The sequence below is a fragment of the Prionailurus viverrinus genome, chromosome B4 (assembly GCF_022837055.1).
Source record: "Prionailurus viverrinus isolate Anna chromosome B4, UM_Priviv_1.0, whole genome shotgun sequence".
NCBI classification, from domain to species: Eukaryota; Metazoa; Chordata; class Mammalia; order Carnivora; family Felidae; genus Prionailurus; species Prionailurus viverrinus.
The window spans coordinates 32,680,629-32,810,289 of record NC_062567.1 but is presented as its reverse complement, the minus strand read 5'-3'; the positions used below and the strand labels follow the sequence as shown (position 1 = coordinate 32,810,289).

Here is a 129,661-nt window from a genome sequence, read left to right as displayed (position 1 = left end):
GAAGGGCAGACAATGGAATGAATCAGGTCTCTAGGCCTGATTCTATAACCGAGTATGACAAATCAGTATTTCCCACCATTCCATGTCAATTTCCCCTTCATTCCATCAATATGAATGAGCACAGCTGCAGGCGAGGCCCTGTGCCCAGGCTCCATTTCCCCACTGGTCATCGAATACCTCCCCTACCTGCTTTAGGGGATAGTGAAGATCAAATGAGGCAAGAGCAGTGTATTTCATTGACAAAATATAAAATATGCTATCAGGGATTTCAGAACATTTTGTTAGCAATTGAGTCATTTCTTCAAAAGAAATTTTTGCAGAAGCCAAAGAAAACTATTTCAGTTAATGGCAACCCTGTTCTTCTAGTTGTTCAACCCAGAAACCTTGGAGTCATTATGACCCTTCTCTTCTCACTCCTGCTCATCCAGGCCATTAACAAATTCTGCCAGCTCTGCCTTACAAATATATCCAGAATCCAGCCATTGCTCCCCAACCCACAGCCACCACCCTGGCCCAAGCCACCATTGTCTCTTCCCTGGATTGTGACATCCTTCCTACTACTTATGCTGGACACCTTCTGTTTGTCTCTCCAGATCTAGGCTCTATGCTGTGTATCCTGCTCTGTGCCCTGGGAGTCTCATCTGTATGGACCACCTCTGCTGAGGCTAACAGGGAGCTCAGCTAACAGGGAGCCTCAGCAGGTGCCTGGAAAGAGAGTGAGGTCTCCTTGTGCTGGTCACGATCTTCAACCCAACACCACTATGCTTCTTCAGGAGGGCACCTCTGAACAACCATCTCTTTGTATTAACCAGTCTTCTCCAGGAAAACCGAACCAATAAGATGTGTGTGTGTGTGTGTGTGTGTGTGTGTGTGTGTGAGAGAGAGAGAGAGAGAGAGAGTATGTGTGTGTATATACAGATTTATTATAAAGAATTGGCTCACACAATTAAGCAGGTTGACAAGCCTCAAGCTAGCTAGAGACCCAAGAGAGTAGATGGTATATTTCCAGTCTGAGTCCAAAGGTCTGAAAACCAGGAAAGCTGATGGTGTTTCAGTCCAAAGGCCAGCAGTCTTGAAACCCAAGGGGAGCTTTGATGTTTCCTGAGTCTGAAGGAAGGAAAAAAACCCCAATACCCTGGCTTGAAGGCTGTCAGGCAGGAATTCTTTCTTACTCACAGAAAGGATCAGCATTTGTTCTATTCAGGCCCTCAACTGATTCGATAGGACTCACCCACATTAGGGAAGGCAATCTACTTTACTGAAGTCTGTCCATTCAAATGTTAATCTCATCTAAGGGCACCTGGGTGGCTCGGTTGAGCTGTTGGACTCTTGATTTTGGCTCAGGTCATGCATGATCTCATGGTTTGTGGGACCGAACCCTGTGTTGGGCTCCTCGCTGAGTGCGTAGAGCCTGCTTGGGACTCTTTTACCCTCTCTCTGCCTCTCCCATGCTCTCGCTCTCATAAATACATACATACATACATAGTTAATCACATCTAGAAACACCCTCACAGACACACTCAGATTAATGTTTGACCAAATGGGTGGGCACTCTGTGCCCCAGTGAAGCTGACATATAAAGTTGACCTCCATGCTCTCTTTGGGCTCCACTAGTAACTGCTTCCTTCCCATGACTTGGAAAATATTAACATCTCAGTGGCTCCAAAGCTCTGGGTTACCCTTGTGTTTCCTCTACATTTGCACCTTTGTAAGAAACTTTCCTTCAATTTTCCCATTATGAGTGTCCCACATATTTCCTGCTGGGCCTCTGTCTGACAGCTGGTCTCCCTGCCTCTGCTCTTGCCCTTTTTCAGTCTATTCTTAGAACAGCAACTGAGGGCTCCTTTTAAAAGGTAAGTCAGACCGTGTCGCTCTTCTGCTCAGAAGCCTCAGAGGCTACGCATCTTAGGGTAAAAGCCAAAGTTTCTGCCACAGCCTACAAGGCCCTACATGAGCTGGACCTGGCTTAATCCCTGGCCTGTTTGTGCTGTCTGCCCTTACTCATGGGCCCCCTCCCACAGTGGCATCTCGCTGCTGCCTGAGCAAGTCTGGCCTGCTTCTGCCTCAGGGCCTTTGAGCTTGCAGTCCCTTCAGTGGTTCTGCCTGCCCTGCTGCCCCTGGGTGGCTGGCTCCCTCATTTCCATCAGGCATCTGTCAGTCAGGGTCCCTGGCAGGAAGAGACGGCATACTTGAATTGGGTGCCTTGAGAAGAGTGTAATAAAGGGACTATTTACAGAGGTATGGACAGGGTGTGTGGGGAAACGACAGGGACACTGCCTTATCCTGGGCTGGAAACAGCAGGCACCCAATCCCTAGGCATGAAGGGACAAGGGGAGTGGAGTCCCTGGAACCTGGAGAGAGAGTGAGCTCCATGGAGATGACCATCTCACAGGGACAGTGGCCTCAGGATGCAGCCAGTCTGTGGGGACCCCACCTAGAGGGAACTTGAAGAGTAAGTCCTCCTCTTTTCTCCAGCAGGTGCTCCCAGCTATTTAAGCCACCTGGAGGCCCCCATAGAAGAAGCCCATTGATACAGCCCACCCATGTTCTGGGCCAAGAGGGGCAGACAGCATGGAGGGAGGAGCAGATGGAAGGTATCCAGCATAAGATATTTCTCAAAAATCACCTTAAATGCTGAAAATGTTCTGGAATTAGATAATAGTGGTGGTATACAACTTTGTAAATATACTGAAAGCCACTTTAACATGGAGACTCTTGTGGTGAGTGAATTACATTTCTTTTTTTTTAAATGTTTTTTTCAGTAAGTAAATCCTTCCGTGGCTACAGGATCTAAAATTTTGCCTGCCTTCAACACTTTATATCCCTTTTCCCAGACTCTTCTTGCTTTGGGCTTTCCCTGCACTTTTTTTGCTTAGGGGTTGCCATCAAACATATCATGTACAGTATTTCGTTATGGCTTGTGCTATCTGTTGTCCACTCCACCAAAGCATAACCTCTGTGAGGACAGGGACTGTGGTCTGATTTTCTCTGTGCCGTATTCCCAACACCGTCTAAATCAGTGCTCAGTGCAAATGGGAGAATACGTGGGAAATGGATGAATGGTTGGAAGTGGAGATACTCTGGTAGGAGACAGTGCGAGGGGGGTCAGTCCAGGTCCTGCTTGTTCTTCCCCCAGGGCCCTGAACTCAATTTGGAAACCACCGCATAACCATGCAAAGGCACTCATTGCCCCTTCCTTTTGCAAATGTGTCTTGGGTGGTTCATTTCATCTTCAAATGACACAGAGGACATCACAAAGGGCGTCTACAATATTTGTACACTACAATATTTGTTCATAGCAATATTACTTGCAGGAACCAAAAGCTGGAAATAACTGTTCACTGATGGATGAGTGGATAAGCAAAATGTGATATTTCCATACAACAGAATAATCCGTACAATAGAACATAGTAGAAGGAAATTCTGACTCAGCCTACAACTTGGATGAACCTTGAGGACATTATGTTAAGTGAAATAAGCCAGTCACAAAAGGACAAAAGAAGGGGGCGCTTGGGTGGCTTAGTCGGTTAAGTGTCCAACTTTGGCTCAGGTCATGATCTCACAGTTTGTAGGTTCAAGCTCCACGTCGGGCTCTGTGCTGACAGTTCAGAGCCTGGAGCCTGCTTTGGATTCTGTGTCTTCCTCTCTCTCTGCCCCTTCCCTGCTCGTGCTCTCTTTCTCTCTCTCTCTCTCTCAAAAATAAACATTTTTTTAAAAAAAAACAAAAGAAGTCTGATTCCACTTATATGAGGTTTCTAGAGGAGTCACGTTCATGCAGACAGAAAGCAGAGTGGTGGTTGCCAGGAGCTGGGGAGTTAATGTTTAATGGGTAGACAGATTCAGTTTTGCAAGATGAAAAGAATCCTGATGGTTGGTCTTGGTCACACAATAATCTGAACGTACTTAATGCTACTGAATTGTACCCTCAAACACTTAAGGTGGTAAATTTTGTGAGATTTTTTTTAACCACAATTTTTTTTTAAGTAGGAAAAAGGGAAACATGTATAGCTGCCATGAGCAGAGCCAAGGGAGTTTGGACACTCTGCTCTGTCTTCCTGAGGCTGCTTCCCATTTTTAAAATGTCCATTGCTAAAAAATACTAGTTCTGGCTAGCTTCTAGACCTTTGAAAGAGAGAGTAATGTTCATATTGCCAATGCCTTTCTTTAATCATGGCTTAGCCAATTCTTACAAGGGAAAAGGGAGGAAGAATATGGCCACGGAACAAAGTGCTGTGGTCAACCTGGATTTGCTGGTGCAATTGCCTGTGGGACATCAGGCCCCTGACTTGTCACTTCTGCCTGGAGGGTCTGAGGCACATCAAAGCCCCAGGGTAGAGGGCACAAGGCTGATTAGAGGTTGGCCAAGCAGGCAGCTGGAGAGGGTCACTGGGAGACCTGTGGGGTCTGTAAATACCTGACAGGTGGCTTATTAGAGGAAGGTGTGCAGGTGTGTGTGTGTGTGCGTGCACGCGTGCATGTTTGGGAGGGGCAAGAAAGGAGGGTGGGAGACTGGGGCAAAAAGAAACCCCAGGAGGAGGTCCCTGAGCGGGGAGAGGGGTACTTGGTGATAAAGGAGATGGTGAAAGTCCACAGCTCTCTGCATCTCCTTCCTGCTCGGAGCCCCAGGAGGAGTGTGGGCAGGGGTCTCAAGGAAATTCAGGCTTCAAGGAGTAGGCTTTGAGAGGAAGGACCAAAGGAAGTGCTTGCTGAGAGTTACCAGCCACAAGCCAGTAATTCCCTCATTTTACCAAGTGAGGGCTTGCAATGAGCAATGGGCCAGGATTGTGTGCTTCCAGTTCTTGTGTTGGGGACTCAGGACCCCCATGTATGGATAGTGTGGCAGTGTGACATTGTCCATGCCAGAAACCGATGGGCGTTCACACGACAGCAGCTTCATTGTAGAGACACACACTGGGAAGCAAAGGGCTCTGTCCTCAAACCTGGTCCACCTGTTGACCAAGTGGGCTTGGAGTCACAGTACACAGAGGAGCTCTGGAAGCCTCTGGGAGGGCCGCGAGTGCACCCACCTGGGGAAGGAGGCCTGGTGTTGGGTCTCAGCTTGGCCCTTAGCTAGAGGTAACTTTGGGCAAAGTGCTCCCCTCTCTGGACCTCAGTTTCCTCATTGTAGGTAGAGGGGCTTAGGCTAATTTGGTGTGCTGGAGTCCTCCTCAGGCTACCCTGACTTCCTGCCTCACTGCCTGTATCTGAAGAAAGATTGTGTTTGCTCAGCCCCAGTGAATCCCAGATCCTCTTGTGAGGGGGCAGCCATGTGGCTGTGGCTAGGGGAGGACACGCATAGCATTGGGGACAGGGGCCAATGTGCATGATTTAATATGAAGATAAGTTTCATTCGTAATTAACCTGTAGTTATCCTTTTAAATAGGATAAACATTCTCCTTGCAAACTTATTTATATTAATAATTTGTTTAACAAAACTCTTTTTAGACAATAAGAGAGCTCAGGCTCTTGTGTGCAGGGATCTGGGTTTGAGCTCTAGCACTATTTCTTCCTTATTCTGTCATCCAAGGGATTTCATTTCTCTTACTGTGAAATAGGGATGATACTCCCTGTCAGGTAAGAATGCATTCAGCTGCAAGTAACAAGATACACAGCTAACAAATAAGGATTTGTTAACCTAGAGCCAGGAGTCTGCAGTCGGCAGTTGCTGGTCTGGGTTTACTGCTTTGTGATGCTCCCAGAAGTCCTCCAGAGCTCCCTCTTTCTACCCTTCCCTTCTTCACTTGCTACAGTCCTCTTCTGTTTGTTATCTCATTGTCACAAAAGGGCTGCTGCTGTTCCAAACATCATGCCTGAGTTCAAGGTGGAGTGAAGGTGAAACACCATGCCAGATGCTTCTGTTCATTTTTTAAACATGAGACAAAAAATTTATCCAGAATTTTACTCACCTCCCTGCCCCTTGCCAGCAGGCTTGTGTTTCTGACCCGTTGGGTAGAAGTGAGTCACATAGTCACAATGAGCTACAAGGTAGATTGGAAATATGGGAACAGGATTGTTTCACCTGGTTTAATAAATCATGATGTCCTGCCCGGGGCTGGACATTGTTACCAAGAAAGAACAGGAGAAGGGGGTGTTATGTGGGCAACTGTTATACCACACTCCTTAAGCAGAATCAGGATCTGGCCCTAAAAAGCATCCTCTATTACTATTTACATATAAATTCTCTTCCATAGAAGGATTTACAGGCAGACCTTAACTCCCAGGACATTTTAAGGGGAGCTGGCAAAGAGCTTTTTCCCTCTTTTTCAGGGGAGAAGACAGGGTATGTAGAAAGGTCAGGGAAGGGGAGGACTCAGCTGCAGGGCACGAGGATCCATGGAGTCTAGGAGCTTTTCCTTGGCTACCAAATTCCTTCATAGTTTGGAGCACTAGAAAGAGCAGCTGCATCCATCTAGGGATCAGGAGACCTAGTTTCTAATTAGATGCTAGTCATCTGCATGACTTAAAACTTTAACCTCTTAATTTTGTCATCTATATACAATGATGTGTGTGATTCTTATAAGAGAGGACCATGTAAGATGGTGGACATGAGAATGTGATGTTCTATGCAAATGTAAGACATTTGAATCCTTGGAGGAAGAAGCACCTCAGGGCCTTAGTGGTTTGGGAGTCTAGTAAGCGTGCACACACACACACACACACACACGCAAGGTCCTCATTCAAGCACATGTATGCAGCATGTACAGATGAAGGGAAATTTCATACACATTAAAACATATGTAAAGTGTTTGTCAAGATGGGCCCAGGTGGCAAAAATTAACAAATGGAGCTACATCAAACTAAAAAGCTTCTGCACAGCAAAGGAAAACATCAACAAAATAAAAAAGCAACCCACAGAGTGGGAGAAAATATTTGTAAATCATATATCTTATGAAGGGTTAATATCCAAAATATATAAAGAACTTATACAACTCAATATCAATAAAACAAAACAAAACAAACAAAAAACCCCAAACCAACATCCCCCCAAACCATACCACAGTTCTATTGAAAAATGTGCAGAGAATCTGAATAGACATTTTTCCAAAGAAGACATACAGATGGCCAACAGGTATGTAAAAAAGATGCTCAATATCACTCATCATCAGCAAAACGCAAATCAAATCAAACCACAATAAGATATTACCTCACACCTCTTAGAATGACTAGCATTAAAGACAAAAAAATAAGTGCTGGTGAGGATGTGGAGAAAAGAGAACCCTCATATGCTGTTGGTAGGAAAGTAAATTGGTGCAGCCATTATGGAAAACAGTACAGAGGTTCCTATCTCAAAAAGATACCTGCACCCTCATGTTCATTGTGGCATTTTTTACAATAGCCAACACATGGAAGCAACCTAGGTGTCCATTGATGGATGAATGGACAGAGAAAATGTGGTAATGGATTATTCCATTAATGTTAAGAAAATAAAATGTTATTAAGAGAATCATAAGGAAGAGAAAACACATTTATAGTATATATATATATATATTTAAAAAACACTCTGCATATAGCCAGACTTCCCAGGATGGCGATATTCCACGCCCTGGTGGCCTTGACCCAGTGGTGGCAGCCACTGGGCAGTCTGTGGGCAGCAACGGTGGCCTGGAGGTGCACCACCAGCCATTGGTCGTTGGCAGCTGTGGCCACACATGAATGCACCAGCCTCAGGGGAGCCACGGGGCCAAGGCACCATTGTGGACAGGGGTTCTCACTTGGCCTGGGAGTGGCCAGAGGCCAGTGGTTCCCCTGAGCAGCCCCAGAGACTGGCATGAAGAGGGCTCCAGGGATGAAGGTACTGAGGGTGCAGGGCTCCCTGCACAGCAATATCCCTGCTCTCTGGGCACATTCCTCGGCTTCAGGTTGGCCTCCTACCTCCAGTCCTGGGTACTTGACCAATCTGCCCTGTGGACATGTGAGGTGCCCTGCAGGCCTACCCCACAGGCTGCTGGTGGCCCCTGTGGGACTCCTGGCTACTCAGAGAGCAGCAGACACAATCTCTGTGCCAGTCACCTCTGGTTTAGTTCTGTGGAGAACAGGGCGGGCAGTCCTAAATAAATGCCTTGTGGCCTTTGCTGTCAACTCTTAAAAACCCACATATAAGTGGTCTTGCACAGTTGGAACTCATGTTGTTCAAGGTTCAGCTGAATATTTTATATGTGCAATGGAATAGTACTCAGCCATAAAAAGAAGGAAATCCTTCCATTTCTGACAACATGGATGGGCCTTGCGGGTATTATGCTAAGTGAAATCAGTCAGACAAAGACAAATACTGTAGGATCTCACTTACACGTGAAATCTAAATTCCTGAACTCAATAATGCAGAGAACAGTTTGGTGGTTGCCAGAGGCAGGGGGTTAGGGTTGGATGATATGGGTGAAGGGGGTCAAAAAGTACAAACTTTCGGCTAGAAAATAAATAAGCCCTGGGGATGTCATGTACAGCACGGTGACTATAGTTAATAATACTCTATTGTATATTTGAAAGTTTGTTGTTGTTGTTGTTAATGGAGTAGACTTTAAAAGTTTTCATTGCAAGAAAATATTGTTCACTAGACTTACTATGGAGATCATTTCACAGGATAGACAACTATCAAATCCTTACGTTATACAGCTGAAACTAATATGATGTTATATGTCAATTATCAAAAAGGAAGAGGAAGATGTGCCAGGGGATACAAGGTGCAAAAGGGCTTGTCAAAGTGGAGGCAAAGAGGAAGAGCAGGCTGGGGCTGAGGTCAGCTGCCCGTGGTAAAGGGGTCTTGGTGATTCTTATGTGAGGCCAACAGGCAGTGTCCATCCGGAATCTCTGCATGGGGGAAAGTGGAAACTATGTCCGTTTCCCTTGGAAACTGTCCTCCGGAGGAGACTGCTGCTAGGACTGCATCACTAGGAAGGCCTTCAAGTCACTTCCATCACTTCTGTTTGTAGTGTTTCCACTCCTTCCTGGGCAGGCAGGAAGCTGAGCAGTGAGACTTGGCTGAAGTGAAAAACAGTGGGGGAAGCAGAGAGGCCCGGGCAGCACCCCAGGGAGAGACCTCTGAATGCCCCCACGGGTCCTGGTGGAGGAGGAAGGAATCCTGGGAGAGTCCCTGAGAAATTAGCTGTGGACTTCCCCTTAACAGGTGGGGGCAGTCTGCAGCCTGCGTGTGTAATGTCCCCCCTGGGACTGGCAGCCAAGATTGGAGTGGAAATAAGTCCCACAGGCCATGCCACTGCCTGTGTCTGAAAAATTGCATGAGCTTAAATTAGAATTGTTCAGCCGTATCCTGGCAATGTGGTTCTCAAAACCTGGCCCTGTCATTAAAAATCCTGGGGCCCATGCCAGCTGGAGCAAGGTGCTGGAAGCAGGTGCTGAAACGTAGTAATGTTCAGCTAGGAACCCCAGTGCTAAGCCCTATGGGCCACAGCAGGTGGGAGCAGTTGGAGGCAAAAGCAATGAGGGTGGCAAGGCCTTGGTCCTGGCGGGGAGTGGAGTGTTTCCTCACAGAGCTGGGCCAGGTTCTGTGAAAATTACCTCACTCAGGTTGCAAGTTTGCTCAGAAATTGCAGCTTGGAGCTTCCCAGGGATGGCATTCCAGAAAGGCCAGGAAGGGCCTGTTAAGTGTCTACTTGCGGCGAACCCTCAGGTTGGCACTATCTAGGGCAAAACAAAGTGAAGAGACCCTGCAGGCACCAGGTCTGCTCTCCAGGGCTTTCCTGATGCAATCTGTAAGGAAAATATTGCCCATCAATCGCACTGATGTGTGATTACAATGAACCCCATTAACCTTAGGAAGTTCTTACCTACTTTATCCTGAGCGGGAGACCACACGAGTGAGGCAAAGCTTTGTCAGTTTACTCTGGCTGGGAAACTGAATGAAGCACCAGCTGGTGAGTGGTGCCCTTATTAATGGACTCTCACTCCATTGGCCAGCCATCCTCCAGTGGGATGGTCCCATGCCTTGCCCTGGTTGAGCTAACCTTCCAATTCACAATACCCTTGGGAACACCTCAGAGGCTTGGGGAAGGGGCTTCTGCCTCTACCTTGGGGAGACAAAATCTCAGAAGGTCAAGTGGCAAATGAGAGTTGGAACCACTCTCATTATGTGGGGGATCAGAGAGAGACTCTAAATTTCCTGCTTAATAGAACGAAGGGTGGTGTCAGGGGTGTGTGAGAGGATATGTGCCACATCCTCCACATTGCCTGGCACATGGCAAGCACTCACTAAATCCTGTGGTCATCACGGGTCTCCCTGTCACTGTCACAATCCTCATACTCCTGGATCAGTCCATGGATCAGTTACCCATAATGCAGATAGGCAGTCTCACAGGGAGACTGCAGCACATCCCTGGAGGTGGGGGTGGGTGATATCTGTGCTTGCTTCAGCAACTATTCTGGAGCAGCAGAATGAGCAATGTAGGTGAGGAGACAAAAGGCAGTTATTGGTTCTGATGAATCCCCAAAGCATTTTTGGGAACCATAGCTAGAGTTACACACAGCTAGAAGTTCCTCCCTATAAGCATAAGCTGTGTCCTCATTTCTGAGAGAGAGAGAGAGAGAGAGAGAGAGAGAGAACAGGGAAAAGAGAGGAGGCATACTGGGAGGGAGGGAGGAGGGGGACCAGATGGGCTTGCTGATAATGAGGTGTGTGCTCAGGCTCATTTGTCCATGACCACTGGCCTCTGGGTCCCTTGGGTGTTCAACCTTCTGTTTCACAGTCTTGCTTTCTTCCTTTATGGTCCCTATGAAGAAGACACGCTACACATACTTTTCTCTGCAAATAGTTGTCTGGAACCCCACTCCTCACTTTCTTCCACTTCCGTAACCCTCTTAGCTTTCCCCTCTCTGCCTCCCCTTCTGTTCCTCCTCTTTTCCTGTTTCTCAATTGTTCTCCATGTCTTGGCAACACTCAGCAAACCTTTGCTTAGCACCTAGTATACATCCAGCACTGTGCAAGACCCTGAGGACTCAGAGCCACTAGGATGATGGTAATTTCTTGCTCTGGAGGAAGCTCATAGGCTGCTGACGAGGGAGACACACAAAAAAATCCCAACCCAATAGGGGAGTGTGGGAACCCAGAGCTGGAGCAGCTGACTCTCACTGGATCTTTGCCCTTTGCTCCATGCAACTTCCTTTATGCTGTTGTGATGGCAGATGAAGTCTAAAAGTAAGCCTGAGTATATCCCAAACACCTGATGGTCCACTAGGTCGTAAGAGTAGAGAGTAGACTCTGCCTAGCCTGTATCTTCAGGGAACTATTGGAAGGATGTCTTAAATAGGTATATCAATGGAGTGGATATCAGTTAGTGCTTTTGCCTGAAAATAACAGAAAACCCCTACTCACTTGGTTTAAGTGATGGCAATTTAATATCTTACATAAGAACTCTAGACGGTCTCAAAGTTGGTTAATACAGCAGCTCAATGATGTACCAAAGGTCAAGTTCTTCCCATCTTTCTTCCCTGTCATCCTCAGTATTTTGGATTGTCCTCAGCCTAGCTCCCTTCATGGTCACAAGAGGGTTGCCATTGTTCTAGGCATTATGGTCAGACATCATAATATCTTGAAGGAGATGAAGGACTGATTTTACCTGGCATTGCTTATCTGTGAGGAATATTTGCTGCAGGAATAATCCAGCAGACTTTTCTTTTTCAACAGCCAGACTGTATTCTAGGGTCATGCTTGGAGGAGTAAAAGGGCAAGGGAGCAGAACCGCCACAACTAGCTTAAAGCTCCTGCTGGGGCTGGGCCCACCTCCCCAAAAGAATGTGACCACACAAAGGATACCCAAAACATTGAGGTCTGATAGGATGGAGGAAGGGAGTGGTGGACAGGTATTGTGTGATCAACCAGTGAGGTGTGGGCACTGGAGGGTGGGCAGTAGAGCCTGCCTCCAGCTCGTGGGTGGCCTCTTCACAGGTTTCAGAAATATTTGGCCCTGCAAGTGGTTTTCCAGGTGTAGCCAACAAGTTAGAGGCAGCAAAGAGTTAAGAAGTTAAGGAGCAACAGCTGTGTCCTTGTCCAGTTGCCCTCCCCCAGATTCCCCTGCAGCTCACTCCTGAAGCTCCTTCAGGTCCTTACTGAATGCTTCATTCTCAGTGAGACCGTCTGTGACCCTATCAAAGAGTGCAATCCTCATTCTGAATCTGCCATACTCTTTCTCTGCTTAATTTTCCTCCTTGGTGTTTCTCTCTCTCTAATATCTATATATTTTACTTGTCTTTCTTTTTATACATCTCCTCCTCAAGGGGGAAATTTTGTTTGTTCACTGCTCTATTCCTGGTGCCTAGTAGCTGGCATTATTAGTAAATGCTTAATAAATACTTCTTGAGTAGATGAAACCTGGTTGCATATCAAATAATCTAGGGAGTTTGTGGGAAATGCAGGCTCCTAGGCCCTGTCCCAGACCTACTGAGGTGTGAGGCCCCAAGTCTCCCTGGGGGAACCCAGTGCAGTGTCCAGAGTTTGAGAGCCATTCCTCTGGGCTTACCTGCATTGGCACAAGAGAGTTCAGCTTTGGGACTGTAATACTTAAGTACAAAGGAGTGGAAGGTTGACACATCCTAGAGTCAGTGAAGTGTGGAGAGATGGAGATTCTGTACAACAGTTTGCATGTTATCAAGTTTAAGGACAAAAGTGTCCTGGATTGAATGCCTTTCTGTCCCAGCACTTCAGTCATAGACACAGGAGCAACTGCACAGAGCAATGGGGGGCTGTGTGAACAAAGTGTGGGTGCACATAAATAACTTACATGAGAACATCTGAAGAATGAAGGCAAATCAATATGAAAAAGCAAATAGGCCACTTAAAAAATAGGCAAGAAACCTGACCAGGCACTTTACAGCCCATATATGGGATTAGCCAATAACCACATGTACAGCAGATGTACCCAACACCCTTCATTATTGAGAAATGCAGACTGAAGCCACAATGTGACACCATACACACCCACCAAACCGGCTAAAAATAAAAGGCTGACAGTATCTTGAGTTGACAAGGATGGGTATCCGTTAGAACTCACACATGCTGCTGGAGGACGTGTCAAATGGCATGTAGCCTGTCAGACAGGGGACAAAGCCTGCTATCCTGTGACCCACAGTACTACTCTTGAGTGCACACCTGAAAGAAAGAAGCTCAGATATTCACAAAAAGACATGTACCAAAATGTGCACAGTAACTTTATTATTCAGAAGAGCAGAAAAATTGGAAACACTTGATGGTCTATTAATAGGTCCAACAATTCAAAGGTCCACATGGCTGAATACCACACAGAGATTAAAAAAAAAAAAAAATGAACATAGTGATGAGTGAAGGAAGCCGGTAACAAAAAATCTGTATGACTCCACTGTGTGAAGTTCAAGCCCAGGTGGGCTTCACTGTGTGAAGTTCTGATGGTAGGAATCAGAAAAATGGTCTCTCTGGGGTTAGTTTTGACCGAGAAGGCTATGAGAGACCCATGCAGATATTTTTATATCTTCATCTGGGTGGTGTACCCAGACATACTTACACAGTTATTTATAAAATTTGTCAAGTTGTACTCTTAACATTTGCATTATTTATGTGTATCTGTTATACTTCAATAAAAAATAAATCCATACTTTATTGTACAAAACAATACACATTTTGTAAGAACACATACAAACAAAAAGGTCACAGGATAGTAGGCATTGTCCTCTCTCTGACAGGCTATGTGTCATTTGACACTTCTTCCAGCAGCATATGGGAATTCTAATGGATACCCACCCTTGCCAACTCAAGATACTGTCAGCTTTTGATTTTTAGCCACTTTGTGGCCGTGTGTGGTGCCACATTGTGGCTTCAGTCTGCATTTCCCTGATAATTAAGTGTTGAGTACATATGGGCTCAATAGAATGGTTGTGGGGAGGCTGTTAGGAAGGAAGGGAATGCAGTGTGGTTTGAACATAGAAGAAAAGAAATGAATAAAATAAAAAAAATGTTCTTGTCCAAACCAATAATGAAGGTTTATAGAAACTAAGGAGTATGATTAATCCAGTTTTTTTCTGTGCCCAAGGTAGAAAGGGACAGAGTTTGACAGAAAAATTGAAAACCAAAATCAACAGCAGCAGTGAGGCGGAGGCAGAATGCAGGCAGAAAGCATAGGCTTTAGAAACTTGAACTTAAATGGACCCCAAGAGTCTCCGCAGTCAGCAGGCAGTGGGACTCTGAGGTCACCATCTCTTTCCAGGCTTGTTGCCAAGAGAAGGACACCTGGCCCGTTCGATGTCAAGAATGGAATCCAAGACAGTGACAGGCACAAGCAAGGAAGAGTCCCCGGCTCTGGTCACTCAGGGTTAAAACTTCCCACGTCCAGTGTCCTGTCTGGCAATTAAATCAGACTAAACTGACTGCTGAACTGTGTGTCTAGCAATTAACACATATACACGAAGGCCAGTTTGAAGAAACTCGTGTACAGCTATGTTTGGGTTCTCCAGGTAAGGAGGCTCAGCCACTAGCCAGTGGGTTATAATCTTGGTGTCTGAATAGGAACATTTCTCATGTGAGTCACTCAGGCCACCAGTGACAGACACTAATTAGCCTAGGAGGACCTGTGGTTTCAGTGACATAGTTGTTTTGGGTTGAACTGTGTGTTCCTCAAATTTGGGTGTTCAAGCTGTAACCCCCGGTACCTCAAAATGTGACCTTATTTTTAAATAGAGTCATTGCAGATGTAATTAGTTAAGACAGGGTCATACTGGATGAGGGTGGGCCCCTAATTCAATGTGACTGGTGTCCTTATGAAAAGTGAAAACTCGGAGACAGACATGCATACAGGGAGAACATCACGTGAAGATAAAGGCAGAGCTCAGGGTGATGCTTCTAAATGCCAAAGAATGCCAAAGATCCCCAGCAAACCCCCAGGAGATAAGCCGGAGGCATGAAACAGACTGCCCCCCCCCCATTTTCCCCCGCCGTGGCTCTCAGGTTGGAAGGAATCAGCCGTGCTGACACCTTGGTCTGACTTCTGTCCTCCAGACTGTGAACAATACTCTTCTGTTGTGCAAGTCTGGCAGTCTGTGGTACTTTGGAACCCGGTGCAGTGGCCCTACCACCGACACTGAAGTGCCTTATTGGTCCTGGCCTTCCCCTATGAACCTCTCCTGCCTTAATGGGAGGGGTAAAGGACTATTTCTGCACAGTGTGGGAGATGAGCTGAAGTGTGCACAACATTTAGGAGTGAATTTGGGAAAGAGGAGGGGTGAGGGGTGAGGGTTGTGTGGGGTGAAGTGACTCTGACCCTGGAGCATCCTCTGGGCACTGCTGGTTGGGTGAAACCACAAGGGAAGGGGCTCAGGGAGGCGTCAGAGATGCAATCAGGACGGAGTCAGCAGAGGTTTGCTATGAAGGATGCTAGAAGGCTGCTGGAGATGGCTGGTGTATGTGTGTGTGTGTGTGCACACACATGTGTATGCATATATGTGTAGGTATATGTGTTTATACATGACCACACACACATGTGTATGTGTGCATATGTATGAGTGTGCACATACGTGTATATGCATGTATATGCATGTATATGGGTGCACACATGTGTGTACTGAGGAGAGTGAGAAGTTAAAGAAAAACAGGGAGAAGCACATAGCAAGAGAAACTGGTCCTTTAAAGAATCCCCCCACCCCCGCCCCAAACCCTTCCTTCCCTCTTGGGCTTGCTGTGAACCTTCCTTAATTAATGCCTGTAAAATGCTCTCAGATGCTGGAAGGAAAGCAGCAGCTTTATAAATAAACACAGACTTCTAAAGGTTGACGAATGCTGGAGTCCCTTAGGGGGGAGGAGAGAGCTGTGCTGTGCTGTGCTGTGCTGGGGGAAGAGGCATAGGAGGCAGCTGCCGTGAAGCCAAGGTTTTGGTACTAGTTTGGCCATTAACTGGTTGTACCTCCTTGGGCAGGTCAAAACTCACCTCTGGGCCCTGTCTTCATCAGTAAAATGAAAGGGTCAGATTATGATCACAAAAGCCTTTCTCATGGTTACATTTTATGATCAGTGAGTGCCTTTGGTCAAGGTCACAAAGTGCATTTGAGAGAAGCAAGCAGGACCTCCCATGGGGTTCTTGAAGGGATGCTTAGAAAAGGTACATAATTTGCCCAACACCTCAGATCTGATCAATGGCAGAGCCAAAATGGGGCTGTAAAGCCATCCCTCCACAGTCTAGAGCATCCTTATCCTGGGCATGGAGGGAGCCTGTCTCCAGGTGGTAGTGAAGGCAGGGAAAGTGGGAGCCACCTTACACTCAGGACAAGTGACCACCTTTGACAGTGACCTCCTCTGAACTTTCATCTTAATCCAAAAGGAAAGGCCCAAAAGGAGCAAGGACGCTGGATGCTGAGATTGGAGGAAACCACGTTTAGTTCAAACCCTTCATTTGACAGAGGAAGCTGTGGCCCGGAACATTGACATGACCTGGCTTTAGTTACACACAGCAGATTAATGACAGAGCCAGGCCCAGAATGTGGCCTCCTGACTTTAGACTCCTTGTGTGCAGTCTGATTTCTTTTAGGCTTGGTCTAAGGCTGGTGCTAATTGCATGGCTGAACCAGGGGATCTCTAGAAGAATATATGTGGTGACCATTTGTTCCCATTTGCTCAGGATGAGGTCGTCAGTCTGGGCCCAGATTTCCTCATTCCTAGGACTGGCCCTGCTCCGCTGTCATCAGCCCCAGGGAGGAATCTGGATTTGGGGAAGCACACACCGTGTGTTCTCCTTTCCCCAAGCCTAGGCGAGCCTGCCAACATGGCCATCCCACCTCCTGCCTCCCATCCCATTCAGCTTGGGCCCCTGGGGAAGGATGGCCCTGCCTCTGAATGACTTAGTAAAATGGTCCAATTAAGAAGTGAACTTTGAATTTTAGTTTCCTCAGCCATAAAATAGGAGATGCTTTGCAGGATTTCAGTGAGGGACAAATGAAATAAAGTACTAAGTACTGAGAAAAGTGCCTGGTACATATGAAGAACTTAATAGGTGCTATCTGCTATTATTATTATTCACCTCTAGCCAGCATTTCCTCATCTAATCTCATGATCATCAACCTAGGCAACCAAGCAGGAAACCTGATTTCTTCTCTACTATCCGCAGATGAGTAATTAATCATCTTACTTACTACTAAGTCTTACTGATTTTGCTTCCTAAATATTTCTTGTAACTGTCCCTTCTTTTTCAAACAACCTCAGCTACCCCTGCCTCAGACCAGGTCATCATCCTCCTCCATGTGAACCCCTGCCACACCTCCCCACAGTGTCCCTGTTGCTCATTTTCCCTGCCTTTGCCCTCTCTTCAGTTGCCAGGGATCTGACCATGGCCCTTCCTGCCTGAATCGCCCAGGCTCCTTGTTATCTGCGGAGTCTGGCCTGGGCTTTCTCCAGCCACGTGTCCTGCCTCCCTCTAGCTTTCCATTTAAATTCCAGCAACACCAAGTGACTTGTGTTCTACCTCCCTCCTTCCCATCCAGCTACACACCATTGCTGCTTCTTGCCTTCTTATCTTACACCATCTTTTTTTTTTTGCCTTGAACACCCGCCTCCCCCCATTTTGTCCACCCTTACCTGTCCTTTGTGAATCGGCTCAGGCCTCCTCTTCCTGGAAGTCTTCTCTCAACTTCCTGTCTGTTTTAGGTGTGCTGTAATATCCCATGCCTATCAATTACTGCCCTTACCACGTCTTACAGTTAGTCTCCTTCCAACCTGGACTGTGAGATCCTTGGGTCAGGATTAGGTCTTATTTGCCCTTATGTCTCCCCACACAGAGAGCTCAGTACATGTTTACTGAGTGAATGAATGAATGCAAGCATGCATGAATGAAGTGGCCCCGAACTTGGCATGAGGAAAAGAGTTTAGGGAAAGGCAGCTCATTTCCAAAGGGTGGGAAAGATAGACATGCTTTTTGGATATATGAACCAGAACGAGGTACATTCCTCTAAGAGGAAAGGGAAAGCACTGGGGAGGATGAGCATTTTCCAGGAATCCAAAACTAGGAGTAGCTGTCTTTTTAGCCGATGTCACTGTATTTGGCCTGGGGATGACAAGAGGCGGTAATGGACATTCAGACACAGGCTGGGCATTTCACTGCAGAACAGAGCCCCCCATCCCATCAGGGTCTGATATTTACGGATTTTCTGTCAAGCCACAGTTTCTCAGCCTCTGGGCATGCTGGGTGAGCTACTATGCATACAGCAGGGAATAAAACTTAAGGAACTCATAACCCTAGGGAAGTGCTATAGGAAGGAAATATGAAAGCATCAAAAAGAATTCTGGACAGATCTATGATGGAGCCATAAATGGCAACAAAGAGAAGCTGGGATACACCTAACCTTTGAGGCTGATGGGAGTGAAGAGCAACTCCTCCCTTGCCACATTCCCTGGGGCTGCTGTCCAGAAGAAAACGCCACTGCGGAGCATAGATGGCTCTGACCCAAAGCGACAACTTCTATGCTCCCATGATAAACACACAGAAAATCATTTTCTTTCCTACTACTGTCTTGGTTGAAGAAAGAGACAGGAGGTGGTGGGATTCAAATCCAGAACTGTTTGGCCCTAAGTATATGTTCTTTGCCATATGGGATAAGATGTTCATGGCATCTTTTGGGACTGCCATCTTGGTCTTTTGAGCCCTTAAGTTGATTGTGTAGGCTCTAGCTGTGCTGAGGCAAGACATAGTCGGCATTACTTCTCAGCCTGGTGGTAGGAAGTGAGAACAAATCTCTTGGAGGAACCAGAGCTTCTTTCACTGCTTATGTCTTCCATAGAATCATGTGTGGATACAGCTGGATGGGACCTGTCATGGGGCCACTGACAATATGCAGTCTTCTAGACCAGTGGCCTTATTGTTGCTGTTAGTGATGCTCAGCATCACTAAGTTGGGAACACCCACTGCCTCTCTTGAGTGTTTCAGCTCCTCCCAGCCTTGGCAGGATGTCCTACCTGGATTTTCACTCGGTAGTTTGTGCCTTTCATCTTGGTCCTTAGACTTATAGGTGAATTCTTAGGTTTTTGGCTTACAAACATTGGGTCTCCCACCCTTTCTCTTGTCTATTTAGAATGATCTTTACTTCCTTCCTGTTGTGCCCTTGTCCAAGAGGACTGGCTTATTCAAGAAACCCGGCTGCATGGTTTGGGCTGTGCTAGCTGGCTCAGAGCCACAATGCCCGTCTGCACTGCTCAGTCCCTGGAGAAGGTTAACAACAGAGCTATGCTTTCCACCTCCCCGTTGGTGTTTTAAGACCACAGTCGACACACGCAGTTTTTATTTGTGTACTTTTCTCAAGGCTCGAAGTTGTTGGAAGGCATTACTCATAACTCAATTTGGTGAATATCTATCTAGATACTCGAGGTTGAGTTAAATATACCAAGTATTTGTAACTGCCTCTCTCACTATCCTAATTATAAGAGGGAGGGGGATGCCAACCACTTGAAACCTGAAATCAAGTATTCAGCAAAATGCTGGGGAGACCCACCAATCTGTGCAGCCAGGCAACTTTACATGTTGAAGTGTTGCTACAACCTGCTGGCTGCAAATGATAAATTTAGCCTTAAAGATGGCTCAATGTTCCAAAGCTTAGGAAGCAAGCTGATTGCTTTGGAAAGGGAGGAGCCACATGTCTGAACAGAGGAGAAACTGGAGAAAAAAGGGCTTCTCTATGGCTAGAAGGAGGGAGCCGCCAATTTGTCCATAGATTCTAGAGACCTCACTCCTAACACAGCACCGTCTACCTCCACCCCAGGCCAGCCCAGCCCTGTCCTGTCCTGTCCAGCAGAACAAAGAACTGTCTTCACAGTTCAGTTGAGTTCCTCTCCTTCCTTGCCTTTGTACTAACATATGGTTGAATCCAGGTGAAGCCTGGTATTTAGAGGCCTGGTCTTTGATGGGACACCTCCCATTGTTAGCATTACATACCCGGGGATGTGGGCTCTAACATGTGTCAACTGTTGCTTTTCTCTTTAACACCCAAGAGAACTGAAGATAGCCAATGTCATCCAAATTTATCAGCAAGACTGGGTACGAACACTAGAAAATTCTTAAAGATGCTGTTAAATGTTTCTCTCACTCTGCAATTACCTCCATGCCTGGTTTTCTAAATGGGGAGACTGAGCAATGTGTCTTTTCAGAAGTTCAGGGACTATAAATTCTATTAACAGCACTGTCTTCTCTGGTTTTACAAGTAAAATGGCACTTCACCTATAAATGCAGGGACAGTAACAATATGATCTTGGGTCACACTGACATCTTTGTCTTAAAGAGCTCATGTTCATCTCCTTTGGAAAGAAGGGGTAAGTGTTACTGTTTTCATTTTACTGATAAAGAGATGAAGGGGAGAAGAGGGTATAGTAAAGTGACCACAGAAACATAAGTGTCAATATAAGACTTAACACTCAGTCACAGTGGATGACAAATGATGGCATTGAGGTTCACTCCAGCAGTTTCAGGCCTCATCCCAGTGGCCGGAAGACTGGGACACACACCAAACAGCACAGAGGGGGCGAGAACGAACTCATAGAATGCACAGCACGGAGGAACCGCTTTCCACAAATTGCCCCCATCTAAGGACCCTGTGTGGCGGGTCTTACTTTCATTTTACAAATGAAAACAGCATCTCTAAGAGGCTCACCTACGCAGGCGCTGAAGGCACTGCCTGATGAAGGCTGTGTGTTTTGTCCCCACACCTCGCAGAACTGACTTCCGTAACTTCTGCAAGCTTGAAATCCACCTTGTCGGAAAACACTGCCTTTAGGCATAATTATCTCAGTTTTGCATCTGAAATTCAATTAGCTTAAAACTGCTGCCTGGGAGCCAGTGACACCTAGGAGTGGCATCCGTGATGGTCTCAGAATTTGGGATGAAAGTAGGAAAAAGAAAAGTCAATTTATATATGAAATCTAATTTGGGGTACCTTAGATAACCCATTTTATCTATTTCTTGGACTCTCTAGAGGAAGCTCTTTGTACAAAGAAGGTCTCCTCTGTTTTGCCATGTAGAAGAAATAAGCACTCAATCACCAAGTGCCCTTTAAAAGGGTGACTTAGTCTTTGGTCTAAATGAATTGGGCCTGTCACTTTTAAAGTGATTCATTCCAGTAAAGGATGGACAATTTATTACTTTTCAAAACAGATCACTGTGGCGTTGACCTAAAAAGTCCCGAGTGAAGCCTGCAGTGCAGGTCTGACCCTGCTGGGCCCAGGTCCTTTCTTCTATCACATAGCACTGTGCATCCTTTCACGTTAGGTGCTGCAATTGATATTTCTATTCTATTTATTCATTGCTGAGGTTAAAAAAATAAATATTTCAGAAATTAGCCATTTTCTACCCCCAGATATATTAAAACATTTAAAATGGAATTCATTTCTCTCTAGTTAGAGAAGCAACTCTAAACATGTAATTAAGATCAAAGAGACTTTTTTAAAGAAAAGGTTGGCAAGCGGTTAAGTATATCATTGATTTTGTTCCAATTTTAGTATGTGTGTTGCAGAAGAGAGCACAATCGCTGATTTCGGGATAACAGGTCATGTGTGTCTCTCGCCTTGCCCCATTCTCCTTATGAGAGTATGGAGGTATTACATACACAATTATTAATTTCAAGTATTTTGTTAGAACATCACGTGGGTTTACATCTGTGTTAGATATTGTAGGAGATGTCAAAAAAAAAGAAAAAAAGAAAAAAGAAAAAAGAAAGAAAGAAATCCTTCCTTCCTAAACGTAGGAGGGTAACAGTAGATTCCTCAGTCCAGTGAATGGCACATCACAAGGGTAATAAGAGTCAACTCCTTTCCTGCCCACCTTTTCTCTGTAGAAGAAAAGGCACACTCCTGCAGGAGCAGGGGAAGTGGTATTCCCAGGTACACTACTGATGGTGTGCCTGCATGAAGGTCCACAGCTTAAAGCCCAAGTCTTAGCATCCGAAGCTATCAGGAAACCTATTTTTCCCATGCCTCCTATATGACCTATAAAATGAAAATAAAACCTGTCTTCCGGACAGCATTCTAGAGATTTTTTATGATCTAAGAATAAAAAGAGCTATAGAAATGCAAAGCTTTATTTATTACTAATATTCAGCAGAGACTAATTCCCATATCGACACTTCTGGGCCTTAACAACTTGGCAAGGGCTCTTCTGACTCCCTCCAAGATTAAGCTCCTCATCTCTGTGAACATAAAATCAATCTGCTATGTAGCTTGAAGAGTCTTTGTCATTATGCCCCTAAAGAACCTAGCACCTCTCTTCAGAGGCCAAGAGAAAGCTTTAAAATCTTTTGTAGACTTCTTCTCAGCATGTTTTGCTAAAAATGACAAAATGTTCATTTGGAAGCATAGGCAGGCATATTCGGCTGGTTAGGTCCAAAAGAAATAACAGGAGCTGGGATAAACGAAGTGTTACTGGAAATCTGGGCCATTTGTGGACTCCTAGAACAACTCGCCTCTAGAAGCTAGCTATAAATATCCTTAGAAATAATTTCCCTTCAAAAGCCTTGGGAAAACATGCCAACTGGATTTTTACAAATGAAACGTTTACTTTGGTAAAAGAAAACCTCCAAAGGCTAGGGTAGGTCCGCGTAGGTTAGTATGTGGGGTGACACTGCCACCTGGTGGCTGGCATGCACTACAGCACAAGGAGCTCAGCAACAGGGAAACCACACTCCCCGCGTTCAAAGAATAACCAGAGCTATTAATAAAAAAGAAACCAAGTTTCCAGAACAGTCCTTCCTACTGAGAGGCTACTTCTTGTAGAACTGGCCCCATGCCTGCAAGGGCAAAATAATTTAAGCTTGGAATTTACTGTGTGATATGAGCAAAAGACTTCTATCTGCTTGATTCTTAGTACAAGGTGTAACCAAAGGATGTGATTAAAAAAGAGCTTGACTGAAAAAAATTCTGAAATGTTTTAATTCATATCGTACATACTTTTAAAAAAGGCGGAAACATTTAGGGTAACACCACTGACGTGAAAGAATCTTGAGCCACAGGACCTTGAAAATCAGTCTGAAAATGTTTTGCTTTCACATTGTCTTTTTCATGGCTGCTTGTGTCATGCTGAAGAGATAAGCTTCGTAGATTATATTCAAGAAGTTGTCATCGTTCTGGAAAACAAAATCAAAAGACCCAAGGGAATGTGATTTGGCTGGCAGGAACCAAAGGCTTCCTCTGTCTTGGAGCTAAACTGGCATTCTGACACTCAGACGCTCCTCTCTGCCTGTTTGCTCCAACGGCTGGTGGTTTTTCACTGCACACGAGAGTGTTAAGTGGGACTGGAGGCCTGACCGAGTCAGCTGCTGGTGTCCAACAGTCATATGAGAAGTAGCAAGTGCTCATTACCTACAGCACGGATGGGCAGCCCAGCCACATGGCAGTATGGGATGAGGGTCACTCAAAAAAAGCCCGCGTCTGTTTCAGGAAAAGATACAGGTCCTAACAGAAGGCTGGAGTGGGAGGCAATGATCCAGGTCAGTGGTCTCTTTGGTTAGGAGATAGCTGGGGCTTCTTAAAGGTTCTCCAAGTCTCCCACAATATATACACTTTATTTCAACATTAGTTAAGATTTACTTGCAACATGCTTCATTTATATCATCGAAACTAGCATAATTCTCCCATTAATTATGGAAAGTTTTTGGTCTGGGTGAGTGGGCAGCAGTTAGACTGGCAGTCTCTGGGCTCTACTGCCTGACTAGGACTGAGGGAGAATCATGGGTCTAATCAGTGGTGCTCTTTGTTTTTAATTCTAGAGACTTCTCCCTCCCACTCAAATCCTTTAAAGCTTTAGCAATTCACCCACATTTCACATTCCCCCTTCATTCCCTCTTGGCACCCCACGCACATAGTGTTATTCTCATGCAATGAAAGAGTGATTTCTCCCTGTTTTTCCTACAAAGTAGCCACAAAGTCCCTGTGCGTGAGACTGTGTCCTACCAACAGGCGAAGACTAAAAACAGTCTGCATGAGTGACTTCCAAGAGTCCATCAGGAAGATGATGTCTACATGGGGAAAAGTAAAGTGTATGCAGAGAGTGGACGGATCATAATTTTCTACCTAGCAACGTACCGGGCCTGCTCTAGACTTTTGCTGGAGTCTTGGCTCCTGTACAAAGATCTTTGGAACAATGTTTTTTTAAATGGAATGAACCAGAAAAAAATGTGAAACTTCTCAATTTAAGTTTTTTTTTTTTTTGTTTATTGCACATAAAAAAGAAGTTTATAGATGTCCTAAGTCCTCATGAACTTATGAGTGGCTTGAAAAGGTGGGAAATATTTTTACCCTGATATTTGTTTATGGATTATATGGATCAGCAACTCATTTGTTGCTGATCTTTAGTGGGCTGCTATTCTGCTTTCACACTTGGACACTGATTGCTAGCCCTCTCTCCTTCCCTTCCCTCCAAAATACGTGACCTTTAAAAAATGTTTTTAATAACAGAGACCACAGGCTTTTTAACTAGGACGGAACATCTGTGGAGTGCTAGCCAGCTCTCTGAAAGTCTGCCAAAGCTTAAGTAAAGTACCACAAAAATTTTCTTAAAGACTATATCAAAGACACCTAACTATGTTAACTGAGGTGTTTGAAGTCTGTCTGGATAAAAGTGTTCCACTTTTCAAGGCCTAGCATATATTTTTGGGGTATGCTTCACCTGGTAGACTGCTGAACGGCCTCCGGGGGCCCATCCCTTGCAGTCCCATTACTACCATGGCCCCAGCCCAGTGCAGCAGGAAGGAGCACTCTGTAGCCAGACTGCGGTTGATTCCTAGCTCTGCTATTTCCTAGCTGTGGCCTCAGGCCAGTCACTTAGCCTCAGTTTCCTTGTCTCTAAAATAGAAAAGATAATAGGGTTGTTGTAGAAGGATTAAATGAATTAATATATGTGAAGCATTTAAGACAGCGCCCGGCACAGAGCTCTCTACATGTGGCCACTGTTATGTTGTTACCTCACGAGCCAAGTGAGACAAATGGCTGACAAAGAAGTCCCCTCCTTCTATCCTGTCCTATCAGTAGGTTTCAAAATTATTTGTAAAATATGCCCTTAGTAGTCACAGCCATTACTTGCTTCCCTACCTTTTTCCTCCTTCTTCAACAGTCCTTGTGAACCTTCCCCTAAATGCTGCCACTTACTCAAGATGGCTCTCACCTCCATTTCCCCATGGTGAGCTTTCTGGGCACCAGCCAGCACCTACAATGCTCCCAGTGGCTGCTTAATTACACAGTATACGTTTCTTTCTTTTCTGGCAGGTGACAGCTTGGAGGACTTAGTCAATACTACAAAATCCTTGATGGTCTGAGACACCCAAAGTCCATAGCCAGTATTTTGAATCTCACCCAGCTAACTGAGCATGGATGCCGTTGAGGTTTAGGTTGAATTGTTACATGGTCCTTTTATTCTTGGGGAGTACTAAGTAGGCATTAGCTAACTGAGTCTTTATCTCAAAGTGGCAACCAACAGGTCAGCAGGGAAAGGGAAGAAGAGAGACGACGTGACTCTCCTACCTGAATGAGGTACAGCAGTGCTTCCTGAAGCTGGAGCTTGGTAAGTGGGCTGCTGGTGACTGCAGGGGGTTCTGGGGTCTGCAGAGGCAGGAGGAGGCTGGTGGAAGTGGCAGCTGGTTCTTGGCTTCCCAGAGGCAGGAGCCCACTGTCCCTCTCCTTTGGTGGGGCACAGGTGGGTTGTGTGAACACCATAGGGGACATGAGCAGAGAAGGAGCCACTGTAGCTAGGACGCGCGGAGGTGAGATGGCCTGCTCACAGCAAATACACACAGAGGGCAGGAGTAAGTAGCAACTCATTGAAAAGAAAGGTAGACAGATAAAGAGGCCCTTCGCTGGCAAGAATGGATATAAATGAGTTTCAGTATTAATTGCTCACAACTCCACTAGGTGGAGGAGCCTGTAGGAGACTGACTCCTGCTCAGTTGTCTCCATATTTTCCTTTGTCATCACTAAGCTGCTCTGGCAGTCTGCCGCTGTGACTATTGTTCCCACTGCATATAAAGCTCATCCTCTGAGTAATATTTTCTGCAGTTTACCACCATCACTTTGCAGCATGCATTTAGGACTGGACTGCTGGTCTCTTCCTCAGGGCTAACTGGCCACTACTCTGACCTAAAGGTCCAGCAACCCACATGAGTTGTTACACTTGCTGGGGGCACACACACATTTCCGCTCCTGATTTCTCTACGTGGAGGAACCTTCCCGGCCTCTCTCCACCTGCTCATGATTTCTCATTAGGAGGGAGACATGCTTATTAGGTTCACCCCTCCTAGACCCTCCCTGATAGGATCTGCCAGCTCACGGAGAGCATCCAGCTCAAGTATGGGGGCAGGAAGGGCCAGTGGTGCTCAGCACTGCCAGTGACTTATCTGTCCAAGACAGTATGTCTACCTCACTTGGCTAAACACCTAAAACCAAGTTTTCCAACAGCTTTTCCAGTTATGCAAGTGACATTTTATCCCTGTATGATGGACTCCTACAGCTAGCTCTCATTTGTTTCTAAGGCAGGTGAGAAAAAATGCCCCAAAAGAATTCACGAGAAGGGGGCATAAAGGCTGATAGTCTAGAAGCTGCTGTGACTTTTATATATCTTATAAAAAGATACTCCCTCAGTATCTTTTTGGGCAGAAAGAAGCCTGGAGGAAGGCAGGTTGTTTGTTTTCTTTAACTGTCCCTATCTGCCATCGCGAGGAGAGGAGCTAGAACAGATGCCACCCACAGTGCGGGTCCCGGCACCCTTAAGGAGAATGCAGTGCAGGCTGACGGATGCACACTGTCGTGATCAGCTCTCCACACACGTGGGCACTGAAGAGAAATGAGAATTGTGCCCACTGAAGTTGATGTCAAACTATTAACCCCAACTTTTCTAGCGTCCCATCTAAACCACCAAGAGAAGCAGGTATCAAAGAAAGGGACACTATCGCACTGAAATGAGGAAGGGGGTGGGTAACAATCGTTTCTTTGAGATTGTCATAAATAATCAACAACACTTTGACTCAGGCTCTCATGTATACAAAGACTTACGCTATGTGACTGTGATCTTTGTTTTCAAAAAGGTGAAGGACTTTTGAGGAACCATTGTAAGCTATGGTCCTGTAAGCAGGACAAAAAGACCAATGCTGACATCTGTTAATGAACAGAGAGAATGTCCTAACTTTTTTATTTTTTTTAATTTTCTTTTTTAAAGTTTATTTATTTTTGAGAGAAGGAGACAGAACATGAGTGGGGGAGAGGCAGAGAGAGGGAGACACAGAATCTGAAGCAGGCTGCAGGCTCTGAGTTGTCAGCACAGAGCCCGATGTGGGGCTTGAACTCACAAACTGTGAGATCATGACCTGAGCTGAAAGTCGGATGCCTAACTGACTGAGCCACCCAGGAACGCCAAGAAATGTCCTAACTTTTTTTTTTTTTCAACATTTATTTTTGGGACAGAGAGAGACAGAGCATGAACGGGGGAGGGTCAGAGAGAGAGGGAGGCACAGAATCGGAAGCAGGCTCCAGGCTCTGAGCCATCAGCCCAGAGCCCGACGCGGGGCTCGAACTCATGCACCGCGAGATTGTGACCTGGCTGAAGTCGGACGCTTAACCGACTGCGCCACCCAGGCACCCCAAGAAATGTCCTAACTTTTAAACCCAATGCCTTTTCACTGAATTTGTACCAATCCAAATGGGAAAAAAAAAAAAAATCAGAGGTCTCCAGATGTTACTCATAGGTGATGAAACAGCTGTGGTTTTCTCACCGCTCCAAGTTACCGATAAACTTAGAACTGCCTTTCTCAAAGGACAGAGTATTTCTGAAAGTATTTCCTCCTGTCTGGCACTTTGTGTGTGTGTGTGTGTGTGGAGTTAGATGGCATACTCACTCCTCTCTCAATCTTCATTAAGCTATACCAGCGATAGAAATAAAACCAGCCTGCACCTCTGAGGTGGTGAGTCTGCATGCCTTATCACTCATCACACACCTGCAGGTACGTACCCACAGGAAGCACGGTGCCCGGCACGTAGTAAGTGCTCAGAGGTATTTAGTGAATACATGGATAAACAGTAATGATTTTAAAATAATCAGAAAAGGTCGAATGTTTGGCATCTCACAGTATTTCAGAACAGACAGGAAGTATCCATGGTCAAAGATTAGGGGGTTCTCTGCACGTCCGTGTTGTTTCCCGTGTTCACGTGCTTGTGTCAGGCCTTATGACACTGTGAAGATTTAACTGTACAAATAAAGTATCTCTAAAAGGCGGGAAGCCCCCAGATGGCTAAGCAAAGAAAGGATGCTCTCTCCAGGCAGAAAGTTATGGTGATAATCAGATGCACAGATATGGCGCTCGGCACCCTGCTCTGCACAGAAATGTCCCTAGAGCACAGAGGCTGATGCCAAGCTTCACTGCAGTGCAGCAATACCGCCCCCACGCCCCCACCCCTGTAGACACGCACCTGAAAAAGAGGAGTCTGCTTTTCTGTGCTGGGTGTCTTGTCTATCCAGGACTCCAAGGTCTTCCCTGTCCTAGAGCTCTGGGTTACCACGGGGAACTTCGCTGCCAAAGCCGGCCGGTTAGATGCGTGCAACTGCTGCTCCTGCTGTACAATCTGAAGCTTTTTCAGTAACTCTTGAGGGGAGATCACTCCAGAGCTGCTCACCTGATTGCCAGAGAGGGGGAGTGTCGGTCTCGGGTGTGTTGACTGCTCTTTTCCGTGAGCCTGATGTCCTGGTGTCTGAGGTGGAAGGGAGCCATTGAAATATCCCACCTGTGCCTGCACCAGTCCCCTTACTGGAGCGCCGGGGGTGGCAGCAGGGAGAGTGGTGCTGAGGTTTGGGGCAGCTGAGCCAGCAGGTGCTGGTATACTAGGCTCATACTTGTTTGCTGACCTTGGGGTGCTCTGAAGCTTCTCCAACAGGTTCTGAGTTCTGGAAGCACTCTGTACATGACAGGAAGTCCCAATGCTATGGGGAGACCCTGGCTGGACAGGTCCCAGAAAAACCTCCCCAGCAGAACAGGTATTGCCATTTTTGCAGGGCCGGTTTTCAGGCAGCTCTGACAATGGATGGAGGTCTGTACTCCTGACCATGAGTTTCTGAATGGCTGGACAGAGCTGTTTCTCGAGGGGGGGTGAGTGTCTTCTGGGTTCCTCATAGGAGAGAGAGCGTACAACCCCCTGCCTGACCGGAAGTTTCTCCTGCTGCTGCTGCTGCTGCTGCTGCTGCTGCTGCTGCTGGTGGCGGATGGTCTGTGGGGACCCCACAGTTTCTTGACATGTAGATTTGTCCTGCTTCCCAAAGAGAGCTGTCAAGGACAAGTGTTGTGGTTCAGGGTCTAAGGTCTGGAAAAAATAAAAATGTCTGAAAATGGTTCTATAGACAATTTGGTTATATAGGGGGGCTATGAAACATAACTAACCTCACTGATGATTTATTCTATTTACATAGGATCAATTAGAAGGGATGAAAAAACTATAATTATAGTAAATTTTAAAAATTTAAGACCTCCTTTTAAGGTCAAAAATTTTCAGTATTCTTCTCTACCACCCCTGAGATAATGGTCATATTCTAGCATCTGTTGATAAAATAGGTCCTTGATGGGCTTGGGGTTCACAGACAGGGGACCAGTATGGTACAAACTTATATATACTAAAAGGGAAATAATCTCTTCAACAGGAAGTCCGCCTAACCCTGCAGAGTACAAGAAGATGCTAAGAATGCACAGGAATGTGAGGATTTTTGTAGAATTATAAGTTTAGGACTGGAAAGAAATCTAAGTCATCTAATCTAACTTGACCCTTTCAACTATATACCAGTAGCTTTAAAACAATCATCATGTGCATACATACTATGTGCCCTGGCCCGATCAGTCACAAAGCTACCTCCTTCCTGCTCTGTATCACCTCCTGCTCCTTCTGCTGCTTCCTGTGTTGTTGGACTAAGAAAACATGAGCTTCATTCTAAAGTCAACATATTCCAGTTTCTCTATTAAAAAAAATTTCCATGGAAGGCAAACAAAAATAAAAGAAAGCTAAAACATAATTAGAAAAGACTTATTTTTAAAAAAAATCAACATGAGCCTTTCATTTAGCCAGTCTTTATGTCTTTTGGCTCTATATTCATTTTCAAAATTGATTTAAATGAATTCCTTAAAAACAAACAAACAAAAAATACCAAACCTTTAATGAGGAATAACCATAGGAAACAGAAATAGCCACGTCACATTTGTAATCAATAATGGGACTTCCAGATTAGCAATTTTGTTAATGCTGCACTATTCTGAAAAATATATGTACAAAATATGCCATCATACTTATATATTTAGATGCAAATGCCATGACAAATCATCAGGTCTACAGGGGAATTGTATGCCCCTCCTCAGAACAGGAATCCATTTCTGTACACTCAGTGCCCAGCGCCACACCCAGTATGGTGGAAGTGCTCAGAAATGTTTAACTGACTTGTTGCCTTGGTGTCCTTCCCTCAGTAGCCTTGGGAAGCCAACCACCTACCTCAGAAGAACCCCTGTCAGCTCTGACAATGTTACGAGTTTGCTGTTTTTTAAAAAATATATTATCTAAGGAGTTCGAGTCCACAAGAGATGAGCACAGATTATGGTAAATGCCAAAATTAAAAACTTCAACCTGCTTCTAGGAAGAATACATTAATAGTAATTTTTTAAAAATCTTGAATTTGAAATCTCTCTTTCTTGGGTTTACCTTGAAGCACCCTTGAATAGTACCAGGCTCTCCCTTGACTATACTCTGGGTCAAAGTTCTTTAAGAATTCTAGAGAGACATGGCAAATGAAAAGCACAGGACTTGTACCTGGCTGGGCCGAGGTATGCGCTGTTGCTGGTTTTCACTAGGCTTCACTGGAATTGGTTTGATGAGATTGGGGTTGTCATAGATAGCAGATGAACTGGTTATCTGTTTTGGCTCAGAACAGGTTTTACACTGAAATGGAAAAAAGAACCTTATTTTTGGTGAAAAAGAAGCTTTAATCTTTTTAAAAGTACATAACTTGTTGCTCTTTATTTTATCTAATTGGTAGCTATTTTTTGATAAATTTTTGTGCAAAAAGGAAAATTACTTTATCTCCTCTGATATGAGCTATATTTGAGTATAAGTCAAATTCCAATTTAATTTTTCTTTGTTGTACAATTTCAATGCCCTAAAAATATTACCAACAGTGTCAGTCTGCAAGACCCAGAGACTCTGAGATACCTAGATGCTTGAAAGGCTATGGATATGCTTAAGAAGCAATAGTTTAAAGATACAGAGTCTAGGAGCACCTGGGTAGCTCAGTTGGTTGAGCACCTGGCTCTTGATTTCAGCTCAGGTCATGATCTCACCATTGTGAGACTGAGCCCCAAGTCACGTTTTGCACTGAGTATGGAGCCTGCTTAAGATTCCCCCCACTCTTTCCCCCCCCCCCCGCCCCTCCCCCGCTCATGCAAGTATGTGGACACACTCACTTGCTCTCTGTCAAAAGAAATGGAGAGAGTATCACTTACTTAACCATACGCTTACTGTTGTTTGTTTACATTATTTCACACTTTTCAACATGGTATAATAAAGATTTTTACTTGTGGAAAAAAAAGAAATGGAGAGTCTAATGCTTTTCAATGAAAACAGTGATAGAAACAATGATTTATTATTTTTAAATTTTTTAATGTTTATTTATTTTTGAGTGAGAGAGAGAGAGAGAGAGAGAGAAAGAGACAGAGTGTGAGCCAGAGAGGGGCAGAGACAGAGGGAGACACAGAATCCCAAGCAGGCTACAGGCTCTGCACTGGGAGCACAGAGCCCTATGCGGGGCTTGAACCCACAAACTGTGAGATCATGACCTGAGCTGAAGTCAGACACTTAACTGACTGAGCCACCCAGGTGCCCCAGAAACAATTCTTTAAATGCCATGTCTGGATAACTGTATGGTTTATTCACCCATTAGCAGTTGACTTAAAACTGGGGAGTTGCATTATCAAAGTAACTAACCTTTTCGGTCTACAAACCAAAAAGTAAAGCTGATTCAAACCACTGATTTAAAAACTGCTAACATCATCTTTATTTAATAAATGACGTTTTACATAAACAGAATAATTCAAATCTGAGTGTTCTGAGCCACTCACTACAAATTAGAATTTCACAGAGAAAGAGACAAGAGACAAGACTCATCATTTCAAATACTGAATCATTATCATACATTAATCTAACCAACCATGCAATTGCTAACACAGTAGGATTTATAACACCAAGAATACAGCAATGATGTCAGTATCTACCTTGTTGAAACACCAAATAAAACTGAACATAAAACCACTACCTTCTATTCTATATTCTCCATAGCATTGCTAGTTTCAACTGTCAAGGCCTCAGGCCAGAAAATATCTCACACTGTCCCTGACATGGAATGAGCTATAAAGACACTCTTGTCCCTCAAGAATCTAAGGTGTTTTACAGTTATTGGGTTGTATTTTCTAATTCAAGGATGTAAGAGTATGGGGTCAATTACCACCATGTTCACTTGGGTTTGTAAAGTTAATTGTACATAGGACTTATTTTCTTCCAAGAATCCTATCAATAATTTGGGTATTTGGCACTAGATTGATTGGGAGGTGAAATCCCTTTGAGTCAAAAAATGTTATTTCTAATTCTTAGGTGAATGCTGGTGGCTGCATGGACCAACTGGCCTGGCTTTCCAAGGCAATAACCAACACAAGACAAGAATACAGCCTGAGATAGAGTCACTTACAAAATGTTAGCATGGAAGCCTAGAACTTCTGCTTGCTATGTAAAAGAAAGAGGACACTCAGATTACTTTCAATGAATGACCGTGTCTGTACTTTTTCATCCTCTCTGTTCAGGGACCTTGAATTCAAGCAAAGAAAAACAGATTTTCCCCCCACCTTTGCTATACACATATCTGCATGGGCCAAGAAGCTGCTGTTTCTTGCTATGTATAAGCCCCAGATAGCCTTTCTAAGTAAAACTGCTATAAGCTGTCTTCTGTGTCACTATCTATCCATCACTGAAGCCTTGCTTTCATGTAAAAATTGTTCTTTATCAAATTGCTCAGAATTAAACATCATCTGCCTCAATAGTTCATAGCTCATTTTCCAGCTGTTTAATTTTCTATGCTTCTCTCGACCCAAATAACTCTATGATACTTGGAAAAAAACACAGAGCTGGAAAAAGTGCATAATGGATTCTCCATAGAGATCCTGAGGCACTTCTTTAAAGCCTTAAAAACTATGTCACATGATCTCATTTTCTCACACACAAACACACAAACATATGTACCCATGCCAAGAGAAAAGCCTGGAAGAAAATATACTGAAAGCGTTAAAAGTAGACATCTTGGGGTTATAGGATTATGGATATTTTTTATTTCCCTTTTCTACTTTTTTGACTTCCTCACTGAACATCAAACGACACTTAGTAATTTCTTTAATTTTATAAATAAATCACAGTATATTAAAAGAGACATTAATTCTTGCCTTAAACCACAAAACACAACATAGTCCATTTCTGCACACTCAGAACTTAACTATGCAGCCAAGGATCCTTTCTGGCCCTGGTTCTTTTTCTTACTGAGCGTTGGTGGTTTTACTGTATTGCTCATTTGCATATCAGCTAGAAGTCTAATAGGAGGTAAAAAGAGATGAAGCTCAAATTAACATCATGCTACTTTACAGCAGATTCACAGAAAGTTGTTGCTTAGGGGAAAAAATATAAAATATTGGCCAAAATAAGGTTTTTAAATTATTTTATTAACTTCATGTAAGTAGTTGCATCTGATGTCAGTAGGCTTCACTTTACCAACATCATGTACCTCTAGCTCAAAAGTTTTCCTCCTCTTAATTTTTGGGATTTTCAAGAATTGAGTAATTTTAAAGTTGGGAAGCATCCCAGAAATCACTGAGTTTAATCCCTACCCAGAGAAGTGAGATTCTTTTCTAGTATCCTGGTATGTCATCATGTGGTTTCTTCCTGAATACTCCTGGTGATGGGAGAGGCACTTCCTCACACGAGAAGCCCGAGGGAAATCTTGTTTTCTTTCTCTTTTGCCTCTTTCTGTGTTCCCCCTTTCCTGTACCTCACAGCCATTTTACTCATGATCTCCACATGTTCTGAAATGTCTGTGTGTAGGAGAGGAGGTAACACAAACACAGGCAAATATAAAGCAGGTTTACACAATGCAACGGAAGTTCACAGAGGAGCATATACATCAGGTTGCGTACATCAGAAATAACAGGATGGACAAAGACCATTTGAAATGGGCCGTGAAGGGCTAATCATACGTTGGCAGGTAAAGAAGGAGAGGGGACAGCATGGGAAGAAGGCATGAAGACACTTGCAGGAAGTGACACTATTACTCTGGTAGGAGTTTCAAATATTTGTGGGGGGTGGTGGAGTAGAAGGTAGTGAGATTAGAAGAATAAACTGGGGCTATGTTATGTAATCCTTGGAGAGTCCAAAGGTTCATATACTAGGCAACGAGAAACCAGGAAGAATTTAGACCAGAGAAGTAATGTGATGATTCAGGTGCTCCTGGGTTACATCATTGGCTGTTAATGACAGAAGGAATAATTTCTTCTGCTTATCACACAGTTGGAGCAATTAACATTATGCATATAACATGTATTTGGGTTTAGAGAAAAGCAAGTCTATACGCTGATTAAACATCTGCACCTCATGTCAACACTATAACAACCAATATGGGGGGCATAATGATGAATAGAACACTGTTTTGACCTCAACAAGTTTATTATTTTTATTTTTTATTTTTTTAATGTTTTTTTCAATTTATTCTTGAGAGAGAGAGAGAGAGAGAGAGAGAGAGAGACCATGAGTGGGGGAGGGGTAGAGCAAGAGAGGGACACAGAATCCGAAGCAGGCTCCAGGCTCTGAGCTGTCAGCACAGAGACCAACGTGGGGCTCGAACTCACAATCCGTGAGATCATGACCTGAGCTGAAGTCGGATGCTCAACCGACTGAGCCACCCAGGCGCCCGTGACCTCAACAAGTTTATAGTGGTAGAAGTTGACTTAAAGGTAACAAACGAGGAAGAACAAAATAAGTTCTAAATAGTAACAGACTACTGAGTTCACTAGAAAGAATAATTAATTTGAATGAAGAGATATGGGAAAATTCCATGTAAAAGTGGAATTTTAACTGGGCTTTGAAGGATATGTAGATTCTGAAGGGCAAACGAAGTGAGGGGAAACACTGCAAGTTGTAGGTACGGTATAAAGTGATAGCCTACATGACATCTCCAAAACCACGTATGAGTGTTTCTGTGTGTGTGTTCTGTGTCCTTTGATGAGACAGTCAGGTGCAGCTATAAGAGGAGACACTGGAGAGGCTCAGGAAACAAAATTACACTCAAAGGTCCTAGAAACAGGAGGCACAGGACGCCCCGCAGGGCCACACGGGGCAGCCTCAGGGTGGGCAGGGAGCGGAAAGCGGGAGCAAAGGGAAAGCCAAGACTAGAGCCTCTGCTGGGGTTTCTGCACTTTAGGACTGGCTAGTTTGGATAACTGCAGTATGTTCTACACTACAGGGTGGTCCCTAGTAGCCTAACCTGGCTCTGAAATGATTAAGGCAGAGGAATATTACCTCCTGGGGTGCTGGGGCCAGATCCAGGAGGGATGGCTCTAGACTGGTTAGTGTACATGTCAAAGGCATCCTCTGACTGGGCCCTTTGCTAGTTCTAAGAATTGGCTAGCCCAATGAGGAGGATTCTGTCCCCAGCCAGAAGACTTTTAAGATGTCAAAACATCATAAAAGAAAAATAACACAATATATGTGTTTGTGTATGTGAATGTGTGTATGTGTGTGTATGCATATGTGTGTGTGTATTGAGAGGAGGGAGGGAGAAGAAAGAAAATAATTTTTGTTCAATATTTGCATTCATTATTTATTGGCCATCGTTAAGCTGTCCTCACAGAACCTAAGTTCCCAGAGGGCAAAAATGTCACCTTTTAAGATTAATCTTTGGGGGCGCCTGGGTGGCTCAGTCGGTTAAGCATCTGACTTCGGCTCAGGTCACAATCTCGCGGTCTGTGAGTTCGAACCCCAAGTCAGGCTCTGGGCTGATGGCTCAGAGCCTGGAGCCTGCTTCCGATTCTGTCTCCCTCTCTCTCTGCCCCTCCCCCGTTCATGCTCTGTCTCTCTCTGTCCCAAAAATAAACATTAAAAAAAAAAAAGATTAATCTTTGGTGTGCCTAACATAGTGCAATTAGTAAAGTATAATGAGTTGACAGTTGCCAAGTCATTAGGATATCTTTCAATGGCTGTTAAAGAATTAAGCAAAACACAAAACTAATACAGAAATAGTTGTTACTGACTGAATCTGGCATTTTATTTTATTTTTTTAAATTTTTTTAACGTTTTATTTATTTTTGAGACAGAGACAGAGCATGAACGGGGGAGGGGCAGAGAGAGAGGGAGACACAGAATCGGAAGCAGGCTCCAGGCTCTGAGCCGTCAGCCCAGAGCCTGACGCGGGGCTCGAACTCACGGACCGCGAGATCGTGACCTGGCTGAAGTCGGACGCTTAACCGACTGCGCCACCCAGGCGCCCCTGAATCTGGCATTTTAAAGCATCCTCTGTCCAGGCCCTCCAATCGAAGGATAACGAAACTGTGGTTAATTCAGATTCATATTCATTTGTATTCATTCCCTCAACAATCATTTATTTAGCATCTATGTGCTGGGAGCTCTGAAGGTTCTGAAGATAAATGAAGGATGTTCTTAGTACTCAAGTAGCTCAGTCCAACAATCAAGAGAAGATCAACCATCAAGTCAAAGGCATGCTAAAGAAATTCGGTCCGTTGTCCTTTACTATGTACCCTCCCCTCAGGATTTTTCTGAGCTTCCTTGTTGTGTCATTTAAGTTGTTTTCTACCTGCCCTTTCCCCCTCTTCCCTTTCATTTTCTGTAAACTATAAAGTTTAAGAAAGCTCAAGACTGGGGCGCCTGGGTGGCGCAGTCGGTTAAGCGTCTGACTTCAGCCAGGTCACGATCTCGTGGCCCGTGAGTTCGAGTCCTGCGTCGGGCTCTGGGCTGATGGCTCAGAGCCTGGAGCCTGTTTCCGATTCTGTGTCTCCCTCTCTCTCTGCCCCTCCCCCGTTCATGCTCTGTCTCTCTCTGTCCCAAAAATAAATAAAACGTTGGAAAAAAAAAAAAAAAGAAAGCTCAAGACTTAGATTTAGGATCTAATGACATGTAAGAACATTTCGAAGTGGTGCTACATGTTTCTGTTTCACATTATATCACATTAGGAGGCATGTGATGTCTGGTTATCTGACTTTTAAAGGCACTGATCAGTGGATTCAGATGGTAGCAGATTGATCCTTCCATGGTCAAGTTTCCATCAAACTTTCTCATAATATTAACATTACTAATGACAATTGCTTGAATCACTTATTTTACTATGGTGATTTTAAGTTCTATCACTTCATCTACATTTAATAGCTGGAATTCTTGGTTGAGAACTTTCCCTCCTAAACCACGATTATGAGGTTACTCTGAAAATTGGTCCCTGCTGGGCAGGCAGTGTAAATGCTTAATTCCTTCCCATAAACTACCAATTATCAGAGGAACGACTTGGTGTCCTAATACCTCCAAGAATAGCCAACAATTATTTTTTGTTTTGTTTTATATTTTTAGTCTGCTTGCTCTCTCATCACCACGAACTCACAGATTATATATATGCAATGTGTTTCAATCCATTGTAGTCATTCTTGTTGATGTTAGAATTTGATGTTTTGGTTAGCGGTCCCTTCACGTTGACTTCTGTGCCCCTTTCACATAACCCTATTTGTTTGATTTTCCTATCCCAGACATGGGATATAGGAATTGGGAATTTCTTCAAAGAGCCCTGATACCTTTTAGGAGGGAACAGTATTTAGAAACAATAATCTTGGGGCCAGGGGTGCTTATTGCTACTGGGTTGTCACTTATCTCTAGGTCTCTTCAGGGTAGAAGTTAGTAACTACATATTTAAGAAACCAAATATGAACTAATTCTCACACTTTACTTAAAATTTAACATTATATGGCTTTAACTTATTATTTTTCTCTTATACGGAAGGTTTTGTTCTGAGCACATAAACATACTCATTTATTATATCCATGACAGCTAAAAAAATTACAATGCCAATGTTATTATTAACAATAAAACCACTGAATGAAGTTTACAATTTCTTTGCAGTTCTTTTTGTCCTTCAAATATAATGCTCTAAGGGTCCTTATGTCCTTTAAATATAATGTACTAAGGGTCCAAATATGGGGCTCTGAAGTCACTTTAATTTCTTTTCTAAGTAATTATAATATGATATTCAGTTATGTACATTATTTCAGCTGGTTTCCAAATCCTAGGTTTTAATTATCCTTTTTCCCTAATTTTCTTTTTTCCTATGTTTCTAGAGAGTGTCAATCTTTTACTTCTCAATTTTTATAAGAGCAGTGTATAAAATAGGGAAATTAACCCTCTTCCTGTTGCTTAAATATAAATGTTTCTCAGTTTTATATATCTTTCCACTTTTTAAAACCAGGCAAAACATTTATTTTTTGATTTTTATATAGCTGAATTAATTGCTTTTGGGTTTTAAGATATAGTTAGGAAGATTTTCCCTTTCCAGATTACAAAGAAATCTATACAAATTTTCCTCTGGTACTTGAATGGGTTTTTTTACATTTAAATTTCTAATAATTTGGAATTTATCCTGGTATAAGGGACAAATCCAATTTTGTATTTTTCCAAATGGCTACCATTTGTTCCCATTTCATTTATTTAAATATCCACTCAAACAGTTGATTTGAGATTTTCATCTTTATCTTCATCCTAAATGACATCCTAATGGGGGGTCATTTTGGACTTCCTCACCTGTCCCATTGGTCTCTCTGGCTGTTTATGCATCGATACCATCAAGACCATAGTGTTTTATGTGCTTAGGTGTTAATGCCTTAATATTCAGAGTTTGCTGCCCCTTCTCTCCCAATAGTGCCCTTCTTTGTCAGAGTTTCCGCTGCTTTTCTTCCTGTATATTTCTTGATGAACTTTACAATCAACATGTCTGGCTCCAGAAAAGAAGAAAATACACCAGTCTTTATCTGTTTAGGAATCATCTAAAATTTACAGACTAAACAGAAGTGAAAGCTTTAAGTTTCATCTTCTTATCCAAGATCAGGACATATATTTCCATTTGGTCAAGTCTATTTTTATGCCTTCATACAGGTTTTGCCCTTTCCTTGTTACCTTTATTCCAAAGAATGTTATATTAATAGTTGCTACTGTAAATGGGGTCTTCTAGTAAACCTTCTGATTGGGTACTATTTGTATATATGAAGCCTGCTGATTTCTTAGGCTACCTTTTAATCCACTTAAAACAAACAGTCTTCTTTATCCTGCTGAAAGCAAATAAAGACTTAACTTGTCATACAATTTTGTTTGGTGGAAGGAATAGCACTAAGCCTTTCCCAACAAGCATATTACCACTGTAGGATTTAAGTATGTTTCACAAGGGAAGACAAAAACTCACCTTGGTGTATTCATCTTTGGCCTTGGTGAGCATTCGCAAGATATCTACTTCCTTGCCCTCTCCTGAATTGAGGATCATTGGGGAGTTTCCTGCTCCAGCTCCCTGATGGGCTTTCAACTGTTCATACTGAGTTAGGCTAGAAAAACAGAGGGGAGAATCCACAGAAGAAAAACGAACTCAACACAAATGGCTTTTAAAACCATCCAATTCTCACCCAGTTGTTTTTGTCTTGTTATAGTCATAGTAGAAGTAAGACTGCTTAGGAATTGAAAGAAGAAAAATAAGAGTGGAGGTCCTGAGTACAGTGAGTACATAAATGAATCCAGAGTAGGGGTGGGCAAACTATGTCCTGCAGGCCAAATCCGGCCCACCACCTGTTTTTGTAAAGTTACAAACAGACACACTGTTACTGTATCACTTAGCTGCCTCACACAGTAACTGCCGAGTTGAGCAGATGTGACAGATAACTATGGCTTTACAAAGCCTAAAATACTTGTTTTTTTGTTTTGTTTTGTTTTTCAGAAAAAGTTTGCTGACTCCTCATTTAGAGCATTTGACAGGACTCATTAGTTGCTGAGGAAACCCAATTTAGAGTTCTCAAACACTGAGCAAACGGCATGGCATATCGAGATTTTCACCCCCCCACGCCTTGTTTCAATATGCCTTGAAGTCAAAGCAAAATTGATTCCAGCAACTCAAATCCTCTAGTCCTCTGGCAGTTTATGAACTGTGAAGATTCCACTCCAGAAGAGGGGCATTACAACAAACAAACAAACAAACAAATGGAGCAATGTAGAGTGTCTTCTGTTTTCCTGAAAACAATACAGAAGGGAGACCAGATTGCTCCTATGTGGTGTTAGGTGACAAAAGGATACTTTTCCTTTTGTGTGCTTTGACTTTCAGCTCAAATTTTTATAACTGCCATGTCATTTATGGTAAAAGAGATCTGAGAATTTACTGGGAGATTTAATTCTAACTGAGGAAGGGCTCAGAATCCACACATATCAGCTGCTTATTGCTAGTCAACAATCAATTTCCTGCCCCAGCTGTTAAGTAATTACTGCAGAATGCTAACAATTTTAACATGGCCTCTTGGCTGAGCCACAGGGTATTTTTTAATCTATATAAAATCCTGCTATTATTATCCATTGCACAGTTTACAATAACATGAATGTGTTAGGAACTAGTTGTTATGGTGGTAAATACCAGTTTGAGCACACTTAATCACCATCTGCAACTTGAGCTGGTTACCTACAATTAGCTATCACAAGCTAGATTTTCAGAAATCTATTTATAAAAAAGTGTTCCCCACATTTTGTTTTGGGGGGTCACTTTTAAGTCATTTACTTGCCTCAGGATTTAAAATTGGAAAATGGTTCTTTTACAGATGGAGATGCTTTGTCAAATGTATGTGGGCAGCAGCCATACTGTGTGTTTGGCGAAGTCCAGTCACTGGCTGCGATACGGCATGTGTAGGAAATTTAGTTCATTATGAGGCTTTAAACCATCCCCATAAAGCAAGGAAAGAACTGCCTCCCAGTGAGCAGCGTCGGGGCTCAAGAACCAATCATAGAATAGACAGCATGCTTACCTGGGCCTTCCTTTCAATGCAGTCAGGGGAGCCAAGAGTGGAAAAGTCAGACAGTGATTTAAATTTCCCAAAATGCAGATGGGACAAACCACAACGTATCAAGAGATTAAAAGAAAAAGAGACTAGCTACAAAAAAAAAAAAAGACTGTCTACTGATCACTAAACTAATATTAACCCAGATATTTCCAACAAGATTGAAAATAAAGTCTACGTAGTCAACAGCATTTGAGATGTGAGGAAATTCTGATCTCCCATAACCATGGGTATGCAGTTAAAGGAAAGCGTTTAGGGCAGGAAGGAAATGGAAGATCTTAGAGGATGTGTAGTGGCCTTTAAAATGGCTCAGAGTGTTCTTTTTACTGACAGCTATACTGATAGCTTTTCAAAGAAAAAAACTGCTAATTTGCAAATGAGTAAAATATTGAAGAAAACTGCCATCTGGAACAATTTCTATCATCGATATTTCACACATGCAAAAAAAAAAATGAGGTGAACTCTTCTACCTACTGAGGAATCTTATCTAGTGAAAATGTAAAAATATGTCTGTTTTTCATCTAAGTAATAGTACATGTTTTCCTAACCACTGTGGAAAGGATTACTGTGCGGGAGATATTCTGTTAAGAGTATAGTGTAGTCATACTGGGAAACACAAACAAAAGCATCATGTCCTGAAAAATACTTAGCCTTTCAGCACCTACTTTTTCATAAGCTCTGCAATTCTTTGGCATTCTTCCTTATCATAAAACCAAATTCCATAAATGGACACTGCAAAAAACACATCAAACAAATTATGAGCACCTTCAAAACTACAAAAGGGAAAGAAATTCCCTTTCCATCTTGAAGAAAATACACACTTACAAATAAATGAAACCAATCACTGGAGTTTAAGCTTGAAAACCTAGTACTGGAATTTTCTAAGCCCACAGAGAAATCTGTAGTGGTCTTATGCGTGCGCAGACACATATACATACCCCCAATAAAGTATGTTGCCCTTAACAATATAGTACCTGAACATAATGGGCATCTGCAAATGCTTCTTTTTTTTTTTTTAATTTTTTTTTTTTCAACGTTTATTTATTTTTGCAACAGAGAGAGACAGAGCATGAACGGGGGAGGGGCAGAGAGAGAGGGAGACACAGAATCGGAAACAGGCTCCAGGCTCTGAGCCATCAGCCCAGAGCCTGACGCGGGGCTCAAACTCCCGGACCGCGAGATCGTGACCTGGCTGAAGTCGGACGCTTAACCGACTGCGCCACCCAGGCGCCCCAGCAAATGCTTCTTAAATGAATGAATACAGGCTGAAGACTAAACTCCTGACTTTGAAGCATCACTGTTTCTAGACTCCATCTGCACATTTATATATGTATTTCATCTTTAAGTATTCAGAAACCTGATGCACAAATTAGGCCTAGAAATCTCTCTCCTTCTCTCAGGAATATGTTAACTGAAAAACTGGCTTTGTAAGCTGTAAGTTAAGAAAGAGTACAGAAAAAAATAAAATTCAATAACAAATCTCTGCCTTCAGAATGTACAGAATACTTACAACTGTTGAAAGATGAGATGTGACTATGTCTTAATCATTTAGGAATGAAAGAAAAATGTAGTAAGTTGTAGCCGCTATGGATTCATCTAACAATTTTCAAATAAACTGTATACCTTAGTATGTGCCCATTTACATCATTTTATAGCAAAGGCTAAACAGTTCCAAAGTACATTTATAAAGATCTAGTTAAGGATTTGGTGGTATTTTAATCATATAAATAATGCATTAACTACAGATACATTTAAATAATCTTCATTGAAAATAGCAGCAATGTTACGATAGAGCAATGAAAAATAACAATATATTTTTTTAAAGGAAAAATTTTAAAATTTAAATGTTCAAAACATTTAATTATATACATATTATTTGGTCATTAAAACAGCTGATATTTTAACAACTTCTTTTCCCCACCTGTCTGACCAGTGCCTCAGTGTGGGATTTCTGCTTCTTGTCAGTAATGATTCAGATACAAAGCTTCAGGAAATGTCTCTTTAGTGCTATTTTAAACAGATATATTTTTTTAAAAGGAACTCTATAAATCTGAATTACTGACTCGCCATAAGGTGGCAATGAGGTTTTAAACTTTTTATATGATTAATGTGCCAGGAATCTTTATCTTACCTACATGTGAAGAGGAAAAAAAAAAAAATAGAAAAACCCTCCAGCATTTTCCTGAACAGGACCATTTTATCCTCCTAGAAATACATACACATATTTCTCTTTAGTACATTGATAATCTTTTGAAAAAAGAACATCTGAATTCTGAAGCTTATGTGCTGAGAGAGCCTCAATACTGAAAAGAAATTCTTTCATCTCAAGATCGTTAAATGTGTATCTTAAAGCTTTTCACTCAAGGTTCTTTGCAAATCCATCCACACTAATGTCCTATTCTGATTGCCTACACAGATTCCTATACACTCACCCATTGAGCCTTGTGTCCTTGTAAGCAAAAGTGCATTGGTCACTGACATTCAATGACAATAAATCTGAATACATTTGTGTGTTGTGGCAGTTTTAACTGTAGTTATAAAACTAGGAGCCTGGTCTATTTTTTTATTTCAGTGAAACCTTCCTTTTCTTGGAGACTGGGTTTCCCAAAACTATCAAAAGAGAAAGGTGGTAGCAGGGGAGAAAAACACAGCACAACTAAGAAACTCCAGGCCCAATGGCAGAGGAAAACGAGCCATTTGTGTCTCATCTGTAGAATGTATTAGTAGAAATGTTTTGAGTGTCATTTTTTTTTGTTTGATGTTACACATTTGTGGCATTTGACATAAGGATTAGGTTTTCATAAGAGTTAGATGCCAAGGAAACTGTTGATACAAACAGAAAAGCAGTCTGACAATGTCATTACCATGAGGTAACTGAAATGTAGATTTAGGAAGGAAAAATGCTATGAAAACATCTTTCAGATGCCAAAGCAGAATGAAGGGAAGATCAGGTCTGTAATGACTATTTAAGACATGGTGGAGGTTTCTTTAGGACCTGACCATTTATCTCTAAAACAATGGGACTTCAAAATTAAAATGGGATCATTTTGAAATAGCACTTTTCATCCCAGTTAATACTTAGTTTGAACATAAAATTTAACTAGTCGGTGGAGAAAAAAACAGACCGCCTAACAGTCTTGGCTACTGAAGGGTAGCACTGAGATAAAATGTAGAACTGGACCTAAGTTTTTTCTCCTTAAAATAGTTTCGCAACTTGAGTTGCATTCCACCAGGAAAGGGCCAACAGTTACATGAACGTGCACATTCCAACTGAAGTTTTCTGCCTCTTAGGCCCAAGGTCTCCCAACCCCTGGACAAAACTATCGCTCTTCCACACAAGAGGCTATATCAAAGCAGCTCGTGCTGATATATAAAAACCAGAGATCAACATGCCTCAGGGAGGTGATGAGCTGACAGGCTGACAGAAACCATTAACTTCACATTTCAATCCCAGTTTTCTTGTACAGCCACTGGGGGAGAGGCCCATCCTTATGTAGGCAGTGAGTACAGCAGGCAAGACAGAAAAAAAATAGGTTGAACAGAACCAAAAAATAAGGTGTGGTTTCTCAAATTCTAACACTTAAAAAGGAATCACCGGGACCTAAATTTGCGAGGTGATACAGCGGTGTAAACTTGTAGAACAATGAAATGGGAATGACTTCTGGGCTTTAAGAAATTACAAGGAGAAAAGCTCATGAGGAGATTTGTTTTAAAAAACTGACCTATTAGTCCACATCTGGACATCCACCATGCTTCGAGCCTTTGTTCAGCCTGCTGCGCCTGCATACCAGCCGCTTCCCAGGCACCCTTCTGCCGAGTCAGAGGTGAAGTTTAAGGGCACTTTGGTGCATGAAGCTCAACTCAACTGTTTCTACATCCCTCCTGGAGGTAAGTAACCCAAAAGTGGAGTAAAGGCTAGAAAGAACACGTTGAAGTTTACTCTAAAATATTCTAATGACATCTAGAATGTGTGATGTAACGACTCATCTTTTTGGCAATCCTCTTCGTATTTAATGCAGGACTTTCAATAGCACAGTTGTGAAATTTTGCTGAAAACTGTACTGTCCTGGTCTATCTCATGCTTTGGAAAATTTCAATTGAAAAAAAACAGTGTTTGAAGCAACAGGCAATGTAATATTGCCTTCACCTATCTATTTAAGCAACAATCTTCCACTTTCTTTTTAATTCTGCATGCAAGATTAAGGAAAGTAAAAATTCCCCCATTAGATTTCATGTCTGAATATGTAGGTACACACAGATGACAAAGAGAGCAAGCTGATTATATCTGATAATGGTATTTTCTTCTTTTTAAATTTCTTCAGCAGAAAAATTGAAAGCTGATAAAAATTTAAGAGTGTAGTTAAGAGGTCATTAGAGGCAATATCAAAGGTCCTTAAATGCACTCTTGGATTCATATTAGCATGGAGCATTAGTTCATTCTGGATGTTCTTTGGGGATTTACCTCATCTGGTTTATGTTCCTAACAAGTATTTCTATACAGGATGTTCTTTTAAGCCATATATCATTTGTCCCATGTTTTACCCTAAATATCTTTCAACTCCAAATCATGAATGGTGGTGTGCAGTCGTCTAATAAGGATTCATGCTAACATTTGTGCAACTTCAAAATATAAGGCATATTTCCATATAGTTAGGAAGTAGATAATTCATAATTACATAGGTAAAGTTTAAATAGGCATGAGAAGGATATCTGATTTGGTAATGCTCTCTTCTCTTTCTCTCCTTAATTTTTTTTTTAATGTTAATTTTTGAGAGAGAGAGAGAGAGAGAGAGAGAGAGAGAGAGCACGCGAGCAGGGGAGGGGCAGAGAGAGAGAGGGAGATGCAAAAACTGAAGCAGGCTCCAGGCTCCGAGCTGTCAGCACAGAGCCCAATGCGGGGCTGGAACCCACAAGTCGTGAAATCATGACTTAAGCTGAAGTTGGACACTTAACCAATTGAGCCACCAAGCGCCCCATTCTCTCTCCCTCTTTAATAATTTCATTCAAAAGCAAAGGGATATATGCTTCTTAGAATGCAGCAAAGAAGGCATTTAAATTCTCTTTTTTAACTAGGAAAGCTATGGAAATGTGGCAGTGTAAATGACATAAATCTCTTCTGCGCAGTTAAGGATAAACCAAAATTTAAAATTCCTTCAAACCCCATTCCTTTCACCAAGTCTTTTCCAAATGAGTGGAATAATAACCCCAATGTAAGGACCAACATCTAATCGATGTAAACACTTGTTTTTGAGACTTTGCTCAAATACCATGTTTCTTGAATCTTTCTGTAAGATTGGCCACGTTGACGATGACCTGTCACTGGTATTTGGTGGTAAGTCTGCACACCCAGCTCCTACCCTTTGAAAGATCACCAGGTAGTTAAAAAATCAGAAGTTAGAATCATGAAGTTTTAGAGTTGGAAGGCAGCTAAGAAGTGTGCAGTTCAACAACCTATTTCACTAATGAGGAATGTGTGGTCTAACAAGGCAAAATGACTTAGTCAATATCATTTTTACTGGTTCAATCTGTTTTCTCTAAAATATGCTCCTTCCCCCACCTTACAAATGAAGTAAATAAAGATTGAAACAATTTTTATGTTTGAGGTGTAGGCTTGGTTTTAAGAGATGGGAATTAGCCTTTTTTAAAAACAAGTTTGATATGGACTCTCAAAAAGGAAAAAAGGAAAGATGGGAGGGAGGGACGGAGGGTGGGAGGAAATGAGGGTAGAAGGAAGGAAGGGAGAGGGAGGAAACAAAGAGGAATCTGAGATTTCTAGTATTGGCAGTATTTTTATGGCAGTGAATGCTAGGACAGCAATCATACTGCCCATATTCTGGCAGCCACATATGGGAAACGCAAGCTCTGTTTGGCTGCTCTATGCTGACTCTGTACCTCTACCCCATTTGGAAGGCTTTGCACTAAAAATGTTTTCCTTCATAATGTTCTTTAATGCCTTTAAAGCAGTGTTCTTTCATTCACCTTCTGCCTTAGCTCTACTGACCAAACACGGACACAATCTTGTAAAACAAAATCTTCACTGGCCACGGAGAGTCTACATAGCGGTGTTATCTTTGGCCCCCCGGTCTGGTTCTTTTCATATGACATAGCTTTACTGCACCTCACAAATCAGTGATCCCATGATCTCAAAATACTGGAAGGTTCACAGTAGATGAGAAGCAGTTTCTATTTTGTGGGTGATTAATACTCATGAACATTTTGTGAGAAACAGTAGAAAACCTAAATAAATATTGTGAAGTAAAAACAATTCTTTTTTCTAAATAAATTATCTTCATTGTAAAGTTAATGTCAGAAACAACAACCACAAAAACAATCTCTCAACTAAAGCATTATACTAATTTGGATTAAGTTAATATGTATCTCCAACCATACACTAGCATTTATTACTTCAAAAGAAAAGGATGGATTTATCTTTTAAAAAGTTTTTATTTAAAACAAATGCATGTTATGTCATAAGGCCTCCCTAATCTCCACAGAGGTCGTTATCCAAATGAGAAACTTTAGGTCTGCTACTAGCCTCAAGTTCATGAAAGGCCAGATGGAATCTTTTTCATGACATACTAATTTCCTAATTTTATTTATTTCAGGGGAAAGTTCCTTTAATCTGAGATTTAACAAAGTAAATAAACATTAAAAAAATTAGGAAGCAGGAAAAGTTATCAGTAATAATAAATATAAATAGGAATTACTTATTCTGCTTTTTGGCCATTTAAATTTATATATATATATATATATTAATTTTATTTATTTTGAGAGAGAGAGAGAGAGAGAGAGAGAGAGAGAGAGAGAACTCATGTGTGCATGTATGAGCAGGGAAGGGACAGAGAGAGAGGGAGAGAATATGTGGCGATGTGGCGCTCGATTTCACCAACTGCAAGATCATGAACTGAGCTGAAATCAAGACTTGGACACTTAACCAACTGAGCCACCTAGGTGCCCCTATATCTTCTTTTTGTTCATAATGCTGTGGATTAATTTCAAAATCTCCTAGACCACAAATAACAAACATGGGTTCCCTAAAGTGTCTTTCCCCCTCTCTGAGCTAATAGTTGTCTTCAGAACTATGAGTTTTTCTCATTCCTTTAGGGATAAATAATCTCAACTTCTTTGTTACTCCCATAGTTTTTTGTACACCCTTGAACCAAAAAAAGAAAAAAAAGAGCACATGTCATAATTAAGTATTTACACAACTGTTTGCTCCACTAAGACTATGAATTCCTGGAAGGTAGGACATTGTTAATACACCCAGCATAAGACTAGCATGGGGTAGACAGTCAATAAATATTTGCTGAGTTGAAGTGAAATCAGACTACAAGATCTTATACTATCAATATTCTTTGTATTGCTAATATTAATAGTTATCACTATTCTGGGCTAATTACACATCACAGGTTAGATGTGCTAGATCCTCTGTATTCAATGATAATAACTTCTACCAGGGATTACATAGCATGGGAATTCTCCTAACATTGCTTAACATTTCTCCTTCTAACTGGAATTTATTTAGTTTCACACATTTGGTAACCTTCAGCATTAGCCATCTTGATGGGATTTTGTCACTGGGGTTGAGCTCCCTCAGATTGTATATTTCTATTGCCCCAGCACTTTGTAGGCACTAATGTATTCATTTCATGTGTATTTATTATTATGACAATTCTACCATATGCCAGTCTTCCTGACTGAATACCTGTCAGGCCCTGGCAACTAAGAGCTCAAAGAATGCAATTAATCTGCAAAATCACATGCATTTATCTTGAATCCCAACGTAGCAAAATAAGTCTTATCGCATACAATTATAGTTTATGAAAAATATGTTTAACCTAAACATAAAAGAGGGTTTCTACATGACAAAGCTTGTTCCAATGAAAAGCAGACTTCGTCATATTTGACTCAGATTATTTAACCAAGTGTTTGATAATTACAGGAATAGCTTTGCTGAAAATATCCTAACTATTAAATATATGATCAATGAAAAACTTCTAAGATTCCGTATAGCAGTGGCCTAGAAAGGAGCCAAATGCTACTTCTTTAAAATTTTTTTTTAAATTTTTAATGTTTATTTTTGAGAGAGAGAGAGCGAGAGAGAGAGAGACATAGCATGAGCAGGGGAAGGGCAGAGAAAGAGAGAGGGAGACACAGAGTGTGAAGCAGACTCCAGGCTCTGAGCTGTCAATACAGACAACTTGAACCCACAAACAGTGAGATCAGGACCTGAGCTGAAGTCGGCCGCTTAACCGACTGTGCCACACAGGCGCCCCCAAATGCTACTTCTTGATTGAAGAAAAATAAGCCAGAGTTTCTGTACTTTTTCCAATTTGACCTCAATCTATAATTATGGATATAGGAGATACCACTTTTTCCCAAAGCCCTTTATGTTATAAACATTGAATCATGTTTTGGTCCTACTTAAATTAAATTAGATCTCTAAGGCTGTATACAGTATAATTTTAACACAAATTCTTGGCTAAAATCGTTTTATTTCTCCAAAACCCCTAAGAACATGAAAAATTCTAACTTTTCCTTCTGTGGGTTAAGACGTATATTAATCCAATACTTGCAAATTGATTATTTGAAACTATTTTCTAAGTGGTTTTTGGACAAAAGTCAATAATAGAAAAGAAAGACTCTAAAGAAGAACAGATATGAGCACTCAGTGCAGCCATAATGAGCACTGACTATGTGCAAAGCACTGTGTTAGGGTAGGGAAACTAAAAGATGCTTCACACATTAAGCATTTCCGAAAGTGTTTTGGAATCCAGTTTTTTTCTGCCAAGATTTAGACTTCTCTCATGCCAAACTGGGCTCTGAAAAACAAAATATAAAATACAGTCTGTCTCCAAGCCACAAGTGTAGTGTATGAATCCAAATAGCATCACTATGCAGATGTTTCTTTGGTAAAGTTGAGAATCCTAAAAGTGTTTTTTGGTTCAGGATAAAATAAACGTGACTTCACTTTAATTTCACTCACATAGTATCTGTGTATCAGCTTTGCTACATGGGTTCTTTATCTAACTGTGCCAGATTGTTAAGTCAAATAAGTTTAGAGATGCATATACACAGCTCCCCATTAAATTCATGTGACTGTCCTATATCCACTGAGTCCTCTGGTAATAATGGAAGTCTGGAGGCTGCATAAACTGGGTGGTCAGGGTGAAGAGAAGTATTGTTTCCCCACCTTGTGTGTGTGTTTCAAGGAGCTACCAAGTATCACAACTCAACACAGTAATAAAAAAAAACCAAAAAACCATGAAACCTAGACATACTACATGGCTCAAAGGTGGAATTTTGCTTTATGTGAGGCTTTTCAGATCCTCCTTTAACTGATAGGATGTGAGTTCTTTAGATTAATAGTCTCCTCTAGAGTTTAGATCTTTTCCTTTCACCACGGACTGAGCATTGACAGAAGAAAAGAGTGATTCTGGGTTAAGGTCAGAGTGACAGGTTTCATCACTCAAGTCACAGCAGATGTACAACCCTTAACCATATATTAAAACACACTAGCTTTCTGAGCAATGGTGCATAATAAATAGGTCAATTTTTCAGTTAGAATGGTAAAGGAGGCTGACAGACACAGAGTAAGATTCAGTGACCACACTGTAAGGTTTAAATTTTGGTGGCCTTCTTTCTTTCTCACTAAGAAGCCCAGACTTCAAGCTGGTAGAAAGAATTCTTGGTTACCTAGTGCAACCAACCACTCCTCTCATGTACAGTAAAAGAGCAAGACTATATCAGTTACCTATTCTAATTGCATATGAAATGTCAAATTCCTTGTCTCCCATTCCATACTGCATATGATTTGAATGAGTTTACTTTAAGGATCTTGTATCACTGGACAGACCCTTAATAGAACATTCTCTTCTTATTCCTGCAAATACTAAGATTCTGCTAGAATGTCAAGTATTTTTAGCCATATAATTACTTTAAAGATCTTTCTTGACTCTAGAGGGCTTTAGGGGTTCAATAAAATCCCTGAAGTTGTATGCAAAATGATGTGTCTATATGCAAAGAAGACATTCTTGAAAGTAGGAAGTACAAAGCATAACCCCCCCCCCCCCAACAATGCCTGGCACATGGCAGGCAATTAAAAAATGTTGCGAGGGCAGGGAGGAAGAAAAATGTTGTGAGGGCAGGGAGGATCATCAGATCCTCAAAGGAATTTGTGACTCAAAAAAGGTTAAGAACTACTATTTGAGGATCAATACACCAGTAAATACCTTAGAATGGAAAAATAACTCTCAATTATCTGTGGGCAGATAATGTGACTTCCATTTTCTTCGTAATAAATTTACACAGAGTTCACTTTTAACCTTTCAAATTGGTTTTGTAATAATTGCCTGAACTGATTCCAAGGTTAAAAAAACAGTTGATAAAGTCTCGAGGTCTTCAAATTTGTTAAGATGTAAGACCTTTTCCTCCTCCACATGGCCTGAAGTCTAGGAGAGAGCTTCAAAAACCAGACTTTGCATCCTTGGCCACAGCAAGGGTGAACCACACAGTTCAGCTTCTGTTACTGCTCTACATTAGCTTGAGAGGTAGGATTTTCAATCTTTACCATGAAATGGCCAACAGTGAGGAATTCAGTAAAGTTGGGCAACATTGTGGCCCTTTCTCAATCACCCCAAGCAGAGTATCTTCAAAGCTGGACAAAAACATCAGACATATATCCCTAATAACAAATCTAGAATTGATATAAATGATTTGGGAATTACATTAAGTACATTGTGTCTATTTCTTATCTAGATCTGTTCATTTTCTGTGCTTATTTGGTACCACAGAACACAAAATATTAAGATGTAGTCTCTGCCCTTGGTAATCTATTACTCAGGTCACTGCTTTCTCAATAGCCTAGATAATCAATAATCAACCAATTAATGACAGAATAGTGGAAGAGAAAACATTTCACAAAATGCATTTAACCTATCTTTGTTTGCAAATTAGGCTTTCTTACTGCTATTACTTATTATGACTATGCCCAGGTATATTTCAACTGGAGCTTTGGAAAAAAATTAAAGCTTATATTTCATAATATGTTTTCTAATAGCCATCAAGAAAAATTGTATTAATTGCTTACTATATATGAATTGTTTACTATATATTTTGTTCTAGAAAAAGGACTGTAAAATAGATGCTACGGCTTCTCTCTGCCAGAAAACTGACTTTATTATTTTTTTCATTTTATTGTTTTTAAATTTACATCCAAATTAGTTAGCATATAGTGCAACAATAATTTCAGGAGTAGATTCCTTAATTCCCCTTGCCCATTTACCCCATCCCCCCTCCCACAACCCCTCCAGGAACCCTCTGTTTGTTCTCCATATTTAAGAGTCTCTTATGTTTTTGTCTCCCTCCCTGTTTTTATATTATTTTTGTTTCCCTTCCCTTATGTTCATCTGTTTTGTCTCTTAAAGTCCTCACATGAGTGAAGTCATATGATATTTGTCTTTGACTCACTAATTTCACTTAGCATAATACCCTCCAGTTCCATCCACGTAGTTGCAAATGGCAAGATTTCATTCTTTTTCATGAAATTTCATCAAATTTGATCAAATTTCATTTGATTGCTGAGTAATACTCCATTGTATATATATATACCACATCTTCTTTATCCATTTATCCATTGATGGACATTTAGGCTCTTTCCATACTTTGGCTATTGTTGATAGTGCTGCTATAAACATTGGGGTGCATATATCTCTTTGAAACAGCACACCTGTATCCCTTGGATAAATACCTAGTAGTGCAATTGCTGGGTCATAGGGTAGTTCTATTTTTAATTTTTTGAGGAACCTCCATACTGTTTTCCAGAGTGGCTGCACCAGCTTGCATTCCCACCAACAATGCAAAATAGATCCTCTTTCTCTGCATCCTCCCCAACATGTGTTGTTGCCTGACTTGTTAATATTAGCCATTCTGACAGGTGTAAGGTGGCATCTCATTGTGGTTTTGATTTCTATTTCCCTGATGATGAGTGATGTTGAGCATTTTTTCATGTGTCGGTTGGCCATCTGGATGTCTTCTTTGGAAAAGTGTCTATTCATGTGTTTTGCCCATTTCTTCACTGGATTATTTGTTTTTGGGGTGTTGAGTTTGATAAGTTCTTTATAGATTTTGGATACTAACCCTTTATCTGATATGTTGCTTGCAAATATCTTCTCCCATTCCATCAGTTGCCTTTTAGTTTTGCTGATTGTTTCCTTCGCTGTGCTTTTTATTTTGTTGAGGTCCCAGTAGTTCATTTTTGTTTTTGTTTCCCTTGCCTCCAGAGATGTGTTGAGTAAGAAGTTGCTGCGGCCAAGATCAAAGAGGTTTTTGCCTGCTTTCTCCTCGACGATTTTGATGGCTTCCTGTCTTACATTTAGGTCTTTCATCCATTTTGAGTTTATTTTTGTGTATAGTGTAAGAAAGTGGTCCAGGTCCATTCTTCTGCATGTCGCTGTCCAATTTTTCCAGCACCATTTGCTGAAGAGACTGTCTTTATTCCATTGGATATTCTTTCTTTTTTTTTTTTTTTTTTTTTTTTTTTTATTTATTTTTGGGACAGAGAGAGACAGAGCATGAACAGGGAAGGGGCAGAGAGAGAGAGGGAGACACAGAATTGGAAACAGGCTCCAGGCTCCGAGCCATCAGCTCAGAGCCCGACGCGGGGCTCGAACTCACGGACCGCGAGATCATGACCTGGCTGAAGTCGGACACTTAACCGACTGCGCCACCCAGGCGCCCCTGGATATTCTTTCCTACTTTGTCAAAGATTAGTTGGCCATATGTTTGTGGGTCCATTTCTGGGTTCTCTATTCTGTTCCATTGATCTGAGTGTCTGCTCTTGTGCCAGTACCATACTGTCTTGATGATTACAGCTTTGTAGTATAGCTTGAAGTCCGGGATTGTGATGCCTCCTTCTTTGGGTTTCTTTTTCAAGATTGCTTTGGCTATTTGGGGTCTTTTCTGGTTCCTTACAAATTTTAGGATTATTCATTCTAGCTCTGTGAAGAATGCTGCTGTTATTTTGATAGGGATTGCACTGAATATGTAGATTGCTTTGGGTAGTATCGACATTTTAACAATATTTGTCTTCCTATCCAGGAGCATGGAATCTTTTTCCATTTTTTTGTGTCTTCTTCAATTTCTTTCTATAGTTTTCAGTGTATAGATTTTTCACCTCTTTGGTTAGATTTATTCCTAGGTATCTTATGGTTTTTGGTGCAATTGTAAATGGGATCGATTCCTGGATTTCTCTTTCTGTTGCTTCATTGTTGGTGAATAGGAATGCAACTGATTTCTGTGCATTGATTTTATATCCTGCAACTTTGTTGAATTCATAAATCAGTTCTAACAGTTTTTTGGTGGAATCTTTTGGGTTTTCCATATAGAGTATCATGTCATCTGCGAAGAGTGAAAGTCTGACCTCCTCCTGGCCGATCTGGATGTCTTTTATTTCTTTGTGTTGTCTGATTGCAGAAGCCAGAAAACTGACTTAAAAAAACAACACTGAAAAGGGGAATGGAAAGCTAATTCCTTCCACTCAGGAAAAAAGATCAAGTTGTACAGGTTTTCATATATTCAGCAAAAAGAAACATTTCTTCTTTGGCCCTGTGGAGGAAGTAGATGGCCCAAGCCAGAGGAAAGAGGGCATAGCCTTCCTAACAATCTAGACACTACAAACGCAAATTAAACTATTTCCATTACCTCAAATTACTTAAAAGTTTCAGTTGATGTCAAATTACATGAAGGCTTTGGTGTCATTTGTTTTAAAATCCTGAATATGTGTTTTAGAATAAAGATAGTGAGTTATACCAGGTTGAGGAAGCCAAGATAGAAATTGGAGAAGAGTTAGTTTAGTACTCTCATCAATTTAGAAGAAGAGATCAAGATTAGAAGAAATGGTGGTTAATACAGGCCAGGATAAAAAAGAAAGGTAACCAATTATATTTAAGTATTCATTTATGTAAAGAGTCTTCTTTTATAAAATTCAATTGTTTCCATTCTTTTTCAATGTTTATTTATTTTTGAGAGAGAGAGAGAGAGAGAGAGAGCAAGTGGGGAAGGGGCAGAGAGAGAGACAGAGAGAGAGAGAGAGAGACATAGAATCAGAAGCAGGCTCCAGGCTCCAAGCTGTCAGCACAGAGCTTGATGGGGGGGGGGGGGGCTCGAACCCATGAACTGTGAGATCACGACTTGAGCCAAAGTTGGACACTTAACTGACTAAGCCACCCAGGTGCCTCTACGTTATGTATGATAAAAGGGACAGAACTCAAAGTGTTTTGTTTGATGAGTTTTGGCAATAATACACTCTCAGGTAAGCAGCCACCCAAAACAAGATATAAAACATTGTGATCACTTTTTCAGTCAAAAACTATAGAATTTCCACCACCAACCCCAGCAGATAAAATCATTTTCTCACTTCTATCACAATAGATTAGTTTTGCCTGTTCTTAGACTTCATATGAATGGGATCATACAACATGTACTCTTTTGTAGATGGCTTCTTTTCCTCAGGATGCTTTTGAAATTCATCCATGTTATTGAACCAATCGGTAATTCATTCCTTTTTATTGCTAAGTAGTATTCCCTTATATGGATATACCAGATTTGCTTGTCCACTTACTTATTGATGAATGGACATTTGGGTTATTTCTAGATTTTTCTGGCTATTATAAATAAAACTGCTATGAACATTTGGATAAAAGTCTTTGTGTGGACAATATTTTTTCATTTCTTTTAAGTAAATACTAATGAATGGAAATTGTTGGATCATGATAATTATGTTTATAAGTCTATAAGAAATTGCTAAACCATTTTCCACAGTGGTTGACCATATTACCCTCCCACCAGCAATGTATTACAGCTTCAGATGTTCCCACATTCTTTTTTTTAAAAAAAAATTTTAATGTTTATTTTTGAGAGATAGAGCACAGGAAGGGGAGGGATAGAGAGAGAGAGAGAGGGAGACACAGAATCTGAAGCAGGCTCCAGGCTTTGAGCTGTCAGTGCAGAGCCTGCTCTGGGGCTTGAACTCACAAACTGTGAGATCATGACCTGAGCCAAGTCGGACGCTTAATCAACTGAGCCACCCAGGCCCCCTGACTGTTCCACATTCTTATTAACACTTAGGTAATGTCAGTTATTAAATTTTGGCCATTCTACTAAGTTATGTGGTATTTTCATGCTAGTTTTCATTTGTATATCCATCCAATGTGCGATAAACATATGAAAAAGTGCTCAACACAATTAATTATGGCAAAATGCAGATTAAAACCACAATGAGATATCACTTCAGAACTCCCAGAATAGCTCAAGTTAAAAGGAACAATATCAAGTGTTGACAACGATATGAAGCAATTGGAACTCTTATACATTACTGGAAAGAGAATGAACAGGCGTGCAACTTTAGAAAACTGTTCAGCATTATCTATTAAAACTAACAAACCTCTGTACTACATATATGTGGTTGCTAAAAACGCAAAACAATTAAGTGCATATACCTACTTGAAAACCATGGTCCAGAATGTTCATGGCAACTTTATTCACAATAGTTTAAAACTAGAAATAATTCAGATAACCCACCAACAGGAGAATAAATTAACAGATTGCAATATTCTGATGCTATGGAATACTACATAGCAATAAAAAGCAATAAGCTATTGCTACAACATAGTTACTTAGAAGTTTCTGGTAATTATTGTTGAGCATCTCTTTATTGGCTACTTATAGATCTTCTTTTGTAAAATGTCTGTTAAAAATATTGCCAATTTTTAAATTGGGTTCTTTTCTTCCTATTACTGAGTTCTTAGAGTTATTTACATATTCTGGATATAAGTATTATGTCAGATATATGAAGTGAGAATATTTTTTCCCTGTCTGTGGCTTGCCTTTTCATTCTCTGAAAGGTATCTTTAGGGGGCACCTAGGTGGCTCAGTTGGTTGAGTGTCTGACTCTTTTGGCTCAGGTCATGATCTCATGGTTTGTGGGACTGAACCTCACATCGGACTCTGCACTGTTAGCCTCTGCTTGGGATTCCCTCTCCCTCTCTCTGCCCCTCCCCCATTCTCTCTCTCTCTCTTTCTCTCTCTCTCTCTCAAAATAAATAAAGAAAAAAAATTTTAAAGGTATCTTTAGAAGAACAGAAGGTTTTTTTTGTTTGTTTTTGTTGTTACAGTTTTTTTTTTTTTTAAAGGGGAAGGCAGATAGGTGGCTCAGTCAGTTAAGCATTTGGCTCTTGATTTCAGCTCAGGTCATGATCACAGTGGTAAGACTGTTTAGGATTCCCTCTCCCCTCCCTCGCTCCCCACCCTGCACCCTTGCCTGCTTGCTTGCATGCACAAGCTCTCTCTAAAAAACAAACAAAAAACCCTGAAGTTTTTGATTTGATAAAATTTTTCCTTTTGATGGGGAACAACTTATCATTTTTTTTCTTTTATGGTAAATGCTTACAAGATTTAATTTAAATCTAGTGTTTGGTAATACTACCTGTTTTTAACTGTTGTTGATAAAGTCTTACAGATGTGGTTGCTTACACAAACATGGAAAAAAGGATTTCTTATTTAATTCTCAGATAAATTGTCTATAGCATAAGCATTACTGTTTAAGCCATGTGATTGTGATTTAACAGGGCCACGGGAAAATAGCAACATGACCTATTTTCATATATCCTAACTTTGGTGTAATGAATAAACTTCTTTTTTGGGGGAGGGGGTGCATTTTAAAAAGGTGATTTTATTAAAGCACAGGGATAGGACCTGTGGACAGAAAGAGCTGCCGTGAATAAACTTCTTAAATATCAAATCAGAATGCCTCAATAAAACAAATTTGAAGGAAACATTCTTTTTCTTTAAATGTTTATTTATTTTTAAGAGAAAGAGAGAGACAGAGTAGGAGCAGGAGAGGAGCACAGAGAGAAGGAAAAACTGAATCAGAAGTAGGCTCCAGGCTCTTAGCTATCAGCACAGAGCCCAGTACGGGGCTCAAACTCACAAACCGTGAGATCATGACCTGAGCTGAAGTTGGACACTCAACCGAATGGGCCACCCAGGCGCCCCTGAAGGAAACATTCTGTAAAATGTTTTTTAAAACTTAAAGTTTCATAAAGAACATTCACATAAGATTAAATTAACATTTTCCCACATTATATATCTCTTCCTAGAACTGTTAAATTTCTCAAGATGAGACTGCATGAATTTTCACAACTTGCAATAATTTCTAGAAACTTTTAGGTAAATGTTACTACTATCTATATAAAATCAACCTTGAGGAGCAGAGGAATTCCTATGTAAGCTGCTGAAATTATTTAGTATTTTGAGTTTCTATCCAGGAACCACACAGAGCTTTAAGTTATGTTTACTGGCTGTTGGATAATACCCCAAAAGAAAAAAGATTGAAGAAATAGTTGTGAAATTGTTGGTTAAGCTTTATTGGTTGCCTTGAATAAAGAAATCTAATAAAAACTCATTGCAAATATTTAACTGTGCACACTTAATGCCAGGAATTAAGGAGAGTGGAAGGATATCTTGTCACGTAGGAGCTTGCTAATGGAGAAACTAAGACCAATATCTATAAGGTAAAATATAAGTACTAGTAAGTGCCTGCTCCATATTTCCAGCTCAGCATTTAGCATATTATTTTGAACACTTATATGTCCGTCTTGTGTGCTAGGATAGTAAACTATAAGAGGGAAGGGATGTGCCTTATTCTTTAATGAACTCTTGAAATCCAGCATTGATCCATCACTATCAACAGACAAGTGCTCAATAAGCACTTAAACAAATCAAAGTATATGTTGCAGCAAGAAATCACAGCTAGACACAGGAATTATAAAAACAGTAGGGAGAGGTCAAGTTTCACTTGGGTTTTGAAATATGAGTAGAATTTATATGGTAGAGATTGGTCAGGGTGAGGGAGAGAATTCAAGGAGAAAAAATAAGAAACATGTTTAAAAACATGGAGATAAGAAATTAAAGAATATTCTGGGAAAAACATATGTTGTGTTTGGTTACAACAGAAAACAAGTGTAGAAGAATAATGGTAGACTTGGCCAGACAGGCAAACTGGGACCTGACTATAGTAAGGTTTAAACACCTCGTGAAAATGTTTTCTTGGTACGCATTTAAGATTTTGAGCAGGAAAATGACTTGATCAGACTTCTTTAGGAAGATAAATCTAACAGTGGTTTTGCATGGAGGGGATAATAAGCCAGATGCAAATTATAAGGCTAATGTTATATCATCCTTTTTATATGTTCTTGGGCTCAATTTGCTAGTATTTCTCTTTACTATGGTAAAACATAAATAACATTAAGCCTACCATTTTAACCATATTTAATTACATAGTTCAGTGCATTATGTACATTCATGATATTGTGCAACCATCAGCACTATCCACCTCCAGAACTTTTTCATCATCCCAAACCAAAACCCTGTACCTGTTAAACACTAACTCTCCATTCCCTCCTCTCTCCAGCCCCCTGGTAACCACTATTCTGCTTTCTGTCACTATGAATTTAACTCTACTAGGTACTTCATATAAGTGGAATCATACAGTATTTGTCCTTTTGTGTATGGCTTATTTCACTTAGAATAAAGTCTTAAAGGTTCAACCATGTTGTAGCACGTATCAGAATTTCATTCCTTTTGGGGAACCTGGGTACTCAGTCAGTTAAGTGTCCTACTCCAGCTCAGGTCATGATCTCATGGTTCATGGGTTCGAGCCCCGCATCAGGCTCTGTGCTGATAGCTCAGAGCCTAGAGCCTGCTTCGGACTCTGTGTCTCCTTCTCTCTCTGCCCCTCTCTGCTCATGCTCTGACTCTGTCTCTCAGAAATAAATAAACATTAACAAACTTTTTTTTAAAAAATTAAAATTCTGCAACTTACATTAAAAAAAAATAATAATAATTTCAGAGCCACCTGGGTGGCTCAGTGGGTTAAGCGTCCAACTTCGGCTTAGGTCATGATCTCACTATTTGTGAGTTCGAGCCCTGCTTCAGCTTCTGTGCTGACAGCTCAGAGCCTAGAGTCTGTTTCAGATTCTGTGTCTCCTCTCTCTGCCCCTCCTCTGCTCACGCTCTCTTTCTCTATCAAGTAACTGATAGTGTTGCCCAGGTTTCTATATCCTTGCTGTTTTCTGTCCATTTGTTCTATCAATTATAGAAAGTGGAGTACTGAAGTCTTCCAAGTATATTTGCAAGGTTTTATTTCTCCTTTTATTTCTATTACTTTTGCTTCACATATTTGGAAGCTCTGTTATTAGGTGTATGTTAATGATTGTTATGTGTTTTGGATAAACGGACCTTTTTATCATTATATCATGTCCATCTTTATCCCTGGTAATTTTCTTTGTTCTGATGTTTACTTTGTCTGATATTAAAATAGTCACTCTAGCTTTCTTTTAATTAGTATTTGCCTGGTATATCTTTCTCTATTCTTTTACCTTTAATTTATCTACATCATTACATTTAAAAAGGGTTTTTTAATAAGCAGCATAGTGTCGGGTCATGATTTTTTACCCAATTGGACAATCTCTTAATTGGTATGTTTAAATCATTTATATTTAATATGCTTAATATAGTTAGATTTAGATCTACTGTTTTGTTTCATGTTTATCCTTCCTGTTTGGTTCTGATGTTACTTCCATTCTTGCCTACTTTTGTATTACTTGAAATGTTTTTAGTATTCTATTTTAATTTACCTATTGGCATCTATATCTGTTTGTATTGTATTTTTTTAGTGGTTGCTCTAGGGATCACAATACACACACTTAACTTTTCACAGTCTACTACATTTTTCATTTTACCATTTCAAGTAAACAGAAAGGCTTTGCAACTATATAGGTCCCCTTGCCCTCCCCCTTTATATTATAGTTGTCACACATATCACATCTACATACATTAACCCCCCCCCGACAACATTATAACTTTTGCTTTTAATAATCCTGCGCATTTTAAAGATCTAGAGAGAAGGAAAAGTACTTTTTATTTACCCATATATTTACTACATATATGGCTCTTCCTAAGGCACATTACAGTTCCAACTTTCCCTGTGGTATCATTTCCCTTCAGTCTGAAGAATTTCTTTTAGCGTTTATTTTAGAACAGGTTAGCTGACAAAAAATTCTTTTAATTTTTCTTTATCTGATGTCTTTAATTCCACCTTAATTCTTGGGGGACATTTTCACTGGGGAGAGAATTCAAAGTTGACATTTCTTTCATTTCAGCACTTTGAAATGTTGCCCCACTGTCTTCCAGGCTCTGTGGTTTCTTAAGAGAAATCTGTAGTCATTCAAAACATTATTCCTCCATATGTACCATTTTCCTCTGGTTGCTTTCATGATTTTTTTAAAATCTGCTTTTCAGCAGTTTGGTTATGATTAAGAGGCACAGTTTCCTTTGGGCTTATCCTGTTTGGGGTTCAGTGAGTTTCTTGACTCCATATATTTGTGTCTCACCAAGTTTGGAAAGTTTTCAGTCATTATTTCTTCAAAAACTTTTCTACAGCAGTCTTTTTCTCCTTTCATGGTACTCCAGTGACACAAGTTCAGACCCTTTGATATTGTCCTATAGGTTTCTGAGGCCCTGTTTTGTTTTCATCTGTTTCCTCTATATCTTCAGGTTGGTGATTTCTACTGATCTATCTTTGAAGTTGCTGACTCTTTATTCCTATTCTGCTATATCTCTATTCTGCTATTAAGACCATCCAGTGAATACTGTATTATTCAGTTCCAAATTTTCCATCTGGTTTGTTTTTATATCTATTTCTCTGCTGAGAATTTCTCTTTACATTCTTTTTAAGAGTATTTAGTTTGGGGGCACCTGAGTGGCTCAGTGGGTTAAGCGTCCAACTCTTGATTTTGGCTCAGGTCATGATTTCACGGTTCACAGAATCAAGCCTGGCCTCAGGCTCTGTGCTGTCAGTGTGAAACCTGGTTGGGATTTTCTCTGTTATCTCTTTCCCCCTCATCCCCATGCTCTTGCTGTCTCTCTCAAAATAGATAAATAAATAAACATTAAAAAATCAGTTTTACCTCATGGAGCATAGCAATAATAACTATCTTAAAGCCACTGTCTTATAATTCCAACATCTATATCATCTCAGGGTAGGCTTCTGTTGATTGGCTTTTCCCTTGAGAATTGATCAGATTTTCCTGTTTCTTTTGCATGATTAGCAATTTTGGATTGTACCAAATGTCCAACATTTTGGTTACATTGTGAGACTCTAAAAACTCTTAAAATCCCCCAGAGAATGTTTATTTTGTTTGAGAAGGTGATCAACTCTTTTAGGGTTACATAGGAAGTTCTGTCTTGCCTTTTGTGGGCCATGGTTCTTATGTCAGTTCCATTTCAAAGCTGTGTACTACTCAGGTGTTAGTCTAAAACTTGGATGGTGATTTATATTGTAGGTGAGTTCTCAAAAGCCTTTGCTGTTTCTTTGTCTTTGTTACATGTATGAGAACCTCAGAGGTGAGACCAGGACATGTGTCCATTTATAATCAGAATTAGGAGATTTTCTTATTCAGCTTTCTCCTCTACAGTCTCCCCAACTTTTGAGCTCTCAGGGACCCTTTCCCCTAGTCCTCTGGCTATAAAGTCAGGATATCTGTCAAAGTTTTAGCTTATCACAGTCAGCTAGTCTATATAGGTTGGGATGTTCACAGGTAAAGCAAAAGAAAGATCAAAATATATAGTGGGAATTCTTCCCCATCTTTAGACCACAGGGGTCCTGGTTTCCAGTTCCCGTGGCAGAGACAGGCTGTTTTTTGGAATCTTTAGGTGACTGTGCCACCACCATCACTGCCACAGTGGCAGTTCAGCTTTGCGCTGCAATTGGCTTCAGGGTAGGGCTAGGAGAGGGAAAAAAGGGGGACTGAGGGAGATTCTTTTCATGCTTTGTAGCTTACAGGAGTCTACTTCTCCAGTTCTGAAACTAAAAAAGGAGTTTCTCCTAGTTTTTGTTGTTCTTGTCCATAGTTCTGCAACTTGGCCCACTCTTGAGTCACCATCAGGAGATAAAGAATGAATAAAATCCAGAAATTCACCACCATACTGGTTGTTCTTTAAGCTTTGATTTCCCTCCCCAATATGTCTGTTGTTTACTTGCAGAATCTTCACTTAGTTGCTTTTTGTATTTAGGACTTTTAGTTCCGTTTAGATGTGAGACAGATGTCTCATAGTGAACTTACATTTTGGCTGGTGCTGGAAGCTTTGGTCATAAGGAGTTATGACATACCCCCATGTAACAGATAATGCCTGAACCAGAATGGATGTGGGAAGGGAAGGGAAGAGAAAACAGGAGAACCACTACTGAACTAGGGCTTAGCAACTGTCTGAGAAAGCTTCAGTTTACTTTACTATTACCAAACATGCTACAATACAATTCATATGAATATTTAGCCTTACAAATAATCTATTAATACAAATGAGCACTAGAAGTCCTCTGACCTGTAGCTAAGGAAGTTATACGTTTGGGGCTATACATAAGTTTTATTCTTGAGTAAATTTTCCTATACAAATAATGCTATACATGCTAGTGCTATATTTCATATGTGCATCATTATAATGTTAGTGTGCTATTCTTCAGTATGTGTACACTGGACTAAAAAGACTCTTGTGAGTTGACTCAGAAATCTAACCAATTAAAATATTATTTTTATGAATGCATCCTGATATCCAATTTTTTAAAGTTTTAATTTTTTTATTTGGAGAGAGAGAGAGAGCATGCGCATGAGCAGGGGAGGAGCAGAGAGAGGGACAGAGAAAATCCCAGGCATGTTCCATGCTGTCAGTGAGAAGCCTGATGCAGGGCTCGAACCAATGAACTGTGAGATCATGACCTGAGATGAAATCAAGAGTCGGATACTTAACCAACTGAGCCACCCAGACACCCCCTGATATCCAATTTTTTTAAATGTTAATCATTATCAAAATAATACATGTACATAATTTAAAGTCATATAAGGTTTATAATAACAAATAGCAGAACTCTTCTTTAGCCATTACATTCTTTATTACTGTACCTCCAAAGCCACCTTAATTATATACATGACAATTATTACTGCTCTCCATTTATTTCTCATCTAACTTTTCTTGAGGCATTTAAACTTCTTTTTCTATATGTTGTATATACACTACTTCCTGATTTTTAAAAATTCATTGACGATTTAGTTTTCTTATAATACACACACTCTTACATATAAACACACTTTCCCCCATCCTTCCAATAAGTATAAAACCATTCTATAGTCTGTTTATAATTTAGTTATTATAACTTGCAAAGCCATATAGTGTACTATAATTACATTTCCTTTCTTTTACAATATTTTGTTTTCCCAGGAATTAAGAATTGCCTCCTTTTGTTGTACTTTTCCCTCCCTCTCTCGGTTTTCAATGTTTTTACAGCCTCCTAAACTTTCTTAACAAAAAACTATAAATGTCTTAATAGATTCAAAGTATTAGCTGTAAAGTTTTTCCTGGATACCCTTCCTGAAGCCCTTTATTCTTATACTTTAATTTAAACTGACTGATCTTTAGTTGCACAGGGTTCATTATGGGATTCCTTTTTACCACTGTTGTTAGAATTCCTTTACCTCCATCCAGTGTTTGGATTCCCTTTTTCCTGAATGGTTTATGTATCAGTCACAGCAGGCCAAATTATGCTTCAGTAACAAATGACCCCCAAATCTCAATGGTTTACAATGATAAAGATTTATTTCATATACACATTACATGTCCATCATGGGTCACTTTTACCTCTGTGCCATATTATCCTCACTCTAGGATCCAGGCTGACAGAGCAGCCTCTGCCTAGAACATTGCTGGTCATCAGAAGGAAAAGAGACATGGTGAATCATGAACCTGTTCTTAAAGTATCTGCTCAGAAGTGACACAAGCCACTTCTACCCACATTTTACTCGCCAAAGCAATTCATATAGCCATACTTGAGTTCAACAGGGTGACTACATATCCTCCAGGACGGTGGGTCATAGGGGGAAGAACCAAATCATGTAGTCAAGTCTGACACCAACAGAGCAGAGATATATAAACTTTTGCAGGGAAGCAAAGTTAATAATTGTGAATAGTAAAGCTATCATAGCATATCTTCCTCTTTCTTGTTTATTTCATCTTTTATGTGAAATGCATCCCCTGCCCTTGTGGATTTATGTCTTTTTGATTTCTTTGTTATTTCAATAGTTATAGGAGAACCATAGGAATGTGTTCAACATGCCATGTTATCTACTAACCAATTAGTTTAAAAGGGCACTGCTAGGACATGGCATGTTTGAAAGAGGAGGACTGCCCATATATTATCTTTTTCATTTAGTGTACCATTTTCCATTATTTATATCAGTTTTTATCAGATCCTACAAATGTCAATAAAGGATTTGAACTGTATTTCTTTCTGAATACAAAACTACCCAATATGGTAAATTCCCTTAAAACTGAGGAGGAGGTTCTAAAACAACTTTGATCTTAAATATCTTGATTTTGCTTTTATCATTTTCTTTAAGCTCCAGGCTTATGTCTGCAGTGAAATCAAGCAGCTCAAAAGAATCTTGTTCTAATCCTGTAGCCACACACAATGATACATTCAACATGTTGGTCTAACTCTGAAATCTACTTGCCAGTGCTGTCTCTAATGTATCTTAGATATTACGATATATTTGGGAAAATACAGTGTTTTTTAGGTGTACGATGGAAAACACAGTAAATGGTTGCTAAAGGATTATAATATAAAAGAAATCGTCAAATTCAGCTTTTTGATACATTATTTTTATTTGATTTTCTCCTTTCTAATAGCTGAGATACAAGAGATTCTCAACTTAAAAAAAAATTGGGGGGCGCCTGGGTGGCTCAGTCAGTTAAACATCAGACTCTTGGTTTTGGCTTAGGCCCTGATCTCATGGTTCGTGGGATCAAGCCCCATGTCCAGTTCTGTGTTGACATTGCAGAGCCTGCTTGGGATTCTCTCTTCCTCTCTCTCTGCCCCTCCCCCACTCACTCTTGCTCACTCTCAACATAGGAAAAACTATAACAAAAACACCTTGTCTTTTATTTATATATTTTCATATTTGTATAGTAATACTGGTTTTATTTTCCTAAAGTCTTTCTTTCTCTAGTAACAGAAAGCTATTCAGAAATGGTAATTAAATGGCATTGAAGGTCATCTGATTTGTTGTATTGGCTTTAGGTCAGTGACTAGATTTTACCAGTCACTGCTCTGTCAGCCTTTTTTTTTTTTTTTTTTAATTTACATCCAAGTTAGTGAGCATATAGTGCAATAATGATTTCAGGAGTAGAACTCGGTGATTCATCCCCTAGATATAACACCCAGTGCTCATCCCAACAAGTGTCTTCTTTAATGCCCCTTGCCCATTTAGCCCATCCCTCACCCAAAACCCCTCCAGCAGCCTTCAGTTTGCTCTTTGTATTTAAGTCTCTTATGTTTTGTTCTCCTCCCTGTTTTTATATTACTTTTGCTTCTCTTCCCTTATGTTCATCTGTTTTGTACCTTAATTCCACATATGAGTGAAGTTATATGATATATATATATTTTACATTTATTTTTGAGAGAGAGCACAAATGGGGGAAGGGCAGACAGAGAAGGAGACACTGAATCCAAAGCAGGCTCTAGTCTCCCAGCTGTCAGCACAGAGGTCAACACAGGGCTAGAACTCACAAACCATGAGATCATGACCTGAGCTAAAGTTAGGTGCTTAACCCACTGAGCTACCCAAGCACCCCCATATGATATTTGTCTTTTTCTGACTAATTCGCTTAGCATAATACATTCTAGTTTCATCCACATTGTTGCAAATGGCAAGATTTTATTCTTTTTTGATTGCTGAGTAATATTCCATTATATACATACACACACACACACACACACACACACCACATCTTCTTTATCCATTCATCAGTCGATGGACATTTGGGTTCTTTCCATCCTTTGGCTATTGTCAATATCAATGCTATAAAATAAACATTGGGGTGCATGTACCGCTTTGAAACAGCACACCTAGATCCTCTGGATAACTGCTGGGTCAAAGGGTAGTTCTATTTTTAATTTTTTGAGGAACCTCCATACTGTTTTCCAGAGTGGTTGCACCAGTTAGCATTCCTACCAGCAATGCAAAAGTGTTCCTCCTTCTCAGCATCTTTGCCAACATCTGTTGTTACCTGAGTTGTTAATTTTAGCCATTCTGACAAGCGTGAGGTGGTACCTCATTGTGGGTTTGATTTGTATTTCCCTGATGATGAGTGATATTGAGCACTTTTTCATGTATCTGTTAGCCATCTGGATGTCTTCTTTGGAAAAGTGTCTATTCATGTCTTTTGCCCATTTCTTCACTGGATTATTTGGTTTTTGGGTGTTGTATTTGATAAGTTCTTTACAGAGTTTGGATACTAACCTTTATCTGATATGTCGTTTGCAAATATCTTCTCCCATTCTGTTGGTTGCCTTTAGTTTTGCTGATTGTTACCTTCACTGTGAAGAAGATTTTTGTCTTGATGAGGTCCCAATAGTTCATTTTTACTTTTGTTTCCCTTGCCTCTGGAGACCTGTTGAGTAAGAAGTTGCTGAGGCCGAGATCAAAGAGGGTTTTGCCTGCTTTCTCCTCTAAGATTTTGAAGGCTCCCTGTCTTACGTTTAGGTCTTTCATCCATTTTGAGTTTATTTTTGTGTATGGCATAAGAAAATGCTCCAGGTTCATTCTTCTGCATGATGCTGTCCAGTTTTCCCAACCCCATTTGCTGAAGAGACTGTCTTTATTCCATTGGGTATTCTTTCCTGCTTTGTCAAAGATTAGTTGGCCATATGTTTGTGGGTCCATTTCTGGGTTTTCTATTCTGTTCCATTGATGTATGTATCTGTTTTTGTGCCAGTACTATACTGTCTTGATGATTACAGCTTTGTAATACATCTTGAAGTCAGGAATTGTGATGCCTCCAGCCTTGAAAAACCTTGCTTTTTAAACTTTGAAGTATAAAATAAAAAGATTAAGTATTTCTTAAAAGGTAAGCTTTGCTCAAATGCATCACTGATATGTTAGTGCTTTCACTGCTTGGTCCTGGGCTTTTGAAGTTAGGCTTTCTCAGTTCAAATGTTACTTCCATCTCAAAACTGTCATGGATCCTGATAAAGTACTAAATCTCTTGAATCTCAGTCTCCTCAATTTTAAACAATAAAAGAATTTCCAAGAAAAAGTCATAAGAGTCATATAACCCATTTAAAGCCTTGACATGGTACTTGGCAGACAGCAAATGCTCAGTAAATGTTTGTGGAAGAAATGAATTTCAGTCCATAATTAACAGCTGTCTTATTTACTTTTAAAGCTTATATAGGTCAAGCCTTATTATAACGAAGTTTAAAAGCTATAAATCCCTTACTATAATAAAACCATATATTTCGTGTTTGGTCAAAATTCAAAGTTGCTTATTTGTTAAACATCTTTTTTTTTATTAACTGAAGAAACTTTAAGATTTTTACTTCATTTTGCTCTTCTAAATTCATCCAATTCAAGGCAGGGTTAATTGTCTCCCTATGTACCATTTTTTTTTTTTTAATTTAATGAATCTAAAACACTCCAAGAGAAAACTCACCACAAACCTAAATCAACTTTACCTGCTGAAATGTCCAAACATGGCCTATGACACACCTAGACCAAAGTGAAATGCCAAGACCATACAGAGAAGATTCTTGATTACACAGGTCTTGGGGGATATAGAGTCTTAAAAACCATTCTTGAGTGAAGCTGGGTTCATTGTTCAAAGGACAATCTATATGACAGCAGAGAATATGTAAACCATAAGCAATCATTACATAGAGTATTTGAATTTAGAAACATTTGAGAGGTATCTGAGACTCTGAAAGCACCTGGGGTGAACTCTTCTGTGAACCTTTGATGTCAAAGACTGAAAAGGCTTTTACAAATGAACAAAAACCAAGGACTACGGCTGCAAAGGCAATTAGTACCAGATATTAAGGAGAAAATAAAAAGCAAATAAACCCAGAAAGGTAAATAGATCCATTCCCTACCATTCTTTGTTGTTTAACGGATTTCATTTCTTTCTTATGGAAATTATTAGAAATATTTTGTTATGCATCCCAAAGGCTGCCTTCAATTTGCATTCGTGTTTAATAGTGCAGAGAACAGTACAGATGATGTAGAAAAAGCAAAAAAAAAAAAAAAAAAAAGCAGAATTTATGGGTTTCTGTCAGGTCTGTCATCTCATTGAGCCTCACTTTTCTCATCTGGTGAAAATGTCTACCCTACAAAATTGTGATTACAAAATATGGTAAAATAAATGAAAATGACTATAACAGTGCTGTTCAATGGAAATATAAGATAAACCACAAATGTGAGCCACATATGTAATATTAAATAAAAAATTAAAAGAAGCAGGTGAAATTAATTTTAATAGTATATTTTATTTAACTCAATTCAAAATATTATCATTTCAAATGGTAAATCAATATAAAATTATTAATGAGATTTTTTTACATTCTTTTTTGATAGTAAGTCTTTGCAAATCTGTGTGTATTTTATACTCACAGCACAGCTCAATTCAGACTGGCCACATGTCCAGTGCTCCATGGCTGCTTGCAGCTTGGGGAGACCCTGCTAGAGAGCAGAGGCAGCTTGGGGCGACCCTACTATAAAGCCATGGCAAAGCTTAATAGGTTTATTATATCCAAACAGTATTTCTTATTAGATAAACCCTGTGGGACTTAGGAAAGCTATTTTTTAAATCAACCACATTAAAGAGAATTTGTATTTTTATATTTTTGACATAGTATGTGATATATAATACATAATACTATGATAAGAATTTACAATAAAATACCATCTATACTGACTAGACCAAGTATTTATCCCAAGTAAGAGCAATCAGAAAGGATTATTATAAATCACTAAAGTCATTTATATTTATTTTTGTGGTTATTTTATTAGGATTTTAATTGTATATTAATTTGGCATAGAATCTAATAATCTAAAAAAGTAAAACCTGACAGAATTCTAAGCATACAAATAATTCAAATACCTATAAGCTACAATTGACTTAACTACACTCCCACCAAAGAAATAGGAGTAAAGAACAAAATTTTCCCTATATTACTAAATTTTTTACTTCACAGGACTTACCATTGGTAACTCATGTTACAGTTTTAATGGCTTTTTTTCTCATAAGAATTTAACTGTATTCTCTAAATAATAGATGACCACCTTTCATGACAACTTAATTATATGTGAATATAAGTTAAAATACTATATTTCAAAACAATTCACTGAAGTTAAAACATTAAATATTATTTGCATTACACTCATTATTAAAATTACACTGAAGAGTGTACAGTCAGCAACTTCTTGTACCTTGACCTCAAAAGCAAGGTGGCAAACGTATGGAAAACATTTCCTAACTGCAAAGTCTTTCTGCAAGTTACGCACAAAGCACAGATCATGTGCATGCACATACAATTTATATTTAAGGATGCTCTCATTTTCTGTGTATGGAGATGTTCCTGCAGTTTATATACTTTCATCATTCTTCTCTGGGCTGCCCAATAGTTCAACACAAATGGTCAGATAAGATATAAGAGTAAAATGGAGAGAGAATATCGGATAGGTCATTGCTACCTCATTTCAAATCAGACAAGGCCTAGTTAGTTATCTAATACCACAAAGTGTTATGTAATGTTGAACATTATAAAGTGTTATGAAATTAGTAATGAGCAAAACTCTTTTGGCTTTGGTTTTTCATTTACTATATGTTCAAAAGATGGCAATTCTAGAATATAGGCCCTCTCCCTCAAACATCCTGTTAGGATGTTCAGTCAAGTGATACATAAGGAAAAAGTGCCACTAGCTGAATCACTAATTCTGTATCTGTACACTGCCTATGTGTCTGCCCCTCTACAGTCTCCTGACCAAGAATTCACCTCACCTAGCCCTGCTCAGGCTTAAAATCTCCAGTGGGTTCTACTACAAAGTGGTCTAGCTGCAAAAGACAGGGTTCAAATACTTCCATCATCATATCACATTGTTTTCATTTAAACTTTCTCAAGGAAGAAGATATTCCCTCTCAACGGGACATGCATTTCCCAAGCTAACTGATGCTGATACTAAACACAAACACAAACACATCCACTGTACAATTTAAAACACTTGGCCAAACTGCAGAAATAAAACTACCAAATGCATTAAGAAAGACTCACATCTGGCATTTCTGTAGAGAAGGAAAGGGTCCTGGAGCTGGAAATCCAGGTCTTTAGTAATGGGTTCTGTCCTGTTTTCCATGCTCAACCTATTCATAATGGTGAACCCATGCTTTGGAGAAGCAGACCTAAAAATCACAAGGGGTGGGGAGGATATCAAAAGACAAGTTATTCAACGGAAGTACACTTTTAGTAGAACTAGTATTTGAATGTCTCTCAACCTTTTTGCATATATATATATATACAGCTTTGTGCAGGCAGACTGTACACATACAAAGCAATGATTCTTTTTTATTTAAGGTTTCTGTTTTTTTAATGTTTATTTATTTATTTTGAGAGGGAGAGAGAGTGAGAGAAACAGAGTGAGAGACAGAGAGAGAGAGCTAGCAGGGGAGAGGAGCAGAGAGAGAGAGAGAGAGAGAGAGAATTCCAAGCAGGTTCCATGCTCAGCATGGAGCCCGATGTGGGTTTCGATCCCATGACCCAAGCCAAAATCAAGAGTCGGACACATAACCAACTGAGTCACCCAGGTGCTCCTAAAGCAATGATTCTTTACTATTGACTAATAGAATTAATGTACTAATTTATGCACCATTTCATATGTAACACATACAGCATGACTGCCATTGCTGTTCCTTTGGCAAAATCAAGTCCTACTCATTTAGCTATGTGTGTAGAGATATCTTGTTTCCCTATCTAGGTTGTAAATTCCTTTAAGGCAGGAATATTAACCACTTTAAAAAATTACAGACACACTCTTGAAGAATCTTGATAGTTAATAGAGAATGTACATCACAATCATTATGAAGAAATTTTTCACAGAAAATGTTAGTGTCAGTTTGAAATTTAGAGAAATGATGCCACTCACTCTGGTCAACAAACTTGTAAAGAGATTCAGTACAATTAAAACATTACAGAAGTAAGCAAACAGCTTCACAGATAAACTAGTATAAAAGTTTTTCTCCATAAAAATGTGGCATTTAGTGATTTTTATTTTTTGTTTCATTGAATAAACTGTCAGTACCTACTCTGTCAGGCAGAAAGAGCCCAAATTTTACACCAAGTAGAACTCTACCAACTACATGTGCATTTGTCTACTCTTGGGTGACAGCCATATAGTAATCCAACTGTGCAACTTCTGGTGACAAATGAAACACCAAATGCTTCTATGCTGAAAATGAAGCAAGCAGAATTCATTTATTTACTTGAAACTAGGGCAGCAGGGTAACAAACCCACAGAAATGTTGTGAGCAATAGGAAGAAAAGGTGTTCATGTTTTAATTTTATTTCACCTTAGCCATTTAATGCTAATAAAGAAGTAAAATAAAGCTACAGTACCACCTACAGAATTTTCTTTTGAGACTTCCAATTTTAAAGTTGATGGAAGGCAATCATTGTGTAACTTATTTTACAAAGAGGTAAAGCAGAGGTGGGCATATAACCAATACTAGAAATAATCATGACAATCATTTCAACTTAAATTCTCAGAAAGTATGAAAAGTGAGTTCCAGAGATCTCTGACAGAGGGTCCTTTGGAAGTGTCAAGCTCAAAAATCACCAGTGGGTGTCTCTATGAACTCTCTATCACAGAAAGCAAGCCATGGGAGGAAATAAAGAAATAATTTTTTTTTTTTTTTTTAATTTTTTTTTTTCAACGTTTATTTATTTTTGGGACAGAGAGAGACAGAGCATGAACGGGGGAGGGGCAGAGAGAGAGGGAGACACAGAATTGGAAACAGGCTCCAGACTCCGAGCCATCAGCCCAGAGCCTGACGCGGGGCTCGAACTCCCAGACCGCGAGATCGTGACCTGGCTGAAGTCGGACGCTTAACCGACTGCGCCACCCAGGCGCCCCTAAAGAAATAATTTTTTAAGTGTTTTAGGTGTTTTTATACAGAATCAGAATTTGATTCTTCAAGTATTTCATTATCACAATAGGACCTCACCTCTGTAATAGTATGGTTATTATATCATCTCATAATTTATAAAATAGGCTCAGGGGATAAATGTGCCAGTTGCTTTAAAGCAATATCTGTAACAAAAGTCAAAATATTATCACCAGCAGCTCCATTACCTGTACTAAACACTCCCTTCTGACTTTTATGAGCTTTCTGTCATTCTCTACTGAGAAAAGACCTCAACATGCTAGAATCTGACATCTATCTGGTCGGCGGGGGGGAATGAAGGGGGGTTGGCGCACCTCCCCCCTAGCGGCGTGGCGGGGGGGGGGGGGGGGGGAGAGGAGAGCGATGGGAGAAGCTCCTATTGTTGAGGAGTTAGATTTGGGGAAGAGATTAAGGAACAGGGAAAGAGTTGTTTCTCAACTTAATGGTTTAACTGACAGCTCCATTTGGAACTCAGAGTATATTAAGAAATACTTGAGAATGCAAAATCTACATTTTTGGGGGGTACAAAAATGTATAATTTGTTAATCTTCTGCAGACGAGAGAGAGAGACCCTACTAAAAATCCCTAAAATAAATCATTAATGTATATGAACACATCTTTTCTTTCACTTCTCAAAAGATTAATACATGTGAAAAATGAATGAGAATGTGTCATGTGTGTGCTTAGCATATATCAGAGTTCAACCGTTTGGTTTTCTTTCCACACTTCAGAATTCTCAAGAGTAATCTACACTCTACTGAAGACACTCACTTGGTGGTATGCTCTGGTACTCTGGAATGTAAACTGAAATAGCCAAGGCTCTTGGGCACTCCCACTTTTCTGAAACCTTGAAGAAACTGGACCTCCTCCTTACCTTGCTCATCCATTCCTTTGTTTCCACTCCCACTATGGCCTCCGCCTGCACCTGCACCTGCACACTCTTCCACCATTCCTGCATGGTGCCCGCATCTGGCCTCTGTACCATTCTCATTTTGCTTGTATTTGTACGGCTGGCTCTTCTCGATCTCTCTGGGGCCCTAAAACTTGACCATTAGCTTTTGTCACTTTCCTGTCCTTCAGAGAACACTCATTCTCTCATGGCTTCAATGACCAAATTAAGGCAGATAACTCCAAACTCTGTATCTCCATCCCTGACCGGGACCGGGCATCTCCACCTGAATGCCCTGCTATCATTCCAAAATCGTTATTTCAAAATAAAATTATTTTCAGCCCAGATTCTCAACCTCCTGTCTTTCCATTCTGCTCCTGGTTCTGTCAGTTTTTCAGTCTTCCCTTTCAAAACTTCCATTTTTTAAATTTATTTTAAAAATTTCATCACTCCTTCTATATGTGCAATGTTTCAAGAAATCTTCTCCAACTCCACTCCTACCATTTTAGTCCCTCCCCTCCTCATCTCATATCTACTCCACTGCAATAATCTGTCCAATGTCCTAACTCCAACTTCTGGAATCAGTGCATCTTCATAATGCTAATGTACTGACTTACCCCACACATTTTGCCGGAACTCTATTACTTCCCTGGTCATAAACCTTCAAAGACTCCCTACTACTAAGAAAATAAATGTCAAAATCCATAGTCTGACATTCTAAGCCAGCAAAATCTCTTCACCCTCACTGTCTCCTAACTAACATAAACCAGTAAAAACTCTCTGCAGCCAAAAGTCATTTTCCTTACTGTTCCTTCACCACGCTGGGTTCTATGCCTCGGCTTCCAAAATTCTTCCTGTTGAGACAGCCCTTCCCTCTCCTCTATGCAAGTCAAGTACTACCTTATTCCTAAGGCCTACTTGAGACTCAACAATTCTAAAATGCCTTCCAGAATCACAGCAGCCTATTCATTGCTTATAACCTATCAACTGGCCCTGAGGATAGGCTATCTGTATTGGGGTTTATGTTTATTTGGGGGGGGGGGTATCTTTAAATGTGAATGTGTAAAAAATATATACTTGTGTGTGTGTCTCTGTGTGTGTGTGTGTGTGTGTGTGTGTGTGTGTGTGTGTATGCATTTTCTATCTCCCCAGTGAAACTGTTTGCTCTCGGGGCACCTGGGTGGTTTAGTTGGTTAAGCGCCTGACTTTGGCTCAGGTCATAATCTTATGGTTTGTGAGTTTGAGGCCAGTGTCAGGCTCTCTGCTGTTAGTGCTGAGCCTGCTTCAGGTCCTGTCTCCCCTTTCCCAGCTTGTGCTGTCTCTCTCTCACAAAAATAGATACTTAGGGGCACCTGGGTGGCTCAGTCGGTTGAGCGTCTGACTTCAGCTCAGGTCATGATCTCACAGTCTGTGAGTTCGAGCCCCGCAGCACGCTCTGTGCTGACAGCTCAGAGCCTGGAGCCTGCTTCAGATTCTGTGTCTCCCTCTCTCTCTACCCCTCCCCTGCTCATGCTCTGTCTCTCTCTCTGTCAAAAATAAACAAACATTAAAAAAAAATTAAAAAAAAAGATACTTAATATATAAATATCAAAAAAAAAAAAAAAAGAAACTTTGCTCTAAGAGGGTTTGTACTAGGCCTTTGTATTTTGTCTTTGTCCTCCCACTGACAATGATGGGCCTTAGCTATGACATTTTATATGAATAAGACATTTAGCTATTAAGACAATATACATACTACATGTACCTGTGCCCATATATGATGTTAACAATTTCTGATACAAATGACAAAAAACTTGAGTTTATTAAATCTATCCTAAAACACATTCTATTAACTATATAATGGAAGACTCAAAGACATCTTTAATTTTGGTGCATATTTCTTTAAAGAGTCAAAGGTGGGTGGGTGGTGAGGTGACCAATAAAACCTTTTTCCAAATAATGATTAAATAATCTGATATTCTTAATAGTGTACTTCTCTCCTTGCCAATGCATTATATTCAAGGACCTTGTACCACTAATTTGAATTAGAGGATAAATACTTAATACTATTTTTAAAAGAATGCAAAGGGGCACCTGGCTGGCTTAGTCGATTAAGCATCCGACTCTTGATTTCAGCTCAGGTCATGATCTCATGGTTTAGTGAGTTCAAGCCCCACATCGGGGTCTGCACAGGCAGTGCTTAGAATTCTCTCTCCGTCTCTCTCTGCCCCTTCCCCACTCATGTTGTCTCTGTCTCTCTTTAAATAAACTTAAAATATATATATATGTATATATATACATATATATATAAAAGAATACCAAGATTTAAGTTTGTCTGTATTGGAGTTTAAGTTACATTCTGCAATTAGTATTCCTCACATGCTACCAGGTGACATTACTCAGTATTCTCTTCTTTATATCAACTAATAACTTCAAACTAAGATTCAGGTTTTTTTCTTCTTTTTGAAATAAAACTACATTTGAGGAAGAAGGACACAATGGAGTCAACATATTCTTTCAAAGACTGTCAGTTTCTTTGTAAAAGTAAAATTTTCTTACCTTGTGTAAACAAATAAAGTTCCTTCCACATCAGTCTTTTCCTAAAAAAAAAAACACAGCAAAATATATATATTTTTCTTCATTAATAGTAACTTTCACAGAAGCTAGAGAACATTCCATTTCAAGTAGGGCCAATCTATGTAATATTCCTAGGACAAGGAGGAAAGCAGTACTGCCTCAGCCTGGCAGTAGCCCTGCTGATTCGACATCGGGAAGCATCCATTCTCCTTTTGTCGTTTACAAAATAAACTGTCATTATCTCTTTTCACCAAAGACAGGGACAGCAACACACCTCTGGCTAAAACAATACAAAAATTTGCTCCATGGATTTCATTTGAAAGAGGAGACTAAAAGTGTGCTGCTTTCTCTATCCTGTGAGCGGAGTATATGCCAAGCTGCGCAAATCACTCATGTCTGCCTTTCATTACGCTTCTATTTTCTGGCCATATCCTGTCACCTAGGAGAGCAGATGATCTGCCAATAATAACTCTACTTTGACTACAACATAGAAGAGTGGAACAATGCTGTAGTTTTCAGAAAAATTAATCACCAATGTGGTGTGGAATATTTAGAGTCTAGTTTGGATCTTTGAAATCAAGTTAGAAACATTGCCAGGCTAGGACTCAAGAAATGTCACAGAAACTAGTTAAGTGGTAAAGTGAAAGTGTTCAACTTATTTCAGTTCATTTGGAAAGGCTCTCTTCCATCTCTCTGAAGACAGGGGCCCAGGCCATGATGAAAATGTTCGTCAATATAATGCATAATAAGTTTTAACAGTAAACAAGTTATAATTCAGAATTTCAAAGGTACTTTTGTTATTTACATGTTTTAGTTTCAGCATTCCATTTAACCTAATATTTTACTATTAATCTCTATTATCAAAATCATTTGAAATTTAAGTACACTGTAGTTGTGGGAGAAATATACTCTTTAAGAACAAGGGTATATAATACCAAGTGGTAATTTTTTAAAGATATATTTTTAAATAATCTCCACACCCAACATGGGACTCAAACTTGCAACCCTGAGAATAAGAGTCACATGTTCTACTGACTGAGCCAGCCAGGTGCCCTACATGCCTTTTTTAAAGGCACATAAGGGGCACCTGGGTGGCTCAGTCGGTTGGGCGTCCGACTTCGGCTCAGGTCATGATCCCACGGTCTGTGAGTTTGAGCCCCGTGTCGGGTTCTGTGCTGACAGCTCAGAGCCTGGAGCGTGTTTCAGATTCTGTGTCTCCCTCTCTCTCTCACCCTCCCCTGTTCATGCTCTGTCTCTCTCTGTCTCAAAAATAAATAAAACGTTAAAAATATATATAAAGGCACATAAAACATTGGAAGCATGATCCTCTCACAAGCTCAAGTGATTTCAACAATTTTCTTGGTCACCTTAGTTCGGTGGGTCTTAAAAGTATGGCTCCCACATCAACAGTATCAGCATCGCCTGGGAACTTATTAGAAATGCAAATTATTAGGCCCCTCCCCAGGCCTATTGAATCAGATGCTGGGGTGCTACCTAGCACCCTTTTTTATTAAGCTGTCAGGTGACTCTGATGCACTCACGCTTTGTGAAAACCACTGCCTTAGTTCAGTAACATATTCTCTACCCATAGAACTATATCAGGAGTCGTGAAATCAAAATCCACTATGCCCCAAATTATATCAAACATCACCAAACATTGTTTTTTAAGAGCAAATGGATATTAAGAGTAAATTACTTAACAAGAATTGTAATCCTCATTATTATAGAATATACAATTAGAAACAACTTAGAACAGTGAAAGCAACTTTAGTCAGTCTTTTCTCTAATACATAAACATTGGTAAGAAAGTTAGAGTTCATCCTTAAACTGGATTTATTATAAAGTTCATATAAATCACTTCAGTGTACTGTGAAAAATATCCTTATTTCTCAAATGTGGTCTTTTGCCACTGTGCTTTGAAAAATACTGAGTCAAAATTAAAAAAAAAAGATACAGAAACATTATTACTTACCTTTCCTTGTGTAAACAAACATGGTTAATTCCTATCTGTTGAGAAATCTATATCCTGGGTGCACGTCTAAGAATTACTTAAACTGCCACAATATTAATCATTGAGAAAATGGCTACCATAGAACAATAAATACTACCCAAACAGTCTAAAAATTTGTGGGCATTCCTAAAGTTCAACTGGTACAGTCAGCAAGTATTTACTATTCCACAGAGACTTTAAGAATAATTTGTAAATATTGGGGCACCTGGGTGGCTCAATCAGTTAAGCATCTGACTTTGCTTCAGGTCATGATCCCTGGTTAGTGAGTTCGAGCCCCGCATCGGGCTGTGTGGACAGCTCAGAGCCTGGAGCCTGTTTCAGATTCTGTGTGTGTGTGTGTGTGTGTCTCTCTCTCTCTGCCCCTTCCCCACTCACACTCTGTCTGTCTCTCAAAAATAAATATTAAAAAAAAAAGAAGAAGTTGTAGAGATTAAATTTTTCGTATTATTACATTTATAAGAAACTGAAATTGAGATATGTACTGGTGAAGAAACTAGACTAAGAGCCTATATGTATTGCTAGGGGCACTTGCTGCAAGGCCAAAACACTTTTCTGTCTTCCAGTATTTGACCTTGGACTGTTTCATCTTAGTGATCCAAACCAGGATGTTTCTATGGATTGGTACACATAAAGCTAAAAGCTTTTGACTTGTTTCCTTTCTTCCTCCATGAAGTAGTAATAGAAATTACCTTTTCTTGAAAAAAATAAAAATAAAAAATACTTTAATGCCCAATTTTAGTTTTGAAAATCCAGAATCAGAAATATAAAAGGCATGTTTCTTCTGAAATTATTCTCCAACTGGTAATAAGGAATTTTTTTTATTCCACATATAAGTGAAATCATATGGTATTGGTTATTTCTTTCTCTGACTTATTTCACTTAGCATAGGGTCCTCAAGGTAATGGACCCCCCTCTTGATAAAGTGTTAAAGAATTTGTGGCCATCTTCAATTGCAACAGGTCCTTAAAAAGTTAGAAATTCTCTGTGAATGGCTAGGGGCCATACTTCCACACCCCAATACCACCGGTCTGGTCTCCCTGTATAATGAACATCATCAGGCAACAGCTTTGGAGTTTTCCTTGGGATCCAGACCCAAGTAACTAGGTAAGTCTGCACCAAACAAAATCCACTGTGTCCACTGCCCACCATGAGCACTGTCATCGGCATTGAATTAAAGCGTATAAGGGATTTCTTAAATCCTGATTATGAATACTCAGAGTAGGGTTCTTTCCAGGTTACACTGGGCTAGCTAGTTTATTCTTTATTCTTAGCTAGTTTCTCCACTGAAAAGATAGAACCAGTCTATACCACTCAGATCTTGATGGAAAACACATATTTTTTTGAGAAAACATATTTTAAGTGCTCTGTTACAACTGGATAAAAAGGACTTTGTTAATGTAAATTCTGATCTATCATAGCTGAACAGCTCTAATTCATGCATGCATTTTCCTGGTGCCTCCAGAGTTATCCAAGGGTAACCAGATTTTTTTTTCCCCCCCGGGCAAAGCCCAGGGTTGAGGTTCTGGGGTATAGTTAGAACAAGATTTTATTAGGTCCTCCTTAGCTCCTCCAGGCAAGGAGGACTTCTATGTTAAATCATTAGTTTATAGTTCTGGGGAATTTTAGCTAAAATTTTAAAAGTACAATTTAATGGTTTAATATTACACTTCATTATAAAATCTAACATGTATTAAAAAAACTAAGCAGTTCAAAATTTAAAATAATAAAATGGAATATAAAACAGTGCTAGCTGGCAAATTATTGGGACTTGGCATAGTATTTGGCACTTTTGAAACAACCCAAAGCAATCTCTGCATTACTGATTATCTATGTTAATATAATGAAAAAGTAGGTCTCCATTTATCCTCATAAATCGGTCTCTCTCAGTCATGCATGTAGCACCTAAGTCAACTGTGAAGCTTTTAACAAATAGCAAATGCCTGGACTTCACACCCAGAGATTTTGATCTGGCAGGTTACACCATTTAAAACTCCACAAGTGATTTCGATACATAGAAAACATAGAAAACCACTAGCTAGAAACAAGAGGACAAAAGTCACTCTGAAGCAATTTCTCAAACTCAGCACTTTCAACATCTGGGGCCAGATAAATCTTTGTCACAGGGGCTTGTCCTGTGCGCAGGGTATTTAGCAGCAGCTCTTGCCTCCATCCTTTGGATGCCAGCAACAAGTTCCCTGGAGACAAAGTCAAAACTAGTTACAAACCACTGCTCTGAGGACTGACATGAAAATAAATAAGGTTATACTCTTCAACTGACACATAGGAATTTGGGGGGAGCAGTCTTTCCAGATAATGGGAAGTAGTTCCAGCTCTAAAATTCCCATCCCAGTCATGACATAATCTTTCTTAATCCTTCCTTCAAGTACCTCATTTTCTATCTACCCTTTATTACTAATACCTCCTGCTCTGAATGCGTGAAGTCATTCTTCATCTATTACAGTGTAGTAAGAATTCTCCTCCGTTACATCCCATCTGCTTTCTTGCATATACTTTCACCTCCAATCTCAAGACTGTTCGTTAAACTTTTATTGGGTTTATATTCAAAAGGGTCCCATCCTGAGGCCAAGTGATGGCATATGGAGAGAGTGGTGACAAACCATTTACCCTCAGCAACTGCTCTGCATCTGAACTAGGTCTCTTTTTTCCGGCTACCACAGCCTTGAAGATCAGTACTTTGAAAGAATGACCTTTTACTGAATGAAATATGCCCCGTCTGAAGGCAATAAGTCCAGGAAGCAGGAAAACATAACTCCTGTAAATAATGCACTGTGTCACTTCTGCCTTTTGATGAGGCTTTAGAAGGACTTCACTGGCTATCTAATAAACCTCTGTAACTATTTTAACAGGTATCTATCACACAGATCCTGTCAAAAGCCTATATAGGGGACAATTGTTTTCCATGATTAATGTTCTCCTCTACATGTTAACAATATCTCAAGATTCTCCAGACTCTAATCCCACTGTCCAGTCAGTTCACAGGACTATACATCCTCTGTCCTTATCTACTACAAAATTACCTTGATAGAATTAACACATGCCTTCGGCCTTTTTTTTTTTTTTTTTTTTTTACTAGAGCAGTATAATAGCAATACAGGTGTAGAATATCCTTGTATTTTTTCTAAATTGTCATTGATGAAATTATCCAGTACATTGCTTAATGTCCTTTAAATAAAGACCCAGGTGACAAATTCTCCTGAAAATTAGGAAGAAATAACCTCTCTCCTGACCAAGTGGCATACTTTCTATTACAGAGCAATGAATATTAAAGAGCTCTCCCATTTTCCTTTTTTGCATGATTACTAGGAGTACAGACCTAAATTCCTTGCTCCATTCCAGTAAATTTCCTCAGTTAAGAACTTCAGGCAAAGCTATTCTCTTCTCCCCCATTTTTGGGTCTCCTTTTTAATCTTTTTACTTTTGTTAATGATTTTCAGGTGAATTTTTATTACAGACTGCTCAAGATCCACACTAGAGATAAGGAGGCTATGTACATTTACAAATGCAAATGTTAAAAAATATGTGAATTTGTTCAACATGCATGTTTTCCTTGCTTGAATTTTGATGTCTTGGAGAATACATTTAAAAAATCACCTGAAATCCATTAATCTAGGCCTTATTCTTTATACTGTTTTCTAACTTATTTAAAAATGATGGATGGCTATATAATGGATGGATTAATATTATTTGGGACAAAAATCAATATGAGGAAAAGAGAAAAATCACATCTCTATATTCAAGTGGGTGGGTTTACAGAATCACACGCAGTAATTCCTGCAACAGGACTCAAGTGTCTTGTGCTCCTACCCCATTCTAATTGTGAGGAAAATTAAATTTCATCCCACTGCTATTTACTGGGGTTTTGCTTTGAAAAGTGCACTATAATAATTCAGCTCCCAAACGGACTCAGATTTTAAACCCATTTTGGTCTTGGTAGGCTGTGGTGTAATGATTATCCCAAGAGCGTCAGCCTCCTTCGAAGTGTTAGACCCAGCCCCATTTTGCCCTTGATCTCCCGATGCTTGCTCTTTTCTTGGTGTATTCCCTGAGTTCACAACTTCTACCAAGGTTTCACTTCTCTTCGTCCCATCTAAGACAGATGTTCCAGAACCAGAACTCGGTTTGTCCATCCGTCCCCTAACTCTGCCTCCCCTACAGCCACGTTTTACTGTAACAGAACCCTGCTTTACTTTCTCGTAGTACATCAGTCTTCCGGCCTCGAAGCATCAGGGCCCCCTCCTTCCTTCAGCTCTCAGGGTCCCGTCCCTGATCGGTCTGGTCTGCCCACGTGGGGTATCGTAGATATTTAAGTCTTTTCCCCAACTTCAGGTGGCTTCTCAGAGCGGCCTCCCTCTCCCCCAAAACCCTCGGCCCAGGAGTCCAACTGCCACAGCTTCGGCCTCAGGCCGCGATCCACCACCATCCACCTCCATCCACCTCCAGGGCGTCAGCGTCTGGTCCCCCTCACCGGGTTCTGGAGCCCCGAGTCTGACCACCCCGTCCCCACCCTATCCCTGCCTGCACGGCCCCGTCGCGTCCGCACGCACCCACTCGTTGGCCCGATGGCCGAAAGTGTACAGAGCCACCTGGCTGGCTACGTCCACGATGCGGTTGATATAGGGGTCGTGGCGCTGCAGGGCCGCCAGGCTGATGTCGCGCCCCTTTCCCACCAGGCCGCCCGCTGCCACGGCCGCCATCTTCCCTCCCTCCCCGACATCAACCCCGAGCTGTCGGAAGCCACTCTCAATAGATCGCAGAACGAGCGAGCCACCTCGCAACCGAAAACACGCGGCGACCGCAAGTCCAGGGAGGCCTTCCTTCTCCAGCCATGCCCCCACCTCCTGTGACGGACGCAAGACATTACTAATCGATGGCCGCACTCCCGCCGGCGACGATCGTTGCCACTGGCAACGGCAAGCCCAGGCTGGAGGTCTGAATCCAGTACCCCCTCCCCAAGAGCTGTTTTCTTCTTCTGTGAGCCTTGGAGCTACACGCGCAATAGGGTGTATCTCTTGGATGTGTTCGACGTCTTGGCATGTATTTTCTTTGACGCTCAGTGATCAAATCTATAATAATAAGCTTCAAGCCTCAAGCATTAATAACTGAGGAGAAACAGAACTGTGATTTCTGTAGGCGCTAACACCTACAGCTTCTCAAAGTGTGGTTCTCAAACCCCCTGGTAGTTCCTGAGACCCTTTCAGTAATTGGCCAGGTCGGAGCCATTTTCATGGCAATGCTAATATATATTTGCCTCTTTCACTGTGCTGACATTTGCACCAATGGTGCAAAAACCATGGCGGTAAAAGTGCAGGTGTCTTAGGAAGAATCAAGGCGGCGGTACCACACTGTAAAAGCTAGTGTCACTTAAGAGTGTTCTCAATAAAGCAGTAAAAACTATTGACTTTATTAGAGTCTAACTCTTTGGTTCACTTTTTAAATTCTGTGTGAAAAAATAAGAAAGAAGTATGTTCAAAGCACATGTGCTGAATATGAGAGTACTGTATATTTGTCTCCATGAAAACACTTCTGTGCTTGAGTTAAAAGCCGAGTTAGTATATTTTTATTTTTATTTTCATAGAACACTATTTTTACTTGAAAGAAAGATGGGCAAACTATGGTTATTCAGACATATTTGATAGACATTTTTTCAAAAATAAATAACATGCATCTGTCACTTTCAGAAAAACAAGGACAATTATTGTTGCCAATGATAATTTTTGAGCTTTCAAGCAAGAAATAGAAGTTTAGAAAACATATATCTACTACCACAAGTTGGACAGCTTCTCAGTACTTGAGGTCTTTTCTGATGACATCAGTAGGCATTTACAAAGTCTGTGATAAGGATTTGGTCTTTAAACCTTGAGAGAAGATGAACGTTCGTCAGTTTGATTGTGTATAACTGGATGTACCTTTTTGTTAAAATCTTTTAGTAAATGTTTAACATTTCTTTTATAAAGAAATTTGCCTTTGTATCTTGAGGCCAGTGGGCAAAGTCTACCTTTCCCAATATTTCAGGGAACACAGATACACCCTAGTTGTCTCCCTAGCAGTTGGTCCAATGCCTTGTGAATAGAAACTTAGTAAATGCTCACTCTATTGAACTAAACCATGAGATGCTTAAATTTACTTATTAAATGTCTTTTTTTTTCTTTTAAGAGCTCTTGACTTATAGAATACTGGAATCTGAGTTGGGATAAAAGAACCAAATATATTAAGTCCTGATCTTTCAGAGTTTACATTCTGAGGAAGATTGAAAAAATTGAATCTTTAAAAAAAAAAAAAAAACTTTACATAGTGTAAGAAAAAAAGAAAAAGAAAAGGGGAAAAACCTTGAGGATTAGAAATAACACTCAGAAAAAAAATAATGTCGCAATGACTTCAGCATTGCCATATTGTTCATCTCCTGGCCCACAGAACCTTGTTCTGTTTTTTAAGATTGCTTTTCTCAGGGCACCTGGGTAGCTCAGTTGGTTCAGTGTCTGACTTATGCTCAGGTCATGATCTCACATTTATGAGTTTGAGCCCCATATCAAGCTCTCTGCTGTCATCGTGGAGCCCACTTCAGATCCTCTATCCCTGTCTCTCTCTGCCCCTTCCCCGCTCATCCTCTCTCAAAACTGAATAAACATTTAAATAAATAAAATTATTTTTCTCCAAACTCTTTAAGCTCTAGCCTTCTAGGATAAAGACAGACTTCTACCTAATTTCTATTTGAATAACCTGTGTAAAACAGGTCATTACTTATCCAAATATACTAAATTGCAGGCTCTATGTTAGTAAAAAGACCATTTACAATAGGCGAATTCTTTTTTAATCCCTATCACTTCAACTTCCACTGGCTTCCACAGTGCTGGCATACTTCCACTGTGTTTCCAGAAGCCTCATTATGATACCTTGAACATCTATTGGTAACTTTGGGGTTTCATGATTATTTTATAACTGTCATTATGAGATAAAACATATGCTAACACTTGGTATTTAAATTTGTACACCACAATTTAAAACAAGTTTGTAGTATGATAAATAATGTCCAGGTCTGTGATTTTTATACCATTGCAATGACTAAGATAGAATTCACTACCTAATCCATAAAGGTAATTTCAGGAACAGAATATGTTTAACTTGTTTGAAAATAGGGATATAACTGAAAAATGTTTGGTTTTGTAGCTATGTATGAATACTTGTAAACAAATATAAATTGACTTTTTAGGGCATAATAATCTAGAGACAGAAATACACAGTCTACTTTATTAGTACTCTTTTCTTTATTATGTAAAAACCTCTAAGTTTTGCATTTGTCCTAGTGTAGAATGTGTTGGAATGGAGGGGAAAGAGGAGTTTCCAGGATACTCCCTAAGAGTTTGTGATTCTAAAATGATTTAAACAAATTCTAATGTTCTGCTTGTGCTGCCTGTACAAACCATCCTTTTTGCCAGGAATTTTGTACTAAATGATGATAGAAGTAAAGAATTAATGAATGCCCTCTTTCTCCTAGTGGAGGGAATGGTTTGAAGCTGTGTTATCAATTGTTTTCAGCGCAAGGTTCCTTTCTTTTTCAGGCAGCAGTACATAGTGGAATAGGCACCCTTTGGAAAGGGAAATTACTTTAACCTCTTTTTATCAGTCACCTTCAGCAAGTGACCTCACCTGTAACTTAGGGATCCTAAATAATATCCACCCTACCAATTTTATAGAGTAAATGAGATCAAGTTAGAAAGAGTACTTGAAAAAGATTTGCAATCTATAAAATGTTCTGCAAATGAAAAAAGCTATTATGATTATGATTATTATAACTGTACTATCATTAGTATTATTTTCTTCATTGCTATTACTATTTATAATAGAAGCCCAGAAGGATCCTTCTTGTCCAATTACCTAGTCAATGCTCAGTTCATCTCAACAAAGTTTTGTGTGACAAGGAGCTCATTAGTTCCACAGACAGTTCAGTCCTAGGATTTTTACAAGATGGAGAATCTGAGCTAAAACATACTTATCAGAAACTTCACAAAAAGAGGAAGAAATAATACAGGAGATATAGGTATGTGTTCCATGAGATTGCAAAGCAGTTAAGATGTGAAACAGCCATCAGAAGGCCTTGGAACAGAAGAGAAGGGGCAGATGTGGGGAAGGAAGGGACTTGTTGGGTGAACCTTTGCTTGAGCCTGTAAAAAAGATCAGAATTTCTCCATTCAGGGCCCAGCCACTGACAGGATTAAGCCTCTGTTAACCTGACCTGGAGTGGACATGGGGTAATTGGAGCTATTTGGTGTGGGGAGACCACGCATGCACATTCTCTTCTAATCTCACTTTGCCTTGAGTCTCTCTGTCAGTCCTACTAAACCTATTCATTTTGTCTCATTGTCAGGGGTCAGGCTTAGTGGGCTTAGAGGACCTCTATAATAACAACATATTTTCAGCTACTTCTCAATGCCCAGAACATACTAAAACATGAGGAAGTGCCTTGAATTCCACACAAAGAGATTATAGGCTTAAAATGCAAAAACCACTGTGGTAACTTATGTCCATGAGTCTCAACACCTGATTGCTAAGAAGGCTTCAGGAAAGGGTGAGTTGAGAGGGCAAAAGACAAATCTCCCTGTTTTGAGAGTGCACGGTGGAAGGGACCATAGAAGTTGCATAGACCCTCTGCTGTGTCTCTGCAAACACAGGCTGCTCTGTGTCATGTGATTCAGGAAGTTGTTATTGAATGTGGCCAATTTCATATAAAGCAGTTTGTACTGGGACAGAGTGGGGATGTGGGGGATTCCTAGTGGACTGTCCATTAGGACAAGGATAGTAAACTGAATTACCTCTCAAATTACCTAGGTGTGTGTGGTGCTAGCTGATTCACCATAGTGGTACCAATCCCAAACAGGAATGGCTTTAGGATTATTTGACTTGGGTGGAGTCCACAGTTCTAGGCAAGTCACTTAACTTCTCCGTGGAATATGGTGATTGAATTAGAAGAATTCTTCCCCCTCTAGATAGCGTGACTGTCTGTTGAACCACCTCCATTCAACAAACCTGTAGATGATCCCAGAAATGATAATGAACAATCTGTTTAGTGCACAGTGAAATTAGGTCAAGATAGCAGCCCATTAAGGACTTAGTAATGTTACATCAAAACTGAGGGCTGAATGTTTTAATCAAGAAAGAGAAAGGTGTCTTCATTCATTGTGCTCTCTTGTTCTCAGATGGAAGCAGTCATTGTTCAGAGGAATGAATGTTTATCCTTGCCACCCGTTAGGTCGCCTGCTGCCAGGAGTGATCACCTCTCTCTGCAGACTTTTAATCCAGGTGAAATACATATTTCAAGTTACCTTGATGATTTACATGGCAGCCTATAGGAAGCAGTCAGAAAAAGTGTCAGGGACTCCTGGCTGGAATACATTCAAAGAGTTTTCTAATTACTTATTATTGATGCAACCCTACCATGTCAGCTCTTCACTTTGTGATTGATTTTTTTCTTTTTAAACTAATGTATGAATCCCCAAAGGAAAAATGAACAGCAAAATATTGTGCTGAACTAAACTTACATCCAAGGAAAGAGGCTTTGGAAAAACAATTGGCTTGGTCAGAAGCTAGGACCCTAAAAAATGGGCTAGAGGCCTGAGGGGGAGGTACAGAATCTGCTGATAAAATGCTGATATTTCAAAACATTTCCCAGCCTGGACCCATAAGCCTATTGTATGTAGTCTCTATTGAGTTGACAAACTACAGCCCACAGGCCAAATCTGGCCCTCTGTTTCCTAAATAAAGTTTTATTTGGGGCACAGTCATGTTCAATGTATTGTCTGTGGTTGTTCTCACCCTGGAACAAAGGAATTGAGCAGCTGCAACAAAAACCAGATGACCTGCAAAGCCTAAAATATTTACTATTGTTTCCTTTGCAGAAAAAGTTTCCTGACTTCTGGTATATTTGGTTTTTTGAAATGATTTTTTTAAAAGTTTATTTATTTTGGGGCAGAGAGAGAACCCCAAGCACGTTCTGTGCTGATAGCATGGAGCCCAATGTGGGACTCAAACCCACCAACTATGAAATCATGACCAGGGCTGAAACCCAGAGACAGATGCTTAACCGTCTGAGCCATCCAAGCACCCTTCCCAATAAGTAACTTACATCAGTAGGCACCCAGTTTGTGCACATTGTAAGCACATAATAAATTAGAAAGGGCGACAAAGTTTGAAGCCTAGTTTTTATTCTCAAGGAACTTAAAATCTAGTCAAGGAGATGAAGATAAGCATACATGGAAAAATGGTGAACAATAAAACATAATATATAATCAAGGGTTAAATTTAATGTGTGGACAAGCACCAGACTTTAGAGAAAGGGAAGGAGGGTGTGTGAGTCCTCTAGTAGTTGGAGCAAGCAGTATTTAATATAATAAAGTTCCAGGATACCATAAGAGCTTGAATGCTCCCTTGAGGTCCACTGTAATTGGGTTTGACCTGTATTTCTACTCTAGTGTCATTTAAATCACTGATATTTTTGGCCCTGTGCTTAGGGGATACCTTAATGACCAGAAGTATTTCTGAGTAACTTTAACTGATTGATTTTTCTGGGATTTGGGATTCCTTCAATATCCCTAAACTACAGAGAATTTAATTCAGTCATAGTGGCATAATGTCTTTCTTTTTGGAAAAAATATAGTGTAATGATTAAGAACATGAGCTTTAGAGTCAAAGAGACCCAGGTCTAAATCTTGGCCTCATATTCTCCTAGCAAAATAACCTTGGGGGTTCTGTTAAACTCTGGACCTCAGTTTCTTCATCTACAAATTAAGAACAATAATAATGCCTACCTCTTCAGGCTGTCATGAGAACTAAATCATATAATGCATGCGAAGTGCTTAGAATATAAAGCGCTTGGTACAAAGATGGGGCTTGATCAATGTTTAGTCATTGGCCATTACTTTCTTAAAAATTTTTTGACATTTATTTACTTTTTGAGAGACAGAGAAAGCGTGAGTTGGGGAGGGGTAGAGAGAAAAGGAGACACAGAATCCAAAGCAGACTCCAGACTCCGAGCTGTCAGCACAGAGCCTGACGCGGGTCTCGAACTCACAAACCGTGAGATCGTGACCCAAGCCGAAGTCGGACATTCAACTGACTGAGCCACCCAGGTGACCCTTCTCCCCCTTTTTAGTTTGTTGATGGTTGTGATTCTTAATTTTTAACATTATCGCCATTGCCAGTCTCCTAATTTATTTCTATAATGTCCTTGGGAACTTGGGGACAGGGAGCACTATATAAAAAATGCAAATACAGATCTACACTTTGATGTACTGGCAGGAATCTGGAGCTCTTTCAGGCTCTATATTGACTGTCTTTGGAGGAGAGGTAAATTGACAGTGGTACTAGCCTTGTGGATTGAGGATCAGCATCTATAGGTTTTCACCTGTTTCTGTGATGATAGGAGAAATCATGTAGAAACAAGACCAGTTTTTCTTGTCTGTAATGGGGGGTAATAACACTTATTTTTGTAACTGTTCTGAGTATTCCTGAAAGAGCTCTTTGAAACACTTTAAGTATTTTGATGTAGTCATAAAATACAAGGCTTTAAAATCAGGATTTGAGTGTCCAAAGAAGGCTCTCCTTCCTCTGTGGATAAAGCCCAATGATAGCATTGCTTTTTGTTTCCCTTGAGGTAATTTGAAGATTAAAGGACAGGGTATTTTCTACATTTCCTGTTGGTAATAAACAGCCTTCTGCAGGGCTTTGACCTTCACTGCTGTTTTGGAGACTCCTAGGAGCAGTGGCCATGACTCTAGCCAGCCTCGCTCATGTTATTACAGGGTTGTTCCTCTGAGGGCCTTTAATGTTAATACATTTTCAAAGAACAGCAAACACTGAATCCATTGTTTGGTTTTAGTTGCTTTTGTTAAGAATTATATGGGCTTTATAGAAAATGAGAAAATGTCAGGAAAACAAGCATGTTTATTTAACCCAAATAAACCATGATTAGTCTAAACAGGGAGAATTATTGTAATAAGTAGGGCAGCCTCTGTCTCTCTCCTTCCCTGTGAAGTAGATAGGAAGTATTGCTGTATTCATTTGTCAGATATCCTTTACATTTAATCATTTATTCACTCAGTGAATAAATTTGGTAAGCTCTTATGATGGAACTGGCACCGGACTGGGAGCTGAGAATACTACAGTGAGCAAGACAGGCATGCCATGCCCTCCTAGACTTTAGTCTAATTGGGAAGATGGACACATAAACAGCTAATGACAATCAAGTGGTCGGTGCTATGTAAAAGGTTTGGGATGCCATGGGAGCACATGCTGGAGGCTCAAGAAAGGCTTCAGTTTCTTTAAATGAATTGCCAAGTATAACAAAATGAAGGTGTTGTATATCTTCTCTTTAGGCTCAGACCAGGGTGGAATGGCCCTAAGATTGAGAGACTGGGCCCTGGTCATTCTTACACCATGAGTTTTCTTGGGTGGTTTGAGCTTTTTGGTCTTAGAGAAGCCCTAGAGACTTGTCTGAGTGGGGCCGTAGACATCATCCTAAAGCCATCTTGATACCCTCTGGTCTTGGAGGACAGCCGACTAACTAAGACCCTCCCAAGGGCAATCCTTTCCTCCTTAGGGACTACCAAGTCTTAGTCCAGGTATTCATCTGTATGAATAGTATGTACTCAAACTACCGATAGTTTTCACCTGATCAGCCCTCCCTTATTCTCCTTGGGGTCTCCCTTCCCAAGGGGGCAAACTGGATTCTCTACTTCTTCACACTTGTCACCCTGAGGCAGGGGAGAGGAGACCTTGTCAGCTATGAAAGGGCTAGTTTACTAATCAGTAGACTCTTCTGTACTCTGTCCCTTTCCCCAGTGCTAAGTGATCATCTTTAAGTAGGGCTAGCAAGGCATACTCATTGGGTTACATTTATTCCTTCTTATTCTTCCTAAGGAGCTATACAACTTTTGTTCCTTCACTGCATTTCATGAAGTAAGCTATAGTGTTGGCTTGTCATAGCCCCAATTTCCCTTCAATGGGGCTAAAAACTCCAAGAGAAGGCTGACTAGGAGTCCACATATGGAGATATCAGGAGCCCCCTCTTTGCTCATACCTGAGGTTAGGGATAGATGAGGGACAGGGATAATTCCTAGGCATTCAAACTTGAATTGTCACCAAGATAAGTAGTTTTAGCCTCTTCTTTGTGTAGAAGAAAGCTAAGCTAGAGGAATGGTGTTTGTGAGGTTACATCAGTTTAATTTTTTTTTTAACATTTATTCATTTCTGAGAGACAGAGAGGGAGGAAGACACAGAATTCAAAGCAGGCTCCAGGCTCTGACCTATCAGTACAGAGCCCAATGGGGGGGCTGGAACTCATGGACTGCAGGATCATGACCTGAGCTGAAGTTGGATGCTTAACTGACTGAGCCACCCAGATGCCCCAAGGTTACATCACTTTAGAGAGAGCCTAGAGAAGAAGTTCTCAAGCCTTGGTGGAAGGCATTTAAAAAGAAGTACCAATGGCCAGGGCTCACCCAGACTAGTTCATCAAACTCTCAGATTGGGCCTTGGTAAATCTCCTTAAAGTGAGTCTAACTGCAGCCAGGTTGGAAAGTCCCTGGACAGCATGGTTGGCAGCCTGTATGCCAAAGATAAGCTTCCTAGGTTTGAATGTGGCTCAGCTATGTCAACCTCAGTTTTCTTTCTATAAAATGAAGTTTCTAATGAATCCTACTTTGTAGCATTGTTGTTGAGAATTAAATGAGAAAGTGCAAGTAAAGCACCTGAAAGGTATCAAGTACCTTTAAATAAAATGGCAATGATAGAACAGGATTAGACTGTGGGTCTACTGATTTCCAGACAATGCTCTTTCCACCTTTATTAAGGCCTATGGGATCAATTCAGTGGCAATTGGGCTGCTTCATCCTTTAAAATGATTCACTGTATTAAAAAATGACGTGAAGGGGCACCTGGGTGGCTCAGTTAAGCATCCGACTTGGGCTCAGGTCATGATCTTGCAGCTTGTGAGTTCAAGCCCCCCATTGGGATCTGTGCTGACAGGTTCTTTGGAGCCTGCTTCAGATTCTGTGTCTCCCTCGCTTTCTGCCCCTCCCCCACTCATTCTCTCTCTCTCTCTCTCTCTCTCTCTCTCTCTCTCTCTCTCAAAAATAAATAAACATTAAAAAAATTAAAAAATAAAATATAAATAAAAAATGACATGAATGGCCTGGCTTCTTAAATAGGGAAGAGTATTCCTTATTTTAAGCTTCTTTTTTTTTAATGTTTGTCTATTTATTTATTTATTTATTTATTTTCTTAACATGAGTAATATTTTTATTAGAAAAAAACTGTTTCCCAAAACATACAGTTAATGCATTGTTTTGTATTTTTTTGCAAATCTCTTTAATATCTGGTTTAACAAAAGAAAGCTACATTGTCACATGGGCTCTGCATTCAGTTTGTTGTGATACATCAGTTTGGTTAAAGGACATGAAAAGAATCAAAATATTGCCTACAATATTTTTGATAATATACCAAAAACTGACAAGGGGTAGTTCCTTAAAGTTAGTTGCAAAATGGAATCTGAAACCATATTAATGAACTTCTCATAATCTGTTACATTATAATTCAATGCCTTGCACTTTGCAAGAATCTTTTACCTATGAATGATTTTGTAATATCATGTACTGATTACCTAAATCAATATTGATTAACTGTTTTTATGCTGGTCTCTCAAATACTGATATAGTTCATGACACGATATCAAAAAGTTTCATTTGCTAATATCATCATTAATCTCATGAGAAAAATCTTTAAGTTATTAGGATGCTATTAAGGTCATAGTGACATATACAAATTTTTCAAAATCCTAGCTTTCACTTAAAAGCTTAAATTTTGTGGATAGCAACAAATGCCATCAGCCATTTGCCTTACAGTGACATACTCATTTCTTTTTTTTAATGTTTTTTAAATTGAATTGTTAACTTTTCAGAGTAGTTTTAGGACCACAATAAAATAAAGGGGAAGGTACAAAGATTTTCCATATACTCCCTCCCCACGCACACACACATGCACACACACACACACACACACACACAGCCTCCCATTGTCAACATCCCCCATCAGAGTGGTACCCAAAGTTCATAGTCTACACTGTGGTTCGCTTTTGGTGTTGTACATTCTATGAGTTTGGAAAAAAGTATAATGGCAGTCATCCATCATTATGGTATCATATAGGGTACTTTAACTGTCCTTAAAAAGCCTCTATGTGTGGCCTATTTATTCTTTCCCTACTGACCCCTTGGAACCACTGATTTAATAGTTTTTGAGGAATTTTGAATCTACTATGTCCATGAGAGATATTGATCTGTACTTTACTTATACTGTCTTTGTCTGGTTTTGGTATTTTGGTAATGCTGGCCTCATTGAATGAGTTAGGAAATATTTCCTCTGCTCCCATTCTCTGAAAGAAAGTGTAGAGAATTGATTTAATTTCTTTCTTAAATGTTTGGTAGATTTTGCCAGGGACACATCTGGACCCGGTGCTTTCTGTTTTGGGAGGTTATTAATTACTGATTTTATTTCTTTAATAGATATTCAAATTGCCTACTTCTTGTATAAGTTTTGGGATATTGTGTCTTTGAAGGAATTGGTTCATTTCAACTAGGTTACTAAATTTATGGTCATAGCATTGCTTATAATTTATTATCTTGTTAATGTGCTTGGGATATACAGTGAGGTTCTTTCATTTCTTTTTTTTTTTAATATATGAAATTTATTGTCAAATTGGTTTCCATACAACACCCAGTGCTCATCCCAAAAGATGCCCTCTTCAATACCCATCACCTACCCTCCCCTCCCTCCCACCCTCCATTAACCCTCAGTTCTGTTTTTAAGAGTCTCATGCTTTGGCTCTCTCCCACTCTAACCTCTTTTTTTTTTTTCTTCCTTCCCCTCCTCCATGGGTTTCTGTTAAGTTTCTCAGGATCCACATAAGAGTGAAAACATATGGTATCTGTCTTTCTCTGTATGGCTTATTTCACTTAGCATCACACTCTCCAGTTCCATCCACGTTGCTACAAAGGGCCATATTCTTTCTCATTTCCATGTAGTACTCCATTGTGTATATAAACCACAATTTCTTTATCCATTCATCAGTTGATGGACATTTAGGCTTTTTCCACAATTTGGCTATTGTTGAGAGTGCTGCTATAAACATTGGGGTACAAGTGTCCCTATGCATCAGTACTCCTGTATCCCTTGGGTAAATTCCTAGCAGAGCTACTGCTGGGTCATAGGGTAGGTCTATTTTTAATTTTTTGAGGAACCTCCACACTGTTTTCCAGAGTGGCTGTACCAGTTTGCATTCCCACCAACAGTGCAAGAGGGTTCCCGTTTCTCCACATCCTCTCCAGCATCTATAGTCTCCTGATTTGTTCATTTTGGCCACTCTGACTGGTGTGAGGTGATATCTGAGTGTGGTTTTGATTTGTATTTCCCTGATGAGGAGCGATGTTGAGCATCTTTTCATGTGCCTGTTGGCCATCTGGATGTCTTCTTTAGAGAAGTGTCTATTCATGTTTTCTGCCCATTTCTTCACTGGATTATTTGTTTTTTGGGTGTGGAGTTTGGTGAGCTCTTTATAGATTTTGGATACTAGCCTTTTGTCCGATATGTCATTTGCAAGTATCTTTTCCCATTCCGTTGGTTGCCTTTTAGTTTTGTTGATTGTTTCCTTTGCTGTGCAGAAGCTTTTTATCTTCATGAGGTTGTCTATTTATTTTTGAGAGAGAGAGAGAGAGAGAGCAAGTGAGGAGGGGAGGGGCAGAGAGAGAGGGAAAAAGAATCCCAAACAGGCTCCAGCTTGGAACGAACTTGATCCCACGAACCGTGAGATCATGACCTGAGCTGAAATCAAGAGCTGGATGCTTAACCAACTGAGCCACCCAAGCACCCCTTATTTTAAGCTTTTTACATTTCATTCTGTTTAGTGTCTCTTGCTTGATATAATTTATTGATTTATTTGTTCATTCATTTGTTCTTTGATTTGACAAACATTTGTTGTGTTCTTATTTGGTTGCCAAATACTATCTAAATATTGTCAATATGACAAAAAATTAAAAACAGATCCTGCTTTCCAGCAGTTTAGAGTTTGATGGAGGAGATACACTAAAGCAAATTACTGTACACTGTATTTACTATGTCAATAGATTTATAAAAATAAATAAGTAAAAGTTCTTTTTTTTTAAGTTTACTTATTTATTTTGAGAGAGAATACATTCAAGTGTGCACATGGGGGAGGAGCAGAGGGAGAGGGAGAGAGAGAATCCCAAGCAGACTCCACACACAGCACAGAGTTGTACATGAGGCTTGATCTCATGACTGTGAGATCATGATCTGAGCTGAAATCAAGAGTCAGATGCTTCACCGACTGAGCCACCCAGGCACCCCAACTAAGTAAAAGTTCTAAGAACAGTTTCTAGTCCTCCAGGCAATCTGGGTGACCAAAATACTATTATAGTTTTGGTATAATTTAAGGTGCCAGATGCTAGCTTCAGCCCAAGACATTCTGACTTAATTGATAGGGGTGTGACCTGAGCATCAGGATTTTTAAAAGCTCCCAGATGATGTTAACGTATATTAAAGTTTGGGAATCACTGATGTATGAGCTTCCTGCTCATCAAGGATACAACTGTAGGTAGACTGGAGCTAGATGCTTAGGAGGCTTCTGGATGTGGCTTGGACTTTGGGACTGGAGATTATTCTCTAGTCAACAGGCTGAAGTTTAAGAGAGAAGTGACATCTGATTTCCAGAAAGATACTTCTGGCTGCAATGTAGAAAATAGATAGGTCTGGAGACAGGGTAACCCATTAGGAGAAAAAGATGACACTGAAGGCTTAAACTGGACTAGTATGGTCAGAGAGTGATGGTATCAAAACCCTGGGCACACAGGGGAAAAGAAAAGGAGTCAGGGCAATGGAAATGTTTTGCTTTTGCTGGTTTTTAGCTTTGAAATTGAACTGCCATCTTGGTAAACATCTAAAGAATTCAGTTGCTACTTCATAGGTTGGTCTTTAAATGAAGGCTGCTCCTTCAAGAACTCTCAAGCATTTACGGATTTCAGAATCATACAGAGATAAGTTTTCACCCTTAAAAAAAAGGATACAGATTTTTTAATTATCCAGTTAATTTTGGCAAAATAGATAATTACACTCCCAAATAGACTTTTTGGAGGGAGAGGAGAGGAGTGGTCTGGTTACTTACATTGATCCAATTACTTGGATAATTGCCAAATATCCACTTATGTGATGTGAAGTTTTTTTTTTTTTTTTTTTTTGGCCTTATCTAATGCTTCTTATAATCAAAACGTATTTTTACTGTTGTTGGGGCTGTGGAGCTAACGTGATTCTGGTGGTGAGATGATTGGGTTCATTTGCCTTATGCTGTATCACATTTCTTTGTCAGTTGAGTCTAATGCCAGACTCATCATCCTCAGGAAGGAGGTAGAAGAAAGCAAAAAGAGCTGGCTGGAGGCTTGCATCTTGGCTGGAAGGCATAGCACAACAAATCAGAAAGAACTTTGGTTACCTTCTAAACTGACACAACACAGTATTAATGTCTCAACCAAAGTGAGGTTCTGAATATTTGTTAGAGCCTTCTAAAATATAAAAAGTCATTCTGTGCTCAAGAGTCATACAAAATCAAGCCACTGGCCAGAGTTTGCAGACCCTTGGTCTAAACAGTGAACAAAACAACACCTCAAGGGCCGATATGTAGTCTTTGCTGATTTCTCTGTTATAGATATTCCCTCTAAGACTTGATTTCACATAGCAACACAAACGTCGAATGTGGAGTAGGAAAGAGATGCTCAGTAGCCTATGGTTTTCCACCATACAAATTCAACAGACCTAAGTAAGTCCAAGAACAAAGATAATGGCAAAATGTAGTAAAGCAGTTAGGAAGTGATAAGATTTTGACTCTTTCTTCCCTTTGTTTTTAATGTAACTTATTTAAGTGTAAGCTTACATATTTGATACCTGCTATGTTTAACAATTGGTTCACAAAACTTCTGAAAATTTAACAATCTTCTCTCATCAGCTGGTGCAAGCTGCTCCTGTGCACCACTCATAGGTGTGGTAGGCAGAATGGAAGGGAAGGTGGAATGCTGAGAAATAACTGGGGTAAAAGTGAAGGAGTGTGGAAAGACGAAATTCAAGGGTGTGGACAAACACTTCATCCATCAACTGAGATATAGCCAAGCTTGGGCATTGCACAAGACAGTAGCTGATTTTACAGAGCTAATTTGGTCTCTCTATCTTAACAAGCATGACTCAACTAATTTGAGAAGAAAATCAGTTTAGTTTGACCAATACCCGGTAGGGACAGAGAACTTGACTTAATACAGGGTACATCTGATTTTAAAAACAAGGTACTCAAATTTACATGTGAATAAAACTATAATGGTAAAACAAAAGATGGAGCTTTTCCCTTATCATCATGCTGGGTTTTCTTTCCCAATCCAGCTCTCTTACAAACATGCAAATAAACTGAAGCCAGCTAAAGCATCGGTCCCAAGTCCCTAATTAAAAAAAAAAAAATTAACCCTCCTTTAAACATTGTCTGATGAGGGGGTAAAATTTATCACTCTCCACTGAGAGATGGGATTCCTGATTTCTGTGGAGGCTATTGGAGGGAAAATGTAGAAGTCAAACTGGGTGGCTCCCTGAGTTGTTACTTGGGCTCTAAGCTGCATGAGTCTTTAACTGCCCCAGAATAGTGCAGAATGGATGGTTTGGTAGGGAAGAAGGAGGAAGGGGGAAAAGCAGAGGTTGAGATGCTTAAGGATGGGAAGTAGAATCCAGATGGCCTCTAATGGAACCTGTTATTTTTGTGAGAGGGTACTATTAACTATAGCACTGTTTGATTTGCTCACAGACTGATTCAGTTTTCAGTGCTCATATGTTAAATATTACTTAATATGAAGTACATAACTGCATATATTTAATATTTACTACCTAATGGTATCCTTAAAATATCAATGGTAGATGGTTTTATGTTTCTGTTGATTTTTCATGTTCCTTAACTTTGTGTAGGGAGAAACCATTTGTTAAATTTCTTCTTATGTTTCTTACTATACAGCATTGTGACATGAACATGGTGGGCAATCTTTAAAATAGGGTTAAAGACAAACATTAAAGGTATATGATTCTTTCAGAGAGTTTCCCTCTCTCTCTCTCTCTCTTTCTCTCTCTCTCTCTCTCTCTCACACACACACACACACACACACACACACACTTCTCTTGGAAGCTGAAGGAAAGGCAGGAACAGAATCCTATCAGCAAAAGCCCTTTGATGGACATCAATAAAAATAATTGCAAACTTTCACTGAGGAATCTCTGTATGCCAGATACCATGCTAAGCATTTACATGCATTACATCATTTAAATTTTAGAATAACTCTGTGAGATGGGTACTAATATTATCCAGACTTTTTAGATAAATTAACAAGGATCAGGAATATTAAATAAGTTGCTCAGAGTCACTCACAGTAGTTGGGAGAGCTGGATGGGGTGCCTAGGACCATTTGTTCTCCAAATCTGTGCTCTGCATCTTTACTTCCTGGTACCTTCCTTCCCAAATCTTTAATCAGGATAGGTTTCCTGAAGTCGATTTACATGGAGTTAACTTCAGAATGAAAGAATAAAAATAGAAGGCACTGGGGGATGGGAGAAGGTAGACTCCTTAAGACAGATACAGTAGAAAAGAAGGAGAAAAATTCTAGATGCTGTAAGCTTCCCGAGTCTATAAGTACACTTGGCTGGAATGAAATGGTTGAAGGGGAAAGAAGGGAAGACAGAAGGGCTGATTTGGTGGAAGGCCATGGAGGGAATAAAATTAGACATTGTAGTTACAGAATAGAAACTCTGAAACTACACTGAATCTACAGCATCTCAGGAATGGAAGAGAACTTGAATGCCATCTGCCTAATACATAAATTTGCTCTGCGTCTTGACAAGATGGTTGTTAAGCCTCCTTGAATGCCCTTGAAGATGGAGAACTCATTAGGCAGTGTCAACAGATGGTGTATTAGAAAGTTTTTCCTTGTGTGAAACCTATATATGCCAACCAGTAACTTCTCCTCAGTGGCCAGGAACTGACTTTTTAGTGCCATATACAACAAGTCTCAGAATAGTTCCTAGGGTAAATACAGAAATATCCACACATTGACTATTTTTTCCCAGTAGTAAAATTATTCCTAGATATGGAGTTCACAAATATCCCCTAATCACTGATTATCATTCAGAACACTTCTCAATCAACTGGCATCCTCCTAGGTAATAATAATAATAATAATAATATAATAATAGTAATAGTTGATAATAGTTGAGTGGGTGTTTATATGTCAGGAGCTTTATATGTGTCATTTTCTAGGTGATTATTTCTGTCTTATAGCTGAGGAAGCTGAGGCTCAGAGAGCTTAAATAACTTGCTCAGGGTCACCCAGCTTATAGACAGAGGAGTTGGGGTTTGCATACAGACAGCTTGGATCCAGAGCTAGAATACCCAATAAATAAACCAATCTGCCTGGTATAAAAAGAGAATGTTACGGAAGGTAGAATCTACCCAGGGATATGTAACTTGCACAGTCCCACTTAGAAGGGCTCTGAGCTTGGTTTAATGCTCTGCTGTCCTTGTCTTAAAATTTCTAATGTATTAGGAACAGGGAGCCCTGCATTATCATTTTATACTGAGCCCTGAAAATTAACTGGTTCTTGGCCTACCAATGAAACAATCAAGCTAACAAAGAAACTACCTTTTTGGCAGTGTGGTGCATCTAGTGTCCTGTAGTTGTGAAGGTTAATATGTTTTGGAATGACCTGTAGAACCCACTTTGCATTCTGTGCCTCCTGATTCACTGCCCTGGAAAGCCCCAGAGGGCAGCTGCAGTGGTCTGGGCACAGGACGTGTGGATGGCTTCTTTCCTTGTATCTTCAATGCTGTGCACAGAGGATGGGCCGAGTTCTGGCAAGGATGCTTTTACATTTTTGGTTTTGTTACTTTCTACTCCTTTGACATCGTGTTTTCTGTCAGATGAAATTTATGGGCACATTATAATAGTTGACAGGAACAACAAGCCTCCAGGATTTCCCCGGGAGAAACTTCCACCTGCTAAGTGAGAGCTTCCTCCTTTTGGCTAACATGGGAGCTCTTGGCTCTCCTCATTACTTCCGCAGACTGCTGTAAATGCCAGGAAGGCGGACGTCACAAGAGTCGACAGAGGTGAGATCTGGAGCTGCAGCGGGATCTTTCAGTAACTGTTCCAGGAAAAGTCAGCTGGAAGAGGTCATGTCAGCGCTCCTTGAATATCTCCCTTCATTTGTCTTAGCATATCCAGTTGAACAAAAATGTGCCTAAGTAAACGTGACTCAGCTTATGGCTGCCAATTAAGAAAAAGGACAAACAACATGTAATAACACACATCCTCCTCACACCTTCTTTATAACATCAGTTGCCTGATATGATATTTCACTGCTCATTAGTCTTCCTTTAGACTGTGAATTCTTTCAAAGTGGCAGGAAGGTATTGAGAGCACTGGATTGAGAGTTAGGAGAGCTGGGTTTCCGACTAGTTTTACCTGTTCCAATTAAGTGAGGGGGTTAAGTAAGTAATTGCCAAATCTTGCTTTTCATATCCAGCCCAGGACTTTTATAAGGCTTCGTAATTTGGGAATGGACAGATTTTTAGCTTGAGTTTTCTTCTCTTGGCTCAAAGTACATAGGCTTTTGATCAATGAAGAGGTATTTTCTGAGGTCTTTTTATTCACTGCACTGTGAGTACAGCATCAGAGTGATATGTACAGGCAAACAGGTTTATTATGAGAAAATCCCATAGGGGGTTGCTTTTTAGACTTTCCACACTTTCCACTTAGGGCCATGGAGTCTTGGCTCTGACTGTCAGGCAGGATCCACCTGGGCCATATATTTGCATATGACATCCTTAGATGGGATACAGATTCGGCTGCTGTAAAAGAAGCCCAAAATAACAGTGAATTAAATGGAGGCAGGCATTTAATTCCCTTTTGAGCAAGCCAGTGCTTCCCAGTGTCAGACACCCAGGTCCCTTCTATCTTGTTAAGTTAACCTCCACACCTAGGCTGTTGCCTTCACACGCATGGCCCAAGATGGCTTCCAGGCATAGTCACTGTACCGGTAACAGGATGAAAGAAGAGGACTGAAAGTAAGCTGCAGCCAACGTATTCCTTCCTAGCCCATCAACCAGAACTCAGTCTGTTGGAAGAGGGGAATGAAATATTTATTCTAGGCAGCCATGTGGGACACTTGCCAATGGATATTGGCAGATAAGTAGCAGTCTCTGACATGTGGTTTTTATCTTAGGATTTGATTAAGATGAACAAAAGTTCTGTTGCAGATGTTGGGAGCATCTGCACCCTTGACCTGTCAGAAGATCTCTACATACATTTAGTATATGAACTTATATGTGATGAATTATGAAGACTAAAGCAGGTTATGGCATCAACAATCGATCCTCCTCTGAGGAGTTAGTGCAAACCTTCAGGCCGTGTGGCCATGGATACAGTCTCTGTACTGGCTCAGTGTAGGTCTCCTCAGAATACCCCACAGGGTTCTTGTTTGGACTGTGCTAGAATGTCAACTTCTAGCTCTTGGGCTTCATTTATGGACTTGTCAAAGTGTAGTCTCTGGGCACTGGTTTCTACGGAAGGCAGGCTTAGCTTCCTCCTAATACCCCCAACAAAATGCTGTAGCTTCCAGTTTTTCTAAACTGAATTCTCTTCATCTCTGTGGGATCTCTGTAGGGAAGGGGAGGAGGCCCCTTTTGGAAGGAAAAGTTACTTCCTACTTAGAGTCAGGGTGGAAAAATTATCTCTGGCCATACAGAAACATGTTCTGTAGTTCCGTGTTCCATGCAGCACCTGTAAATGCTGATACCAGGCAGTGGTGTCTCAGCAGAGCAGGGGCAGTGTGTGTGATCCCCCCACCCCCAGGCCAACATCTGGTAGGCAAACAACAAGGGACATTGTGGGGTACACAGGGACTCTAGAAGTGAATGTGACAGTATGCTTTTCCCATCCTAGCTCTGTATGCTCTGCACAATGGAGGGGCAGGCATTTTTTTTTGTTACCCACCAGTTTACTCAAAGCCTCTAAAATTGTTCTTGGATTGCTTTATTTTTAGCCTCCAAACAAGGCTGAGCCTTCCTGCTCTTCTTTTTTCTCTCACATTCCATCCTCTTGGAGTGTAGTTCTGTATTCTGTATTCTGCTTCAAGTCCTCTTCGTCCATTTAGGACTCCAATACCTCTTCTTGGAGAAGCCCTCCCACAAAATACCAGCCTCTGAATTTTTTTGACACTTGCTGATTTTACCTCATATTTCTTATATTCGTTGACTTGAACTATCATTGATCTATATTGTTAAGTACTTAAACTCACATGTTTTTGTCATCTTTTCTCAGGTTGTAAACACTTTAATTCTTTTGTTCCTGTATTTATCAGTCATTTACTAGGGCCTGCTCTGTGCTAGGTACTGTGCTAAGCACTGGGTATGCAAAGACAAACAATTTCCCTCCTAGCACCTGCCTTGGATAACTGAGGAGGGAGGGCAGTTACTAGAAACAGCAACAGAGCAAATAATTATTCTACTGGTAGACATATGTGTGAATGCTTTGAAAAATAAGAAAATCAATTGCCTGGGAATGTTGGAAAGTCTCATGAAAGAGCTGACATTTTTAATGACCTATCAGATGGAAGAGATGGGAAGTTGCTGACGGAGGGAGACAAGAGTGTTAATGTCTATGTTCCACGGTTTGAGGGAGGTGGGGGTTGGAGGTCTGCATGTGTTTGGGTGGGGAAAGGAGAGATGACCAGGTGAAAATGCTGAAAAGGTGAGGTGGGCAAGATGGTGAAGTACTTATAGGCTCTGCTAAAGTTTTTGGGTAATCTTGTAGTGAATGCGGACCTGAAAACTCTTAAGGAGGGGCATAGTGTGATCACATCTGTATATTAGAATGATGATGTTGACTTCAGTGTGAAAAATAGATTGATTGGGGTAGGGAGTAAGACCAGAGACAGGTGGATCAGTTTGATACACATTCCTGCTGGAAGATGGCACTAGCAAGATGGGGTGGGGAAAGGCTAGGAATGAATGAAGGGAGCACATCTGGGAGGCATGAGATTGACTCACTGTATGTGGAAGAAGCTGTAGGCACCAGAAGCCTTCACTCCTCTGCAAAAGGCCATGTCTTACCCCATATATGATAAAATATCAACTGACTTTTAAACACTGTATGGGGCACCTGGGTGGCTCAGTTGGTTAGGTGTCCAACTCTTGGTTTCAGCTCAGGTCATGGTGTCACAGTTTCGTGGGTTCAAGCCCTGTGTCAGGCTCTGCCCTGGCAGTGTGGAGCCCACTTGGGATTCTCTGTCTCCCTCTCTCTCTCTGCCCCTCCCCCACTCATGCTGTCTCTGTCTCTCTCAAATAAACTTAAAAAATTTTTTAAACACTGTGTACAAGTACATTTTTGTGAATATTTGAATTTTGATGTTAACACCTCAGATTTAAACATTGATATCATTATTTTTTTAATTGATTATCAACAATTCATGTGAGTTTACTGCCTGAGTACAAGATGGTGTGATGATGGTGACCAGCCTATTTGGTGGTCAGACTATTTTCTTATTAAGTAGCCTTTGTGACATTTTGGGGAGTTCACAGTGTACATTCTGGGAGTACATAATCAAAATGTATTCCCTGCCATGTTACAAACAAACAAACAAACAAGCCTAAAACTGCAAAATGTTTCTTTTACTTCAGGTTTCATGAGTTAAAAAAAAAAAAGTAGAGAAATAGTCCTCTAATTCTTTCCAGCCATTCCCCAAAGAAAGGTACTTGTGATGTTTTATTAAATTCTAACAGTGAGGGGTTTTTTGTTTGTTTGTTTACTTGCATCAAGCCAGCAATCTGAACCATGATGTCGGGGGTGAGGGGAGTTAAGAAAAGGAAAATGTTTCCTGGTATAATCTCTCTACTAGTACTAAGAAAGGCTTTGTCCCTTGGGTGGTATATGCCACCCAAATGGCAGAGCAAGGGGATTTAGGAAAATGTCTTTTCTTTTTTGTCTGGTGTTGCCCATAACCACATAATTGTTTTTCACTTAATTGGTTCAGATGCTGCATTGTTTCCAAAGGAGATCAATCTTTCTTCTCTCCATCTCCCTCCTGTTTTTTTCCCCCTATTTGTTAAGCTCCTCTGCTTTAATGCCTAAATGCTTAACAGTTTATCTGTGGATCCCCTTAGCTCCCAGATACTGAAAATGAATTATCTTTATGTTATGGCTGCTATTAATATATTCCTGTTTGTCTTGGCCTCTGAGTTATGGGTAGCTGTCTGCCTTGAACATTGCGTCATAACAGTTGTATAACCTCTTTCAAGCACTGCAGCAAACTTGAATTTATAAATGCCTGTGGAGTGAGAGGGACTGACTTGAGCATGAAGTTCCCTTCCCTGGAGGTCTCTGTCAGTTGATCTTTCCAGAGTGACTATAAGAGACTCTTACTCTTCCTGGCATTTCTTGTCCAATTATTCATTGACCAAGTTTAATTGCAGGGATCCAGCAAGATATCAGTATCAAGTTTTAGAAAGAATGAAGTGGGGTTGCGTTGATTGACATAAAACTCTAATAAATGATCCAGCTTAATAATTTTAGGCTATTTAGACAAAACACACAGATCCAGAACTGAACAGCTTGTCCCCTGGGAGGGGATCCGTTGGGCTGGTAACATTTAGCAGTTAGTTAAAAGGGATGCAGAGAGCTCTTTGGAAGGCTTGGGTTTTGAACATTTTCATTTTGGTCTGGGATTGCGTCCTTGGAGGGATTCCACTTGCACTTCTTACCTGAAATCTTCACCAACTCTGTATAAGGTCATCAATTCAAATAAATATCTTCGAGCGAAGTGACTAGAATATTCCAAGTTTCCCCATAGCATTAAATAATGCCTAAGGATGCAGTATTTGAAATTAAAATTTTTAGGTTTTATTTTCAAAAGAGCTTCACAAATTTCTATTTAAGTGGGTCTCAAACTATGTTCCACAGAGTCACAGGGGTTCCAAGAAAGTGTCTCAGGAACTGCCTGGGACATAGAAAGAGATTCTGTGTTCTTCCTATGTCACTTTCATCCAGAACAGCTCCACACTTTTATATGCTTTATATGTTGGCCTTCCAAGTAAGTTTAATTCTTTTTATTTTTTTAAATTTTTTTTCAACGTTTATTTATTTTTTGGGACAGAGAGAGACAGAGCATGAACGGGGGAGGGGCAGAGAGAGAGGGAGACACAGAATCAGAAACAGGCTCCAGGCTCTGAGCCATCAGCCCAGAGCCTGACGCGGGGCTCGAACTCACGGACCGCGAGATCGTAACCTGGCTGAAGTCGGACGCTTAACCGACTGCGCCCCCCAGGCGCCCCCCAAGTAAGTTTAATTCTAAGAATGAGTTCTGCTGCTTAAATAATTGGAAAACAATTGCTCTAGTCCAACTTCTCAGTTTTAATAGAAGAAGATACTGAGGGCCAGAGAGGTTGTAAAATCTGCTCACAGTCACAATACCAATGACCAAGATAGATCTAAAACATTGATCTCTTGTCTACCAGTCCAGGGCTCTTTACTTTTCCTAATGACTATTAGATTCCTCAGCGTAGCCAGAACCAGCATGAACCTAATAGCACCAACCTTAGAGCTAAACTAGAACCAAAAAGAAAATAGATTCTGCCTATAGAGAGGCTGGAGAGCACAGAGGTTAAACATGAGGGCACTGGATTTGGACTGTTGGGGCTCAAATCTCTTCTCCACCCTTAGTTGTATGACCAGCAGCATAAGCTACTGAACTTTCCTTGCGCCCTGCTTCCTCGGCTGGAAAACAGCTGTTACGATGATAAAATAAGTCAGTGGTATACAAGCACTGCCAACAGTGTGTGACAGGTAGTAAATACTCAATAAACATTAGCTTTTATTTGAAAGTTTGTATCTTAAGCTCTTTGAATACTGGGATTTCTTTAACTTTCCCTTGGATGCATTGTAACCTGTAAATCCTATTACATTTGGTGCTGAGGATGACCACATTTGTGGGTATGTGTCCCCTAACATTTGTTAAAGACTTTATCGCGTGGCAGGAGCAGTGATAGGATCATATGCTATTTGAACTGGAAGCTTGTCTTACATTACAGGTAGCTGAGTGAGAGCTGAGGCCCCATGATCAGAAATGACTTGCTCAGTCTTCTGGGATTTTCCAAATTGTGACATCTGACACAATCCTGGGGAGCCTGCAGTCTATCCTGAAACTACTTATTCTTTGCATCAATATGTTTATGTTGCAGTTAAAAAATTTTTAATGTTTATTTATTCCTGAAAGAGAGAGAGAGCACAAGCAGGGTGGGGCAGAGAGAGAGGGAGATACAGAATCGGAAGCAGGCTCCAGGCTCTGAGCTGTCAGCACAGAGCCTGACGCGGGGCTCGAACTCGTGAACGGCAAGATCATAACCTGAGCTGAAGTCGGGTGCCCAACCGACTGAGCCATCCAGGCATAACCCCCCCAAAATTGTTTTTATTGAGGTAAAATTCACTTGACATAAAATGAACCAGTTTACAGTGTACTACTCAGGGGCATTACGTACATTCACGATGCTGAGCCACCATCATGTCTATCTAGACACCAAACATTTTCATCACTTCCAAAGGAAACTCTGTACCCGTTGAGCCGTCACTCCCCATTCCTGTCTCCTCCCAGCCGCTGTCAACCACTAACCTACTTCTTGTCCTTATAGATTTACCTATTCTGGATTTTTCAGGTAAATGGAATCATTCAATATGTGAGCTTTTATATCTGGCTTACCTTACTTGGCACAGCGCTTTAAAGGTTCATCCACATTGTAGCATGTATCAGTGCTACATTTCCTTTTTATGACTTTTATATCGCATTTCAGTTAAAGGATTCCATACTCCCTTTTGTCTCCCATCATCCCCCTGAACTGAGGCTGATTGTAACACAGTTTTCTGTTTTACTATTTCTCTTTTCCTTTCCACTCCAAACCTCCATCATTGATAAGGGACTGCACTGTGGTTCCCTTTCTTACTACCAACCTATCCCTAGTTTCTCAGGACAGGAGCCCAAGAGCAGAGAAAGCTCACCCACCTGCTATTTTATCTAGAGTATATCTGTGAGGCACCCCTTCCTGCCATTTAGATACATGCTTATGCCCAGGTATTAGTGAACTGTGAGGACCAGGCTGGCAGCTATTCCGTGAAGAAGGAAGAGACCTCAGAGGCTGGACAGTTCAGCCTCTGGATGATACCTAAGTTCTGTACACAACCCATATGGCCGTGGAGAGGCTCCCTTTTCATCAATGCCAGCTCTGCCAGCTTTTTGTCACACACTCCCAGCCTGAAAGGGGAACCAGCTAGCACGTGGCCCACTCTGTCTTGGCAGCAAGCCATAATGCAGACGTCATTTCATGATATTGAGGTGTTCTGTTAACCAGGTGAGTTCTTTGTCTGTAAGGATGGACATCTGAACTAGAGAGAAGGAAATTTAAAAAATAACATCACTATACTAATGAGGCCCAATAATTCCTATTTTAAGGTTGGATCTAATGCTGAAGAATCTCTGGCATCCTTCCTTGGAATCAATTACAGTCAATTTCATCACATTTTACATCAGTTAAAGGAACATTGTCAAGATAAAATCTTGCCCAACATAGTTTTTGTTGTGTTTTGTTTTAATTTCCTTACTCTCATAACCAACAACTTCATAGATTATTTTGCCAAAAACGTATTTTTCAAGCCAAATTTTACGGGTTCAGTCTTTATTTGGGCTGTGGTGAGGAAAGCAGCATCCTCCTGTTCTTGATCTCACATTGGTTAGCTGTACTGCTCTGGTCCTTCTCCATGGTTCTCAGGTGCGCCCTGGGGTTGACCTTTTGTCTGCATGCAGGGGCCCGTGTCCTGTTTCTTTAGGTGCTTGTGAGGTTGTGTCTGTCTCATTGATGGGATTATTTGTGCTAATCTTTCCAGAGGACAGGCATGGGACACAGCAGGGCAGAGCTGCCTGGGAGGGGTCAGAGCAGGCAGCCAGAGATCTGATGGGCAGCAGAGCCTCGGCAGGTATAAGGCTATGCTCCACAGTTCTGAAGCTGTGGACAAGCCAACCTGTAGGTCTAGGCACCAGGAGCATGAACTCAGTGAAGTTGAACTCAGAGTAGCTGAGGCAGAAAGGATCAAATGTGAACTTTTATACCACAGGTGAGTTAAGTAGCCAGCAAGAGGACCACTAGCAGGTTGGGACATGGCCCATGAATTTAGGTTTCAAAACAGAGGTAAGCTTTGTCCTGACATCTTTGACCTTCTTTTTTGTTCCCTGTGTCAGGCAAAAATCCACAGGGGTGTGCTGGCTGCTGGAAGGCAAGACAAGCCTCCACATGTGCAACTTATTTCTGATTAAGGATGGACAGAGAAACTCAGAACTTTTCATAGGTCTCCTAGCATGAGTTGTTAATTAGATTTTGTTCTGTTGTGGCATAGGGATCTAGAGACACTGCTGCATAACTACCCATGGCCATTCCTGGGCCACCTAACAGACAGACCTCCTCATCATCAAACTTGGAATATCCAAAGGGTCAGACACCTCTTGACTCTCTTAGGGGTCCAACCTGGATTCTTTCTCATCACTGTGGTCTCAGTATGGGGAAACTCTGGAACTTATCCACGCTTTCCCTTCACTGAGGCTTCTGGTGTCCAGGTGAGCTTGAACTGGCTAAACGGTGGGCCAGGTTCCTTAGCACACAGATGGGTAGAATGGTGAATGTGGGGTTGATCTGAGTTCTCCAGGCTCAACCATTTGGAAGACAATGATTTCCTATCTCCTATCCCTCCTTCCTTGTCCCATATCTTTCTTTGGGCAGAAGAGGATTGAAGAATGATTTTCTTTTTATTTCCACCCTTATTTTCTATGGGAATAAAGTTTCAAAATAAGTCTGCTTGAGTGTCTACCTCTTTTCCTCTCCTGCTTCCCCTTACCCCAGAGCAGTTTCTGAGTGCAAAATGGAGTCACCATTACAAATTCCTTTACCCAGGTTGCACCCCTAACTGATTAAATCAGCACCTCTGAAGTGGGTCCCAGGCCCAAGCTGTTTATGCTCTCTCAGTAGGCAGTCATGGTTGGGAACCAAAACCGTAGCAAAACTTCCTAACAGTGGCCTAGCCAGGGTCATCTTGGCCAATGGAGGCATCTCTCTGCTCTGCCTTCCTGGATGGGATCACCAGGAGGCCAGGCTTCACTGCATCTGAGGCAGCACAGCAGTTCTGCATCTGAGGCAGCACAGCAGTTAAGAACTTGGCTTCTGGCCCTAAATTGTCTAGCTGGAAATCCTGACTCTGTCACTTACTGCTCTGTGTCTTCACCAACAATGCAGGGCTGATAGTTGCCCAGGCTTTGGAGGGTGGTTGTAAGGAGCCTTTGAGTTATTGCACACAAAAGGTTTAAGGGATCATGAACCATAGAGGTGCTAAATAAATATTATTATCTGTTATGGAATGATTTGTTTTCGTAAAACTTTATTGTTGAACATGATCTTTGCCTCTTGGTGGTTTCTCCTTGGTCCTAGTGTCAATTTCCTCCTCAAAGACAAATGTTCCACCCCTGCTGTGAGGGCTGTGCAGGGCTGACATAGATGTGAGTGAGGAGCACCGACTGCTGGTGTCCTGGTACCTGGAGATGGAGGGCACGCTTTGGGGCACCCCTGGGGAGATTTCTGTGGCCCCAAGCCCCAGTCCCTCTCTGTATGGATTATCTTATGGTTTTAGGTTTCATCTGAGTGTTTGTATCGTAATGACTCCCATTGGCCTCAGTGTCACAGACTATCCTTAACATGAACAACAATCTGTCACCAGTCACATCCTGGTGCTCCTCCAGGCAAGAGGTTCAAGTGCGTGTTTATAGGTGGCACACAAATTCAGAATAACTCTGATGCTCTTGAAAAGGATTTTTTAAAATGGACTTAGCATCTTGGTTTTCCTTCCGTTACTAACTAAACCTACCAAATGCATCTTTAAATGAAGTCAAAGTTAAGACAATTGATGTTTCAGAATAATTGACAAGCATGAGAACCTGCTGGAAACAGCAAGGTTATTAGGCAGATGTGTTTGTGGGTGTTCAGATGTGAATGAAACCGATCCATTACACTTGTTTGGTGTTCATTGGGGCTGCAATATTTTTATGCAGAAGCCGTGAAAGGAGACACAGTTCAGTGGTGTTTATTAGTGACCTTGTCTTGTCCTCTGAATTATGGACAGGCAGCTCAGAACATCAGGAGGTGGTGCTAACAATTGTGCCGTGTTTCTGTGTATTCTGTATCTGTGAGATGTTGCTGCCCTCTCGGGCTTGAATTTTGAAGTAGAGAAAGTGAATGTGGCTTTTCAGATCGGAAGTATTTATAGAACTAGGTTCTGATATAACAATGGCTGAAGCACTTGTGCAGGAAATAAGAACACACCAGAAAAGAAAGAGAATCTCCCTCCCTACAAAACACCTTCCTCCTGACAGTGTCTACTTTTGGGGGGAGTCTTCTTTATGACAAATTGAGGGTTTGCCAGTCTGATCAAAGGGATATTAGACTGAAAATGCGGGTGGTGGAAGAAAGTGCTAAGCCAACCATATGCCACTGAGAGGAGCACTGGGCTGGCACAGTGATGCAGCTGAACCCTCCCTGGGGGTGTCCCACTGGCCTAGTCTGCCTCTGGAGAGGAGATGTGTGGGATCTCCAGTCCTTGACTTATAAGGAATCCTGGGGCATGTGTAAGCAGCTCCTCCCGCAAGTGAAGCCCAGTCTCTGTGTCCAGCTGGCTCCTCCTTCTGGCTTCTGACACAGGTGCCCTATAAAGCCCGCCTGCATGCTGTGGCCATTAACCTGCTCGCACAAGCAGACACTGTCTGGGCCGCACCTCTGTCCTGGAATTCTGTGTGGGGCTCAGGCATCTGATACCTCTAGCACCCAGAACATGGATCCCTTTTCCCCCTCCAAACCCAGGCTACTTTTATACCTTAAAAATACAAAAGCCTGGCTGTATGTTCTTTCCTGGAAAATTGAGCTTTATTTCCATTCTTCTATGCTAAATGCCTCTTGGGGTCTTACTATCCTTGAATGGTCAGTGGCATTATCTTCAGGGCCTTGAGTATGATTCATGCTATAATTCTTTTTTTTTCTTTTAGGTTTATTAATTTATTTTTAAGAGAGAGAGAGAGCAGGGGAGGGGCAGAGAAAGAGAGTGTGTGAGAGAGAGAGAATTCCATGTAGGCTCCACACTGTCAGCACAGAGACCGAAGAGGGGTTTGAACTCACAAACTGTAAGATCATGACCTAAGTTGAAATCAAGAGTCAGACGCCCAACCGACCGAGGCACCCAAGTGCCCCCATGCTATAATTCTAAGGGCAAACATTTTCTAGCTGTCTCATACTAAATTCCATTCCCCCCACTATTGTATCATAACACCCCTCGCCCCCGCAGTCAAACCTCCAGCAATCATCTCACCACAGACAGGAGCATCACATGGCTAGATGCCCAGGAACTACAGAAGATGCAGTTTCCAAAGGAGCCAAAGGAACCATAGGCATCACGAATAGAAGCATCACATCTAAAATGACGGTGGTTGATAATTTGTGCTGGTCTGGTCACACCCTGAGAGCTCAATTCTGGTAGCATGTTTTTTTTTTAATGTTTATTTATTTATTTTGAGAAAGAGGGAGAGGGAGACAGAGAATCCCAAGCTGGCTCCGTGCTGTCAACACAGAGCCCCACGGGGGGCTCAAACTCACAAACCGTGAGATCATTATCTGAGCTGAAGCCAACTGAGTCACCCAGGTGCCCCTGGTAGCTTATTTTGAGAGAAACACTGATAAAGAGAGATGAGGATGGCAGAGAATGTGAAAGTAGCTTATGTTTTGGCTTGGAGAATAAAAGATTCATAGAAAAGGGAGGAAGATCTTATATATATTATTTCATATGTTATCTATATTATCTCTCTATAGTAATGATCTATATTCTAATAATAATAGCAATCATATTTTGAATATCTGCTATGTCTTAGATTTTTGGAATGTGTTAACCAGACAGTCCTCATGACAATCCTGTTGGGTACAGATGATGAAACTGGAGAGGTGAAATGACTTGCCCAAACTCCCACACTTAGTAAGTGCAAAGCTGAGATTCATGTCTGAGTCCTTCCAGCTCCAAAGGCCATGTTCCATCTTCCTTGTCTCCCTGCTTTGTGGAAGACAGTACTCTTTCTCTCGGTGCCAGAAAACTGAATTAGAGTTACAGAGAAGGAATTGAAGCAACAGAGATTCAACTCAACATTAGGCAGAACTTTCCGTCATGCAGAGTTGTCCAGAGATGAAATGAATAGCTCTACTGTGAGTTTCTAGTCCCTCAAAGGTCTTCAGCCACAGGCTGAGGGGCTGATGTTGAAGGTTCAGTGGGGGTTATTGAGTATTATAAGAAGGAGCCACCAGATGACCCATAGTGATCCCTCCTATTTTATTAGTCTATGTGAAGTAACTCCCCCAAATATACAAGCTAAAAGAGAAGGTCAGTTAATATGCTGGACCAATAACCAATCACTCTGAAATAATTCAAGGACTAATTGTGCCATCCAGTGTTATTAAAGCTTGTTATTTCTCATTTATTCATTCATTCATTCACTTACTCAACAAGTATTTTTCTGAGAGCCTACTATGTGCCAGGCCCTAGATATATAATGGTGATTAACACAGAGTCCCTCTCCTCAAGGCAGAGAAAAGTATAAATAGGTGATTTTAATTCTGTGTGTAAATATAATTAGGAAATTACAGGATGCTGAGGGATGCCTAGTGCGGCTAAGTGGAAACAATTCAGGAGCTACCAAGGTGAAACCCTGAAGAAAAGATAGAGATCTAGGCAAAGAAAACAGCACATGTAAAAGGCCTAGAGGCTTGAGAAACTATGGCTTGAATGGGAAACTCCAAGCCCAGTCATGCACTTCGGGTGTGAGCGTCCCCTGCTGGTATGGGTGGACCTGCGCTCCCCTGCAGGGCCCAGTCTCCCCTAGCCCCACCATGGTGCATGTGACCTATGAGAGAGGATCCTCAGGTCTGTTCCAAGACAATGTCTCCTGCTGCTCTAAAACTTGCACGTTGAAGTCTTGCAAAGGGGCAGTTGGCCCTGAAGATTTCACTAGGCCAGAGCCATTCTGAATTTCTCCACAGAGATGGGGGCACCATTCTTTCTTCCACTAGGTATTATGCTTTGTCACTGGGAAACAAAGCAGGGCTGCTTGTGTCCCGGTGTTTCTTGGAGTCCCTTGGTTCTGCTAGCATCAGCTGCAGTTCATTAGACTCACATGGCAGGGAGTGGGCAGGGTGTTATAGGGGGCAGGAGAGGGGGAGGGGAAGAACTTGGAAATGACAGCTCTGTTTCTTCCAACTCCGTTCTTTCCCCCCCAAAACCCCAGCACACAACTCTTCCATACAGACAACTTCCCACCTCAGGCAGACAGAACACTGTGGGTCTTACATCCTTTCAACAACTTGGACACATCTGATTCCCAGTGGGGGGCACAGCCCAGATTCAACCTGGGATCCCTATGATGAGTACATCTATATCTAGGTGTGCTTGTGGAACACCAAAATGTGACAGGTAAGGGGATCATCTTATTATTTTCCTACCTCCAAGGCAGGACTGTACTTAAACCATCTCAGACAGATGGTTAACTGTCCTATTTTAAAAGATCTCTAGGGAGGACGATTTCGCAATTCCCCATGGCTGTCTGTTCTAGTATTTAATCATCTTCATTACCAGCGAGTTCTTCTTTATGCTACATCTAAATCTCTTTGGTTGTGATTTAAGTCTTGTTCCTTGAGGGTAGATGCTGTGGATCTTCTGCTTTATGGGAGGGAAGGATTCTGGTCCTAATTTTGCAGGCTTGGGAATCATCCATTCTATTTTAACCCCCTTCTTTGGGGGTTATTTATTTATTTTTTAATTTATAAACATGAGGGTTGAGTTAGGGCTGGTTCCCAAGGAGTTGTCTAGCTCTAAAAGCTGTGACATCTCAAACTAAAAGTGCTGCACAGGTATCCTGTGTGATTCAATACTCTGTAGAAAAAAGAATGCTTTGCTGCATGAAAAGCTTGTGGCTGAAATTTGAAATGAGGCCATATAGACCTAGTCCAGAAAGCCATCTTTCCATTAGTGACATAGGATGGGACTTTAGGAAGGGATGGACAATGGAGGGGCTGCTGCCACTCAAAGCTGGACCTTTCAGAGTCTCTGCAGGGCCATCCATGACCACATTTTGTGGGTGCTATGCCAGCCTCTAGTCCCTGACAACTGAGAAAGTGAATACCTGGTTGTATAGAAGGCTAGCTTTTCACCCTCCCCAACCTTCTCTATCTTTATAAAGTCAGTGCTTTAGGAAGGATAATACGTTAAGCCAATACTGTGTAACTCTTCAGTGAACTGAGAAAGGAGCTGTCACAGACTCATTTTTGGTTTAGAGAGGCAGTGGTTGGCATGGGAGGATTCAGGCTGCCTGAGGATGGAGGTTTGCCAGGAACGAAGACAAAGGCTCCACACAAAGAGCAAGAGGATGCTGAACACAAAGTTCACTTATTTCCCAATTTTTTCTAAAGCATTCTTGTCTGCTACCTTTGGTATGCGTGTCCAGAGGACAGCTTGCTGAAAGCTGGTGTTAGCTCACTTTAGGGGATAGCTGTTGGGCACAGTTTATCCCAGGCAAAGTTCTACCAGCTAAGCTCACTGAGCATCCGGCCTCATCGGTACAGATCTTTCTCGACTTATAATGGGGTTATGTCCTGATAAATCAATTGTAAGTTGAAAATATCAAAAGTCAAAAGTGCACTTAATACACCTAACCTCCTGAACATAACTTAGCCTAGCCCATCTTGATACTTACACTAGCTTCCAGTTGGGCAAAATTATCTAACATAAAGCCTATTTTATAATAAAGTGTTGAATATCTCATGTAGTGTATTGAAGACTACTGAAAGTGAAAAACAGCATGGCTGTAAGGGTAAAGAATGGTTATAAATGTATCAATTGTTGGCCATGTGATCACGGGGCTGACTGGGAGCTGAGGCTCACTGCTCCTGTCCAGCATTGTGTGAGAGAGGATTGTATCGCATATTGCTAGCCCAGGAAAAGATCCAAAATTCAAAATTCAGAATCCAAAATTCAAAGTACACTGAATGCATATTGCTTTTGCACCTTCGTAAAGTCAGAAAATCTTAAGTTGAACCATCATGAGTTGAGAACCATTGGTCCCTAGCAGTGAAGGCAGCTTCAGCCAATGACAGGATCACATCATGAGACAGATTAACCTACCACTCACTTGTATACTCTTACCTCCTCAAGTTCTTTAAAAAGCTACAGAAATAAAGAATTTGTTGTTGGGTAGGCATGCCAGGAATTTTAATCTTCTACAAATATAAATGTGAGATTGTTGAATTTCTCTTGCTTTTATTACTGGTATCAAACACAGCCCTAGACTCACTGTCTGCTGACAGCCATTCTTGTTTTATTATCTCAGAGTTAGCTGGGAGTTAAAGTGTATTAAGGACCCAACTCAGTCTTGAAATTATTTGTTGAAAACTGTAGGGTACTTAGATGGCTATATACTGTATGATTCCAACTCTATAACATCTGGAAAAGGCAAAACTATAGAGACAGTAAAAAGATCAGTGGCTGGGATGGGGAAGAGATGAATAGGCGAGCAAAGAGGATTTTTAAGGCAGTGGAAATACCCTATATGATATTATAATGATGGATATAGTCATTATACATTTGTTCAAACCCACTGAATGTATAATACTGAGAATGATCTTGTGGGTAAACTATGGATTTGGGGTAATTACGCTGTCAATATAGGTTCATCCTTGGTAAAAAAAAAAAAAAAAAACATACCACTCTGGTGAGGGATGTTGGTTCATCAGAGAGGGGATGCTTCTCCTTCTCAACTTTATGGTAAACCTAAAACTGTAGCAAAACAAAACAAAATAAAAATAAAAAATCACGTTGTGCCTCTGAAGGGGAGAGAAAGAGCAGGACCATCCTACCTGGATTCGAGTCTTTTAGGAAGGGGTGTGGGCAGATAAAGCGGGGGTGTGTTGCAGAGCCCATTCTTACCATTGTACAAGTCAGGGAAGAATTTAAATTAGCTCAGGATTCTAACCATCCCCCACCTGATGAATAGAACAAAGTTTTGAAAATACCTGAGCCTTCTATATAGCTTTTCAAAGCTTGGGGACTGGCAGCATCCTCCTCCTCCGGGAGCTTGTAAGAGAAATGCAAAATCTCAGGCTCCACCCCTGTCTGTGGAATCAGTCTGTATTCTAACAAGATCCCCAGCTGACTCATATACATATTAAAATTTCAGGGGCAGCTGGGTGGCTCTGTTGGTTAAGAGTCTAACATCAGCTCAGGTCATGATTTCCTGGTCTGTGGGTTTGAGCATCAGGCTCTGTGCTGACAGCTCAGAGCCTGGAGCCTGCTTCAGATTCTGTGTCTCCCTCTCTCTCTATCCCTCCCTGGCTGTGCCTGTGCACGCGCGCTGTCTCTCTCTCTCTCAAAAAGAAATAAACATTAAAAAAATTTTTTTAAAATTTGAGGAGCACTGGAAAATGAGAGTCCTTCCAGGTAGAGTCTTAGCATACGATCCCAGGCAAAATTGTGAAGGAGTTCTTCAAATTCACTAGTCTACTTTTTGATAGTCTTTTTTCTCATTCAAGTTTTCTTCTCCCTCCATTCCTTTCTACTCTCGTCCCCTTCTCCCCAGACTGCCCCCCCCCCCCTAAAAAAAGCCCAGATAGACAAATAATAACACAGACTGTATACTCAGTATGGCCCAGGTCCCTTACATACTGGGACAAAAGAGATATGAGGAGATAATTCATGTTAAATTGTAAGTGACTTCAAAACTTGAAGAGTTCTTTTGTTGGGATATTATAAAATAGGATACTTAATAAATCACTAACCTAAAGAATGCATTTCTATTTGTAGAAACTGAGTCATTGTGGTACTCTGATAAAGACTGTAGACATCTGGGGGATAGGGTGACTTTCTTAACACTCATTTGACACTTTGTAGGCAACCACTTAACTACATAACAGACTGACTTAACTGAAAGGATGACCCCTAAAGCTTCTCAGACTGGTAAGTCCTCATTGCTCACAGACACTAAATTCTTAGTGCTGCATCTCAGATACGTTTTTCTTATCTGTATTATTTTCATGTACTTGGCCACTTAAGGTACTAAGTCCAGGTTTAAAAATACGTGATGGGTCACCTGGGCGGCTTGGTTGGTTGAGCGACCAACTTTGGCTTAGGTCATGATCTCATGGTTCATGAGTTTGAGCCCCGCATCAGTCTCACTGCTGTGGAGCTTGCTTTGGATCTTCTGATCCTTTCTCTCTTTCTGCCCCCCAGCTCTCTCTGTCAAAAATAAAGTATTAAAATAAGTGATGGATGTTAGAAGAGTTTTGATAAGCCAAAGAAACATAAGAGAATTTTATTTTTAAAAATTTGTTAAAAGTTTATTTTTTTTGAGACAGAGACAGCGTGAGTGGGGGAGAGAGAGGGAGACAGAGAATCCCAAGCAGGCTCTGTGCTGCCAGTGCAGAGCCCAACATGGAGCTTGAACTCACAAAACCGTGAGATCATGACTTGAACTGAAACCAAGAGTCAAATTGCTTAACTGACTGAGCCACCCAGGTGGCTCAGAATCTAAGAGAATTCTTGGGGCACTTGGCTGGCTCAGTCAGTAGAGCATTTGATTCTTGATCTCAAGGTCACGAGATCAAGCCCCACGTTGGGCCTAGAGCTTACCAAAAAAAAAAGGGGGGGGGGTGGAATTGTTGAGATAATATTTCTGGAGATATGTGGACCCATGCTTAATAGGTGCTAGTGGTTTTCCAGGCAGCTTTGACATGTGATAAATGCTCAGATGTTTTTGTGTCCATTTTCTTTCCAGTTACTGTAGGAACAGATCTGACTTGCGTGATATTTCCCTTTTTTATTGCTTGATCTGATTTTTCTCTCATTTAAGTCACTTCCTGGAGATGCAATCCAACATCACAGCAACTCCCTGACTGTCCTGGGCCCAAATGTTATCAGAAGTGAAATCCCTAAACATGAATTTTGTCAATAAGTGATAGTAAAAGACAGATGCTAGGAAAAGGAGATGGATAAATACAGGTGTTACAGATGGGACACCGGCAAATGCAAGGATTGCAAATGCTTTGTAAGTAAACACAGCTTTTATAGGTAGGAAATTGCAAAATACAGTTGCTATGAGCGATGGTCTTTGGGGCCAACAGTCAGCCCCTTGCTACAAACAGGGGCCTCTTACTAGAAAAATAAGAGTCAAAACATGCATATAGGGTCCCAGATCCCTAGAAGAGGGTCTTTTTAGCTAGATAGCCCACTAAACAATGATGAGCAGACAAGTGAAGCAATTTAATTTAGTTTAAAACTAAATTAGTTCTAAATTTAGTTTAAAAACTAATCATTGTGGGTAACCTACAAGGGAGCTTTGTCAGGAACATTAACTACCAGCTCAAGGCCACCCTTTCATGTAGATACTTCTGTGAAGTGATTGAGAGAAGTAGGGCAGGTCTCCTGGTCTCAAAATATCTCCTCTGCCAGTCTGTAATATGCCTAAAATTGCACCATTAGCAAATATTCCTTTGGATAAACTCCCTACCACCTCCAGAGATTGATAGAACAATCATTCATTCATTCATTCATCAAATGTTTCTTAACCACTTACTATAAACCAAACACTATTCTAGGGAACAGAAATTTATAGGCAAATACAACATGGTTCTTGCCCTTGAGATGCTCAAAGTCTAGTCAAAGGGACAGGAGGTAAACAAATAACTCGAATAAACAAATGGCAATTAGCAATATAACTAGTGCTCTGATACAGATAATTGCAAGGCTCTGTGGGGGACAGAGGAAGAGAATTCTCACCCACCTGAACAGGTGAGGCTTCAGGACATGATTCTTGACCTGAGTCTTATAGGATACAAAGGATGCCAGACAGATGTCAGACAAGTGCCACACAGATGTCAAGGATAGGGGTTGGCAACTGGATGTGGAGAGAAAGAATGGGAGGTGATTTTGGACTATGGGGCTCTGTAAGCAGGAGGGAGCATCCCTGTGTCTAGGCAGAGGAGAATAGACCTTGGGTTCCCATGGAACATCATGTAGGCATTGCATGCCTATGTGTGTTTAGAGAGTGCTTCTGCAAATTAGGGAGGGGAGGCATGGCAGAATTTATGCCCAGAGATGGAGGATGGCGCAGACCAATTTGTCTACTTGGTCACTTTGTTGAAGGCACGATAGCACCATATTTCTCTTCATTCAATGTTCACCCATTCCTCTTCATTCAACGTTTTGCCACCCACATGCAGCTTTGCTATCCAGTGAAGTCTCACTCCATAACTTCAGGAATGAGAGCGTTAACCAGCAGATTTTTGAGGTTAGACAGTTAAACTCCATCTGTGTTGTTTTTTTTTTTTTTACATTTATAATTTGGGCATTCAAAAAACTATTGAATATGGCTTAAATGGGGTCTTTGTGTAATGGGAAACGTTTTAAGCCCCATGCTTACCAAACTTCTATAACATTGATCTGTCCCAGGAAATGGAGCCTGCTCTGCCCTCTGTAGTACAATTCATCTTAATGGGACCTTAGCTAAATGCATGACTTGGCAGCAAATAATTTGGTTAATCTAAGTACTCCCTTTACAGGATTTGCTTTTGGAGTTTTAAGGGAAATTTTCAAGCAGAAAATGGTTACTGGGATAAAATTGTTGAAATTTAGTTTGCCTTTCATGGGAAATTTGGCAGAATTTGGTTATCAAACTCCAGGTATAGGCTGGGTAGTGTGGAGATGTTGAATATTCTTGACTTCTGCTTCTGAAGAATTGGTTTCAAATATTTTCTCTTCAAATAGGTAGTGCGGACTCTTACATAAGCAGTGGTGGCCAACTCTTTCCCCTTTTTCCAAAAAAGGAATTAAAAAACAAAAAGAAAGGACTGGAATTGTGCTTAATTATACTCAGGTTGGACCAGAAATGATTACAGGGTGCTACCACAGATTGTCAAATATGATTTAAAATTCCATCTTTCTGGTAATTTTCTACTTCCTGCTATTTTTCTACTTTTACTCACCACATGTTTTCATATTGATGTTGTTTTATACTCAGAACCCTCTCCTTGGGGGTTTCCCAGTTTATGGTTGAGGGAACTGATACTCAAAGAACATAAGAGACTTGGCTAAAGTTACACAGCCAGGTAGGAATAGATACAAGCTTTGAACTCAGATTTCATTCTAATACCTAACCTTTTTGGCTCCCAGACTGTACATGAAAATATGACAGATTCAGATCTGTTCAATAAATCCTGACTGAAGGCCAGAACCAGGAGAATTTCTCCTGAGGCTGAGAAAACCCAATCTCAAGTTGTTGAAAGGGTAGACGCAAGCAGTGAAGTCCAATAGTCTTCTCTGTTGGGTCTCTATGGATTAAAAACATACTTGAAAATTGAATGATTCTGTCATGGAATAAAATACAAATAATCTGGGGTCAAAAAGAATCCTCAGGAGTGTTTGGATTGTCATTTTCCAAAGGATGTTTTCTATACTCTCTGGGATAACCAGAGACATGACCACATGACACTTAGCATCTCTTTCTCTAAGAATCTCAAGACTAAAAACCTTGAGAAGGGAGGCAAATTGCTCAAGACCATGTTGGGGATAAACAAAGGGTGGGAAGGAGAAATCAGACATGTTAATTTGTTTCACAAACACGTGCTTATAGACCAGGCACCTGGCGTTGGGAGCCCACCTCTCCTTCTGAAGAGCAGTGCACACCAGTGTGGAGGCAGAGTTAGCCTATCCATAGGCTGCCCTAGGTGGGCCTCCCTGGGCATCAGTCCTTGTTGAGCCAGGAGTCCCTACACTGCTTTGCTTGCATATTTCCCAAAAAGAGTTTCAAAAAGTATGTGCTTCACTATACATTTTCAAGTTAACATCCAAAATTTTTCAAAATAAGTTTGAATGGTTGTAAATGATGCAATTTCTGGTGCTTTGTAGATCTTGAAAGTTTAAAATAAAATAAAACTGTTGCACCCCTCTTTAAAAAGTTTCCAATTGGGGCGCCTGGGTGGCACAGTCGGTTAAGCGTCCGACTTCAGCCAGGTCACGATCTCGTGGTCTGTGAGTTCGAGCCCCGCGTAGGGCTCTGGGCTGATGGCTCAGAGCCTGGAGCCTGTTTCCGACTCTGTATCTCCCTCTCTCTCTGCCCCTCCCCCGTTCATGCTCTGTCTCTCTCTGTCCCAAAAATAAATAAACGTTGAAAAAAAAATTTAAAAAGTTTCCAATGAAATATAAACACCATCGCTATTTGAAACCTCTATTTATCCACTCAAAAATATTATATAAAAGCTGTTTTTTAAATAAGATTTTGCATCATTTCTTTTTCACCTTAGAAACATATTTCCATTTCATTTCCTCCATAAAAGTTTACCCTGATGCAATATATTTTTATGCTGAAAAGTCTCTCATTGATTACACAATCATACTATTCTACAACAAAAAGAGGTATATAAATTTAAATGTAAATTAAAAAAATTTCCTGTGACTATAAGGCTTGGTGCTACAAGTTTCTTCTGGGTTGAATTATCATCACAAATATTATTAATATACAATCGAGCAAGACAACGTACATACATTATGAGCTTTTTTAAAAATTCAAGTATAATTAACATACAGTGTTACATTAGTTTCAGGTGCACAATATAGTGGTTCAACAATTCTATACATTTCTCAATGCTCATCAAAAAAGTGTACTCTTAATTTCCTTTATCTATTCCATGTGTCTCCCCACTCACCTCCCCTCTGGCAACCACAAGTTGGTTCTCTGTATTTAAGAGACTGGGTTTTTTTTGTCTCTTTTTTTCCTTTATTTGTTCATTTGCTCTCTTTCTTAAATCCCATACCTTTCTCTGACTGACTCATTCACTTAGCATTTTACCCTCTAGCTCTATCCACATTGTTGCAAATGGCAAGATTTCATTCTTCTTTATGGCTGAGTAATACTCCATTGTATAAATATACCACATCTTCTTTATCCATTCATCTCTGGTTGGGCACTGGAATTGCTTCCATATCTTGGCTACCGTAAATTCCACTGCAATAAGGCATACAGGTGCATAAAATCTTTTTGAATTAGTGTTTTTGTATTCTTTGGGTAAATACCCAGTAGCTGAATTACCGGATCATTCTATTTTTAATTTTTTGAAGAACCTTCAAAAGCCTCCACAATGGCTGCACCAATTTGCATTCCCACCAACAGTGCATGAGTGTTCCTTTTCTCCACATCCTCACCAACAATTATTTGCTGTGTTTTTGATTTTAGCCATTCTGATGTATGTAAAATGATATCTTATTGTGGTTTTAATTTGCATTTCTCTGATAAAAAGTGATGCTGAGCATCTTTTCATGTGTTTGTTGAATATCTATATATTTTCTTTGGAAAAATGTGTATTTTTAATTGGATTATTTGGTTTTTTGGTGTTTTAGTTATATAAGCTCTTTATATATTTTGGCTATTAATCCCCAATGAAGTAATGATTAATATAAAAGTTAAAAATTATCCCAAATGTATCTCTTACAAAGATGGACGACTGGAGAGGGTATGGTGTCTGATTAAAGGAGGCTTTCTGGACATCAGTATTTCAAATATCTGCTTTTTTGGTGCCCTGGTGGTACTCGCATCACAGGGAAATGGATCACGGAAGGATGTGTGTGTGTGTGTGTGTGTGTGTGTGTGTGTATAAAGGCATAACTTTCTTCTGTCATGTGAATGAAGGATGCCTGTGAAAGCTCAGAAGAGAAAGAGAAAGTGGCTGGCAGCCTCCAGCCTCTGCCCCAGTTTGTCCTCCAAATAGTGTTAAGATTGGATATATGTGAAAGTTGGGGATCTGGAAACTGATCCCATTAAAACAATCCATGTACCATGAAGATAACACATACATCAGTTTGAAGATGCCATAAACTACTCCAAATACTTTCCAAACCTGCTTAGGAAATTGCTAGCATGTTCTTGATATATCTAGATAAGACTAGTTTGCCTAGACTATTCAATATAAATACAGGCATAAATATACCTTTACTTTCAGTAGATTTTAAGAGAAAAGTGTGTTTGGGGGATATTTCATCTACAGAATCAGTTGAAGTGGATATTGTCATTGATTTATCTAGAACAAATAAAAGCTATTATACGCCACATAAATTATAAATGCTGTCAATATTACTCTATCACAAGATTGTTATGGTTACAACATACCCTCTTATGAATTAGAATCATTGAATGATTTTATGCTGATTGGAATGGGAACCAATTCAACTAATCAGAACTTGGCATATCCCTAGCACACATGGGTCACAGACACACAGAGTTGTTGATTTATATTAGTCCATTAGTCAGGATAGGCAATGTCGCACATTGGTGATGACTTCCAAATTTTGGAGACTTAGTACAATAAATGCTTATTTCTTTTTTTTTTAATTTTTTTAACGTTTATTTATTTTTGAGACAGAGAGAGACAGAGCATGAACGGGGGAGGGTCAGAGAGAGGGAGACACAGAATCTGAAACAGGCTCCAGGCTCTGAGCTGTCAGCACAGAGCCCGACGCGGGGCTCGAACTCACGGACCGCGAGATCGTGACCTGAATCGAAGTCGGCCACTCAACCGACTGAGCCACCCAGGCACCCCAATAAATGCTTATTTCTTGCTCATTCTGTATATACAGAGGGGGTTTGTGAAAGAGGTTCTGCTGCACAAAGTCACTCAGGGATCTAGGCTGATGGATGCTTCTCAGTCTTGTAGCTGCACCATCTGGATTATGTGGCAGAAGAGAGAAATGGGAACATCACAATGGGTCTTTCATCACCTCAAACTTGAAGCGACACATGTCATTTTTACTTACATTTCATTAGTTGGAACTAGTCCCACAGTGTGTACAGGTACAGAGTAATTGAGAAGTGCACTCTTCCATGTGCCCAGAAGGGGAGGAAAACAGAATATTATTGGAATTAAACTGTAGTAAAGTTGATATAGGTGTCAGTTCATAAGCAGCATTAATCATCTTGGAAAAAAATGATTACCAAGGGTTGGTGATAAATAATAAAACAACGAGGTTATATTCATTGCAAAAAAATGCTTATAGAAGCAGGACTGAACATGAGAAAAACAGAAAACTTGAATCTGTTTTTGGAAAAAGGCAAAACTGGCAAACTTTGAAAGAATGAAACTTGTCTTCAAATATGACTTTTTTACCTAAGACCTCTCTAGTAGGTAGAGCTGGTTCTGCAGGGTCATGTGAAGAGATAGTTCCAAGTCTCCTGTTGCACTTGAAAACTCTGCCAACTTCTTGACTCTACCAGTCTCCACCTGGTTACTGAATTGAAGTCATTTAGCAAGTTCATGATAGTCATCACTAGGAAGATATTCTTTTTGTGGACCATGTAAGCCCTTCAGCTTTGCTTTGTCTAAGTTGTTACCTAGATGTGTTATGGGGCATTGACCTCACTGTAATGGTGGTAATGTTCAGCTATAACTTCTCCATCTCCTGGGACTTGGAAAATCACTTTTCAACAATTTAGAAGATAGAGTGACTAAGCCAGATCAAGCGTAATTAGTTATAGGAAATTTGGGTTTACTTTCTGAGAATGTAAATATTTGGAATTATTCTTATCTAAGTAGCTTATATTGGTATTCTTTCAGATTTAGTACAGGGAGGGGACTGCTGCAGGTTGGTCCAGGGTATCCCAATAAAAGATCCTTAGAATTTATAGTCAGAATAGAGGACCATCTTCAAAAAAGAGGTCTTAGGGAACAAACATCCTTCTCTTGTCCAATAAGGTACCCTTCCCCCAAATGTCAGGCAAAGGGCTACCTCACCTATGTCAGATCAAGAACCCAAAATTTTCAAGGCTATGAGAACTCTAGTCTAACGTGATTTGTGATCTTCTAGGGAAGCAAGGTGGAAATTAATGCCATGGAATTCTAAAAGGGATAGATGCAAAGTGACTACTCAATAAAGAATGATCCAGAGCACAGGTATGAACTGAACCATTATCCATGGGTAAGAAAGAGAAAAACCAGGTGTCAGAGAGAAAAGACATTTAATACCAGCTGAAATATCAAAGGAAAGGTGAAATTACCAAGAGTGGTATTAATAGGAGGGCTGTGGATTGAACAAGAGAGTTGATAAGTGATTTCTGATGGCCAGGGGGGGAAAACATGTTTTAAAGATAATAGAGAACTTAGAATGCATTTACAAAAGGATGGAGGGAGAGGAAAGAACGTTTATAAAGTTGGTTAGAAGAGGAAGGTTCTGGAAGGTTTACTGAAGAAAACACTTTACAGTTTACTTTGAAAAACATTTTCAGGGCACCTGGGTGGCTCAGTCAGTTAAGTATCCCACACTTGATTTCGGCTTAAGTCATGATCTCCCAGTTTCATGAGTTTAAGCCCTGTATCAGGCTCTACTCTGATAGTGCAGAGTCTGCTTGACATTCTCCCTCTCTCTCTGCCCTTCACCTGTTCATGCTCTGTCTCTCAAAATAAATAAATAAACTTAAAAAATTAAAAAAAATAATAATATTGCTCCAAAAATAGTAAGATACCTAGGAATAAGCCTAACCAAAGAGGTGAAAGATCTATACTCTGAAAACTATAATACTGCTAAAAGAAATTGAATATGCCACAAAGAAATGGAAAGACATTCTATGCTCATGGATTAAAAGAACAAATATTGTTAAAATGTCTATAATACCCAAGAGCACCTGGCTGGCTCAGTTGGAGGAGCATGTGACTTGATCTTGGGGTCATGAATTTGAGCTCCACATTGAGTATAAAGATTACTTAAATAAATAAAATTTTAAAAATGTTTATACTACCCAAAGCAATCTACACATTTAATATAATTCCCATCAAAATACCAACAGAATTTTTTCACAGAACTAGAACAAATAATTCTTTTTTTTTTAATTTGAGAAAGAGAGAGAGAGAGCACAAGTTGGGCAGAGAGGCAGAAGTGGAGAGAAACAGAGAGAGAGAGAGAGAGAGAGAGAGAGAGAGAATACCAAGCAAGCTCCATGTTTAGTGCAGAGCCTGATTAGGGGCTCAATCTATCTTATGACCCTGGGATCATGACCTGAGCCAAAATCAAGAGTGGGACGCTCAACCTACCGACACACCCAGACACCCTGAGAACAAACAATTCTAAAATATGTATAGAACCACAAAAGAACCTGAATAGCCAAAGCAATCTTGAAAAAGAAAAAGCAAAGCTGGAGGTATCACAATTCTGGACTTCAACTTACATTACAAAGCTATAGTAATCAAAAAAGAGTGGTACTGGCACAAAAATAGACACATAAATCAATGGAACAGAATAGAAAACCCAGAACGAACCCACAACTCTATGGTTAATTAATCTTCAACAAAGCAGGAAAGAATATCCAATGGGAAAAATAATTTCTCTTCAACAAATGGTGTTGGGAAAACTGGATAGGAACATGCAAAAGGATGAAACTGGACGATTTTCTTATACCTCACAAAAATAAATTAAAAGTGGATTGAAGACCTAAATGTGAGACGTGAAAACTTAAAATCCTAGAAGAGAGCACAGGCAATAACTTCTCTGACATCAGCCACAGCAGCTTTTTTTCTAGATGAGTCCCCCCTGAGGCAAGGGAAACAAAAACAAAAATAAACTACTGGGATTACATAAAAATAAAAAAAACTTCAAGGAGCCTGGGTGGCTCAGTTGGTTAATCATCAGATTCTTGATTTCTGCTCAGGTCATGATCTCATGGTTCATGGGTTTGAGCCCCACGTGGGGCTCCACGCTGATAGTGCAGAGCCTGCTTGGGATTCTCTCTCTCCCCCTCTCTCTTCCCCTCCCTCACTTGCTCTCTCTCAACAATAAATAAACCTTAAAAGAAAAAAAAAAACAAAATAAAAAGCTTCTGCACAGCCAAGGAAACAATCAACAAAACTAAGAGGGAACTCATGGAGTGGAGAAAGATATTTGCAAATGACATATCTGATAAAGGGTTAGTACCCAAAATATATAAAGAACTTATAAAATTTAACACTCAAAAACAAAGAAACCAGTTAAAAAATGGGCAGAAGACATGAACAGACACTTCTCCAAAGAAGACACATAGATGGCCAACATACACATGAAAAAATGCTCATCATCACTATCATCAGGGAAATGCAAATCAAAACTACAATGAGATATCGCTTCACACCTGTCAGAATGGCTAAAATTAACAACACAGGAAGCAACAGGTATTGGTGAGGATTTGGAGAAAAGGAACTCTTTTGTACTATTGGTGAGAATGCAAACTGGTGCAGCCACTGTGGAAAACAGTATGGAGTTTCCTTAAAATATTAAAAATAGAATTACCCTAGAGGTGGCTGGATGGCTTAGTCAGTTAAGTGTCTGACCCTTGATTTAAACTCAGGTCATGATCTCATGGTTGGAGGTTCAAGCCCCGCATCAGGCTCTGCGCTGACAGTGCAGAGCCTGCTTGAGATCCTCTCACTCCCTCTCTCTCTGCCCCTCCCCTACTTGTGCTCTGTTTCTCTCAAAATAGATAAATAAACTTGAAAAAAAACCAAAAAACAGAACTACCCTACAATCCAGTGATCATACTACTGGGTATTTACCCAAAGAATAAAAAAAAACACTAATTCAAAGGGATACATGCACGCCTATGTTTATAGCAGCATCTACAATAGCCAAGATATGGAAGCAGTCCAAGTGTCCATCGATTGATGAATGGATAAAGGAGATGTAATACGTATATACAATGGAATATTATTCAGCTATAAAAGGAATGAAATCTCGCCATTTGCAAAGACATGGATAGAGCTATTGAGTATTATGCTAAGTGAAACAAGTCAGTCAGAGAAAGACAAATACCATATGATTTTATTCATATGTGGAATTTAAGAAGCAAAACAAGCAAAGGGAGAAAACGAGAGAGAGAATCAAGAAACAGACTCTTTTTTTAAAAAATATTTATTTTTGAAAGAGACAGAGCTTGAGCAGGGGAGGGGCAGAGAGAGAGGGAGACACAGAATCCAAAGCACATTCAGGCTCTGAGCTGTCAGCACAGAGCATAATGTGGGGCTCAGACCCACCAAGGGTGAGATTATGACCTGAGCCAAAGCCAGATGTTTAACCAAATGAGCCACCCAGTAGGAAACAGACTCTTAACTACAGAGGACTGATGTGTTCCAGAGGGGAGGTGGAGCAGGGTGGGTGAAATAGGTGGTGGAGATTAAGGAATATACTTGTTATGATGAGCACCAAGTGATGTAAAGAAGTGTTGAATCACTATATTGTACACCTGAAACTAATATTACACTGTACATTAAATAACTGGAATTAAAATGGAAAGTTAAGGGGCTCCTGCATGGCTCAGTTGGTTGAATGTCTGACTCTTGATTTTGGCTCAGGTCGTGATCTCAGTGGCTCTGCACTGAGCATGGAGCCTGCCTGGGATTCTCTCTCTCTCTCTCTCTCTCTCTCTCTCTCTCCCTCTGACCCTCTCCCTTGCTCACTCTCTCTCTAAAATAAAATTAAAACTTAAGATTAAATTTCAAAAAATAAAAAGAAAAGAAAAACATATTCTATCCAGCACAGGGAATAATTTTGGAATTGGCCTGGAACAGTTAAGAAGGTAAAGAGGTTAGGGAGGCTGAGTAGCAAAATGAACTATGGGGTTTAAAGTCAGGTCCACTCCTACCCAGCTGAGTTGGTGTGGGCAAGTTACTTAACTTCCCCAAATGTTCAATTTCT

General features: G+C 40.6%; 1 protein-coding gene across 3 annotated transcripts; it reads right to left on the bottom strand.

Moving 5' to 3' along the window:
* Positions 1–22,841: 22,841 nt before the first annotated feature.
* DCP1B (decapping mRNA 1B) lies at positions 22,842–83,427 on the bottom strand. Of its 3 annotated transcripts, XM_047867048.1 has the most exons (10): positions 83,222–83,357; positions 80,717–80,851; positions 76,628–76,668; positions 71,315–71,442; positions 41,766–41,832; positions 39,477–39,612; positions 30,755–30,883; positions 28,385–29,269; positions 25,451–25,699; positions 22,842–23,058 (listed from the first exon to the last, which is right to left on the bottom strand). In XM_047867048.1, the coding sequence occupies exons 2-10, from the start codon at positions 80,750–80,752 to the stop codon at positions 22,978–22,980; spliced, it is 1,752 nt and encodes a 583-aa protein (XP_047723004.1). In that variant the 5' UTR covers positions 80,753–80,851; positions 83,222–83,357; the 3' UTR covers positions 22,842–22,977. The 3 variants fall into 3 exon arrangements, with proteins under 3 accessions (XP_047723004.1, XP_047723003.1, XP_047723005.1); XM_047867047.1 differs by lacking the exon at positions 80,717–80,851 and having other exon boundaries at positions 83,222–83,427; XM_047867049.1 differs by lacking the exons at positions 80,717–80,851; positions 83,222–83,357 and adding an exon at positions 78,013–78,944.
* Positions 83,428–129,661: the final 46,234 nt, after the last annotated feature.

Bases quoted from the DNA above. Each gene is read 5' to 3' on its own strand.
- DCP1B (XM_047867047.1), bottom strand. From the start codon at position 83,371: ATGGCGGCCGTGGCAGCGGGCGGCCTGGTGGGAAAGGGGCGCGACATC. The intron at 71,443-76,627 runs GTAAGAAAATTT...TGTGATTTTTAG, and splicing joins ACTTTATTTGTTTACACAAG to GTCTGCTTCTCCAAAGCATG. The intron at 25,700-28,384 runs GTGCGTGTCTAC...TGCTGTGAGCAG, and splicing joins AGCAGACTCCTCTTTTTCAG to GCCATCTCACCTCCGCGCGT.